The sequence below is a fragment of the Pinus tabuliformis genome, chromosome J (genome assembly GCF_031772625.1).
Source record: "Pinus tabuliformis cultivar Carrire ecotype Pingquan chromosome J, CPIR1, whole genome shotgun sequence".
Classification (NCBI taxonomy): domain Eukaryota; kingdom Viridiplantae; phylum Streptophyta; class Pinopsida; order Pinales; family Pinaceae; genus Pinus; species Pinus tabuliformis.
The window spans coordinates 1070042529-1070186707 of NC_142295.1; the positions used below are offsets into that span (position 1 = coordinate 1070042529).

Consider the following 144179-nt stretch of genomic DNA (forward strand, 5'->3'; position numbering starts at 1 on the left):
GGGCATGATTTTTCCCTTCAGAGTTTCTAGACGGCTCCCTTTCCTCACAGAATGTCCCCATATTCTCCAATACTTGGGCCACTTCTTCCTCATATTCCTGCAAAAATTCATCTTGTGGACTTGGAGAGGGCATGTGAGACAGCCTGCTTCTTCTATTGGAATTGGGGTGTGCTGCTACAATTTTATCCTCGCAGAGCGCCTACGCTTTACTGGGCCTGAGGCCAAAGAAGGATTCCTTCTTTTTCTTGTCCTTTTCGGACCTGTTACTCTTACCCCCTATTGTTCAGTCTCTGGGTTTTCTTTTGGTGGGGTCAAAGTAGGATTTACAAGGTTATCCCAGGTCAATTATTGTTGGGCCAGTCCATGAATGATGATTAATTTAATTAGCCCATGATGGCTGATGACAAAATGTGGGTCCTTAGCCTTTCTGACCCGACTAGCAATGTCATGCAATAAAGAATTTAAATAAAATGGAAAATTAACTGTAATTTTCTGCTTCAGAATAGCTAACAATTTGAGTTGTCGAGGTTTTACCACATCCTGATGTCCATCACAAGTGATATACCTTTGAACAATGGTCTCTAATTCCTGCCATGGTTGCCTTAAAGCTGTAGGGTGAATCCCTTTGCCTTTGCATACCAATTGTTCATCTGGGTCTTGGAATACTGCGACTACGTCTTGTAGAAGAACATGCTTATCGTCCATCTCGTGCCTTCTATTGGAAGTCCAAAGAATTCAGCTATAACTGCTTCAGAAACTATTATGTTTCTTCCTTTCACCATCATGTGTCCATTCTGTAGATTCTACAAAAATTCAAGTGTTATTTCCTCATGGAATCCCTGTAATTTGGTCAGGTATTGAAGCTAGCCGGTGTGCTCAAGAATTTCATGAGCCTATTCTGATACTCAGAGTACTGTAGGTTCACTACAAATGACTTTTCCTCCCATGGTTGTTGCTTCTCAGTAACTGGTTCACTTGCAATTTTGCATGCACTCTTCTCACAATTCATAGTTTGGAACATCACCGTAAACCATATACAAAATGTTAAAGCTATTAACAGAGTAGTGACATTGTTTTAGAATTAATATTAAAGGCAAGTGTGTTGTTTGTCTCATCAGCAGTTTTTGGCGCAGCTTCATAATTAATTTGCATGCTATCCATAATGCTTACCTTCCCCCCTCCAATCAGAAAACAGTTTAATAATTATTACACACGCGCATTCATAATGCAGTCCTTCCCCCCTCCAATAAGAAAGAAATTTAATAATCATTACACATGCTATCCATAACGCAAACCATCCCCCCTCCAATCAGAAAAGGGCGTCCATGCCCACAAAGCATGGGGAAAAGGGAAAGGGCGTCCACGCCCACAAAGCATGGGAAAAATGGAAAGGGCATCAGGAAGTCATAAATGCAACTGGACAACAACCAAAGCAGCATAAATACGACAAGAACAGTTAGAGAAGTACAAGTCAAAAGATTTGAAATGCCCATAAAAGGAATAAAACAGAAATTAGATCATTATGTGAAGAGATATTTACCTTAGGTGGAAAAGGTGACGACGCATGACCGACGATAAATGTTAATGACTGTTGGTATCGATTGATCGGACAATAATGATATAATGCATATAAAGATATAGTTTACCATGCATGTTGGTTAATTTAGTTATAAATGTTGTTCAAATGGTAAATTCACCTTTAGAAATGAATCAATAGGGGATAATAGGATAAGGAATATTTGGCAATGTAACATAGCACTTCAATACCACAAGCAAAGCCACTGCTGCCAGCAGGCGTTCATAGCCTCGACAAGGTTTCTTTTTAACCCCAAAAATGAGCCAGAGTCCTCCTTTTAGTATTTAGATGATTTTCCTTTTCATTGCTATAAAGAGACCACTATGCTGGCATGGTAACCAGATAATCATAGTGCCATTCACCAGGATATAACAAAGTGATCAGGTCGGCTTGTGATGAGACCTCATGTCCTTCTGACAATTTTAACTATCAAGAAGGTCATTACCCTGGTGTGGTGGCCATAATGGAATGTCACTTGTTACATCCTTATGATCATGGTAGGCTGGCTCATGATGAGACCCCCTATCCTCTTTAAGAAGATGTGTGTTGCATTTTCATATTTTTATTGTAAAGGGAGGGAGGCTCATTTACTCCTTAAGAGTCAAGGATGGCGTGAGAAGTAAAAAAAATGCCAATGAAAGTTATTCTTTTATCCCTATATCATCATACCAAAGGGAATTATCAATTGAAAGTGTGAAAGATAAACCAGCATGGTATTAAGATAGTAAATAATTTTATGATGTGTCCAAAGAGAAGATATTCAACCAGTCATTATATAGATGAACCAGGTTAGTTTTGGAATAAAGATGACCATCAAAGGTTTTACAAGTTATAATGGAATTAATATTACTGTTTTTCTTTTATCTCAAGTACAAATTCCAAATCCAAACAGATGGCTTTACTAAAAGAACATGGAAGAAGAAAAAAAGGGCAAAAAGAATGACCAACAATGTCAAAACAACAAAAAGAAATCACAGTTGTTCATTCTACCAAATAGCAGATGTTCAATCGATTGAACAACAGTTGTTCAATTGATTGAATAACAATCACACAAAAATAAATTGGTGTTGTTCAATTGATTGAACAGCAAAACACACAAAAAGAAATCAGTTATGTTCAATTGATTGAACAACAAAACACATAAAAAGATATCGTTGTTCTTCAATTGATTGAACCACAAAACACACAAAAAGAAAAAAAACTGGAGTTGTTCAATTGATTGAACAACAGCTGTTCAATTTATTGAAAAGAATTACACACCAAAAGAAAAAATTGGAGTTATTCAATTGATTGAACAGTAGTTGTTCAATTGATTGAACAACAAAACAGACAAAAAGAAAAAATTGGAGTTGTTCAATTAATTGAACAGTAGCTGTTCAATTGATTGAACAAGAAAACACACAAAAAGAAAAAATTGGAGTTGTTCAATTGATTGAACAACAATTATTAAACACACCCAAAAACAAGAGAAATCCTCGTATTTACATAGTGATGCCTAAAATAAATTGCAACCAATCATAAAAAGAATATATACATTATTTACAACTGAAGAAAGATAATTTTTTATGAAAGTAAAGTTGTCAGGTCATCACTCCCTGCAGCTAAAATTTTCATAGTGGGATCATCACGTACCTGTTGGAAAAAAGACTCTTTGATGAGTGGTTTATGATAAAGACACACTTGATGTCCATTCACCCTGAAAGAATTTCCATACTCATCGATGAATTTCCATACTCATCGATGGTAGTCAGAGTGAGAGTGCCATTGTTGTGTACCTCTTGAATTTCATAAGGGCCAAGCCACCTTGTCTATAACTTTCCCGGAAAGTCTTGTAATCTGTAATCATAGAGGAGCGTCGAGTCTCATTTCTGAAACGTCTTCCTTTTAATAAGACTATCATGCCACTTTTCCCTTTGTTGTTGAATAATTGTCGTGCGTTTAGAGAAAGTAGTCGAGCCTCATCCAATTCATTTATTTGTTGAAGTTGTTTAGTTTGGGCCTCCGTCAGATCCAATCCCACTTCCTGGGTTGTTCTGAGAGTCTTTATTTCAAATTCAATAGGAAAGATAGGTTCTTTGCCAAATACAAGTTGGTACGGAGAATATCCAGTAGTATTTCGCCAAGTTGTGTGATAGGCCCACAAGGCCTTTGGCAGTCTAGCAACCTAGTCCCGCCGATGTGTCGAAACTGTCTTGGTCAAAATTGCTTCGATGACCTTATTGGTGCTTTCAACCTGCCCGTTCGCCTATGGGTGATATGGGGAAGTGACTCTATGTGTGATGTGGTGGTTCCATAGAGTGGTTGTAATCTTATGTCCTACAAATTTCCCTCCTCCATCTGTTATCACTTCCCTAGGTAAACCATACTGCACAAATAACCCAAAAAGGAAATTAATTACAGCTTCTTCTGTAGCTCTTGGAAAATCTATTGTTTCTACCCACTTTGTTACATAGTCTGTAGCAACCAGTATGTAGGCCTTTTGGTTTGATGGTGGATGAAATGGGCCAACAAAATCCAATGCCCATCATTTGAAAGGTTCTATTACCAATTGGGGCTGCAGCGGCATTTCATCAGATTGACCAAGATGACCCATCCTTTGGCAGTTATCACAAGCCTGGACATATTTCTTAGCGTCTTTAAAAATAGTGGGCCAATAATAGCCCATATGTAGTACCTTATGCCCCGTTCTACGATTTGCGAAGTGTCCTCCACAGGGCTCGTCATGGAAAGCCTTCAGGATGTTGTAAATTTCATCTTCACGAATGCATCTGCGTATGCACATATCAGACCCTGTATGAAAAAGGTATCCGCCAATCCAAGAAAATTGGGCATTGCACTGGACAATCTGTTTCCTTTCCCTTGCTGTCAAGTGTCTGGGAAGCTTTCCTACTACTAGATAGTTTGCTACATCTGCATACCATGGCATTTTAACTGCTATGACAAACAAATGTTTGTCTGGAAACTGGTCATCTACTGCCAACAGATCATTTATCTTTGGAACCCGAGACAGAAAATCTGCGACTGGGTTTTCCTTCCCTGGACGGTATTTAATGGTGATATCAAACTCCTACAAAAGTAACAACCAATGAGTCACTCGACCATTTGTAATGGGTTTTTTAGTTAATTATCTAATGGCGGAATGATCAGTATATAGAAAAACTTGATAGCTAGTTATATAATGTCTAAATTTGTTTATGGCATAAATGACAACTAAGAATTCCTTTTCTGTTACTATATAATTAAGTTCAGCAATAGTAAGATTTTTTCTAATATAATAAATAGCATAAGGCTTTCTGTCCTCCTCTTGGCTGAGGACAACGCCTATTTTTGCATCTGATGCATCTATAGAAATGTGAAAGGGAAGCTCCCTATTGGGTCCACACAGTACTAGTACCGTTGAAACTAATTTCTTCAAATCTGTAAAAGTTGTGTCACATTTATCAGACCATTTAAAGTCAACATTTCATGTTAAAGCATACAAAGGCGCAACAATTTGTGAATTTTTTTTTATAAACCTGCGATAATAACCTGCATATCCAAGGAAGCTACATACCTCCATCTAAGTACAGGGTGTAGGTAGTAGGAGAATTACCTGTATATTTGTTGGATCTACCTATATCCCTGCTGCAGAAATGTAGTGTCCTAGGATTATGCCTTTTGTCATCATCATGTGACACTTGACATTACTTAAACACAACCTGGTGGTGATGCATCGTTCCAAAACCTTCTCTAATGTCTGTAGCACTTGGTCAAAGTCATCCCCATACGAGGTAAAGTCATCCATGTAAACTTCAAGTCCTTCATTTATCATATCAGCAAAAATACTGAGTATGGCCCTCTGAAATGTAGCTGGGGCATTGCATAAGCCAAATGGTAACACTCTGTAAGCGAATGTACCCCACGGGCAGGTAAAGGTGGTTTTTTCTTGGTCTTTAGGGGCGATTTGGATTTGATTGTAGCCGTTGAAGCCATCCAGAAAGGAAAAGAATTGTTTTCCTGCCAATGTATCAAGGACTTGATCAATAAATGGAAGAGGGAAGTGATCTTTCTATGTGGCCTTGTTCAATTCTCGATAATCCACACAGATGCGCCACTTCTCGTTTTTCTTGGGAACAACCACCAACAAAGAGACCCACTTGCTATCTGAAATGGGATAAATGAAATTCACATCTAGCAACTTTTGTAGCTGTTCTTTTACAATATCTTTGAGATTTGGATTCAATTTACACTGAGGTTTCCGTGTAGGACGAGCATCCTTTTCAGTGTAGATATTATCAGTACATAATTGTGGGTCTATTCCCTTCATGTTTGGATAGTCCCAAGAAAAATCCCCTTTATATTTTTGTAGAACTTGTATGAGCTTTTGCTGTTGGTCACTGTCCAGACTATCATTAAGGTTTAAAATCTTGCCTGGTTCAATTTCAACAGGCTTGCTGTTATGAACATCAATTGTGTGGGGTATGTATGAGTCTAAGAAGAGATTTGTGATACAAAATGTGCAAAATTGCATGGAAGCACTAAGCTAAATGTGCTCCCTGAAATGTTCGTATAAGGTGGTGGTTTAAGGATGACCACCAACACTAGAACTCTTAGTGTAGTTCCTGAAACTCTTCCAAATCTGGGAAGAAGCTGAAGTCTTCTATTAGAGGAAGTGTCTATAATGCTTTGGAGAGGGAGAAATTCAATCTAGAAAATGGAGGTCTACAACCTGCGGTGGTTTAAGGAAAACTGCCAACTCTAAAATTCTTAATTAAATTTGTGGAACTCTTTCAAAACTAGTAAGAAGCTCAAGTCTTCTGCTAGAGGAAGTGTCCCCAATTCTTTGAAGAGGGAGAAGCTCAACCTGAAAAGGGAGGTCTCAACCCCGCATAGATGGTTTAAGGCTGACCACCAACCAAAGGCATGCTCAGGGGCATCTCTATCTCTGGTTACAACTCTGAATCTGGTATGGCAAGTTGTGGCTCAAGCTCGCTTGAAATTTTATGTCTCTGGCTACAACTCTGAATTAGGCAGTAGGTTCAGATTGTGGCTCGGGCTCACTTGATGTGAATTTGGAGCTTGTAAATGGCCATAACTTCCCCCACTATCGGATACAAGATTATATGATCGATAAAACTCAGCTGCAAGAATTTTCAATACTTTAGAACAAATTCTAACATACAACTAAAATATCTTCTTGGTTGTCGAAGCCCATTGCCAAGAAGTGATCCATCCAAGAGGAATCTTTATTATTGCAAGAGGCTTGTTTTAGAAGCATCTATTTTAAGAATGAGTAGTTTTATGACAGTTATCACATGGATGAAGATCATGAAGATCAAAATAGTGATATTTCATATGGCCAACTTAGTCACAATGTTGGCATTTAACAACTTTTGGCTACAAATGTGTAAGAGGAACAAAATCTGTAACAACTGAAGATGAACTATTATGAAGAAACCAAACACTTTAAAAGTGAATCGGATTGGAATAATATGGAATATGAAAGGACATCACCTTGTCATATCTAAGCCTTGTTCTATGCCTTTTGCTGACAAGCTATTCCCAAGGTCTGATGATGGGTTTGGGAAGTGAACACTGAATTTCTACATCTAGATGCAAATCCACTTCTCAAATGGGCACATGATGGGAGTCAACCTCAATGTCACTAATTTTATCACTTGCTAGCATTGGATGGAAACCAATTTCAGACTAAAAGAGGGGATTATTCTGAACAAGAACAAGTTCAAAATTATGTATTTTCTATTCTAACTCATCAGCCTACTGTAGTTGAGACTCCAACCACAAACATTCAATGTTTTCTTGTGCATTTTGTAAACAAATTTTAATGTCATAAAAAGGGGGATTTGTTGACTTTTATTGTGTCATTAGTAGTAGATTGTATCAAAGTGTTCAAAACTCTAATACTTCATAAATATTGGTTGTAATCATAATAATATAGACTCAAAAAATGAGATGTTGTCTTCCATTGAAGTTTTTCTTTTCCCAATATCGAATAGCTAATGGCCAAAGAAAGCAACTTCTTCAAAAGGATAATTATAGGATAATAATGTAAAGAAAAACAATTACCTCCATAGGAGAAATCTAGCCTTACTAAGGGACAATTTTAGTTTCAGAATTCAATCTGCTTTATGGAGTAAATTCACCCTCTTGGGAGGAGCCAATTCGGCCTCTCGGAGTGAAAATTTAGCCCACAATCAAAAGGATTCATTTCTATCCATAGTGAGAATTATTCTACAATCTTAACCTGAACTTGGACTCCTAAAGGAATGCTAATGTCTGGAATAACTCGACCTCCTCAAGAAAATAGACTCCTCCTGCAAAAATGAATTTTCTCTAATTCACCTGAGAATTTAACTTCCAACAAGGAAACAAGTCGATTCAGGCCTCAAAAATATATGTTGTAGTACCAATATCAAATCCAATAGAACTTGTCCTGGCAACAACAACTTCAATCTAGGTCAATAACAATCTTTGATATGAACAACCTCCAAGAAAATACACCAATTCGATCCACAAAGGATAGTCTTGGCTTCAATGAAGAAGGGAACTCGGCCTTCAAACAATTGCCACTAAACTCCTATATAATGCCAAAATTACACTCCACAGAGATAGATAAATTTGTCCCCTTTTTGCAGGGAACCAATCGAGATCACAAAATATTTAGAAGACAATCTCTGGACAATATCTCAAGCTATATGAATCTTACAGATCTTGCTCACCTTCGAAGTCTTCTTCAAGATCGAGAACATGCTCTCCATGAATGTGGTCCTCTCCAATAAGAATAACTTTTAGTGGGAGAGATGTGATTAGGATCTAGAAGACGTAGCAAGTCTCCTAACCTCAAGTCTGAGACAAGACCATAGAGGCTAAAATATCCATCTCACCGAGTAAAAATTTCTTAACATGCAATGGATTTGTTATAATCTTCTAGAAATCAATGTTCTTCTCCAGAAACATTAAAAAGGTCTAGTGACAGAAGAGATGTGGAACACATTATGTATTATGATTCAAGCAGGCACTCAATTCCCACAAGGAATCCACCACATCGATTGTCTCCCTGAAATATTAATAGATATGGTTGGCTGGATTCTACATGCAGATCAAAGCATTTTGAAAGAGATGTTGTGGGCTAATGTACTCAAAGAACAACTAGCTCATGAATGAATAACCATAGATTCCAAATGTCTACAAGGAAAATCTCTTCATGCTTCAAGAAACACCTTTCATTCTATGAAGAAGAGAGGTTGAAGTCTTTGGTGGGAAGAGCGTTAAATTCAGTGAAGAATATGAACAATAATATACCACTTTTATAAACTCTTTCCACACAGTTTTAAGCCACACAAATCAAATTTAACGCAACAATCATCAATATGAAAACTCCTCACCTAGAGGTCCCTTTCTTGCCGAGATATCCATTCCAATGACGCTCCCTTTCTCGCTGAGAGATCCATTCCAATGTAGTTAAATAACACAACCATTGATTAATATATTCGAGTGACACAACTAGAGATTTTTTACTTTCACAGGAACTGCTTCAACACATTTATCAGGACTTCAAATAAAATCGCAGAATATACACTAGGAGCATGGACTTGGAATTAATGCACAACTAAAATGCAGAGGTAACGTTTGAATGAGGAATGGAGAAAGAGCGCACAACTTCCATTTGTTTGCAGGAACAGGTCTGAGCGAGAGCATGAAACTAACAAAGAGCGTTAGAGCATTGCATTGGTAGAAAGGAACATGTCTAACAATATTCCTCTTTGCAGTCGCAAGGGGTGGTCTTCTCGCAATAGAGGAATGGAAAAAATGACAAAGGTAACAACCTCTATTTTAACAAATGTTTAGAATGGCATAAAATCCACAAGGAAGAGAGAATTGATTTACAAAGGCTGCACATCATGGCTCTGATACCATGTTAAACACACATGGAATGACCAAATAAGATAAAGCATGAATGCATTTACTATTAACAATGATACACATTTATAATACATTGATAAAAATGTTGGATTCGTATTCCAACGTCTCTTGGACTCCCTTTAACTATTCAGCTCCCACACCTTAACCCTTAGTGGATTAGGTGTCCAACAAATTAATAAATATATAATTAAAAAAAAAAAAACAATTGAGTTCACCACCTAGAAAACAAAAAATAAATAAATAAATTCAATTAATAAATATATAATTAGAAATAAAATAATCAATTGAGTTTAGTTTGGGTGATTGGGCGGAATAATTGTTATCCTCCCCACTCAAGTTCATGTTTTTTTCTTGACATGTTGATGTTGTTGCTCTTAGTACCAACAACCTAATGCCTAAACTTTTCCAAGCAAAAAAAAATAGAAAAAAATATAATTTTATATAGAGAAATATAAAAAATAAATAATAACTATAAATTAAATATATTTTACTATAAAAATTCAAATAATAATTTATATGAATGATCATTATATTTCAAAACTTCATTTTTAAATTTAATTAATAAATATATAAAAAACTTAATACTACAATAAACTATATTTTAAAGTTATATGATGATGATGATTATTATTATTAAAGTCCAATAAATATTAATAGACCTATTTTAAAGTTATATGATGATGATGATGATGATTAAATTCTAAAGAAATGTGTTTGTACTTTTTAAAATTTTATTTCTATAATCAAATAAAAAAGAGAGGAGCTTTCAAAGATCGTAATAGTTATCGCAACTGAACAAGTCAAGAATGTTGGAAAGAATGAATGTGAGTGGGGATTGGACAATCCAAGAGAAAGTGTTTTTCATATTCAATTCTCTTAATGTCTCTCTTAAGTACATATCTAGCATGCACCTAGAGGGATCAAATTTTTATGCAAACCTCTTTTAAAGTGAAAATTTTGAAAAAAAAATGGTATCCCTCATCCCTTGTAATGGAGCTATATTTATGGTTACAACTTTTGAAGTGGTTTATATATATATATAGACTACTTCAAAAGTTGTAACCATAAAAATTTAGGGTTTTAGTTTTCTTTAAACAATATATAATATATACATAGTTGACATTAAAATATTTTACGTAACATGTGGATTGAGACATTTTATATATGTATTACATTGTCCACATTAAAATGGTTTTTCAGTATTACTTTTTTTATATTAAAATATATTATTGAGGATCCATATTGAATTTTTTTAATAAATGAATATTTTTAAATGTTGCTTATTAATTTTATATTAAGAATTGAATGAATTACACACCTGTCTCTTATTATTCTTATTAGGAAGTAATTGATCTTTCCTATTTTATTTTTTAACATTCAGTGATTATTTTTCTTTGGACATTGAATATTTAATGATATACAACATTAAAATATTTTCCTTTAACATTTTCTTTTTATATATAAATATATTATGAAGTTGATATCTACATAAATTAGGGAACATAGATTTTTAAATATTTTATTTGTCTTGGGTTGAAACATTTTATTTTTATATATAAATATATTATGAAATTGATATCTACATAAATTAGGGAACATAGATTTTTAAATATTTTATTTGTTTTGGGTTGAAATATTTTTGAAAAGTACAAGGTTTAAACATCTTACTCACATGTTTATTTACTTTTAATTACTTTATTTTTTAACATTCAATTATTTATTTTCTTTGGATATTGAATATTTTATGATATACAACATTAAAATATTCTCTTTTAACATTTTCTTTTTATATATAAACATATTATGAAGTTGATATCTACATAAATTAGGGAACATAGATTTTTAAATATTTTATTTGTCTTGGGTTGAAATGTTTTCTTTTTATATATAAATATATTATGAAGTTGATATCTACATAAATTAGGGAACATATATTTTTAAACATTTTATTTGTCTCGAGTTGTAATATTAACAACAAATCCAGTGACCATATAGAGGGACGAGTGTCAACTCCACATTGAGCATGTACGGGAACACACATTCCCCTTATACACCTCCATGGAATATGCTGGAATATTCATAGTAGTATTCATAGATCAAGGGTTAATATTTATATCCAAGCTATTTATGTTCTTTTAATTAATTTATCACAGATTAATTAATTAAAGAAAATGCCATATCAATACATGTCATATTGGACATGTGGTATTGATAAGCCATAGTATTAGCCCATGGTATTGTAAGAAGAGTTATTTACAAGTTAAGAATGTATATAGTAAAGCAGGGGTGAATCTCCGTGGTTAAGAATATTGTTACATCTTTTTTAAAATTTATATATATATTTAACTCATATATTAATTCTTTTTATAATTAATTGGGCCAAGATACACTCTCTAACTTAGTATGAAAGAGATGTTGTAATGTCTTTTCAAACATTTTGACATAGTCAAATTACATAAAAATAAATTTGAAATTAAAATTAAATTAAATAAACAAAATTAAATGAAAAACCAAATTAAATTTTACCTTGCGGTTGACAAGAAATGAACATCTTTTTGAGTCCGAAAAAGAGAATCTTCTAAGAGTTTTGAACCCAGAGTTTTACGAGGTTTTTTTGCATTTTTAAGAGAATGTGTGCATTCATGGCTTGGTTTGTTGTTGGTCCTTAAGTTGTAGCATGTATTTTCTCATATCAAAGGTAAATCTTCTTACTTATAATTTCCTTTATCAACTTCATTGCTTTGAATTTCTTTTTGTGTGTTTGTGTGTATTTTTTACATTCATTTGTATGTGTGAACTAATATATGTCTATTGAAAAGATGGAATATAGGTTTTGAGCTTTAGCTACATATGAACTATTCAACAAGGATTCACAAGACAATTTCTCAATTCTTTGTTGCTGAAGATATGAACGAACTAAATTTGAAGTAGCCCGACCCAGTGTTTGGAACAAACAATGACTCTAAACACAAATAAATAAAAAAAATTAGAAAAACTCTAGTTTTGGCATTTATAAGTGGGTAGACAAGTTATAAAAAACATATTTCTAAGCCCAAGAGAATATCTACTGATGGTTTTGAACCAAACTCGATTTGTAGAAAGGAGTAAGTTCTCTCCATCAAAAGCATGAGCTCGATCGAGCCCTAATGCCGCTGGTTAACCACACAGGCTACTTGATTGAAGGTTAATTTAATGTTTGATTGAGAAATTTTAATTTTTAATTTAAGTGCTTGATCGAGCTTTTAAAGTCCTAAAAATTATAGTTCCAACACTTTTTTTGTAGATTTCTCTGCAACCCTATTTTGTACCCTATCAGATTTATGGCAGAATTTGTCTTTAAGTGGTGAATTTGATCACGTTGGATTCGTGAAATAATCTTCTATCCAATGATTGACACTTTCGAATTCATATGGTATTTTTCATCTAATATCTTTTAAAAATAACGCTTGAATTTGTTTTGGACAATTTCAAAGGGGTTGAATAAAAAATCAATAACATAAAATATACACGATGAAAAAATTTCAAAAAATATCACTATTTTTGTTTATGAGTCTCTTCAAAAAGGTACACTTCGTTTTTAAATTTATTTAAAGAATTGAAAAAAATCTTAAGTGAACACATGTGTCTCTAAAATGCAATTGAAATATTACTTAGCCAACTTTAAAAAATAATAAAAATATAGTTTTGCATAAAAAAAATTGATATGAAAAACTTAATTCTCTATCATGCTCGTATATATATACATATATATATATATTATTATCCATTATAGACTAAGTTATGCTACATGAACACACACATACCTCTTACGTTTTTGCAAAAAATATCATTAGGACAACAACATAATTCTCCACATATAGTCTTCTTAATCTGAATCAAAATTCATAATTCTTATATGAATTTTGCGAGATGCAATTTGATAAAAGAGAAAAAACTTGAAATTTCATCACCCTATATAGCCCAAAAATATAACCTATCTTATGCTTTCACCCTAAAATTTATTTTACCACGTTCATTAAAAATACACCCACTGGAAAATTTTTGATAGAACTTTTTGTTGACACGAAACCTAAGTCATGAAAGAACTTTTGATTACTCCTCACCAACAAGATGGGTATGGGTGTTAGGAAATCTAGAAAGCCTCTGCACTACAAGATCCTCTTTAAAGATAAAATGAATTTAAATTATTCAATGGATATGTAAGCTTATACTTCAGAAGGAATGAATCTACAACGTGTAACATTGTGAATTGAACTCATGTATATCATGATCTTTCTTAATTTTATTATAACATTTATAAACATAATTGAACTAAATTATTTAATGAATACATAATTTTAAAACATTTATAAACATGAGTGAAATCAAATTATTTGATGGATATATAATTTTTAAACAAAATTAAGTTAAAATAATAGTTAATTTATTGTTAGTGGTTTTTGGGTTTTAGATAGCTCGTAGTTTTGATAAAAATATTTGTATGGAAGAATGAATAGTAGTAAGTTCACTACATGCTTAATTTGTGGCTTGAAAAACCACGACCTAGTGACATAAAGATAAGGTGAATTCTCTTGGCTTCCCATAACCCAGGATACTCCAATACAAGCACCCATAACTTTGTATTTAAAGACTTTTGAGAACAAATTGGGTTTCCCTATCTTCCCATAACCCAGGGTACTCCAACACAAGTACCACATCTTTGTATTTAAAGACATTATGGATTTTTAACAAATTAATTTCGAATATGCAGTCAAACATAGAATATGGATTTGGCTTCACAAGTTCCATGAGAGAGAGTCTCCTCTCAACTTCTAATTCTTTTTCAACCTCATCTAACTTACCAGGGACTCCACTTATCCAGCGGTGCAACGGGCAGGTCGTAACAAGCTTTCAAACTCTCATACGCAACCCAAAAATCGGCTTGTTGTAGGCCTGTAGGCGTTGCAAAATATTTTTGTAGTGCCCCGAAACTTTGTCTTTACTATTCTTGGATGCCCCTGGTTTCAATCGATTCTTAGTTATTCTTGAATTCTTAATAACGTAAAATTTCTCCTTTGTCTAATCATGTAATGTCTATGTTTTGTTTCCATTTGTTTTTGATGTTATTTTTTTGTTGCTAAATAATTTATATTTTAATTATAAATTTATTAAATAAAATAAATTTTATGAAAAAAATAAATGTTATATTATTATAATAATAATAAATTATTTTTAAGCTCATAGTTAAGTCACTTATAAATTGTGTCCTAAATGGTTTAGATCTCTTTTGATAAGTCGTAAGTGGACCTTCTAAATATAAAAACACCTTTTAAAATGACATGTCAATTCTATTATTATTTTTGTAAATGTGAAAAGTTGTATATTTGATTAGTAGAAATTGAATCCTAGCTCTAGTTGAATTATGAATTACCCATTCAATGTGGGCCTTTAGAAAGGTCGCAAAGTGTACATTTTTTTTATTTTGAATCTGCGACCTCTTAAAAATAAACACATTCTTAGAGTAGTCACTTGTGATATATGTGTATGAGAGAGTAAAACAACAAAATAAATAATTAAAAAAAAACAAACATACTAAAATAAAAACGCATCTTTTAAAATGACATATCATTATTATTTTTGGGTGTAATCGGACTGTCTTTTTCAAAAATCTCATACTAAGAATATTTGAATCTTGTTTTTGATGGTGAAAATAAATTCAGCACTATCAAAAACTTATGGGCACCCAAAATATTGAAGACTGACAATTGTAACTTGGATTTCTAAAAAATTCTACCTAATTTTATAAAAAATGTAAAATGCTATATATTTAACTAGTAAAACTTTGGGTATATGCTACATGTACCTAGTAATGTAAACTTTCTCCTTTGTCTGATCATGTAACTTATATGGTTTGTTTTGTTGGTTTAGTTTTTGTTTTTATTTTAATTTTAATTTTAATTTTAATGATATTTTATATTTTAATTAAAATTTTATTAAATAAAATAAAAATATTATAATTTTATATTATAATAATAATAATTTATTTTTAAGCTTAGAGTTAAGTTATAAATCAAATTGAGTTTAAAGATGTGTGTCCCACTTCGTTTATATCAGGTTTATTTTTTTGCTAAGTCATTAGTGTATCAATTAAAATTAAAAACACTTTTTAAATTGGCATGTCAATTTTATTACTATTTTTTGTAAATGTGAAATGTTATATATCTTATTAATATATTCTAAATTTTGAAACTGCAATTTTAAAGAAAAACATATTCTTAAAAGGATCACAAGTAATATATACATGAAGAAAGAAAGAAAGAAATTATTTTATATCCTAAGAGTTAGCTACCAACATATTTGCATAATTTTAATAAAAAACATGTTCTTAAAAGAATCACAGGTAATATATAGATGAAGAAAGAAAGAAAGAAATTAACACACTCTTAAAGGAATCACAGGTAATATATACATGAAGAAAGAAAGAAAGAAATTAACACATTCTTAAAAGAATCACAAGTAATATATACATGAAGAAAGAAAGAAATAAATTATTTTATATCCCAAGAGCTAGCTGCCAACATATCTGCATAACTTTCCCTGATGCCTTTGAAGGCCTCACATTCTAAAATGAAATGTTTTTCTGTTTCCATTTTTTCGGAAGAACAAAAAATGCATACTCTTTCCTCCCACACTTCTTTTGGCCTTTTCCAACCCCTGTTTCACAATGGAGTTGATGAGAATTAGTCCTTAACTGAGCAATAAGAATTTTGGCTCTCCAAGAGATATTGGTCTCTATGTATGCTTTTGGTTGATGACTATGAGTGGAATTAAACACTTCAATATAGTAATTTTTCTTTCTTCCTAGCTCCTTATCCCAAGTACATAACAAAAACTTTTATCTCTTTGTTGTTTATGGGACACGCGTTCAAGCAAATACCCCATTTACTAAACCATTTGTTATTTTGCTGCATCCAAAATTTTTTGCTTTTGCACAATCTATCGTTAAAGACAGTGTTAGGTCATCTACCCTCTTTCATCATAGCAATTGCTTCAATAAGAGCAGTCATGTTTCACTTAACAAGATATCATATGGAACTGCACCTTTAATCTTAAATTTGTTTATAACCAAACACTTCTGTAGATATGTTAAAATTAAAAACACATTTTTAGAATAACATGTCAATTTCATTATTATTTTCTAGAATTGTGTCAATTTATAGAGACAGTCAAAATCTCCCAAATCTGGCCATTCTCGTTTCAAAAAATAAACAGTAAAAATGCTTGAATTCTGTGTTTTTGGTATTGGAAATGGATTCAAAAACCTCTAAATACCTAAAATCTAAAATCTTGAAACTTAATCGCTGTAACCTGAATTTCTAAAAAAATTACACATAATTTTATCAAAAATGTGAAAAGCTGTGTGTTTGACTGGTACGACTACTAATATGACCGGTAGAACTATGGGTAGATAACGAGCATTGTCAGTGACGCACGTGATGATGATGGGAAGGGGACCAGCTATTCATGGGAAGGTGGACACAAGAATCTGGTTTCTTTTTACTCGCTTTATTCATCTGTTAATATTCTTCCAGTCAGGATGCGCACAAACTTTTCACTTGCTCTGGTTATACTTATATCCCTCGGCAGGGGAGAAATTGAAGAGTATTCTCTCAATGGAGACCGGTGAAGTGGAGGAGCATCTCCTTGTTGCTGGCAGTAGCGGCCATGTGGATGATATAAACCGTCTGGAACTGATTCTGTTGAATGCAGATAACCAGCCATGGGCGAAAATGATGAGAGATGCTCTGTTCTTGGAATCCAAACTGCTATGGGGACTTGCTTTACCAGCAGTGGTGGTGTACGTGGTGAACTATATAATGAGCATGGCTACTCAGATCTTTTCTGGCCATCTTGGAAACCTGGAGCTCGCTGCTGCGTCTCTCGGAAACGCAGGCATCCAAAGTTTTGCTTATGGACTCATGGTATATATACATTAAATACCCTCTTCATTCATCTAGTGCTATATATCATGGTATATATACAATAAATACTCTCTTCATTCGTCTAGTGCTATATATCATAGTTCAGTTGGATCCAAACCTTTGCTTATGCACTCCTGGTATATATACAGTAAATACCCTCTTCATTCATCTAGTACTATATATCATGGTATATATACATTAAATACCGTCTTCATTCATCTAGTGCGTTGCATGGTTCAAAGTTCAGGGAGTTGCACAGATATGTTCACTGATTGTTTCCATGAGTAGATTTGACTGTGTGATTGTGATTTTCTTGAAGTATTTAAATTTAATCTGGGTTGCCAAGGATTTGATTAAATTTGAGTATATAATGATTAGATTTCAATTAGTTATATATGATTTTTAATATCAATTTTAATGGTTTTTTAATGAGATTCCTAATTTATGATTTATTACCGGTTGTATTACATTGAATGGATTTAACGAGATTTGAATCCTGTAGCTTATGCTTTTGGGATTTTTGTAACATATAGCTTCTCATAGTAGTGCATTTGAAGAACATCGAAAGGACTTCTTGTCCCAACATTTCGGGATTTAATTTTTCCAACATTTCAGGGATTTACCAAATTTGAAACTTGTGATCTATTGTTTCTCAGAAACTTACATTTGAAATCTCATATTTACTAGGAATTTAGAAATTGCATTATTTTTCAGTAAAATCAATCTATTTAAATTTTACAAAATACAAAAATAGGTTTTCATTTATTTATATACAAGTCACAATTAAAAATTAAAATTAAAAATTTTATTATTGGTAGTAAAGCATAGTGTTTTGATAACAATTGTGTCAAACGTATCTAAATGTCAAAGTGAACTACTCACTCTACCCATCATTGCGGACAAAAGTTTGAAAGATAACTAGTGACTTATTATTGGGGACAAAAGCTTGAAGGATAACCAATGACCCATCATTGGGGACAAAAGCTTGAAGGATAACCAATGTGGAAAAAAGATTAAAGAAAGAGTTCAAGAAAATACATTGAAAAATACATAAAGTTTAAGGAGAAAGAAAATATGAAAGTCTTAAGTCTATTAAAAAATATAATCGAAATCAAAATAAGAATGAAACATAAATGGGTGGGAGCTACGAACAAATCAAAAAAGGGAAAAGAAAAGAAGGGAGAGGAAACTAAAAAATCCAAACAAAGAGGAAGTTGAAAGAAGATCAAGTTCACAAAACAAAGGAAAGAATGTTAACTCACATATAGGGGATGAATGTGAATTTGAATCACTCTCAAGAAGCTAATATGCATGAAGATCTCTAAGCTTAGTAAAAAATAATTGGCATGTTAGCTTATTTTTTCACATTTGAGTTTATAGAATTCACTTTTTCATTTGAGCCCAAATAACTCATTCATTTGAGCCCAAATATTAAAAATATGAACTAGCAACTTCCAAAGCTTAAATGTTTTTCTTGATCAAGTAAGAGTAGGACCTTCTATTAAGCTAGCCAATAATACATAATTTACATGAAGCCGCACTCGCTCTGTGAGAGTTCAACAGTCAACAGGGCAGGTAGAAACCGAACCACTCACCCAAAACCATGAGAAGCCTAAACATGAAAACCGGGGAGAAACCCGCAAACAATTAGGGCAAAAGACCATCTGGTAGTGTTGATGTGCACCAAATGAAACCTTTAACTCCTCGGAAGACGAGTCCACCTAACCAAGGGCCATAAAAGGCCCCAAATGATCTGCCGAGGGTCCACAAGAAGTCCCACCACAAACCACACTTAAAACTTTCAAATGGACTCGATGAAAATTATAAGCATAGCACTCTAAACTTTTTTTGGTCTGAAATTCCCAACCAACTAACACAAACAAATCACCACTGTTGATTACCCGACTTAGGTCCAATGGCCTTCGTGAATATCAAGAGGACGAGAAGCACGAGAGTTGGGCGGTTTTCTCTCACCTCGCACCACAACGTGTCGCACGAAGAGTGGAATCGAGGGCCAACCTCAAAAAACCAAAAACCATTCGGACCCTGCCCGATATACCACTTGTGGTTTTGAATCGGTTGTTTCGTGGAAAAGCATACACGCTCTTTCACCAAGTGATGTCCATTAGTCCAGTCCAGCGGGCAATTCTTGAGCCATTCCAGTCCACCCAAATTCTCTGTCAAACCCCAACTAAGCAAAATGAAAATGGACGACCAAACTTGTTGTACTTTCTGAGTCAGTCCTTTCATCATTCAATCAAAAGTACACCGAGTTTTGGAAAACAGCTAAACCAAAGGGTCAGACAGTTTAGGGTTCTCCCTCATCTCGCCTGTCTCCTGAATCCCTTCGATCCATCCTGTTAGTCCAAAGTTCCATATCTTGGGTCTCCTGACACAGACACTCCTCCCATAATTTTCCTGTAGGTAACGAATCCCAATCATACCTGGAATCCCTGTCCCTATTGGTAACTCCTTCGTTCGCCAACCGATCCACTAACATGTTAGCTTTCCTTTTCACATGAAAAAATCTGACATTTTTAAGGGTTTGCAAGTGTGAGTAGATACAGTGAAAAACCTGCAAAATCTTCCAATGCTTTGACACTTTATCTGGAGAGGTTCCATTGCATATTTTCCTAGCTGCTCTAATAATCAATTCCGAATCTACTTCAATTATAACATTGTGTGAATTTGAATCCACTGAGATTTCCAAACATTGCTCTAATGCCATGAGCTCAGCCATGTTATTAGTGGCCTTCCCCAAGTGGCCATGGAAGATTTTCTTTATTTGCCCCTGATCATCTCTTATGGCACCCCCAAAGCCAGCTAATCCTGGGTTGCCCTTAGATGCTCCATCAATATTAACCTTTAAAAAACCATGAGGAGGGGGCTTCCAAATGTTAACACCTATAACTTCCAAAGCATAAATGTTAAAAATGAATTAACATGTCAATTATTTTTCAGTGAGCTTGGAGCTCTTCATGTGGATCACCCTCTTCAAAGTGGCTCAAATTCATATTTATTTTGTGAGTTAAATTCTTTTCAAGAAGCTTTCATTTCCAATCCTCCATCCACCCCTCATTCTTTTCTCGGTCTTGTGATCTTCTTTCAATTTCCTTTTTTTTCTAGGTTCTCTTTCACGGAGTCAAGTTTACCTAACAATAACCCCTTAAAATTCGACTTAAGTTTTCCTAATAATGCCCCATTAAAACCTGTGTCGAGTTCCCATTGACCAAATCCCGCCAAAGGGCCAAGTGAGCCAACATGGCTCACCTCAACACCCTACCCATTCAAACTTTATATCTAGGTATCTAATAATTTGGAATGCCCCTATCACCAACATCTCTATCTTCCACAGCGCACCAAATTCACGAGTGAATTCCTACCATTTGAAGCAAACAAACCATGATAATTCGTTCCATTCAGGTGGAATTTCAAAATAGACCCACCCCTCAAATTTAACCATTTTCACAACTCCCTAGGCGGCAATTTGCCCATCAGATTTGAAGCATTTGTCTACATCATTCTCCAAGAGGTTTGACTTCGTAGGATCTTTCTCTCTCGGCTTCAACCTCATCATGTCCCTCTATATCATTCGTTAAATTTCATTTCATCGCTTACATCCTTGACATCTTTACAATGGAGCCTTTCTGAGTCTTTTAGAGGCTTCATTACATGCAATCTATGTGCACAAAACTATGGGCAACCAAAACCATGTGCCCAAAACCACTATTATTAAGTGAATAACTTTGACTCTTCCATTAAATTTGCCTAATATTATTTTATTTGTGTGATCATTAATCTCCTTCTCATTTTTTTCACCCCAATCTTTTTCTAAAAATGCTTTGGTGAAACCCCTTTTTCTTTTTATTTTTAATAGACACCTCTCCAACATCTATTTTATTTACTATATCATTTGTTGAAATTTACTAAAGAGATATAAATTTAAGAAGTAAAACACAAATAATAAACTCAAGGTTTATCTTTAGAAACCCCTATCTCGGAAAACTAGCTAATAGATTATTCCATTAGTGTCCCTTGGCCAAGCCCATCAACTAAATGTTCATCCCTCACATCCCTGGCGTTTTTACAATAGAGCCTTTCCAAGCTTTTAAAATTCTTCTTTACCTGCAATCTATGTGCACAAAACCATGGGCAACGAAAACCATATATACAAAACTACTATTGTTGACTGAATAACTGTAACTCTTTCATTAAATTAAGTTTACCTAATATTATTTTATTTGTGTGATCATTATATCTCCTTTTCATTTTTTTCCAACTTCATTTATTTTTCTTATAAAGCTTTGGTCAAACTGCTTTTTCTTTTTAATAGACATCTCTCCAACATCTATTTTAATCATTTTTAATTATTAAATCAATTATGGTTAAAGTTTTTTCTTATTATAAATTCTTTGAATAATCTTTTTTCTCTCAATGTTTTGGTATTTTCAAGAGTTATGCTCTTAAATATTTTATTTAATCATTTCTTCACACTCTTTTAAGTTTTAAGCTTTTGTTTTCTATAATGGGTGGATTGTCCACTTGAAACATTTAACATTTCAAAACATTTGACATAATTTTTATCCAAAAAAAAACTATGCTTCAAGATAAACAACTATGAAAATCTACATTCAAGAATTATTAATAGTGTTAGATAATACTATTTTCACATATTCTTTTAAAAATGTTTATTACTAAGTTAGGTACTGTTAAAATTTGTGCATTTTGAAATTATTTTTAAAACACGGACATTATAAAAACCATCTAACCATCATACATTTTTCTCTTTTTTGTCTGAATTTAGTCATAAAAAAATTCACTAGATTGTGTATTTTTGTTATTTAAAATGTATTTTTGAATGCATAAATGGATTCAAGGCTCACAAAAACCCTTAGAACACTTGAAATGTGCAAATTAGAGAGCTCGAACTTACCATTTCAAAAAAAGACACTAACTATTAAGCATTTTTATCTTTTTTTTTATCTGAATCCAATGATAAAAAATTTCACAAGATTGTGTATCTTTTTTGTTTAAAATGAATTTTGGATTGTCCACTAGAAACATTTAACATTTCAAAACATTTGACACATTTTTTATCCAAAAAAACTATGCTTCAAGATAAACAACTATGAAAATCTACATTCAAGTATTATTAATAGTGTTTCATAATACTCTTTCACACATTGTTTTAAAAATGTTTATTATTAAGTTAGGTATTGTTAAAATTTGTGCATTTTGAAGTTATTTTTAAAACATAGACATTTTTATAACAAGAGTCTAACCATCATACATTTTTATCTCTTTTTCTTTCTTCCTTTTTTTTTGGTTCTCTTCTGAATCTAGTCATTAAAAAATTCACTAGAATGTGTATTTTTGTTATTTAAAATGTATTTTTGATTACATAAATGGATTCAAGGTTAGGACGCTTGAAATATGCAATCATAGAGCTCAAACTTACCATTTCAAAAAAAGACACTCTAACTATTAAACATTTTTATCATTTTTTATTCTCAATTTAATAATAAAAAATTTCCCCAGATTGTATACCTTTATTATTTAAAATGAATTTTTGATTGCATAAATAAATTCAAGATCTTAAAAATACTAAACTCATATAAATCAAAATATATCTATAATAATATATAAATCTTTCATATTTAAAATTTTTTATGTAAATAAACTGTGAATGTTATTTAAATAATAATTAATTAATAGATCATATTTAAATAAAATAAATTTATATTAATTATTTTTTAAAATATTATTATATATCATTTAGTTATTTTTTTAATATTATAATATTAAATAACAATATATTTTCCATTATGAAGAATAAATTGTAAAATATTTCAAAATTTTCTATACATAATTTAATAGGTTAAAAAGTAGTATTCTTTTTTTTAAGAAGATTTTTGGGCGGAAATCACATTATAATATTTTTGTCCATGCTTTTCAAACCAACGAGTGTGGTTTATCGTCATGAAAAAAAAAGTGTTTTCTGCTCAAAAATCTTCTAAAAACTTGATATGGATCACAAAAACTTAAATTCGACAATATTCTTCTTTTTTATATTGGCATTTTTTTTTTCTAATTTTATAAAAAAATTCGTAAAAAATTATTGGAGTTTTAAATTTAAATTTTGAAATACGCATAGTACAAATGTTTTTCAAATTATTAACTTTATTTAGTAAAAAATATAATAAAACCCAAAATACCACACAAAAAAATTATATGACCAAAGAAAAAAACCCCAAGATACCACCCAAAAGAATTTATATGGCCAATTCCGAGGGGCTAATCCCCGGATCCCACCAAAAACTTATATAGCCAAATTGCCATCGGAAAACTAAAACATAGAATAGTTTGATTGCTCTGATTAAAAAGTTGAAATCTCACAGAACACACATATCCTTTCTAACGGTGGCATCAAAATTTTGAGTCTGATGATTTCTCATTTGATTTTGTAACAGTTAGGCATGGGAAGCGCAGTGGAGACGCTATGCGGGCAGGCCTACGGAGCGAAGAACTATGATATGCTGGGCATTTACCTGCAACGATCCACCATCCTCCTCATGCTCACAGGAATACCTCTGACACTCGTTTATGTATTCTCCAGGCCCATACTTCTCCTCTTGCGGGAATCAGAAACAATAGCTTCTGCGGCCGCTATATTTGTGTATGGCCTCATCCCGCAGATCTTCGCCTATGCCGCCAATTTTCCAATTCAGAAGTTCCTGCAGGCCCAGAGCATTGTAGCGCCCAGCGCCTACATTGCATTTTTCACGATATTCGTGCACCTATTTCTGAGCTGGATCGCTGTTTACAAGCTGGGTTGGGGAATCTTCGGCGCTGCGTTCGTGCTGAGCTTGTCATGGTGGATTATCGTCATTGCGCAGTTCGTGTATATCATAAAGACCCCAAAATGCAGGTACACGTGGACTGGCTTCTCCCTCCAGGCGTTCCATGGTTTGCCCTCATTCTTGAAGCTTTCTGTCTCGTCTGCCATCATGCTCTGGTAAGATACCCTCCAAGTCTCTCCGGTTGTGTTCATTTTTTTTTAATTCAGTAGGGTCATTTTCTTTACTACAAAGCACTCTAGGTACTTCATATAACCATGAAACAACCATGGAAGTCTTTTTCACTTCCTTGCACAACAAAAGTAATATCTTCCCTTTCCCTACTCAAGAGTCTATTGAGGATATTCTCACATACCAATTTCTTTAAATGTGGGTGGAAAAAGTTCAATTTGTAGAATGTTTGTTGGGATTAACTTGTAAAAGTAAAACTTTCAAAAAATCAATGAGGAACAATAACAAGTGGGTGAAGGCTTCCTAACATGCCCAATCTCCCAATCTCTACATTCATATATGGCCTCTTTATATCTTTTCCAAGATCTACTAAGCCTCTTCAAATTGTTCATTTTTGTCATCTTTAGGTATGGTTCATGAGTAACAATGGAGAAATAACATGAGAAATGAAGAGCATGAACATGAGAACGAGAATAGTGGGATGATTTCTCATGAGAAAGAAGCATGATCTATACACTTAGTAGGTATCCCAATAAACAACCCATCACAATGGATTTTTGAATACATTTTATTATTGTTTACTAAGAGTTAGTAAATATGTTTCTACTATCTAACTATATTTTGAAATAACATATATTTGAAATGCACATTCAATTAAAAAGAAGCATTAACACATCGATTTATATTAGGGAAACTTGCTTTAGAAAAAACTGCCATGAAAGAATGGTGTTGGTTGATTCGTTTAATGGAAGGGAAACTACAAATTACATTGGTTCTAATTGAGAAAAGAAAATGTGCATGGGACTTCAAACTAGTACAATTATTTTCTTTCCTCTATCTTAACTTGCAATCTTCATTTAGAATGAGAATGGTTTATTAGACCTTGAGCTAGCTTCAGCTTTAGGTCTCCCTCTCCAATTACTATCACTGCCTCAAAGAACTCTTTCAAAACACTATTTAAGAATCAATGACACACTTTAGCTTTAAATAAGGTAATTCTTTGACTCCAATTCAATAACCAAAAGACACCTTCTTTGTCAATTGAAAGGGAATTGAAAGGTTTAGTTATGACACTTCAATTTCCTTTGAGATTATTTGAATGCCCATTTTCTCATCCTTTCATATACCAAAAAATTCATTTACTCACTATAGTGGTTGCTTGTCTTGCCATCAAATTAGGTCACTAGCTACAAGCTCTATCAACCAAAACAAAATAAGAAGGGAGAGGTCAAAGCACATATTAACTTCTTAGGAAAGCAAGGTTCACCACACAAAGGGTGAATTCCACTGGTCTTCATCTAAACTAGCATGATTATCTTCCCTTAATGTAATGTGAATACACATTTTCCTCAACAAATGTGAATTCCCATTGTGTAAATAATCATGACCTTACTCACATTTATGGATGTCATTGCCTTGTAGCGTATATGGTAGTGAATACTCTCATGGAAAGAGGCATAAGTCCCTACATATATATGGAAATGGTATCTTCATTTAAACAAATGTGAATACCCTTTGTGGGTATGGGTGTGGTTTCACTTATCGATGTTGGTGCAATCCTTTGTTGCAAATGGTGCAAATGCCTTCAACTATAATGTTGCAAGCAACCTCATCTACATTTGTGCAAAATTTCCTTTTCCTTAAATACAATTCATTGGTATGGGTGAAAACATCTTCAACTTCATGGTGCAATCATGCTATGTGTTATGATTTTCTTAATGAATGGGTGATGTCTCTCCTCAATCCAAGGATTCAAGCTTCTTTCATTCCACAAGTTGTGATATGTTCATTCACTCTAGACATTGGAACCTCCCTTAACCTCAAGAATACAAATTGCATTCAAGTGTGAAATCATGTCAACCTATGTGAAATTTGTTGAGCCCCGAAACCACACTTTTCCTATACATTTTCCTAAACCTTTTCCATCCATCTAGACCTCATAAGCTGTCAAAATCATTGCATATTGAGTTTAAAAGAGCACATAAAGTGGTTTTCTAACAATGTTCTGTGTTTGCTGTTTGAACTAGGTTTTTGCTCATAAGCTGCGGAATCTTGTCACTTTCCGCAGCCAGTCCAACTTTCCGCAGCCTTTTTGTTAAAGTCTATATTGCAGGTGTCTTCAGGCAAATCGAGCCACATGGGCAAGTTGGAAATGACGTGGACATGGATCGAGTCCTATTGGCTCAATCGGATTCATCATAGGAGGCCATGGTCAACGGTGGTCAAACGGTGGTCAACAGAAGAGTCCCACGGCAACAGAACTCCGTTTCCAACCACGTGAAGACTTGCGTGGCCGTTCCTAGATCTCTGGGGACATATCAACACCTGTGGACTGCTCCATAAGGCGAATCCAACAACCACCCTCAATAGATTTAATCATCACGGCAACCATGATGCTAGATCCATGGACATTGTCGTTCACGTGTCCTCTATCAGCGCAGTTTTTAGGAAATCAGTTATGTAGCCTTATGTTATAAATAATGCATTTCCATACGCATAATAGTTAGTCTTTTGGTAATGCAATTTTGTTGTTAGAAAGCCCCCTGTGCCGTGGCATTATTTCGTTATTATGACTGCATTTTGAATATATGAGAAGACTCTGTTTCTGAGTATAATTTGTGGTTGATAGCTGTTGCCCGAGGTTGTGCAGAGGGCCCCTGCACACGCCGAGGTTTTGTTTTATATTGTTGTACACTTTCATGTTGTGTTTCTTTACTTTCATTATGCCATAGTTATTCACTTGTATATATTGCATTTCTTATGTTATTAACGTTTTATTTTTTTCCATAATTTTACATGCTTTACATTGCTGTTAACGTTGATCAGTGTATTTGTTCTAGATTACAGTAGGCAGCCCGGGCATTTGCATATAGTTTCCACAATGACTAATGACATGGAATCAGTCTTGTCTTTCTGCTGATTTATTTTTCTTAGCTTTTAATTCCAGCACTGTTTGTTTATTTCAAGATTGTTCATTGGTTTTATTAGTTAGATTAGATATTAAATTTCTCATGTCATTATCAGTTACATCCAAAAGCCATAGCGAGAGTAATGGTGAGGGATTGAAGTATGAGTGTGTAATTTGATATTAGTTTTATTTTTTTGCAAATTAGATATTAAATTACTCATATCATTGTCAGTTACCTCCGAAATCCATAGCGAGACTAATGGTGAGGGATTGAAGTGTGAGTTTGTAATTCGATATTAGTTTATTTCTCTGCAAATTAGATATTAAATTGCTCATGTCATTATCAGTTACCTCCGAAAGCCATAGCGAGACTAATGGTGAGAGATTGAAGTATCAGTGTGTAATTTGATATTAGTTTTATTTTTCTGCAAATTAGATATCGGATTGATCAGGTTGTTGATGATTACCTCCGAAAGCCATAGCGAGACTAACTGGCGAGAGGTCAGAATATGAACTGATATAATTTGATTTTAGCTTTACTTTGCTTGCAATTTTTAGATTTATTTGAGTATAGTTTCTTTTGTATTTAGACAGCAACAGGAATAATGGTTTCATGATCAATAGTTCACTGTTTGTTTGATTAGAATAGTGGCACATTTTCATTTTCTTTTAGGAATTAATTTCATCATTGCATGTTTTAAAACCTTTTTGAAAGTTTGAAGTTTGGGAAATCATTATAAAGGACATCATTGCCTTGAACATTTATATCCATACTTGTCTTTTAGAATTTCCATCTCACATTAGGAAATCAACGAAAGTAAACCCAAAAACAAAATAAAAATCAAAAACGACAAAAAAATAAGAGATAGGTTATTTTGCACATATAGTGCGCCACACTTCAACAGTTTACGACTCCCGAATTGACAATTAATATAGCAATTTAGGACACTCTAAATTGACCAAGCATTTTGGCGCCGTTGCCAGGGAAGTGTAACCAGGTAGCCAATTTCTTAAAAAATATATATATATATTCAAAAAAGGGAAAAATTGATAACTTCTCAAAGTATGCTCTCCTCTTGCACCTAGTGTGATTTGGAGAATCAGAAAAGAGAGTTATTGGTTCAATAATTTCTTGAGTATGCTCTCTTCTTGCACCTAGTGTGATCTGGAAGATCAGAAAGAGAATTATTAGCCCGACTTGAAGAAAAATAAAAAAATGACATGCATAGAGCAAGAGATTCTAGGGGAAGGTTTATAGCTAGGGCAAAGAGTTCGATTTTTACAACTCCATCTACTTAAAGGCATAGACAAGATACACCTCCATCATCTCCAACTCACACTCCCAGCCTTAGGATTCCTGGAATTCAAGGGGCAGCAGCTAAATTAGGAGACTCTCCCACACTATCCACCAAATCTGACTTAGGAAAAGAACCTTTCTTCACTTCTACAGGGGAACATATTGTAATCAAAGAAGTAGAATCAGCTGAAGTAGAAGAGGGAGAAATTCCTCCTCGTTCGCCATTAATAGAAGAACCAGAGGATTCTGAAAACTCTGAAGAAACTATCATGACAGAGGAAGTAGTAAACGGATTTGGAGGAGGAGGTAGAGGTAGAGGTAGAGGAGGAGGAAACAATGGAGGAGGTAGAGGTAACAATGGGGAAAATAGGGATGGAGATAACTCATTTGGATTTCCTATAGTTGATGAGGAATCTCATACAACAATGAAAAACATCTCACCAGCTGTCCTCCCAAACTTTTATGGGTTGCGAAGTGAGGATCCTGAAACATTTCTATTTGAGTTTGAAGTCGTGTGCCGAACTTATGACTATATGGAAGACTCTCAAAAACTCAAATTGTTTCCTTCAACATTGAAGGGAGCTGCTTTGAAATGGTTCATGGGATTAGTCACTCAATCTATTAGGACTTGGAATGATATGAAACAAACATTTTTGGATAGATACCTGGACTATTGCATGCCCACCAACCATAAGGATGAGGTATTCAAAATGGTGCAAAAAAAGGATAAAAACTTGGAGGATTTACTTGAAAGATTTCAATACAACTTAAAAAGAGCAAAAATGAGTAACTTAGATGAGGAGACCTTGAAAGCCCTTCTATTAAAAGCCATTAGAGATGAATGGATAGATATTTTAAACATGATGGGAAAGGGAGATATTTCTCAACTTCCACTTCGTGACATAACAGAACTATGTGTCCATCTCTCAAGGGGAAAATCTAAAACGGGAAAAGGGCCTAGATATCCTTCTCTTATTAGAGCAAACAAATCTGCAACTGGATCAGTAAGTAGGCCTTAGTGAACAACTAGACACCCTTAAAATACAAAACAAGCAGAAAGCAGAAGCTGAAGCCTTGGCCATCTTTTGTCCAAAATGTAAGAAGAAAAATGCTCTAAGAGAATGCCCATTGGATGCAAAAGTTGTAGAAACATGTATGATTTGCTCGGAAAGCCATGAGACCAAGGATTGTCCTTCAATTCCTGGACTCAAAGCTGTCTTTCAAGAAGATCCAAATTCAGTAGAGTCTCTCTGTTTTGTCTCAAGGAAACCTTGGCAGGGGCAACAAAATCAAGGGTTTAACAACCCCATGAACTTTCAACCCCCCACCAAATTGGAATCCTTGGCAACAACCTTGGTCCCAACCTCAAAATCTATATCAATCATGGGTACAAGGTATGAAAAATCCTTATGGGAGATTTGCTCAATTTTATCAATATCCTCCATATTTTCAAAATTAACAAGCTCCTCAACTTCCAAATCAAAATCCACAACTTTCATTGCCATTTCCACAACAACAACAACCTTTTCAACAAAATCCAAATTCTCAACTCTTGCTTCCATTCCAACAAAAGACAAATCAACTACCAACTCAGTCATTGCCAAATCCCAATAATAAAAATCCTCAGAATGCTTACATGGTAGAAGGACAACAATTTCCTACCTATATGATTGTTCCTCTCAATGATGTACAACTCAGATCTGGTAGAGTTTTAGAAAAACCTTCTATAGATGCTCAAAAGCAAAGTATTTCTGAGGAAGATTCTCTTAAAGCCAATAAAGGTTCTGAAGCATCTCTTCAAAACCTAAACACTCAAAAAGAAAAAGAAAAAGAGTCAACCCCCACAACTCCTATAGTTGAGCAACCTGCATCTTCATCTACACCTCCTTTCCTTGAAAGATTAAAAATTGACAAAGGGGTGGAAAAACAAATCTTGTTGCCTGACTATGATTTCCTAGATGAATTAAAGAATGTCTGTATCAAGATTCTCTTGCTACTAGCCATTAGAGAGATTCCTATTCTAGCAAAAACAATAAAGGAGTTGAGTCTCAACAGACTAGGAAGGAAACCAAGAGATACAAGAAGAATTCACCTGGTAGGAAAAATTATAGATATCATGATGGGAAAAATTACCATGCAGAAATATGTAGATCCCGGTAGTCCAATTGTCAGGACACATAAATGGGGTAGAAATTCCAAATACTTTGATTGACTTCGGGGCTGCTATCAACATTATGAGTAGACAGACTATGGAACAACTTAAACTTCCTAATATTGTTTTTATACCTACCTTACTGCAACTTGCAGATAGATCAATAATCAAACCAGATGGTGTATTAGAAGATATTTCAGTCTCCCTAGATTCTTGGGAATATCCAGTAGATTTCATTATTTTGACTCCCAAGAGTAATTTAGGAGGGCACCCACTCATCTTAGGAAGACCTTGGCTAGCCACAGTTGATGCTTTCATTAGTTGTAGATCTGGAGATATGTACTTTTCTGATGGTAATTCGACAAAGAAGTTCAATTTGTATCCCCCAGCAAAATCAATTACAGAAGTAGGAGATAACGAATGGGTCGATGATGAGGACACTATACAACCTGTCTTTACCATTTCTGAAATCAGTGAAGATAGTCAAATTTGTGACCACACACAATTTCAGTTAGATTCTGACATTGAGTATTTATCATCAAGACAAATGTCTCTTTACTCTATGGAAGATTTCAGTAGTTCCGCCATTGAGATTTTTCCAGGAAAAACATTGAATATCAATAAAAATTTGGAAAAGTCACAATAGGAAGAGCTAACCAAAATATTGCAAAAACATTCTACTGCAATTGCATGGGAGTATAATGATATGAAAGGTATTGACCCTAAGACTTGCATTCATCACATCTACATCGAGGAAAACAGTAGACCAATCAGACAACCTTAGAGAAGGATGAATCCAAACCTTAGGGAGATAGTGAAAGAAGAGCTCCAAAAACTACTCAATGTAAACTTCATTTATCCAATTTCAGATAGCCAATGGGTTTCTCCTTTGGTTATAGTACCTAAAAAGAATGGTAAATGGAGGATATGCATTGATTACAGGGAATTGAATAAAGCAACTTTGAAGGATCACTTTCCTTTTCCCTTTATCGATCAAGTATTAGATACACTAGTAGGCAAAAAGTACTTTTCATTTCTGGATGGTTTTAGTGGCTATAATCAAATTCAGGTAGCACCTGAAGATCAAGATAAGACCACATTTACCTATTCATGGGGAACTTTTGTTTATTGAGTGCTTCCTTTTGGATTATGTAATGCACCTGCAACATTCCAAAGAGCAGTACTAGGAATCTTTTCTGATCTAATCCATGATTGTGTAGAGGTCTATATGGATGATTTTACAATTTATGGTAATTCATTTGAAAAGGCATTAGAGAATTTGGAAAAAGTCCTTATAAGATGTAAAGAAACAAACCTTTCATTAAGTCATGAAAAATGTTTTATGATGTTTACTGAAGGTATTGTTTTGGGAAATCACATTTCAGGGGATGGAATTAAAGTCGATAGATCAAAAGTTGAAGTCATCTCCAAGTTGCCTATTCCAAATTGTCAAAAAGATTTTAGAAGTTTTCTGGGATTTACTGGGTACTATAGAAGATTTATAGAAAATTTCACTAAAATAGCATCTCCACTCTTCAAATTGCTTACAAAAGACTATGAATTCAAATGGGATCCTAATTGTCAATCAATATTTGAAACTTTGAAAGCAAGAATATCTGAAGCACCCATATTGAGAGGACCAAATTGGAAACTTCCTTTCCATATTTCTACAGATGCTTTAGATATAGCTCTAGGGGCTGTGTTAGGTCAAAAGGATTTATTTCCTTATGCCATTTACTATACCAGTAAAAATTTAACTCCCACTGAGTTGAACTATACTGTGATTGAAAAAGAGTTCTTAGATGTTGTTCATGCAATCAATAAATTTAGACATTATATAACAGGCTATGAAACTTTTATTCATACTGATCATTCTGCAATTAGATATTTAATGAACAAACTTGTTACTAATGGCAGAGTTACAAGGTGGCTCTTACTTTTACAAGAATTCAATATTACTGTGTTAGATAGACCAAGGAAACAAAATACAGTAGCTGATTTCTTGTCTAGGATCCAGAATACTAAAGAAGATTCTCCTGTAGAGGACAAGTTTCCTGATGAATATTTATTTGTAGTAACTACTAAGAACCTTTGGTATGCAGATATTGCTAACTATTTGGTTATAGGGAAACTACCTCCACATCTATTTCCTAGTGAAAGAAGAAAGATTATTCAGGAGAGTTCAAAATATTCATGGATTTCTAACGAATTGTTTAAAACAGGGCCAGATCTTGTGATCAGAAGATGTGTTAGGGAAGATGAGATGCCTGACATCCTCAAGGCATGTCATGATGAACCATGCGGTGGACACTTTGCTGACAAAAGGGCAGCCTATAAAATCCTCTCTTTAGGATATCATTGGCCTTCCCTCTTCAAAGATGCAAAAGAATATGTCAAAAGGTATGACAGTTGCCAAAGAGTAGGGAAATCGACCCTTTCAAATGAAATGCCACTGCAACTGCAGGTACTCATCGAACCCTTTGAAAAATGGGCTTTAGATTTAATTGGACCTATTAATCCACCATCTAAACAAAAGAAGTATATATTGGTATGTATTGATTATGTCACTAAATGGGTAGAAGCCGAAGCATTATTTTCTGCTACTGAAAATTCAGTTCTTAATTTTCTTTATGAGGATATTTTTACTCGCTTTGGTGTTCCAAGAGAAATTGTAACAGATCAGGGAAGTCAATTCACATCCAACCTGGTGGAGAAGCTGATAGAAGAATACAAAATCAAGCACAGAAAATCTACTCCTTACCATCCGCAAGCAAATGGCCAAGTGGAGTCTACAAACAAAGTTATTGAAGGCATCATCACCAAGATTGTTCATCTACACAGAAGAGATTGGGTAGAAAGGCTTCCTAAAGCCTTATGGGCCTACAGAACTACATGGAGGAATACAACAGGACATTCTCCCTATGAACTTGTTTATGGGAAAGAAGTCCTACTCCCCATTGAGTTTCAAGTCAAAACTTTCAAGACGACAGTTCAATTGGGGATGGATCTATTAGAAGCCCAAAAGCACAGAATGGAGCAGTTGAATGAGCTAGATGAGATCAGACAAGAGGCAATTCTAAGAACTGATCTAGTTCAATATCAAACAGCTAAATGGCATGATAAATACATCAAAGAGAAAACGTTTCAAGGAGACTGGGCATTGCTATTTGATTCCAAGTTTAAAGACTTCAAAGGTAAATTTCAGACTCATTGGCTTGGGCCATATGACATTGACAAAGTCTTTAGCAATGGAGCGGTAAGAATCAAAACCATTGATGAATTTCAAACTCCTCTTATTGTGAACGGCCACATATTAAAGGTCTATCATAAGCCACTCTCAAAAGAAGAATTCGTTAAAATGTTTCAAGATAGTTCTGCAATAAGGCTGGTGAAGAAGAATCCTTCTTCTCCACCAGCCTAGCCTTTGTTCCTTTCTGTTCTAAAAAAAAAAAAAATTGTATAAGCTTGAAAACCAATCACAGATTGGCAGTCTTATACAGAAAATACAGGGCGAAAATTAGAATCCTCTGACACCCTATATTTTCCAAAGAAAAAAAAAAATTCCCATTTTCATTCCACTCCACTTCATTTTCATTTCACTCCATTTCATTTTCATTCCACTCCACTTCATTTCATTCCACTTTATTTCATTCACTTCATTTCATTCCACCAATAAAAGTTTTTATGACCATTCTCATTCATTCAGTCATCATTTATCCATCTTCATTCAGTCAAATGGTTGTTGTATCAGTTTCCGCAGCTGAAACCAATTTCCGCAACCAAAAGCAGTTTCCGCAGCTATCACTCTGTTTTTCAAAACTAACAGTCAGATGTTAGTTTTATAATCATGAAATCAAATGCAGGTATGACCAAGGACATATTATGAAGACATGGGGGCACTTAAAGGCATCAATAAGGAGCAGCTGATCAAGGGTTAATGGACAACAAATGGCAAAAATTCCAAGGTATGAGTAAGAAATTTATTTCAAATAGCAATTAAAGCACATTTTTGCATAGTTATTAAACCATAAGCTCCACTATATGCAATGATTGGCATGATAGCCTCCATAACCATTCCACGACATTCCTCCATGAACCATGCATTTATTTTCCAAACGGTCTTATGATTAGCCTTCGGATTTAATTTGTGTTGGCTGCATTTTAACACTCCACCTGTAATCATGAGGACGTAGTCGATTTGACTACGGCTCTTCTCAGCCGCACAAAATCCGCAGCCATTTCATAAACGTGTTCACGTCTACTCTGCAGTCACTCGATTTAAAATTCCGCCGGATGTACTTTATTCCCCCTACTGTTCTATTGACATCATGGCTGCATTTCCACCTTGCTCACATAAGCCTTCGCCCCATTTCACGAATTCACTTCCGCTGCCTGTCCTTTATTTTCCGCTCACAGTCACTGGTTTTCTCCATAAACTCTGTTCACTCCCATAACCTAGCCGTCTCACTTCCGCTAAACCCTCCTCACGTAGACAAATTTTAAGAATAGAAGGAAGGATGGGTCTGTTGTTGAGGGCAGAACCGGAAGGGCCCAAGTTTTTGGAAGGATACCCGCAAGTGAAAAACATACTGAAGAAGGCAAGATGGCTACGGTTTATACAAAAATTCAAAGGCTACAATAAGGAGATTACAAAGACTTTTGTGAGGTCTTTTAACGGCCAAGAGGTGGAAATTGGGGACCTTAAGTTTACAATCACCAAAGCATCCATAGTAGCCGCTACAGAACTTCCACAGGAGGGTGAACGCTGGTTCAACAATAAGAGCTTTGACGAGAAGGCTTGGAGAGTCATACTATGCAAACCAGGTATGGATGTAACTATATTCAAACGAGGAATTCCTGTCCATGCTTTAAAAGAGGAGTGGGCCAGTTTATTGTTAATTATTCAAAAGTTCATTACCTGTGAGGGCCGTTTCGGGTCAATGTATATGTATCATACCCGGTTGTTGATGAACTTTTTAGAAGACCAAACCCTCAATCTGCCCTACTTTTTATTGTTGAGCTTGAAAAAGATGTGCACAGCAGTCCAAAAGAATATAGAAGACATAGAACCCCATTTGTATCATCATGGGCTTGTGAAAATTCTAATTGAAGACCAGTTGAAGAGAAAAAGGGATAGCTGGGAACGGATTTTGGTGAGAAACTACTTTCAAGGGTCACCCGAGGTACCTGAGAGTAGTACAACAAGAAGGAGTAGGAGGAAGGAGACAAGTGTAAGAATTCAAGACCCTCCTATTAACAAAACCAAAGTTGATCAAGAAGAGAGGCTGGAAAGAACAAAGGATAGAAACCAAGGAAAATCAAAAGGGAAACGAAACATAGAAGTTGTATATCAAACTTCAGAGCCTTCTCAAAAAGAAGACCACCAAACATTGTCTGAAAGATTAGCTTATCTTCGAGAACAAGCGGCTGCAACCAAGAAGAAATGAAAAGGAAAGCAGAGTATGGAGGAAGATACTAGTCCACAGCATGTAAGAAGAAGCTCTAGGCTTAAAGGAAAATTAAAGACAGTAAAAACCAAAGGGGCCCACTTTATTTATTTGGGGGAGGAAACCACAGAAAAGCCTCCAGCAACCTCTCCTGACCGTAGCCCACACTATACTTCTATTTCACAGCCAGATGTTGACATGAGTCCCTCTCGGCAAAATTTTGAGATCAGTCCCTCTCAACAAGATTTTGGGGTTAGCCCAAGGAAGACTACACCCGAGGTAGACCCGAATCAACAGGAGATGTATGATTATATAGAATCCTTAGAGAAGACAGCTGCAGGTCCAAGCACGTCATCCACTCAGCCTCACACAGCACAAGAAGCTCTAGTCCAATCATTGAAACAAGAAGTTTTTGAATTAGAGGTCTTAAAAATACACATTAAACAAGAAAATGAAGCACTAAAGGAACAAAGTAGATTGGACAAGATCATTCATGACAACACAATGTTACACCTTGGGCTATGGCAAAAGAAGAATAGGAAATTAAAGAGAAAGTGTAAGAGGTTGAGTAGGGCATTGATCAACCTCAAATTCAGATGCTTGATGAGGAAGCCAAGGATGTTAGCAACACCAAAGAAGAAAAGAAGAGGGTTGGATGTACTGGCAGAAGTTTCAGAGCACATGGACTAAAGGGAGGATGATCAAAATTTTGGTTGCATGGGGACATGCAACACCTTCGCAGTGGGGGTATGTTGAGCCCCGAAACCACACTTTTCCTATACATTTTCCTATACCTTTTCCATCCATCTGGACCTCATAAGTTGTCAACATCATTGCATATTGAGTTTAAAAGAGCACATAAAGTGGTTTTCTAACTATGTTCCGTGTTTGTTGTTTGAACTAGATTTTTGTTCATAAGCTGCGGAATCTTGTCACTTTCCGCAGCTAGTCCAACTTTCCGCAGTCTTTTTCTTAAAGTCTATATTGTAGGTGTCTTCAGTCAAATCGAGCCACATGGGCAAGTTGGAAATGACGTGGACATGGACTGAGTCCTATTGGCTCAGTCGGATTCATCATAGGAAGCCATGGTCAACGGTGGTCAAGCGGTGGTCAATAGAAGAGTCCCACAGCAACAGAACTTTGTTTCCAACCACGTGAAGACTTGCGTGGCCGTTCCTAGATCTCTGGGGACATATCAACACCTGTGGACTGCTCCATAAGGCGAACCCAACAGCCACCCTCAATAGATTTAATCATCACGACAGCCATGATGCTAGATCCATGGACATTGTCGTTCACGTTTCCTCTATCAGCGCAGTTTTTAGGAAATCAGTTATGTAGCCTTCTGTTATAAATAATGTGTTTCCATACGCATAATAGTTAGTCTTTTGGTAATGTAATTTTGCTATTAGAAAGCCCCCTGTGCCGTGACATTATTTCATTATTATGACTGCGTTCTGAATATATGAGAAGACTTTGTTTCTGAGTATAATTCATGGTTGATAGATTTTGCTCGAGGTTGTGCAGAGGGCCCCTGCACATGCCGAGGTTTTGTTTTATATTGTTGTACAGTTTCATTGTTATACTCTGAACCTGCAAAATGATACCCAAATACAGAATATGCGAAGAAAAGATACCCAGAACACATAATAGCAATGATTTTATTATTCAGAGAGTAATGTTCACTTGCCTCTTCGAGGGGGCAACCTCCAATAGAGCAGAGCTCAATTACAAAATAAGACACGATGCTCCTCGCAGGGAGTCTTTATCCTTTATATATGACTCATACATGCAATACCACGGGCCAATACCGTGGGTTTTATTAATACCATCTATCTAATACTACGGCCCATTTGCAACTAACTGTGGTTCCGTCATTAATTGCAGATTAACCACTTACAATTATTAATATGGGCTTTATTGACTCTTGACTATGACGTGATCCCATTACATAAATAAGGGGGTTAGGGTGGGACCCTAACATGCCCTCCCCCTTAAGACTAGCCTTGTCCTCAAGGCTGAAGCTGCGGAAACTGCTGAAGAATAGTGGCTAGTTCCCAAGTTGCATCTTCCGGAGAGGTGTCTTTCCATTTGATGAGGACTTCCTTAATCATGCGGCCGCGCAGTTGCTTGTCTCGTGTGTCTAGGACCTGTTCAGGTTGAAGCCAAATGGACCCTTCTTCGTCCAATTCAGGTAGACTGGTCTGAATTCTACAATTGTTCCCAATCACTTTCTTGAGGCATGAGACATGGAAAACTGGATGGATTTTTGCAGTAAGTGGCAAGGCCAACTTGTAGGCCACTTCTCCAATGCGTTGAAGTACTTGATATGGTCCGTAGAATTTGGGAGAGAGTTTCTGACACCCCTTGTCTTTGAGTGATGTTTGCTTATATGGTTGTAGCCATAAAAAGACCTGATCCCCTTCTTGAAATTGGTGCTCTGAGCGATGCTGGTCTACCTGTTGCTTCATGCAGTTCTGAGCTTAATGAAGATTCTCTCGAAGATGGGCGAGCATGGTTGCGCGGTGTTGTAGGAGTTGATCCACTGCTTGTACTTTTGAGCATCCCTTGAGATACGAAGTAGGTGAAGGTGGGAGTTGACCATATACTGCTTCATAGGGAGTCATTTTGGTGGTGGCATGATAGTTGGTGTTATACCACCATTCAGTCAGAGGTAACCACTGTACCCAAAGGTGTTGCTTTTCTGAAGTGAAACACCTAAGGTAGGTTTCTAGACATTTGTTGACGGCTTCGGTTTGACCATCTGTTTGCGGATGATAGGAAGTACCGAGTTTTAGTTGAGTGCCTTGTATTCTGAAGAGTTCCTGCCAAAAATTACTGGTGAAGATCAGGTCGCGGTCGGACACAATAGAAGTGGGCATGCCATGCAATTTGAAGATCTGATCCATGAAATATTGAGCAACCAAAGTTGGTGTAAACGGGTGGGGTAGGGCGCAGAAATGAGCATACTTCGACAGTCGGTCCACAACCACCATGATGACTGACTTGTTCCCTGACTTTGGAAGACCTGTAATGAAATCCATAGAAACCTCCGTCCAAATTGATGCCGGAATTGGAAATGGTTGTAATGTGCCTGGTGTGTTGATGGTTTCCCCTTTGTGGTGTTGACAGACCTCGCATTCTGCTACGAAAGTAAGGATGTCCTTTTCATGCTTGTCCAAAAAAATGATCTTCTGGTGCAAGCATACGTCTTCTGAAAGCCCGAATGTCCTGCAATGGGAGATGAGTGCATTTCTGCCAGAATGCGACTTTTGAGGGTGGATGTTGGTGATATTATGACTCTATCCTTGTAGCGAAGAATATCATCCTGCCACGAGTAGCCCTTGGTGGAATTTGGATCTACCTACAATTGAGAAATGAGTTGGGAGAGCCCGGGGTGTGAAAACCATTCCCTGTGAGCCTCTTCAATCCATTCTGGAATGGGGAGGGAAATTGCTAGCAGAGTACTTTCCTCCTCAAATTGGCGAGATAATGCATCTGCTACACTATTGTCTTTCCCTTTCTTGTAAATGATCTCATAATCATATCCCAGCATTTTGGCGAGCCATTTATTTTGTTGTGGGGAGGATAGGCATTGCTCCAAAAAATATTTAAGACTGTGATGATCTGTGCGGATTTGGAAACGTCACCCCAATAAGTAAGGTCGCCAGGTTTCGACTGCATGTAAGATGGCCATCATTTCCTTCTCGTAGGTAGATTGGCCCAGATTCCTCCCACTGAGTTGTCGGCTTGTGAAGGCCAACGATCACCCTTCCTGCATTAAGATTGCCCCAATACCTGTACCCGAAGCATCACGTTCAATGACAAAAGATTTGGTGAAGTCAAGTAGTGCTAAGACTGGAGTGGAACACATGGCATTTTTTAGAGCTGTAAAGGCCTGTTGTGCTTCCTCATTCCAGAAGAATGAATTTTTCTTTAGGAGTTGGGTGAGGGTCTTCGCTATGCGACCATAATTGCGGACAAATTTACGATAATAGCCTATGAGACCCAAAAATCCTCTCAAGCTCTTCAAGGTCTTAGGTTGAGGCCATTCCTGCATTGCCTGGATCTTTTTGGGGTCCACCTTGACACCTTCACGCCCCACAATGTGGCCCAAATACTCTACTTTTGCCATGCCAAATGAACACTTGGACATCTTGACAAATAATTTATGCTTGTGGAGCAGTTGCAAGAGTAGATCTACATGTTGAAGATGTGTGGCCCAAGTGCAACTATAGATGAGGATGTCATCGAAGAAGACAAGGACAAATTTCCTGAGATATGGTTTGAGAATGTGGTTCATAAGGCTCTGAAAAGTAGAGGGGGCATTACAAAGACCAAATGGCATGACCAGGAATTCATAATGGCCTTCATGAGTTCTGAAAGTAGTATTGGGAATGTCGACTTCCTTCATGCGAATTTGGTGGTAGCCTAAGCGAAGATCCAGCTTAGTGAAGAATTAAGCCCCATTGAGTTCATCCAGCAAATCATCAACCACCGGGATGGGAAATTTATCTTTGACTGTCAACTTATTGAGGGCCCTGAAGTTGGGACACATCCACCACTGCCCATCTTTCTTGAGCACCATGACCACTGGGGATGAATAAGGACTAATGCTGGGACGAATGACACCTGCTTCCAAAAGTTCCTTGATGATTTTTTCTATTTCATTCTTTTGGGTGAACGGATATCTGTATGGGTGCAAATTTGGGGGTTGGGCCCCTGGAACCAAGGTGATGCTATGATCATGTTCCCCTCACGAGGGTGGAAGCTCATGAGGCTTGTCAAAGACCGACAGATGGTTATTTAAAATCTGTTGCATCTCAGGATGAATTGGCAGAGGCTTGGTTTCGACTGCCTGGATGGCATTAAATTGAGCTACAACTCCATGATTTCCCTTTTTTAACAATTTTTCCATCCTATGCGAGCTGATGATAGAGGGGGCTCCCGCTTGGAGTCCACGGAGGGTATGTGTGTAATTGTTCTGCTTAAAACTCATATATAACTCTTGGAAATCCATTGTGATTGGCCCAAGAGTGCGGAGCCATTCAGCGCCGAGGACAATGTCGCAACCCCCCATGTGTATGGCAAACATGTGGGTTTTCAACTGATAATCCCCCATTTGAAGTTTGACATTTTCACAGCGGCCTTCACATTTCATTGTGCCTCCATCCGCAATTTGAACTTGGAAGTTAGAAATTGCTCGTACAAAACAATGCACTGCTTCTGCAACTTTTTGATGGATGAAATTATGTGTACTTCCACTATCAATCAAGACTACTACTGGGCGATGTTTAATAAAACCTCTGATTTTGAGAGTTTGAGGGGAAGAAATTCCTGCCAAAGCATGCAACGAAATAACTGGTTCGTCAGAGACATTGTCCTTTTGGTTGTCTTCTTCTAGCGGCTCATGTTCCTCCAGTGGTGGATCTTCCTCTGTTGAGCTGTAGTCAGTGGCATCAATTTGAAAAAATTTGGGCTCCTTGCATTTATGACCTGGGGAGTATTTTTCATCACAGTAGTAACATAGGCCTTGCCTTCTTCTTTCGGCCATTTCCGCAAGTGACATCTTTTGGACCTTAAGTGTTTGAGTCGTGTTGTGAGCCTGTGGAGGGCGACCTTTAGCGGAGAAATTTGGGTGACTATAATGGGCTGCTAATGCACGTTCCACTTTACGAGCTACCTTGCAAGTCTCCGTCCATGTGGGAGGGTGGTGCAGTAGGACTTGGGCTTTGATAGCTTCTTTAAGACCGCTGATAAAACATTCCGTGTAGAACACATCTAAGAGACCCCAAGTGCGGAAGGCTAAGGCTTCAAAAGCTGTAATATATTCATCCACTGTACCAGTCTGTCGGAGCTTAGTAAGACGACCCAAAAAAGATGATTCCTGATCAAAGCTGTCTTGAAGAGCTTTGGTGAATTTACTCCTTCCTTATCAATACTGAAGTGGCCAAATCCTCAAAATGTCAATGCGGCCAAAAGTCCTGCAAAAATTATACCCCGGTATAGGAACCCTTCACAACGACTCCGATCTGGTGGTTCCGTCATTAATTGCGGATTAACCACTTACAATTATTAATATGGGCTTTATTGACTCTTGACTATGACGTGATCCCATTACATAAATAAGGGGGTTAGGGTGGGACCCTAACATTCATGCTGTGTTTCTTTACGTTCATTATGCCATAGTTATTCACTTGTATATATTGCATTTCTTATGTTATTAACGTTTTATTTTTGTCCATAATTTTACATGTTTTACATTGCTGTTAACGCTGATCAGTGTATTTGTTCCAGATTACAGTAGGTAGCCTGGGCATTTGCATATAGTTTCCACAATGACTAATGACATGGAATCAGTCTTGTCTTTCTGTTGATTTATTTTTCTTAGCTTTTAATTCCAGCACTGTTTGTTTATTTCAAGATTGTTCATTGGTTTTATTAGTTAGATTAGATATTAAATTGCTCATGTCATTATCAGTTACCTCCAAAAGCCATAGCGAGACTAATGGTGAGGGATTGAAGTATGAGTGTGTAATTTGATATTAGTTTTATTTTTCTGCAAATTAGATATTAAATTACTCATATCATTGTCAGTGACCTCCGAAAGCCATAGCGAGACTAATGGTGAGGGATTGAAGTATGAGTGTGTAATTCGATATTAGTTTATTTCTCTGCAAATTAGATATTAAATTGCTCATGTCATTATCAGTTACCTTCGAAAGCCATAGCGAGACTAATGGTGAGGGATTGAAGTATGAGTGTGTAATTTGATATTAGTTTTATTTTTCTGCAAATTAGATATCAGATTGCTCAGGTTGTTGATGATTACCTCTGAAAGCCATAGCGAGACTAACTGGCAAGGGGTCAGAATATGAACTGATATAATTTGATTTTAGCTTTACTTTGCTTGCAATTTTTAGATTTCTTTGAGTAAAGTTTCTTTTGTATTTAGACAGCAGCAGGAATAATGGTTTCATGATCAATAGTTCACTATTTGTTTGATTAGAATAGTGGCACATTTTCATTTTCTTTTAGGAATTAATTTCATCATTGCATGTTTTAAAACCTTTTTGAAAGTTTGAAGTTTTGGAAATCATTATAAAGGACATCATTACCTTGAACATTTATATCCATACTTGTCTTTTAGAATTTCCATCTCACATTAGGAAATCAACGAAGGTAAACCCAAAAACAAAATAAAAATAAAAAACGACAAAAAAATGAGATAGGTTATCTTGCACATATAGTGCGCCACACTTCAGTAGTTTACGATTCCCGGATTGGCAATTAATATAGCAATTTAGGACACTCTAAATTGACCAAATAAAATTCCCTCATGGAATATCCTACAATTCATGTGATCCCTATGATAGGATTTTATAAAGAACAATAGATGAGCCTTAGCCAATTCTACTTTTTTCCTATTCTTTTCATAACACACCTCCTCAATAATCCATCGTAAAAAAGGTGAGGGAATTATTCATTGATTTTGTTCTTTTCATACCATTTTCCTTCCTCGATAAATGTCCTTTGAATCCAATCTATGAAATTTCATGTTCCCCCTGCATGTATTTTGAACCTTCACTTGAATGACACAATCCTCCCCCAAAGAAGCTTCAAGGGGGTATTTTTGGGTGAAATAATGCACCACCTTTTTATAGTCATGTTTGATATAAACTAAATTCTCATTCCAGGTAGTTGTATGCCTTTGAATGTAACCTCTCAATACATAAATTCCACACTTTTGTTCACCATTTATGTCTACCCATCTATTTGGGAGACAAAGTTGTAGAGTGCTTTAATTTCATGTCTGTTGTTTCCATAATGTTTTCCAAAATGTACCCCAAAACATGGAGTTTCAATTAGATTCAATTGATGTAGGTAGTCCAAAATGCATTCATACATTTGTGAATAAAAATTTCACCACTTCATGTCCTTTAATGGTCTACTTGTATGGAATAGTTGTGTGTAATTTTATAAATATATCCATGAATGAAAAAAGTAATTGTGTCCTCACTTTGTCACTACCAGTCATCTAAAATTGCCCGTAGAGATACTCTCCGATGATATGCTAGGAAATAACATAGGCATATAAAGCTCCATCTTTCTATTGTTAGGTTTACTAGTACTACTATTAATTTTACATAACAGTGGTATGTTCTATGCTTTAGCACGATTTATTTCAATGTTCCTTATCAGCCCAATGAAAATTTCCAATTATTTCTAGTGGCAATCACATTAACTTAAACACATTGATAGTAAATGAAGATAGAACATAAAAATATGTGTAGAAGACAAGCCAAGACAAGAGGACACAAGATTTGGCGGATGCCAGGGAAAAATCCAAATGTGGGGAAAACCATTTGATAAAATCTTCTTATTATTATTCAATAGTTTAGCAAAGAGAGAGAGTACATAGATCAAATTCACTTGCCCAATACATAGTCAAACAAACCTGTCAAAATAAGGAGTCAACAATAGTCAACTGCAGCCCTAACCAGAAAGTCAACACTAGTAAAATCAACACCAAAACATCCTCCAAACAGCTCGGTCAACAACAGTCCAATTCGGCCTTCAAGGAGAGTCAAAGTCAGCCCAAAAGAGAAATATTGTTGTAATTTTTGCGGTCAAATCTGAAGTCAATTCCAAGGTCAACGTTGGTCAAACTACCCAAAGCATCTTGATTTTTGTGCCCCACAACTCATCCTAGGAAAATCAAATTGTTGCCCTGAAAACTGACGTCAAACTTAGTCAAATAAGCCTTGGTCAATCTTGGTCTGATTCTCTGAAATTTTTTGCCTGTCCTTGTCCTGAAATTTTCGGCCTCCTACCACACGTGCAAAGAAGAGAAAGAGTTTGCCCAAGATGTATGAACCAATCAAGAGAGGAGAGAGAGATGAATGATGAGTTGAGTGATGTCAAAATGAGGAGAGAGGTCACTCCTATTTATATAATTCGTTGAGGGTGAGGAGACACATCCATTGGCCTTCTTGAGCCTACACTTGACTGAGGTCGACCTTAGACAATTTGTGCATGAGAGACAATAAATTCAAAATTCCACTGCTGCTTGTTAGAATGAGATGATCTTTATATCAAATTTGGACCTCTCGAAAAGAGGAATCCAATGCAATAATCATCTCCTTCATATGAGTTATCCTAAGGTGGAATTTGGCCCTAGTTTCCAATTTTAACACTCCCTCTCAACTAGGGATAATTCCACCTGCCAATCGATATTTCATCATCATGTCATCCTATCATCATGTACCATATTTGTCATCACTGCTATACTCTACTTTGTTTTTCTATGCTAAACCATGAAGTAATAATGGAAGAAGTGATCAAGAGTGAGTCATAAGACCTTACCACTCTCCATTGACAAAAGTCAATCCTTGATCCCAGATCAAGTTGTTGAACACCATGCATCCTAGTCATAGGGAGTAAGGCAGTACAAGATGCATCCAATGGTATTTCTGTAGTCCCTAACCATCTTTTACCAACTCATTATCCTGATGAGAAGTACTTCCCATGAGTATCGGAATCCATGGGTAAGATGTGTGCTAGGGCATTGGCAGGAGAAGGTGAACCACTCATCCTACTCATATGCCATAGGAGAAGGTGAACCATTCATCACATGCATATGTTAATTGTAGGGGAAGGTGAATCACTCACCGTACATACATGTGTCCTCATTTGTAGGGGAAGTTGAACCACTCACCCTACACACATGTCAACCATCATGGGATATCACAAGGAAAGGTGAACCACTCACCCTGTATCTAGCACATCATTAGTGGAAGGTGAACCACTCACCTTGAGGTTGCTCATAGTTCCAAGAAGTACCCCAAGCCCCAAGGAGCTCCCAGAGCGTAGTGTCCAACTCATACAGGACCCTTATAGGAGGGTCGTTCCATGACCCCAAGTCTCTCTTAGAAAATTAAGAATTTTACCTTCCCCAAAGGCTTCGTGAGAATATCTGCGACCTGATCATCCGTCCTGATGTGTTGGAGCCTTATTGCTTCCCGTTGTACCATATCCCAGATAAAGTGGTACATGATATCAATGTGCTTGGAGCGGTCGTGGAACACATGATTCTTTGATAAGCGAATCCCACTCTGGTTGTCACAGAATATCATGGTGGTATCTAGCACGTGCTCAAATAGCTCAATGAAGAGATTCCTCAACCAAACATCTTCACAATAGGCCATACTCGCAATAATGTATTCAGCCTCAGCGGTGCTTAAAGAAACCACTTTCTGCTTCCTGCTCATCCACAATATTGAAGCAAACTTCAAAGAGAAGCAACATCCAGACGTGCTCTTATGATCCACCACATTGCCAACTCAATCAACACCTGAATATCCATGAAGCCTTAAGTTCCCGGCAGCGTATCTCATTCCATAGTGTATTGTGCTCACAACAGGCCATACTTGCATCAATGTATTTGGCCTCGATGGTGCTTAAAGAAACTGATTTCTATTTCCTGCTTAACCATGATATTGAAGCAAACCCCAAAGAGAAGCAAGACCCAGACTTTCTCTTGCGATCCACCACATTGCGAACCTAGTCAACATCTGAATATCCATGAAGCCTCAAGTTCCCGATAATTTATCTTTGTCCATAGTGGATTGTGCCTCGGAGATATCTCAAGAGATTCTTAGCAGCAATCCAATGAATGTGATGAGGCTTGACCATAAATTGACTCAACGTGTTCACAACAAAGCATATGTCAGGACGGGAGTTTACCAATAACATTAAGGTCCCCACAAGTAGACGATACTTAGAAGGGTTCACTAAATCAGGCCCAACAACACTTCCACACAACTTCTTGAAGTTGAGTTCCATCCGAGTAGACACAGACTTGCAATCCACCACCCCACACCTCTCAAGCAGCTTCATAAGTATTTCCCTTAAGAAAGGAAAATCTCACCTGGCTTTTGCCAAACCTCCAATCCTAGGAAGTAGTGCATCAGTCTTAGGTCCTTCATCTCGAATTCAGAAGCCAACTCCCTCTTGTATTGATGAATGAGAGGGTCATCACCTGTTAGAAAGAGATCATCCACATAAAGGACCAGAATGAGAGGCCTGTCCTTTTCAACCTTGAAGTATAGGTTCGGGTCAGCATCACTCCTTATAAATCCTAGCTTCATAAGATAACTATCAATCCTCTCATACCAAGCCCTGGGGGCTTGATTCAACCCATAAAGGGCTTTCTTCAACCTGCATACATGTGTTTTTCAATCTTGAACTTCGAACCCCTCAGGTTGTTCTACATAGACTTCCTCCTTAAGTGATCCATGCAAGAAGGAAGTTTTGACATCCATTTGGTGTAGGCTCCATCCTTTCAAGGCAGCAAGGGCTATGATTGAACAGATGGTGGTATATCAGGGAACCAGAGAAATATCTCATCATTGTCTACTCCTTCCTTTTGAGAGAAGCCTCGAGCAACAAATTTGGCCTTGAACTTTTTATCACTCCCATCAGCTCTATGTTTGATTTTGTACAACCATTTTGAAGTGACCACTGACTTGTCCTTGAGTCTAGGAACAACATCCCATACATCATTATTCATGATCGAATCATACTCCTCGTTCATTGCATACTTTCAAACTTTGTGTTTCACAACTTCTTCAAATGTACAAGGCTCATATTGTACAATGGTACTCATGGAAGCTAAATACCCTTGGTATATGTTCAACTTCTTTCTTTCACGAAATGTCCCCCCTCAGTGAAATATGTTTCTCAGCATCTTCAAGAGTATCTTTGAGCCAAAAAGGTCTTTTTATTGAAGTAGAGGACTCACTAGGAGGTGGATCAGTGGGATCAATCATACCTTCAACATTGGCATCAGGTCATCAGTCAAAGGTTCATCCTGCTTTCCTGCATCATCATCATTGTCCTTCCTAGGGATGGAACGGTCTCAAACTTTCCAAAGGGCAGAATCTTCACCGAAAGTGACATCATGACTTATTTCCACTTCCCTTTGACCATGCACATAGATTCTATATGCCTACAAAGTTTCATTGTAGCCCACAAATGTTCCTTTCTTCCCAAATGCATCTAGCTTGTTTATTTTCTCTTTTGGCATATGAAAATATATGGGACAACTAAAAATTCTAAAATGAGAAACATTAGGTTTCTTATTGGTGAATACTTCTTCGGGTGTCTTGAAGTCCAATGCTTGATGTGGGCATCTCTTTTGAACATACAAAATGATGTTGATAGCTTTTCCCCATAAGAACTTCAGTAGATCTTGGTCATGAAGCATGGCATGGGTGGCTTCTATGATAGTTCGATTCTTCCTTTCAAAAACTCCATTTTGCTCAGGAGTATAGGTAGTAGTGGTCTTCCTCAATGAATTCCACTACTCTTCCTTTGACATAGTCCATGGCATCATTTTCTTCTAATGTCAAATCGAGAGACATATTCCATGCATGATAGTCGGATCTGTCCTTAAGCTTGTCCTCATATTTGAAGTAGGATGTAGTCGTCATTGGGACTAGTTCCAAGTTCTTGTCCAACAACTTCCCTTAGTGATTTCTTTTCCTCACTCTTGCTTGGGCTTTGTCTTCACTTGATCTCTGAAACCATGTTAATTTTAGATAACAATGGTATGTCCTATGTTTTACCACAATTTACTTCAATGTTATTTATCAGCCCAATGACAACTTCCAATTATTTTAAGTAGTGATCACATTAACTTAAACACATTGACAATAAATGCAAATAGAACATAAAAACATGTGCAAGAGACAAACCAAGACAAGAGGGCACAAGATTTGGCAGATGCCAGGGAAAAACCCCAATGTGGGGAAAACCCTTTGATCAAATATTCTTATTATTATGCAATAGTTAAAAAGAGAGAGAGAGAGAACATAGATCAAATTCATGTGCACAAAACATAGTCAAAACAACCCTATAAAAATCAGCAGTCAACTTTAGCCCTAACTAGAAAGTCAACGCTGGTCAAGTCAACACCAAAACGTCCTCCACGCAACTCAGTCAACAACAATCCAATTCGGCCTTCAAGGAGAGTCAAAGTTAGTCCAAAACAGTTTGGTTAAACCTAGTCAGAGGAGAGAGAAATATTGTTGTAATTTATGAGGTCAAATCTGAATTCAATGCAGAGGTCAACACTGGTCAAACTGCCCAAAACATCTCGATTTATGTGCCCAAAAACTCGACTTAGGAAAATTGAATATCTGCCTTGAAAACTGAAGTCGAACTTGGTCAAATGAGCACTAGTCAACACTTTCCTAATTCTCTGAAATTTCGGTCAGTCCTTGTCCTAAAATTTTTGGCCTCCTGCCACATGTGTGAGGAAGAGAGAGAGGTTTCCCAAGTTGTACGAACCAATCAAGAGAGGAGAGAGAGATTAATGATGAGTTGAGTGATGTCCAAATGAGGAGAGAGGTCACTCCTATTTATACAATTCGTTGAGGGTGAGAGACACCTCCATTGGGTTTCTTGAGCCTACACTTGATTAAGGGCGACCTTGACAATTTGTGAATGAGAGAGAATAAATCCAAAATTCCACTTCTACTTGTTAGAATGAGATTATCTTTATATAAAAATTGGACCTCTAGAAAAGAGGAATCCAATGGAATAATAATCTCCCTCATATGAGTTTTCCTAAGGTGGAATTTGGCCCTAGTTGCCAATTTTAACAACTACACATCACACAATTGCATATGAACTTAGAAACTTGCTTCTACATATTTGGTCAATATACATACCTCTATGCATTTTTCAATGTTTTTCAATCCTAAAATTTCTTGTTACTCTGTAAGTATAATCTTATAACATGAGTCAAATCCTTCCATTATAGGGGAAACAAATCTTTCCCAAATTGTACAATAGTTCATTTTTGAGATTGTATTCATTTGCTTTGAGCTTGATTGCTATATTATTATTTAGTTGTGGATATAACTCACCAAAATTGTCATCACTCACATAATATTCCTCATAAAATTCATAAGTGAATTGCACACAATTGAGATCTTCTTCATGGGTGGGCTAGACAAAATATCTTCTACCTTGTTAATCATCCCCTTCTTATGGTTAATATGAAAATGAAATCGCTATAGGAATCACATCCACTTTTGATTCCTTGTTTGCTACAATTTGGTCTAACTATGAAAACACGAAAGAGGTTGGTAGTTGGTATGGGTCACAAGCTCCTTACTTGGTAGGTAAAACTTCCATATTTTACACTTTCTTCACTAAATAGAGCTCTTTATCATATATGGGATATTTTAAAACGACTCTTTGAAACAATTTGAAGTGATAGTTGATGGGTCTTCCTCCTTGCATAAAGATAGTGCCCATGGAAAACTCAATGTGTCCATGTTAATTTCAAATGGTTGCTACACATTAGGAATAACAAATAATAGTTCATCAGTAAGCTTCACTTTCAATTATTCAAAATTTACCAATGTTGTTGTTTTCGCCACTAAAAATTATACCCATTTGTGTGACGTGGAATACCAATTACAAAAATCGAGGCAATGAATCCTCGAGTATTATGATACCCTAAAAAATATTGTCAATTCTATCCCAATGGAAGGTATGGGCCATCCATTGATGGCTACAAACTTCATTGGATCAATGTCTAAATCACCTCCAACAATTACATGGTTAGTGTAAACTAAGGACTATTTAACAAACTCACATTTCTTTAGGTTTATCAACACCTTGTTTTTATTCAATTCCTCTTACCCTTGCTTCAAATGAGAAACATGTTATTACAATGTGGTCCTAAATTTTAATATATTATCCAAATTTGCAATTACAAAAAATCAATAAATGGATGAAGCATGTCATTCATCATACATGAAAATGTGGCTAGAAAATTACATAAACCAAGAGGCATAACTAACCATTTATATAGACCTTTCTATGTAAATTTCAAATTATTCTTCCAAGTGTTTTCTTTTTTCATCTACACTTGGTGGTATCTTAACCTTAGGTCCAACTTAGTGAACTACTTTGCTTCTTATAATTGATCTAAAACTTCATCAATATGTGGAAAATTCATTATGGAGATTATATCCTACACATGGTATTCAATGGACATTCTCCAACTTCTATCCTTATGTCTAACATGTAATCAATATGTGGCAAAGGTTAACAATTATGTATCAAGATTATATCCAACACATGGTAGTCAATGCACATTCTCCAACCTCTATTCTTATGGGCAAAATAATGATTTAATGGCCTACAAGAATAAGTGCTTGACGCTATGAGTACCTTCTCTAGTAATTACTTTAGCTATCACTTTGCTTCATCTACTTCGAACAATGACCAATGATACAATCCAATGTTAGGCAATGTATATTCACGTAGCAATTGTGTCTCATGTTCAAATTCCCTCTTATGTGGTAACCCTTTGGGTTCTTGAAACTCTTCCTCATATTCATCCACAAGTTTCTCTAGCCTCCATGTCTACTTATTATTAAAATCTTATAAGGATGTTTTGACATCCATTTTAGCTTATTTTCTATTGATCATCACTTAAGAACAATGATAGAAACTTATTACTTGTACTTATCAAAATTATTTCCCCATGTGCATTTATTAAGGAGAGTTTCAATTTGCCTTTATGAATATTGGCAATGAAAATATTCCCCTCCTTTACTAGGTGCTTCTAGTTTTCCCTTCACGTGAAGACAACATCTTATACATACATGTATGAACTCATAAGCATTACCCTACATATATCAGATGGTATTACATCCGCAACTACCTCACCAATGTAGTTTCTGTCAATCTGAGATCTAAACTTGTAGTTATTGTTGACTCTTAATTCCATATCTTGTTGTAACCATTACACAAAATTATGTTGGGGATGGTTTTGCACTTCCAATCCAATATTTTTTACTCATTATTGATATTGAGCTTGATTGTGAAATTGGATAAAAAAGAAAATCAACCTTTGTTTTCTCAAGTTGAATTCCAATATGAAATGATTTGGACATCCCCCTTTCCTCTTTAACACTAGAGGTATTCATGATTACCTCTTTGTAAGTGGATGTCTAATCTCTTCTTACATATACATCATTATTTATTTCAATAGATAGTGTCTAATTTCCACTATTAACAACCCCTTCATTTTCTTCCACTTACAATGATTTGGACAAGGTTCTAGATGCAACTCCCAACATTTTCCGTCCAAATTTCCAATTAAATTAGAATGTTTATAATGGGGTTTAGAATCGAGGTTTTATTGGACAATGATTTCCATAGTATTCCCTTTATTATTCTTCTTCTTCCAACTTTTCTTGAACTCCCCTTGTTGTTCTATCTACTTAGTGCATTAAACTACACCTTCTTTCTATACCCCTCAATGTGCTCAACTTGAGAAAAATCCCCACCAATAGTAATTCACTTGAAAATAATATCTTATCTTTGAATATGGCCATGCAAGCTTCCCCAATATTTAATGAACATTTTCGAGCTCTTGAGAGAAATACCACACTAAATTGATCTCTAGAAAAATTATATGGTGCAATATTACACATTTGCTCCATACCTTTTCATGAGATAGAGCCATATTATCCTAAATTGTGACTTAACGATTTCCTTGAACCTGTCCCAACCAATCAATAATGGTTCAACTCTAATTCTTCAAGCAACCACATCATTCTCCCACCACGTCAAAATGTGACCTTCCACCTTTAAATGAGAAAACAAAATTATTTGTGCGACACTTACTTCATGCACACTAAAATAGATTTCCAAATATTATAACAATTGATTTAGTCTGAGGGCACTTGATCTCACTTCTATGTGGATTAATTTTTATTTTCTTCTTCACTTTATAAGATACCTAATTTTTGTTAATCTTTCCTTTCTCTAGATTCAATTTTTCTAGTTTGATCTTTGTCTCATCTTCACTTCTTCATTTTAAAAACTCCACTTATGAGGTTGCCTCCATTCCTTCTTATTGGGAACTATTTAAACAACCAAGGGGATTCCATTCTTGTTCATATGTGGCATTCATATGAACCCATAAGACGCATTTAGAGACATTTTAGTCATATGAGTCTCTAGATTTATAAACTATCTGTCAATTCATAGTCTTCTTGATTCATGCCATCATTGGATCTTGACAAATTTTCTTCCTTCCAATCTCGAGGTCTTCTAAGCAACTCTCCACCTTTTTTCAACTTATTCGATGTTTTAAGCATTAGTCACAATGTTTCCTTCCAGCCTTCAAGGAAAATCCTTATAACACTAATATGATTTGTAAATTGTATCAAGCATCCCACTACATAAATCATCACAATGAATGTTTGAATAAATTTTATTACTTGTTATTTAAGAATTAATAAATGTGGTTTTGCTACCTAATTGTAGAAAAAAACTATTAGGAATTTGAAATTGCACATTAAACTAAAAAAACATAAGTGATACACAAATTTACCCCAAAGAAACACAATTTGAAAAATCTCCAACAATGGAATGACTTTAGCTATGTTTTATTCATATTTTCAATAGAAGGTAAATTATAGATTATAATGGATCTAATCAAGTAGAAAAATTATCCACGAGAATCAAATTGCTACAATGTTTTCCTTCTTCTATTTCAGCTTGCAATCTTCATTTAGAATGAGAATGGAGTATTGGAATTTGAGCTAACTTCATTCTCTATGGATTTATCTTCTACTACTATCATTTTCTTAAAGATTCTTTTGAAATAAATGCCCAAGAATAAATGGATCACCTTAGTTCTTGATAAGATAATCCTTCAACTCTGAATCAACAACCAAAGGACCCCTTCTCTATACATTGCAAGGTAATTTAAAGAAACAATTATGGCTCTTTAGATTACATTTAAGCCCCTTTGAATGTCCACTTTCTTATTCTTAATTATGTAATATATTTCATTCACCCATGATGGTGGTTGTTCATCTTCCCATCAAATCATATCATTTAACTTGAACCTCTATCACTGAAATCAACTTAACAAGGTTGATTTCCAATCATATATTAAATTCTAAAGAAAATCAAGCTTCACCACATGAAGGATGAATTCCATGGGTATTTGTCCAAACTAGTGCAATGGGACTTCCTTCAATGTAATGTCTGTAGGTCTAATTTATGAAACTAAATTAGAACATATATTTAATTATCAACCCGGATCAGTAAACTTAGAAACATGCCAAAATATATGGATCTTAGATCTAATTAACTTAGGAAGCCATTTTTTAGAATTTGAAAAGTTGAATGCATGTTGGTATCTTAAAGATAACAAAACAACTATTCTAAAAAGCAAGTAAAGAAAACATTCAGATCTACTCTATGAAAGCATATAAATGATTGGTCAATGAGATTAGTCTATTTTAGAAGATGGAGAAGAGGCTCTTCTCTAAGAGTCCTGGTTGTCCTTCCACATTCCTTCTATAATAACATTGCCAAACATCTAAGAAAGCATGATGAAATGTAACTATGAAAGCATATAAATTTAGTCTAGGAAAGCATATAAGAAAGTGAATCTTGATTTCGTCCAGTCCTAGGTCACGAAGAAGAGGCTCTTTTCTAAGTGTCTTGGTTGTCCTTCCACATCCAAACTAATTATTGAAAGGAGATCAATCTTCACGCAACAAAACATGGCCATAAAATGAATTCATACTGAAAACATCTGCAAATATTTACAACAAATAAATATGATGAACATGAAGAATTAAACTAGCATATGCACAATTATGAAAATTATTCTACAACAAAATGTACTTAACTTAGAATGGGGGCCCTCCACCTTTCCTTGTACACCCTTAAAACAATAAGCTACAACACTCCATTCAAATCATACAGTATGCACAAGAAATTGATAGAGCAAGTTTCAGTCTTCAATTATCTTCAAAAAGTAACAATCTCCAAAATCTTCAGGGTCCTTTCTAACTATGAAAGCCTTGTTTAAATAGGCCAAATCATAACAAGAAAAGCTAAAAAGGTTGTAACAACTAATAATTATCTTAATCCACCTCACAAGGTCGAATTCATCAGTTAGTTACACAAAATATGGGTGAATCCCATAAAATCATAAAACTGCCCATTTTTTAGGGGATTTTTTGAGCGATTGGTCAAGTTTGACCAGCGTTGACCGACACTAATCTAGCTAATTTGATTCGATCCAATAGGTGTTCATCCATCTGTGGTTCCCATAGTTTCCATATATGTCTTTGGTTTGAGCCCAAGTGTCCTGCAACCATGACTTTAAACGAGCCATTACGAGCTTTTTTTATTCTGCCTAAAATTAACTTTAATGCTCAATTTTTACTCAAACACTTAAAAATCAAAAGACATAGTTTAGTTACCTTGGTATGCATTAGAAGGTATAAAACATGATGAAAATGATAGAAAATGGATGATAAGGATGGAAAAAGTGATGTAATAGGTGTGGTAAAAAGAGTCAAAATCGAGAGCCAACAATGTCATCACACATTTTCCTTAGCAAATGGTAGTTCCCATTACAAAATACACCAAAACCTTGTATTTATGGATGTTTTTAGGGTCCTATAAATATAGTAGTAAAGGTATGATTATCTAGCCATTTATCCCACTGGGATATTGTAAATTATTTTCCATTTTAAGATTGTCTAGCCTATAAAAAGAAAAATAGAAAAGAAATAAAAAATAGAAAATAGAAAAGAAAAGAATAAATATTAAAGGGGAAAGAAAAATAAATAAATAAAAAATAATAAAACCCCAAAGTGTGCACTAGTGAAAATGGCACCAATTTACCAAATTTTATTAAATTTTATTTTAAAGCTTGGAAATAAAGGTGACTCGATGTTTTTTGTCGGTTTTCATAAAGTGTTCTCACTTTTCAAAGGTCAAGATCGTCCTTGCCCAGATCTACAGCGGGGAACGATGTCCCCCCCCCCCCACCAACCCCCCCGACCTTTCGGGACTTGACGAGGGGGGGCGGGGGATATGAAATATGCCTCACGATAAAACCACCCGAGGTAATGTGGTTGCTCCTCATTCATTTCGGGGGGTCCCTTCCCTTTACCGCCTACCACTCCTATCCCCCCCCCAAAAAAAAAACCACCTTTCAATGCTCCTTCCGCCCATTTTCTCCCGCTCCATCCTCGACACTCGTCATTCGCCACTGCATCCACACCACCCATCTGTCCATGTCACCCATCCTCCATGTCATGTAACTGTTAGCATTCAAATCTCCTGCCAATAGTCATATAGTCGTTAGCCATTAAATTTTCTCCCGCCAACGTCTAAAAACTCATAAATGCTACGCTCCAAAACGGTAATAATCTCGTTGATCACCCTCAATTCCCATTATAAAATCCTGTATCAACTTGTATTATCCCCTTTTTCTTGTTATTTTATCCACACAAGTTCAAATTGAAATATTTCCAAGCTTGTCAGCGCCCTCTGCAAAGTTTTCCCCTTCTGCAACCAATCAAATTGCGACCTGGTAACACTATTTTTTCTAAATTTCCCATTGAAATTAAAATGTCTTCGCACAAAGGAAAGGGAAAGATCCTGATGAGAATCCTATGGTACCTCTTGTCCCTGATTTAGATAGGTCCCCTTTGATTGATACCTAGTACAAGATAGTAGAAACTCAATGTGAGTTTGATCTGTATGAGCTTCATAATTGGGAAAAACAAAAGTATTTAGACCAGAGTGATGATTTAAATATCTGGGAATCATTTCTACCTCAATTTACCTTTCCCTAGACTCATATTTTCCCAAAATTCGCTACCTGGTGTCATCTCAAGTACCTCCCCATCCAAAAAGCAGTAATTTCTCAAAAAAATGAAGTCTTGTTTTCAATTACCTCGGAAAGAATCTGTCAAGCTCTTCAAATTAATACTCAAACCTCTTTACATCCATTTTCTATTTATGCAGTCATGGAGATATACAAAAACCTTACTTTCCTCGAGTGAGCCCATATTTTTGAATGTTTTCTAACTAAAAATTATGAATTGCCCAGAGCAAATCCTCGATACTTTGCTTCTATTTTTCCTGAGATGTCAAGACAAGTCATTTCCATGGTTACATGCCTATTAGGTTATCATACAAACCAACTAGTAGATGAGGTAGTCTTAGGTTTTTTATCAGTATTTTCAGTTGGTCAGAAGCCTTCAATTATTTTTAATTATAGCTAGTACCTATCAGATGTTATACATGAGCAGTTTCTCAAGTTTAAAGCTGAAGGTGTATTCGAACACCAATTAGTCTTAGTATATTTGATGTTATTATACCAAGCATACAGGTTCAAGTTCCAGTTATAGAAAACGGATTATCAGGGAATTCCATTACCAGTCATTCACTGGACTTCTTTTTTCAGAAGGAATTAGAAGATTATTCATTCAACGATTTCGTGGATCAGTTTTTACATACATACTTGTGTCTACTCAACAGTGATGCTATACCAAGTATTTTACCAGAGATCAAGAAATTTTTCATCTATGTTGGTTATAGTCCATTTCTACTTTTTAAATTTTATTTTTTTCATAGATATTTTTAAATAATTTTTTTCCATGTAAACATCTTATTCATGTGATCTATTTTTTTCCACTTTCATATAACCAATGATTTCACTCTCTAGTTTGGGATAAGATCTTTCTTTGAGTGTGTAGGTTCATAGTTGAATAGTCAGTTATAAGAATAAAATGGTATATGTCCAACCCAATACAACTAATACGTTATTGATATATGAATTCATTACTTTACATGTAGAGTTGAAACTAAGGTAAAAAAAAAAAAAAAAAAAAAAAATCATTACTACTACACACTTAAAATAAACTAAATTTATATATAATTCAAATTTTTTAATAACAAAGCTGCATGTAAATTTTCATATATATATATATATATATATATATATATATATATATATATATATATATATATAATTAATTTATTTGGCTTTTCAAATTGAAAAAACTAAATTTGTCCATATATTAATTTACTAAATATTTTATTTATAGAAATTTATCATTTTAGTTTTTTAATGGTTAATGGACCATGCTTAAAATAAAAAGCATGGTCATTTTATATTTTATTTATACAAGTTAACCCATATATCATTGCTATTTTGAATTGCTAACTAACTATGCTTAAAAATAAAAAAAAACATCTCCGTTTAAAAATAGAAACAATGGCAGCATCTCCTCATAAAAGTGAAATGTCATAATGACACCCTTTCATTTTCGCGGCATTTATAATGAGCTTTGATATAGAATTTTTGAAGTTAAAAATATCTTTCCTTTGATCTTGAACCCGACAATATGTGAGAGCACAACACAGAGCTTAGAACAAAAATAGTCTTTTGATTTAGGCAGCCTTGTGAAAAATGGGTGAAGAGAATTCTACAAATTCGTTAGAGGTGTTGGTTGGTCAGTTTGCTAATTTTTATTTCAAAATGGGCCAGCCAAAGAGGGACAATGTGGCATCAGAGACTGATCAGGATTTAGGCGACCTCTGGTATCCTAAACAGTTGCAGTGCCCCAACTAGCCAATGGTGTTCAGGGCTACTAGGAGCACTAGAGACCAGGGTAAGAAGCAAGGTAGGAAGCCAGGCCGAAAGCCCCGAGTTGTGTTGCATGATTGTAATTAGGGTCGTGAGAGTGGTGAGAAGAAGAAAAAAGGGCGGGAGCCTAAGATTAAAACCGCATAAAAATATAGGGTTTTGAATTCAAATTGGGGAGAATTAGAAAAATCCTGTATGGAAGTTGAAATTAATGATGAAGGACAACTATTGTTTTTGGGGAGTCCAGTGCATGGGTTCAGGCCACAGTGTCTTAATGGTCTTTGCCTTTAAGCGAACGAGGGTTGGAAATTGCTTTGCGTGCAGACCCCAGTGTTTCGAATTTTCTGGATAGCCATAATTATGTTGGTGAAATGCAGATGGAGTTTGGGGTTATGGAGAACGAAATTAATGATGAAACGGAAAAGATAATGGCTAGAAGTTTTCGAGAGTCTAGTCCTCAGGTTTCGACCACAAACTCTGGATGGTTGATGCCAATCATTAGACACGAAACTGATCATTAGACACGAAACTGGTTTCAAGACTACTCCGTGTGCCAAAACTAGTTTGAACACTACTTCTCCTGCCAACCTTAGTACTAGATTCAAGGGTTTGAAGTGGGTCATCAGACTCTGCAATGTGTGATGTGTAAATTTGTTTGTCTGTCATCAAATTTGAAATTTTGCTCATGTCAGCCTAAATATAAATTTAAAAAAAATAAAAATTAAAAAATTAAATAACTATACAAAATATTTAAATAATGTCAATTCATAAAAAAAATTCCACGTGAAGAAATTGGATCCCTCTCGGCTCATGTTAGATCCATATTTAAGATGGATCTATGCTGGTTATAATCCATTTCTACTTTTTAAAGTTTATTTTTTTATAGATATTTTTAAATAATTTTTTTCCATGTAAACATCTTATTCATGTGATCTATATTTTTCCACTTTCATATAACCAACCATTTCACTCTGTAGTTTGTGAAGGATAAGATATTTCTTTGGGTGTTTAGGGTTCATAATTGAATAGTGACTTAATAAGAATAAAATGGTATAAGTCCAACCCGATACAACTAATACATTATTGATATATGAATTCATTACTTTACATGAGAATTGAAATGAAGGTAAAAAAGCAATCATTACTACTAGACACTTAAAATAAACTAAATTTATATATAATTCAAAATCTTTAATAACAAAGATATATGTAAATTTTCATAAAAAAAAATAAAAAAAAATGCTATAATTTATTTGGTTTTTGAAATTGGAAAAACTAAATTTGTTCGTATATTAATTTACTAAATATTTTATTTATAGAAATTTATATTTTTAGTTTTTTTTTTTTTATGGTTAATAACCATGCTTAAAATAAAAAAGGTTGGCTGTTTTATATTTTATTTATATAAAGTACCCATATATCATTGCTATTTTGAATTGCTAACTAACTATGCTTAAAATAAAAATGCATCAATGTTTAAAAATAGAAACAATGGTCTCATTTCTTCATAAAAGTGAAATTTTCTAATGGCACTTTTTTATTTTCGCAGTATTTATAATGAGCTTTGATATAGCATTTTTGAAGTTAAAATATTTTTCTTTTGAGCTTGAACTCGAGGATATGTGAGAGCACAACAAGGAGCTTAGAACAAAACTAGCCTTTTGATTTAGGCGGCCTTGTGAAAAATGGGTGAAGAGAATTATGCAAATTCGTTAGAGGCGCTGGTTGGTCAGTTTGCTAATTTTTATTCGAAAACGGGCCAAGTAAAGAGGGACAGTGTGACATCAAAGATTGATCAGGATTTAGGCTACCTATGATATCCTAAACAGTTGCAGTCCCCAACCTGCCAATGGTGTTCAGGGCAATTGGTAGCACTAGAGACCAAGGTAAGAAGCGGACAGAAAGCCAATCCGGAAGCCCCGAATTGTGTTAAATAACTATAATGAGGGTGGTGAGAGTGGTGAGAAAAAGAAAAAAGGTGAAAGCTTAAGATTAAAACCCCATAAAAATATAGGATTTTGAATTCAAATTGGAGAGAATGAGCAAAATTCTATATGGAAGTTGAAAGCTTGGGTAAGAAAAAGAAATGACCTCTTCTCCAAGTTCCTCTGAAGAGGAAGGAATTGGAGCATGGGAATTGCGTGTGGAAACGAGAACCATCTCCCTCAAAGTGCATTTCACCTCCATGATGATGACGATGGTGGTGGCATCCACCGCCAGGATGCCCGAACCTCAAATATATTCTTTTCCCTTTGAGGAATTTAAAATCAATCCCTTCTTTTCTTGGGCAGAAAATGGAATCAACCAGAGGTTCGATGGCCCATGATCACAGAATATTGACTGCAAATAAAAATGAAATTGAATTCAAATTCCAAATTCAAATTAGTGAATGACATGGGTTCACAATTTGTGTTGGGAGTAGCAACAACGGACTGCAGAAAAGGTACTTGAATAATTCACCGTGTCGGTGGTCATCACTAGGCAAACCGAAACTCAATTTGTGATGTGCCAAACAAATATTATAGAATAATTTTATATACTTTTTTATAAATTGCCAAATTTTCCATATAATATTTTGATTTTAATATTTATGATAATATAATTATTTATTAATATGATATGTTCATACTCCATGTATTTTTGAATTTAAATATTCATTTTTCATCATATTTTGATTTAAATATTTATGGTAATACAATTATTTATTAATATGATAGGTTCATATTCCATATCATTTTTAAATTTAAATATTCATTTATGTTTTTTTTTTTTTTTAACTGTTTTTCATTTAAGTTCGTGGTTCTAAAAATTTGATTAGGATTTCCACTTCATGCATATGGCTTGTTGGTTGCATTGATGGATCCCAGTTACATTTGTAACTACCTTTTTCATTGGTTTTATGTAGGGTTAATAGTGCTTGATGATTACATTTCTTTTTGTCTAGGAAAATCAAGATCGTGGATTTCTATGTGATTAATAGGGTGGGTAATAATATTTTTGAGGTAGTAGGGGCCAAAATCAAGAAATTCATTGAGCCGAGAGGCTCATTCTACAACCTAGTGTGAAAGTGATGTGTAAGTATGTTCATGCTCAACTTGGAGTTGACACATGTCCCTCTTAAAATAAAAATAAAATATTTTCTAAATAGAAAGAAATGTCAGCTATAATAAAAAAGAAAAAAAATTATATTATACATGTTTAATTAGTTATCCATGTTGATGTATACTTAAAAATATATAGCATTCAAGAATAAAATTTAAATAATGAAAAATTACACATCATTTTTTTGCACTTGAAGAAATTTGATCCCTCTCGGTTCATGTTAGATTTGTGCTTAAGATGGATCTATGCTAGTGTAACTTGAATCTAGCTAAGCTACCAAAACAGATCACCACTAGTTATGGATGAAGGTAAAGGTGGAAGGCAAATTCAAATTGTTTTCAACTCATTCTCTTAGATCTAGAGAATTGATTATTGTCACCTCCTATTTCATTACTATAGGTTCCATGCAATGGCCCATATCAAACATCAAAAATTAGTGCCATAGCTTTTGTCTGTTGGAAAAACATTTTAAATAAACTTGGGTGAAAAAAAAATTGAAAGGGGTATGGTGGAAAATGATGATCTCTCTGTGAAGGGTCTAGTTACTGACTCTATGCATTAAAAAGTCGTGGATTCTTTGGCTTATGAGTAATGTATTCTAGCTGATAGCATCGTTATTCTCAGTATGTCTCATCCTCCATATTCATATCCCCCTAATTGCTTTGATATTTGCATTTTGGTATTTTCATTTTACGTCATTGTTTCCTCCCCTCACTCTCCCCCTTTCTAAATTGAATCTACCCCACTCCACCCCGTTGAAGACCCTCCCCTTAGCACCCCGCCCCCATCCCCCCCACCCCTACCTTTCTCTCTTGACCTCTCTCCCCTCCTTGTGACTCACCTCTTAAGCCTTATGATCCTTGTGACACCTTATCCCTCTCAGATGGGCCCACTGTTGAGAAGTCTAGAGCAAAGAGATGAGGAGAATTCTCTAGCAATGATAACTACTTGTGAATACTTTTTACCTTTTTTAATTTAGGTTTTTCTTTTCTTTATTATTATTATGAGTTCACATTGATCAATTAGTTAACAAATCACAAATTAACAATGAGACAAAGGAAACAAGATGTAGGAATTCAGCCAGGGCCAAAACCTCTCCAAGCTTGAGAGGAAAACCCACCGAATTATTCTTCTTATAGAATCTTCAATTGATGAATTACAAGACCAATATCCTTGAATAAGAACCCCTCCAATACCAAGTCAACCCTTTCTTGAAGATGCTACAACTTCTCCTTTCTTCACCCTCGATCCTGCAACTCAAGTTTTGAAGTTCTCAGCCTCTATCTCTACAATTTTTGACCACCTATAGATGACTACAATTTCCCACGTGTGACCGAATTAGGGCTACTTGAGCCCTCCTTATCCTTCACTTGAGTAGGGTTGGCTTCTTTGTGACTTCGGCCTTCAATATAGATATTCTTCTTGCCTTGTTTCAGTCCTCTTGAGATGACTATGATTTGGACTTGCACTAGGTAAGAAACTATATATTTCCTCGCATGTGTGAAAAAAATTACCCAAAAAAGACCTACAATTATTTTGTTCTTCATTCGACCTTGATCTTCTCTTCTTCGCTTGAATGATAAGCTTCTTCTTCGTCCTTGTACTCGAACTTGTTGTGTGTAAGATGGTGGTCTTGAATGACGGCGAGTTCTCTATATATAGACTTCTTCCTCATGATTGTAGGCCGACTTGAGTTGATCCTAGGTTGACTTGTCAACTTGCAGAAGGATTATTGCTTCATTTGAAATTCGACTTGATAGAAGTGCTTAGACTTGGTATTGGAGGGTCTTTTGACTCTTGCAATGACTTAAATACATATGTAACATGCCCAAGAAGGGTCTCTTATACATGACAAAGACTAAATTGACTTTATGACTTAATGACCAATCCTAATAGCTCACAATGGGAGCTTCATCTATAAAATAAAATTCCTTGAGCATGAAACCCATGTTTCAAGCATAAAATAATTTTATTTTTCTTCTTTACATTAATTACATAAAATCATGATTACACATGTCATTATGAAGACCAAACCTAGTTATAGATTTCAACACCCACTTCCACGTCTACGACTCCCTCAATTTCTAAATAGTCGAAGTCTCTTTCTCCAGGGTCCCCTGTGAATTGTGCTCATTATCTCATCCATAGGAGGAAATCATCCCCTCGGGGGGGAGGGCGGCTATTGATTTTATTCTCTCAAAACTCATCAAAAACAAACTCCTACTTCTCAAAGCTCAGTAGAAAGTTTTCCTATATATTAGTGAAGGAAAACCATCAACGATCACTAGGGGCATTAGAGTATATTTAGCCATAAATTCTTCCATATCATGATTAGTTTATCATTTAATTATATTTCATTGGGGGGCACTCAAAAAAATATTTTCGTCAAGAATCTTATCAATTCCCACAATCTCAACACCTAGATAGCCTATCCCATCAAGGTTAAAAATCGGTTGTTATCATACCTTGATGTAGTGGCACTTGGGTGGACCCTTGATATGTTGGAGCTAGGACCCTATATTGCACTACTTACAACTATTATATTTCAATTCTTCTAGCAACTAAGAAGCAGAGGAAAGAACTAACAGTGATAAGTATGTATGGACCATGCTTAGACCGAATTATTTTCTCATATGAGTTGACTAGTTCTAGTGCTTGTTCTTCTCCTAATACCATCATCGGGGGAGATGTCAACTTAAACCTTTTCCTCATAGAGGTTTTGGGGGAAAACCCTAGACCCAAGCCTCTTAGTGGATACTTCTCTTCCCTCTTTGAACATTATCATCTAATTGATATTAAATCTATCAAGATCTCCCCTACCAGGAGGAATTTTTCCATTGTAGTTGAAGTAGTTTCAAATATACTTGACAGATTCTTGGTGTATGATACTATTATTAACTCTGATCATTTCCCAGTCTTAGATCTCCACTGGAGACATTTATAACCACCTCCCTATCCTCCTCTATCTGGCTATCAATCTGTAGAAGCCTCCCATTTTTCTCTATTTCAATCACTCTTAAGTTTCTCAAAGAAGACTTCAAAAAATTGGTGGAGGACTCTTGGATTCATCTTCATCCCTCTCACTCAGAATCCTATATCGTCCAATTAGCAGAGAACATTGTTAGGCTAAAGCAAGCCACAAAAATTTGGTCCCTCCACTTTAAAGAGAAACAATAAGCTCGCCTAAGGAAATTGAGCATAACATTATATCCCTCTATGATGATTCAAATGGATTTTTCTCAGAAGGGAGCATAGCCACCCTTAGTTCCTTAGAGTAAGATAGGGGGGATCTACTAAAAAATGAATAAATTAAATAGAGACTTAAAAGTAGAGAAATATAGATCCAAGAGAGGGATAATAATACCAAGTTTGTCCATTAATTTTCCTTATTTAAAAAAAAAAAACATTGTTTGGGAAATTAGAGGAGTGATGGATCCACTACATGCTCCTTCCATTAAAAAACATTAGAAGGTGTCAGACACTTTGAGAACTTGTTCAAAGACCCTACAATATGTACAATTTAGGAAGTCCTCGAGATGATACCTAAATTTGAGTTGGATTTCAATGATGAAATGAACTAGGCTTTGGAGGACGAGGCATCTGAAAGAAAGATTAGATCAATTTTTTTCTCCATGCAGGAGGGAATAGTCTTGGTTCAAATAGTTTCCTTGTATATCTCTATATGGACTTTTTTTATCTCCTTAAACAAGACATCCTAAAATTCATTCATGAATCTCAACACTTGGGGAAAATGTTGGGATATCTAAACTCGACACTTCTTGCTCTTATTCCAAAAATGTAGGATGGGGAAACATTTGAGGACTTCAGATTGATGTTATGTTATATTATTACCTACAAAACAATCTCAAAGGTTTTGGCATGTTGACTAAATCCTATTTTCAATGATATTATATCATATGAATAGTTTGGCTTCCTAAATGGCAGACAAATACATGATGTTATTTCACTCTCCCAAGAAGCCTTACATTCCATCAAATGTTAAGATGGGTTCCATTACACTTAAAACTAACCTCCCAAAAGCTTTCGACAAGGTTAACCCGACATTCTTGAGATTAGTGCTAATTAAACTCGACATGGGACTAAAATATGTCCATTGGATCATAGGATGTTTGCAGTCAACCTCCATTTATGTTCTCATAGTGGATCTTTGTCTGTTTTCTTCAGAGCCTCTTGAGGGCTATGACAAGGTTGTCCCCTTTCACCTTTTCTTTTCCTTTTGATTGTTGAAGCCTTGAGCCAGATTATCAATGAGGCTACTTCCAACAATACTTTTATAGGACTAGAAGTGGCTCCAAAACTTCATCTTTCCTTCCTTCTCTGTGTGCATGGAATTTTCATTTTCTCAGAAGGTTTGCTATGGACATTCATTGGTCTTAAATCTATTATCTCTCTTTTTAGCTCAATAACAAGCATGTAGATCAACAACTACTAATCTAGTTTCATCCCCTAACTCTTATCAGACACAAACCTTGCCCAAGAAGGTATCTACTTTCCTTTTCCACATATATATTTAGGTGAAGGTTTTAAGTATCTAGGATTATTTGATACAAATTCACTAATTGGCTATGGCTTTTATAGAAAACTGAATCCCAAATATCCTTTTAAGTAAATAAATTCCTCTCTAGAGGAGGAAGAGTCATATTGATAAAGTTTGTTCTTAAAAGCATTCTTTTATACTGGTGCTCATTATCATATGTCGCCAAAGGCATCTTTAAAAAAAATTGAAAGACCTATTTCAACTTCCTCTAGTCTAGATATAGGAAAAATGGTGGCTTCCCTATGGTAAAATGGGACAAATCATCCCTCCCCAAGAAAAGAGGAGCGTGGGGTTTCAAAAATATTCTTCTCTTTAGCAAAGCCTTGGCAACATGCAACATGAAATATTTAGTGTCTGATGTACAACACATCTCTCTAGGGAAGAGCACTCAAAGCCAAATATCTTCCATCCAACTCCTTTGTGGACTAGATCCATTCCCTAAGGAAATCAATTGAGGGCTTAAATGTTTGGAAAGCCTTTGACTTATACTACCCCATCATAGGAAATTAACTAGTTTGGCACATTGGTAATGGCATGTAGGTAAAATTGGGATTAGACCCATGGCTCGGGTCAGATGATGCCTTCAAACTATCTAATAGTTTCATTGACCATCTCAAACAAAAGAGATGTTATTTACTTTTAGATGCAAAAGAAAAAGATCCACATGAATGGGGGCATGCAGGTTGGAAATCAGTTGTTGTGTTGTGCCTCTCAGGCTAAGAAGTAGTGTAATGGGATTCCTATATGAGCCTCCTAGTCTCAAATTTTATCATACTACGAGAGGACATAGAGGATGATTTGGTGTGGTCCAAAAATTCCAGCAATGGGGACTTCACTAAAAACTTGCCTATGAATCATTCTCTGAATCTCTTTTCACAAGTGAAATAAAATGGTGGTAGAGCCCCTTATGGAAACTCCATTCCCCTCTAAAATGAAAAATTACTCTCTAGTTGGAATTAAACAACAAATTTCTAACATGGGACAACCACATCAAGAGGGAATGGGAAAGGCCTATTTACTATGCTTTATGAAAATATTTAAATAAGAATGTTGCTCATCTTTTCATTTTTTGTGCATACATAATGTAGGTATTCAACAAGGCATGGTAAGAGTTGAACACCAAAGGTTCATGTTCATCTACATATTTGGTGGATTGCTTCAAATCATCATTGGAAAACAAATATATGGCCTCGTTCAAAGGTTTTTCCTGCATTCTTGCAATAACCTCTGATGAGCCAAAAATTCTAGTATTTCTAGATCCTAGGATATACCAATGGAGTTCACTGTAGGCATGATTATTAAGTTGTGTATGGAACACAAGGTCAATCCAAAGTCTTAAAAGAGGCAAATCCCTGTCGTATGATATCTCATTCAAGGTGTTCAGCAAGTTTATTTCAATGGTGCTACCTAAGTTATATGGTTAGATGTGAGGTAATTGTGGTGCTTCCCTCTCTCAATCACACTATGTTCATGTTAGATATGTTCTTGGGTGTGGTACAAAAAATTTAAGTAGAGTTATTTGCTTTATGCACCCTTCTCTCCACGACTTCTCTAAAGAATGTTAAAAATATTTAGGTGACAAGAACTCAAAACTAGTCAATGATTGGGCTAACAATAAAGTCATACCTCTAGTCAATCCTTTAAGACATCAAATAAGCTACCTATTCATTTGTCTAGCTCTATTTCACTCACATGCTACGAGAACTCAATGCTACAACTGATGGTTTATCAAAAGATGCACTGGAATCATTGGTGGGAACCTTTTTCATCTCAGATCTCATAGATGGAGTTGAACACAACTAGATGGCCTTTTTTTTTGTAAATTCCTTCCATAGATTTCTATTAATAAATAAAATGATTACAAAGATAAAACTTGATGTCCATACTATCTGACCAGAATATTGTTAAGACAATCTTTGAGCCAAGGAATATGACTGCAAAATCCTTGGATTTACATCTTAAAAAACAAAATTATGACAACCATACCCAAAAAGTTAACTTGGGGCCTTCAACATGTGTTATAAAGAAAAAGTATAAAGAGAACAAAAAGTATTAGATAGTTTCCAAACAACTGTAAGTAGACCATAGACATAGTATACAAAAAAAAACCTAAACATAATGGACATATTAGTCCAAAATGATGACTCAAGAAAGAGGAGGAGAGTATTCATCTGTGGTGTTCAAAGGTGGGACACTATTTAGAGGAGCAACATTGATCACTGCATCGTCTTCCTGATGATCATTTTTTTGTCCCTGAGTCAGAGACCATGAATATTTCCACTCGATTTAATTTGACCACTATATCATCAAAGTCATATATAATGTCCCTCGTAATTCTCTTGATATATTCTTGTCTAATAAAGAGCTTGTAATTGTCTACTTGTTCGTCCTGAATTACCATACTAAGAAATGTTTCCACTTGCTGATGTAAGGTGATGGAATGCAATCTCCTCTTGTTGAATTTCCTAGGATTAGGAACCCATTTCAAAGAAATACTACCAATTTCAAAATCAAAGTGATAAACTCAATCCTCGTACTCCCTCACTTCCAACTAAAGAATCTCCTTTCTTACTTCCAGGGGAGCCCCATAAAAATAGTGAGCTATTGATTCTCAACCAAATAATCATCAGTGTTTGGGAGAAGATGCCCCCAAAGCACCTACTCGATGATGGGGAAGCCCTTGTTGTAAAAACTGCAACAATAATATCCTAATTTAATTTTGTCCTTGAATTAAATTGGGAATAAAATTGTAATTCCACATCTCATGACAACTTGTGTTGGTTAACTAAAATAATTTGACTTGGTTGGCTTAGTTAATTTGAGTTGAGGGTCTAACTAGAGTCATTTAGAGTGTCTCCTACATTATGGGAGCATTGATTGAGGTTATTTTGAGTTGTAATTAATTAATTTAGTCTAACTGAGTTAAAGTCAGTTAAACTAGTTCCAACTGATGGAGGAAATAGTGGGAGGTCAAGTAACAGTGTGGTATTGCCTGAAGTAACAATGTGGTATTGCCTAAAGTAACAATGTGATTTTTCCCGAAGTAATAGTGCAGTGTTTCCTGAAGTGCAGTGTGGTGTTGCATGCAGTGATCAGCTAGTAAACTAAAGATTCACTCATAATTAACTCACGCATGTCAGATCAGAGAAATACCCAGTTGAGATTGGAGTTCAGGGACAATGTACTATCGGTTGTACAATCATCCAAATTGCATAGATGGTGCATGAAGTCAAAGGAAGGCCTATGAGGATTACACAATTCATAATTGAGGAAATTTTAAATTAAATAGAGGCTAATTCCTTGAAGAACAACACAAGGAAACAGGGACTTGGGCAAGTGGTAAATTAGCTAAATATGGGCTAAGGCTTGTCTAGGAAGTAGTTAGATAGATAGAGATAGTGTAGAGGTTGCTCGGGCTTGAGAAAAGCATTGTAATATTCTCATATTTTTTGATTAATGCAATATACAAATAGCAGGGGCTTTTAGTTGTGGCTTTGCCCTGGAAATCATTATGTTATGTGTTGATTGAATTCTTTCTCTTGTATGCTTCATGATTTCATCGATAAATTATTGTTTCTACTGATGAGTAGAGTAGACTCAAGTAAATTGTTATAGCATATTAAAATTAGCAGTTTGAATCTACAAAGAAATTCTACATGGTATGAGAGCTGAAATCACTATAGAAGAGGAGAATACAAGTTTGTCTTTTGTAGGAGAAATCGAATTTGAAGTATCATACTTCAGAGCTAGCAGGATGTCGTTGTATAGATTGAAACTTGAAGATGCCCTTGAGGGTAGTTCGAACTATATTTATTGGAAGGATAGGATGGAGGCAGTGTCGGAAGACAATCAACTTAAGAAATTCATAGACAAAGATATTCCTAAGCCTCCAGTAGTTGATGCTCAAGATCTGGCTAAATGGAGAAAATGTGTGGCAAAGGCGAGAAGGATTATCCTAGAAGGAGTTCGAGATCATATTGTCTTGAACCTCCACGGTAAGGAAACTCCATATGCAATGTGGAAGGCCTTAACATATCTGTTTCAAAATGACAGTGACCACAGGAAGTTGGCACTGAAGGAAAAGCTTAGAAAAATCAAGATGGAGAAAGGCGACACAATACCGAATTACTTGACCAAGTTCACCCAATGTTGGGACAAGCTTGGAAGTGGTAGTGTTACAGTTGCTGAAGACGATCTGGTGAGCCTATCACTTCTAGGGCTTCCCAAGAGTTGGCAAAGCTACCAGGACTTAGTTAATGGGAGGGAGAAGCTACCAGAGTGGGAGTGTTTGTGGTCCTACTTGGTGCAAGAAGAGATTTGACGAAACACCAAATATGGATCCACATCCAAGCATGATGATGAGAATAACTATGCCTTAGTTGGAAAGGAAAAAAAAGGTAAAAATAATTCATCCTATTCCAAATCATATTCCAGTCAGGGCAGCAAGAAGAAAAACATGTCAAAGATTAAATGTTTTCATTGTCACGATCTGGGACATTATGCCACGAAGTGTTCGAACAAGAAGGTCGGAAAGAAGCCCTTAGGAGGAGTGGAAATTGAAGCTCTTGCTTCACAATTCGAGTTGGATTTCACTCTCATCGCTTGCATGGTGACATTGATGATGGGTAGTGTGTGCTACATGGATAGTGGAGCCTCATTCCATATGACCGACAACTAAGAGTTCTTCAGTAACTTGGAGGAGAAGGACCTCCATATGAAAATAGAAATGGAAGATGATGGGAGGTATAGCATGACTGAAATCAGTACTATTACCTTTCATAGGGAATCTAATTCTCCTCTCACATTAAAATATGTCATGTATGTTCTGGGTTTGAAGAAGAATTTGGTTTCAGTTACCATATTGGAGGACCATGGTTAAGATGTGATATTTAGCAAGGGAAAGGCTTTCCTCCATCACATTGCCTCAAGACAACTGAAGCGTATTGGGGTTCAGATGAAGAACCTCTACAAATTGGATGTAGAAGATGGTGCTTCTTTGAGAAAAAAAATCAGAGAAGGTGCAGGGCCAAGACATCGGTGAGTTGTGGCAGAAGATTGGGTCACTTGCACCATGGATCTTTGAAGATCATGCAAAAAATTTCTACAAGACTTCCTAAGGGTACACTAGTGTAGATAAACACATGCAAAGGGTGTACATTGGGGAACTACACCAAATCTACCTTTCATGATAAGTACAGTCGAGCACAAGTGATCCTTGAAAGAGTTCACTCAGATGTGTGTGGACTGTTCTCGACAACCTCCACATCCAAGCATAGGTATTATGTAATATTTGTAGATGATTTTTCTCATAAGTGTTGGATTTTCTTCATGCAGAAGAAAGATCAGATGTTTCCTAAATTTTGTGTATTCAAAGAACTTGTTGAGAAAGACACTGGTAGGAAAGTTAAATCTCTCAGAAGCTATAGCGTGGAGAATATGTGTCGAATGAATTCAAGAACTTATGTGCATTAAAAGGGATTCAACAGGAGATAATAACACCTCATAAACCACAACAGAATGGGGTGGCTGGAAGGAAGAACATAAGTATTGTGGGAGTTGCATGGGAAATGTTACAAGATGAGGGCCTATTGTTGCACTTGTGGGTTGAAGCATGCAACACAACTGTTTATATGCAAAAAAAAAGTCCTCATTGAATTCTAGGAATGAGTACACCAGAAGAAGATTTTTTAGGTAAGAAACCATATGTGGCACACTTCAGGATCTTTGGTTCATCATTCTACTGTCATGATACCAAGGATGCATGAAACAAGCTAGAGCCAACAATTGAGTAGGGCATATTTGTGGGGTACACTGATACACCTCACAACTATCAGGTGTATCTGCCATCTCATAGGATGACAATGGTTTGTAGAGATGTGAATTTTGATGAAGAGAAGGCCATGCGATGTTCCCTTGAGAGGGAGCTTCAGTTGCATGGAGAAGAGCGTTAGGATGATGTGGAGCATCAACATGCAGAGGAGTAGAGAGTGGAAGCACCCAATGATGCAAATACTTCCATAGATGGAAGGAAGCACACGAGAGAGGCTGATAGATTAATGCATGATGCTAGAGAGAATGTGGGAGAACCCACATCACAACACAAGCATAAGAGGTCACCATATTGGTACACTAGCTAGATGGATCTGATGAGCAAGAGTGTAGAGGTTGAGCCATCCTCATTCGAGGAAGTTGTACAACAACTAGTATGGGTTGATGACATGGTTGAGGAGTATGATTCCATTATTAGAAACACTGTTTGGGAAGTGGTCCCAAGACCAACAGATAAGTCAGTGGCAAGTTACAGATAGCTTTACAAGTTAAAGAAAGCAACAAATGGGAGTGTGGAGAAACACAAGGCTAGATTTGTGGCTAGAGGGTTCTCTCAAGTGGAGGGAATTGATTACGAGGAGACCTTTTCTCCAATAGCAAGGTACTCTTCAATCATATATATTCTAGCACTTTCAATGCAGATGGGATGGAAGATACATCATATGGATGTGAAGACAACATTCCTCAACGGTGTGATTGAGTAATAGGTGTACATTGAGAAACTAGAAGGATTTGAGACCTTCAACAGAGAATTGCATGTGTGTAGACTCAAGCAGGCACTATATGGACTAAAAAAGCACCTCGTGCTTGGTACACTAGGATTGAAAACTATTTCACGGGTTGGGCTTCACCAAAATTGAAGTCTATGATAACCTTTACCATATTTTGGTTGAAGGTAAATTGTTGATTATAGTATTATATGTCGATGATTTTATTCTAACAGGTGACAAGAAGCTGATAAAATCTTGCAAAGAGGATCTTGCACGAGAATTTAAGATGAAGGACCTGGGGCTCATGCATTATTTCCTTAGTATGGAAGTATGGCAAAGAGATGGGGAACTGTTTGTCTCTCAGGGAAAGTATGCCAATGAGATATTGAAGAATTTGCACATGGAGAGAAGAAAACCCATGGAGACTCCTCTAGCAGGTAATTGGAGGAAGGAAGATGTTACTTCAGGTGAAGTAGTGAAGGCTACTATTTATAGACATCTTGTGGGTTCACTTATCTATTTGGTGAACACATGACCGAACATATGTTTTGTAGTTAACCAGCTTAGTCAAGTAATGGATAAGCCAACCGAATTCTATTTGAAGGAAACTAAACATTTCTTGAGATATCTCAGAGGAACCACTCAGTTTGGTCTTGGTACACATGGAAAGAGGGAGTGAAGCTTCAGGGATTCATAGATTCATATTGGGTAGGGAGTCCATCTGACAGGAAGAGCACATCAGGGGGAATCTTTAGTATTGGGTCAACAACATTTTCTTTGTACAACAGGAAGCAGAGATCAGTTGCACTCAGTTTAGCAAAATTAGAGTACATGCGTGTTAGTCAAGCAGCTTATGAGGCTATATGGATAAGGAATTTCCTTGTTGGGTTACTTTGTTAGCAGATGGATACTACAATGATTTACTGTGACAATTAGATTTGTATCAAACTCTTTGAGAATCTAGTTTTTCATGATCGGTCCAAGCATATCGACGTCTGGTATCACCATCTACGAGATTGTGTGCAGAGGAGAATCATGTTGCTGGAGTACATTCCTACAAAGGAAAAATATGCAAATATTTTGACAAAGGCATTGTCAAGATGCAAATTCAAGTTTCACAGAGGTAGGATGGGGGTAGAAGATAATCCCTTTCTTGTTGAGAGGGAGTTTTGAAAATGCAACAAGAAGATCCTAATTTAATTTTTTCCTTGAATTAAATTACAAATAAAATTGTAATTCCACATCTCATGACAACTTGTATTAGTTGACTAAGTTAATTTGACTTAATTGGCTCAGCTAATTCGAGTTGAGGGTCTAACTAGATTAATGTGGAGTGTCTCCTACATTATGGGAGCATTGATTGAGTTGATTTTGAGTTGTAATTAAATAATTCAGTGTAACTGAGTTAAAGTTAGTTAAACTAGTTCCAACTGATGGAGGAATTAGTGGGAGGTCAAGTAACAATGTGGTTCTTCCTAAATTAATGGTGTGGTGCTACCTGAAGTAATAGTGTGCTGCTTCCTGAAGTAACAGTGTGGTGATGCCTGAAGTAACAATGTGGTGTTGCTTGAAGTAACAATGTGGTGTTGCTTGAAGTAACAATGTGGTGCTGCCTGAAATAACAGTGTGGTGTTTCCTGAAGTACAGCGTGGTGCTACTTGAAGTGCAGTATGGTGCTTCCTGGAGTGATCGACTAGTAAACTGAATATTCACTCATAATTAACTCATGCATGTCAGATCATAGAAAGACCCAGTTGAGATTGGAGTTGAGGGACAATGTACTATCAATTGTATATTCATCCAAATTGTACAGGTGGTGCATGCAATCAGAGGAAGTCATATGAGGATTTCACAATTCATAATTGAGGATTTTTCTATTTAAATAGAGGTTAATTCCATGAGGAAAAATGCAAGGAAATAGGGACTTGGGCAAGAGGAAATTGGCTAAGTATTGGCCAAGGCTTGTCTAAGAAGCAGTGAGATAGATAGAGATAGTGCAGAGGTTGATCGGGCTTGAGAAAAGAATTTTAGTCTTCTCATATTTTATGACTAATGCAATATACAGATAACAATGGTTTTTAGTTGTGGCTTTCCCCATGGAATAATTGTGTTATGTGTTGATTGAATCATTTCTCTTGTATGTTTCATGATTTCATCAATTAAATGTTATTTCTGCTGATGAGTAGAGTAGATTCAAGTCAACTGTTTTAGCATATTAAAATTAGTAGTTTGAATCTATACGGAATGTATACATTTTCCGTGGAGCCATCTCCACAGTTAACCTGCCAACAAAACACAATACCAACACTCAAAACAACTAGGAGAAAAAACAACGATTGGCCTCCCCAAAATGACTGAGCGGACCCAAGAGGGATAGACTAAATGACATTTGACCCTTGAATAGTAACACCTATGTAGAGACACAACCAACAGATTTAGGATAAATCACAAGAGGCAAGGCAACCCTAGGAAAATGCCACTTTGTCGTTGGAAAACTAGTTTGAGGAATGTGAAACAATGGTGTTCACATATGACCGACCACTTTCGAATAGACAAAAACACATAACAAAGTAACTTCACTAAGACACAAAAGACTTGATAACCAAAACATGATAAAGTTTGAGTGCTTTGATAGACCCGAGGTTGACCGAAGGTAGTGTGCCTATTAGAACTAGATTGAGAAATTTCGTTTATACCATATGCCACATACTAACACTGGGCAATTGAACAAAATGCCTACTGGGTTAGAACTCTGGGAGGTCGCCGAAGGAAGAATCGCAACCAATTCAAACAAGGGATCCAACCCATCATTATGTAAAAATAACACAAAAAACATGGACAACATAAATAGTGCAAGTTTTGGAACCAACATAGATTCCCAAAATAACCAATTAAGGGGAGTAAGATTACCCAATGTTGTAAGACAGGAGAGTTCCAAACTAGGAAGTGAGGTTGATGAGTTGAGAAAAAAACTTTAGCTTATTCATCCTATCTTCTAGTGTGGCCTCTTGAGGATGAGACCATGAACACGAGCCTAACCTCTGCAACTGAAGAACATTTATATTATGATAACCAATTTTCCACCACCCTGGGCCAACAAATAAGTGAAAATAAATAGTTATTCATGTAATATCATGAACTTCATAATTAAAACATGTCATCTACAAATTCCTTAAAAGTAGCCAAGTGTACTGTAGACTCCAAGGTTTTCCATCCCAAAACAATGACCCAAAATGAGGTCATAAATGAAAATTCCTATGGTGTTAGTACAAAGGCCTACAATGAAAAATATACCATGGGAGAGTTGCTCCATGTCTGTGTGAACGAGAGAGGTTGTGTTAACAAAATGAGTGATCCAAACAAAAACCTTAACCTTGTGCATGCGACATTTTATAAGATTGAACCCAGGTTGGTGTTGAATGTCGAGCTTGAATATCTTCCTGATTCATAGGTCTTGTTCGACCATGTTTGGATCCCCAATCCTTGACGGGGGGGTGTGGGGGGGCTTCCCCCCCCCCCCCCCCTTGGCGAGGATTTAGGGGCAGTGCCCTTGAAGCTAAAAATAGATGAAAAATTGCCTTGTAAATTATTATAATTTCATAGTCAATCTGGGCCATTCATTAGGCAGATGATATGATGGTAGAAGTTATGTTTAATTAAGGGGTCTTTTCCCTAGAAGGAAACCCCTCTTTTTATATGATGGAATTATATTTTAGATGTGTACTATGTTTCTGAATGAGAAAGAGAGATGAAACTGTGTGAGAGCAAAGAGGAAATTATAACGGATCTGTTGTAGGTTGTATCTCTTCATTTTTCTAGATAATATAAAAGGAAGGACTGATTGTTTCTCCATGGACATAGCCCAAATTAGGTGAACCACATATATTTGTTTCTCTCTTGTTTTATGCATTTCTGTATTTGTGTTTCTGCAATATTTTGTGTATTTCATGGCTCCGTTAATTAATTTCTAACAATTGGTGGCTCCCATGGTGAGAGCCTAGGATGTGCCATGCGCAGTCCATGCGAATTGTGATTCCCACCGGAAAATGTTTGTCGAAGGGAGACGACATTTCAGTGACTCCTCCTCATCCAATGTTATTATGATACCCTTGAAACATCCACAATCAGGAATGTGATGTGCAAGCCTATATTTATCCTGGTATACCTGGAGTGTTACTTCCTGGAGGCATTATCGATTAACCACTTCATACCATGGCACGTCAATGGCTATATGTATTCCTGAGATACCCCAATTTTCCAAGATATCCACAACCTTATTCCTATCCTGCTGCGTATGCTTGTTAATCACATAATCTAGTTTAATCAACAAGGTTTTGACATTACTTACCACCTACTGTAAGTGCCAAGAATCAATGGCTTTTTTCGATGGGTAACCTGCTAATAACTTGCTTACACAACTAATCACTAGTTTGGAATCCTCTTGGATTTGAAGCAACTAGAACCCTTCCCTGACTGTTATTTGAAGCCCTCTCTCTAATGTTGTGAATTATGCTATATTATTTGTATCCATCCCGGATGAAAGAGTATACATGGATCAGTTCCAAATTCTCATCTCTGAAGATGCCTCCCAAACTAGCATCTCCTAGGTTACCCTTTGAGGCACCGTTAAAACTTAGTACAATAAAATCCTTAGGGGAGAGAGAATGATTTTACAATAGTTTCCATTTTACACAACCTGACAGAGAGGGATGTGGGAGTTGTGCATTGTATATCGAGTTCCTTAAGGATTAGGGCCTCATAATCATCAAATGGCTCATCATGTACGTCAGAAGTGGACACCAACATTATCTCTCTGATATTCTTAATTGTGATGTCCTCTAATATGGATATGGGCCTATGTTTTCCTTAAAAAATTCTTAGGTTCCTCTCTTTCCATAAGTTCCAGAGTGAAAACCCCAATGTTAAAAACCAATCTTTCGTTATAATTGAGTTTTTGAATTTTTTTCGGAACCAATTTTCTGTCCATGTCTTTATGTCAACTGGACTAGATAAGACGCCTGGAAAAATTGTATTTACAAACTCCCAAATTTTCCTGGCGTAAGAGCAATTGAGTAAAATATGGTCGATTGATTCCTCAGCTTGTGAACATAGCATGCACATTGAGGGGTCCTAAAAAACTTTCCTACATAGATAGTCCCAAGTTAGTGTGAGTCCCCATGCTAATAACCATAAAAAAGTGGAAATTTTCAGCCACCCACAATCTTGCCAAATTTTTTGCCGTGGGGTGGTCGTATGATAAACTAAGGGATTTTCTATGGAATAGTAAGATTCTTTTAATGTGAATGTTCTAGGTGGTTGTCTTCCCCACCACAATCTATCATGTTCAGTAGAAAATCATATGATTCTTTGGAAAAAGAATTTTTGTGTAATTCGTCCGAAGGGAGATTTTCCCCAGAGAGTTCCCAATCACCGACTGTTTTCCACTACCTCCATCCCTAGTCATTTGCTGAAAGTCTCTAGAAATCTGCCACTTTAAAGGTTCTTTAGACCCGTGTCATAGCTCTAATGGATTCTAGGTGCTCATTTTCCGACAATGGTGGATATTGTTGCCAAGAATCCTCCCAAAATAAATCCGTCCTTACTCCTCGAATAGCCTAGAAAACCAATTTTTCCATTGCATCCTTTATTGCGTGTTCCTAGTTCAAGAGCCCTAATCCTTTTATTATTTCAACATGATGTAGTCTATCCGCCTATGAGTGCAAGGGAAAGTATTTACAATACCATATTTGCTTCCAAACTTGGGGACCCCCCTGAATCCACAACCACCATAACTTCATAGCATAGGTTTTACTAATAAGAAGAGGGTCGCGGAGACCTAATCCACCATTTCTTTTCAGAGCTATCAACTTTTCCCAACCTACCATTGCCCATTTATGGGTTTTTTTAGAACCTTTTCATAAAAATTACTCCATAGCGACCTTAACTGCTGACACACACTAATAGGTATACGCATTACCCATAAATGATAATTTGGTAATGCTTGTAAGATTGCTTTTGTTAATATGATCCGACTTGGAAAATTAAGAGACTTGTAAGTCCATGTGTTGACCTTTTGACGAGATCATTCCACTAAGTCTTCCCATGTAGAAGCTCTGTTATAAAAAAATACCAAAAGGGATCCCCAAACATTTAGAAGGAAGATGATCTCTGGTGAATCTGAGAGTTCGACTTAATCCAACCTGGAGCAACTCTGGGCAAATGAGAAAAACATTTTTGATTTATCCGTGTTTATTACAGTGCCTGAGGCTTCCATAAAGAGTTATAACAACCTACCCATTCTTTTCACTTCTCTTCTAGTTGGCAAGCCAAATAGTAAGACATCATCCGCAAGTTGTTGGTTGTTGAGAGGAAGATATTCCCCATACAAACGAAGACCATAGACATATCCAAATTCTCCAACTTTTTGTAAGATTCGACTAGGTCCTTCCATAGCTAAGATAAATAGGAATGGTGATAAAGGGTCACCCTGTCTTAGCCCTTTAGACAAAAAAAACAGATGAGACAAGGGATTCCACCCATTCAATCCATTGATCAGAGAAACCATAGGCACAAAGAACATGAAATAAAAATTCTCAACTGAGTCTATCACAGGCCATCGCTAAATCCAATTTTATCAACATACCTGGACGTTTATACACCCTTAAAGAGTGGATTATTTCTTGCACTATGATTACTCCATCAACAATTTGGCGGCCTTGTACAAAGCCTGTTTGAGTCGGTGATACTTATAAGGGAAGAGGTAGTTTCAATCTATTAATGATTATCGTAGTAATGATTTTATAAAGCACATTGCACAAAGCGATTGGTCCAAATCCATCTGGGTTATGAGAGCGACCTACTTTAGGGAATAATCCTAGAAACGTAGCATTGAGTGTTAGGTGCAAAGTTCCCAAATGTTTGGATTCTTCAGCTACCTCTCAAATTTATTTTCCTAAAAACCCCCTTCACATATAACACAAAATCCTTAAGGGTTTTGACTTCTTTTATTGGCTACTATTAATAAAATAATCAAAACATTTTGCTACTAAAGATTTCAGTAACTATACTATATCCTAATATTTCATCTTTTTATAAGAAAATAGAAAATAAACATGCATTTTTGGAATCATAAAATGAAAACATATCAGAATTTAGAAGCACAAACTAACAATCCCTTTTTCATTATGATATTCATATGTATAAGATAAAACGTATATTTTGTATATTCAATCTCTTGAATATAAAACTTTTTTTCATCTGAAAAAATTAATAATTATATATTTTTATTTATATAATGTTATTTTTAAATATATAATTAATTAATTATTGATTTTATTTAATTTATAGAAATAAAGTTTTTGTTGTTGTTTCCTTTATTCAAATGGTTAGGATTACAAATTCACTTTTCAGTTACTAACTACTTTCTATGACATAGTTTGGAAACCTGGTATTTCCAAGTATTGGTCTTACTGGCTGGTCTCTTCAAAAATGCAGAGATTGCATTGGATTCATTATCTATCTGGTATTCCTTTTTCCTTTTTTTAATTTAATAAAAGAGATTTTGATATGTTGGTTGGAAAAGTAAAAGAGCTAATGACTTTCTTCACTCACTCATTTTTTTTATGAGATGAAAGTATAATCCTTAAAAAATGGTTTTGAAAAATTAAAATTATTGAAATATTTTTGTTGTTGTTTGCAGTGTAACAGTTATGTTTTTGGTTTACACAGTTTCTCTGGGCTTCAATGCAGCAGCCAGGTCAGTTATGAAGCATCTGATATTTATGATGAAGATAAAAGTTTTTGGTTTTTTAAACATTGATTTTCTTTTGTGGGTTGTATCAGTGTTAGAGTAGGCAATGAGCTTGGAGCTGGGAATTCAAAAGCAGCAGCGTTTTCAGTAGTAATGGTGACCATGACATCTTTCATAATCTCAGTAATTTTTGCAATTGTTATTCTTTTGCTGAGAAATGTTATGAGCTATGCATTTACAGAGGGAGAGGAAGTATCACATGCAGTAGCAGAACTTTCTCCTTTCCTTGCTGTCTCTGTTATTCTCAACGGTGTACAACCAGTACTTTCAGGTATAATTATAATGGAAGTAATTTATAAAACATTTACCCAATTGAAAAATTTACCCAACTGATATGTATTGCTCTGCAGGGGTGGCTGTTGGTTGTGGATGGCAAGCTCTTGTTGCTTGTATTAATGTGGGTTGTTATTATATTGTTGGTATACCTTTAGGTTGCGTATTGGGTTTTAAATTTGGGTTAGAAGTGAAGGTAAGTTTAAATAATATATATTATTTAAAATAATATTTTTTATTTTTATTTTTTTAATATTATTATTGTCTTAATTAATATGATGGTTTTTTTAATTAATATGATGTTTATTATTATAATATTTTTTTATTACAGGGAATATGGTTGGGGATGATAGCAGGAACATGCTTGCAAACTTTAATTTTAATAGTGCTTACTTATCGAACAAATTGGAAGAAAGAGGTGAGGACAAATTTTCAGTAATTTTCATTTTCCTTATTTATAATTTTAGATGTTATATTTAAGTTTCATTTAAATATAATAAATTTTTGGATGCTATAATTTGATTTTTAATTATTAAAAATGTTAAAAAAATAAAAATAATAAAAATAATTGAAATATAATTTAGATATAATTCGAAATAGTAAACCATATAAGTTATAATATTATAGTTAGCAAAATAAATTTTTATTTTTTTCCTTTTTAAACATGTCACTTTTATAATGTTTCTTTATAATACAATGTTATTTTTATATAAACAAATAACTTATAAATATTTCTTTATAAATATTCTATCAAAGTTTCATCCTGTTTGTCCAATATTTTAGTTAAAAAAATTACAAGGACTACTTACTTGGTATTAATAATAAATATAGACTTAGAAAGATGAAAAGACATGGCCTTAGCCTAGGATCAACTAGATTATTGTGAAGACTACTTGTAACGACCCATCCTGAATTACAGACAATATTAACATGCATACGAGGCATGCATATGATAACTACATATGCATGCATTGCACTAATATACTTACCATTTGATTATGAATGATGTCTAAATAAAGGATAAAAAAATTAATTATTTAAAGAAAAATATACTAGATTGAATACCTAAACCATTAAGAAAGTAGATCTTGTCTTACACATGGCACTCTAAAAAAAATAGAAAATATATCTTTATTATTTTAGTTATTAAATAATATTAATACTTATCATTTTGTTACTTAATTATTCTTATTAATAACCTATGTCATTAATGTACATAAATTATTGTTTCAAATAATCATATAATTAACCAAAAGCTTATTTAAATGATATTTTAATTTAATTATAATAAGGAAAGGTCCAGAATGTATGAGGATGGCAGTGAAAGGAAGCATGAGTTAGTGGAAGGGAGGAGGAGGCCGACAACAAGGTGGTTGGAAGGTGGTGGATTTAAACATATAAGGAACGAAGGAGGGTTGAAGAAAAACACACCATTTTTGTTTCAGACTGGGGGAAATTTGTTTGAGTTGGAAAGAGACAGAGCAGGAAGTTCTAACATAGTCACAGACATTGAGCTTGATTGTTTTTGGGGTTTTGGGCACGGGGGCCAAAATACTTATTCTGGATTTGGGAACCGTATAAGTAGACCCCAGATAGGCTGGGAGGCAAATGGCGGTTTGGTAATTGCATTAGCAAGAACAACACTCCAAAACATCTTCGACTGATTTCCAGATATTCTCTTGCAAACTTAATTTTTCTTTAAATTCCAGTCACTGTCTGTAAAGTTAGGGATTTATATTCTTTGGTTAAAATTACACATTAAGGGTTTTACACTACTCCTTGACCTACACTTTCATGTTATAGTTGAAGATAGGGTTGTCCTTACCTTCTTGAGTGAAAGGGTTGGGCTGGGCATGAGCTTTCCCACCTTCACGTTAATTGGTTTCTCTTTCAAGGACCTAGGTAACTACAGTTTCCATACCAAACATCCCTTGCAAATGGCCTCTAAATTTTCTTCAAAGATTCTAATGGTGTGAAGGATAACCTCATGATCTACCTTATTTTTCTTTAAGGGCTTTTTCAAGGGCCTAGGAAATGATAGTTTTCACCAACCAGTGTGTCTTCGTAATTTTATAGAATTTAATCTCTCTAATTTGAGAATAAGTTAGGTCAACAACCAACCCATGAACCTCCTCCAAAGTGCATGTTGGAGAAAAGCTCATTTTCCTCTCTTCCATTGCCATCTCATTCTCCATTTATTTTTGTGCCATGTTTAGGCAGAGGCCATAATATGCTTTCTTAGCTTCCCATGTCACACCCACAACATTGGATGGGTGAGTGGGGTGAGAAGAAGCAAAATCTCGGCCAATACCCAAATTTATTTTGCATTTCTTCTCCCCATGAATTCGGTCCTACCCATGCACCATACCAACTTTGTTAATTATCAACTTCTACACTACAGATACCAAATGGAAGTCACCACTAAACAATAATTATATTGAACAAGGTAAATCCTATTATGAATTTATTTTTTATTATATCAATATGACTTACAATATATTAATAAAAAAATATTACTCTTTATAAATTTTGTGTTCTCATGTGTGTGTATTTGCATGCAAATAATCCAAATTGGCATTGAATTGTCAACCAATAAAGAGGACATAAAATGGGAAAAAAGCATATACATAAGTGAGTACATAATAACACTTAAATATTGCAAGTCATTTAGTACAATTATTTGTATTACTACGGCAAACAAAAGACTACCTTGAGGTAAAACTTTGCACATGGTTGGCTTTGAAAATTTATCTTCTTCCTTGGGATCATTTGCAAAGGAGGTAATTGTTTGATCAAACATTTTCTTATTATGCATGGAAATTTTGAATAAGAAGGTTTTAACTTAAAAAGGATGTCAAAATATTTGGATTTCTAAGTACAAAGACACAAATGATGTGATAACTTTAATGACATTCTATATTTGGGTAATTAGGTTTCATAAAAAATATTGCATATTTAAAAATGTTTGTGTTTTTTGGAATTTATTGTAAACTAAAGTCAATTCAAACTTTGGAAAACAAATCATTAAAAAATGCAAGAAAAGATATGCTACTCCAACTTTGGAAACATGTATATAAATGGCTTCATTAATGGTCAACAATAAATCGTGGAATATGGGGAATAAGAAAAGTGCTACTCCTCATGTTCAACTACACAAATCATTTTTTCATAAACATGGCTATAAATGGCTTCTTTGATAGCTCATCAATAATAAATCCTGGAAGAGGGGAATAGGAAAAGTGCCACTCCTCACTTTCAACACAAAGATTTATTTTTAATTTGACTTGGTAGTGTACAATTAAATAGGAATATATTCAAACTTTTATCACTCTTCTCACACTTGGTTTATATATAAATATGAAAATATACATGTCTTTGATGGCTCTCAACGCACTTATAATTGAATAAATGGAAAGACTCATATCAAAAACTTATCATTCATGATACAACTAACAGTAATTAAACTCAAAATGGGGTTTGACCTTTTTCATATTCAAAATATCTATAGGGTACTCAACATGAAGGTTATAAAATGGAAAAGACTATCGGTCAATTGTAAGATATAATGTTGATCACATGAGAGTCACAACATGAAAAGGGAGACTCTAAAATTTCAATTGTAATGAAATAAATCCATTTTAATGGGACATAATTATTTATATTCATAATTATCATAATTATATAAAATTATCTATAATCATAATTATATAGAATTATTATAATTTTATTATGATTCTCTATAATAAGATTTTCATTTTAGATATTTCATTTTCTCAGTTATGGTAAATAGAAAGAAGAGTCATTTGTACTTTGTGGAAGATGAAACCAAATGCAAGTTATGTTTCTATTAATGTATGATTCACCCTAATGAAAAATAAAATATGGAGTTTATGGAAAATTTTAGGGGCCAAATCTTGTAGATGGGATATTTTTTATGTTTTTTCTAAAACAGAAAAAGGTTTGTCAATTTCCATATTTTTATAAAAATGATTGACCCAAATTTTATATCACCAAAATTTTATAGAGATTATACAAACTCAATAGATATTTGATTTCTTTTACAAAAATATGGCCAAATGTTTTATAGTTTCCATATTGAAAACTAACAAAATTCATCAAAACCTCTACCTTTAACATAAATTTATACCCCAAAAATTTTCCATGAAGTTCTTCCTCAACATGCCAATTGTATCGCAAATAATTATTCTTAACTCCATGATTCTCTTACCATATAGAAACACCCTTCAAATCTATCCCTTTGTTACCTCTCCTACTACAAGCTAGTTCAGTGTTTTAATTTCCATTGCTCTTTGTAGTTGACCTTCGACTCAACCCCTCTATGTTTGCATTCAAGTGGAAGATCCACAACCATATTGAGAGTGTCTCTAACTTGTCATGGTTCTTCAATTGTCATGCCTCTACTTGAGGGATCTTTATTTAGAAAACCAACTGTAGACAATAGTTTGACTCCCCCATACTCTTCATATTTCATGGAGGATCACTTGCAAAGCTCAGGCTTAGAATTGTGAAATCGCCTTGAAATTCAAGCCCCACACTTTGAATCTGACATTTTCTATGGCAACATCAACCTAAACATTTATTCTCATTCAAATCTCAAATCACATAATTATGATTTTTGTTTAATTCCTTTGGAGTGTTAATCAAGTGATCATTATTATTGGGTTGCATGGCTTTTCTAACATGAAAATATAGTCTCTAGAGATTTTTATTCTATGTGCAATCTCAACTTGCATGCATAAGAGTCTATGTGCAATCTCAACTTGCATGAATAAATGATTTTCAATAAAAATATCCTTGCATTGACGAAGGAAGAAAAGTAAAAAGGTTTGTAACATGGATATTTTTCCTAGATATATGAACCATAATGGAGTTTAAAGTTTGGTGGATGTTTGTTTGTTAGGATATAGATATTTATTTTTAGCCTTCAATTCATTTACATTCATTGTGCCTTTGAATACTCAAGTCACTTGTGACAAGTTTTATGTTTATTTTGGAATGAGAACAATGGGGAAGATTATTACACAACCTTGAAAGTGGGCAATGGTGCCTCTATTGATGACATCAATTTTTTTTTTGGAAAAAATATAGTTCAACCCATTAGAGAGACCATATTCCTTTCTAAAAAGGGGGAGAATCAATCATACAATTCTTTTAAAGGAGAAAGTGATAAAAGAGGACATGGAAGAAATAATTATAGAGGCATGGGATATATGCATAACCAAGGTGAGATATTTGATCTTCATTTTGTTTGTTGCAACATGAATGGACATGAGGAAAATACTTTTTGAAACTCTAGGGAGAAGATCAAAGGCACATAGAGACAAAAGGAAGGAAAATGTAAAACAACATGGATTCAACAATATGATCATTATGACAAGAGTGGAGGATGAAAGATTACTGAAGTTGAAAGGGACATTTTCTCATGCACAATATTTGACATACCTCTCTTGCCATGATGAAGGCACATTACCATCTAGTCTCTTATAGCATGCCATATTTGGACACATTAATTATGACAACCTTCATTTGTTGAAAAAAAATGGTGTTTCTAGTTTGCCTACTATTCTTAGGAAATTGAAGCAATATGAGGTTTTCATCTTTGTAAAAAATAATAAGTAGTCATTTCATGATTCTACTTTGAGAATATATAGACAACTAGGGATGATACACTCTAATTTGTGTGTCCCCCATGCTTATTCCATCTACATATGTTAATAGGTATATCATGAATTTTATTGATGACTACAATGATATGTGTTGTGTTGATTTACTGAAAGAGAAATATCCATACTAATAATAGAGGGGAATATGCTTCAAATTGTTTTGAATGTTATCTTCACCAATATGGGATCAAGCATGAAACCACTACGCCATACAATCCTTAGTAGAATGGTGTAGTAGAATGAATGAACAAGATAATTTTGAACATCATACATTCAATGCTATTTTTCAAGAATGTAAAGTTGATGTTATGGTTTGATGCAACTATATGTGAAATTTTCGATCTCTATTGCAGCAACTGGAAATTATTCTTCTAACCGGTTATTATTAAGAGTAGTTTATTTGCTTCGATAAACAATGAATAAATTCACAACTGTAATTTTCACCAAAATTAAATATATTGTGGAAATGAAAACTGGAATTGAGAAAATAGATGAAACACACAATAAATATTGACACCATTATTTTGGACAAATGTCCCCGGAAAAACCCAATGTGGGAAAACAAGTGTAGCATATGAGGGTTTTATTATTATTCGGCAATAGTGAAAATATGAGTACAATTTGGATGCCCAAAATTGGAAACCCTTTGTAAGATAATCTGGCCAAAAATTAGTAAGACAAATTTTGTCTCACCTGAAACTGATCCAACTCAAAATATAGCACAAAAGGGCCACTCAAACTACCCCCACATTAGCCTTTGTGCTGCCTCTGCGTAGGCAAACTCACACTGGATGGAAGTTGCATTGATGTTGTCATTCTACCCAACTCAGCTTATGAGAATGACTTTCTTGGACTTTTGTAATTTCTCTCGACCTCCAACAACTAAATCAACCCTTTCTTCAGCTAAATCGAACTCCTCCTCTGAATCTATCTGTGTAGTCCTTGCGTAACCTAACTAAGGAGAACTCGACCCTCTTGCAATTGACTCTCTGAAATTGGAAAATCCTCTGGAATCACTGTCTCTACTCTCTCTCTATCTCTGCATCCATTTTGGATGAAACTCTTCTTCCTTGCTTTGTTGCTGCAACTAGATAGCTCGATCTATGCCAAGGAACTCAACCTCCAGGTATCTCTAGTCTTTGTTCTCCATACCCATCGAGTTGTTCTTATAATCTCTCGTTGGTGAACCAACGCCCATGATTAGATCTCCATTAATGGATAATATCATCTCTAACTTGATCCATGTGAGTTTTTAGAGAAACCTTTCTCAATTAACTGTTGTTAATTAATCACTTTCCCTAAGTTAGACTTAGGAAATATTTAATTATTGATCAATTAACTTAATTGAGCCATATCTAGGTGTTTTCTCTTGACAAATTTTCTAGGTTCTGGAGACCTTGTGTTTCTTAGCCTCTCTGACCAAAGTTGAGACTAGAACACATGTCTGATGCTATAAAACTAACACTCCCTCTTAGCAAGGAAGGTGTTCTCTCACTCTGTCTTCATAACATCCTCCATACAGGTTGTTATGTTTGAAAACTGTGACAATCTTCCACTGCGCATCAACTACTGCACAACTCTAATTCATATACCACTCTGTGTTGAACCATCCCTACATCTGCACTACTGCTAACACTGCACTGTACAACCTATATTGTTTCCAACTCTACACTACACTGCAATTGATCTCATGCTACTACTGCTATTGCAACTACTGCAACTAAGATCTGAACTCCTGAATCAACTGTGTCCCTGTGCTATAACTATATCTCGAGGCTCTCATTGTTACTAGTCTTTGCATTGTCCACTAATAACTGTTTGTGCTACAACTTCTTTGCACCCCTCACTATCTGATAACAACTAGTAATACAATTGTCCCTTAAGATATGATTTTTTCAATTGACACTCATCCATATGCTACTGAATACTATGGGCCCCTATACTAAGGGTAACGATCCAAGAAGAGACACATGTCTAATGAAATCTTCCTAAGACCCTGCACGTCTATACAACTCTAGAGTCTAGAGCTAAATGTCTCCCCACCTCTCTCCTAGGGTGTAGTTGCATACAATGTGAACTCATCCTCCAACCTAGAACAAAAATTATCTATCACTATCGAATCTACTTCTTGCTTCTACTTCTTCTTATCCTTCTTCCTCTTCAGAAACTAGGTACTGTAGTGACCAAAATCACCACACTTGAAGCATTTGATCTTCAACAAATCCTTATTCTTCTTTTCTTCTCCCTATGAGCCTTTTCCCTAACTGAAACCTTTCTTTTCCTTCCCCTTTGATGCAAGGGCTACATTATCCTCTTCCTTCACACACTTCAATCCTTTTCTAATGTTGTCTCTCAACTAAAGAGAGCCTCATCTCCTCTTGTGTGAAGTGTACCCACGATCGTTCCCATCCTAGTAGGTTATCTCGTCCAGTGATTCCTTGGACTAAAGTGGCCCACTCCAGGGTGAAACCATTGAAATTTGTATGCACCAACTCATTCTCTTGAGGTACTTCTCCAACTGCAGCAAGCTCATCTTGGAAATTCTAAATCCTGTTGAGATAAAGAGTAACTATTTCACCCTTATTCATCCGGTTGAGCCTCAATTTTCTTTTAAGAACATCTTCTGGTTCTTGGAAGGATTCTGGAAAAGTGTAGCAATTTCATCCCACATTTCTTTGGCCATATTTATGGCCACTAAGTGTGAGACTATATAATCCCGAATGCCATCAAGGATCAACCAATTTTACATGGCCATCCCCTTATTGTAATTCTCTAGTTGCTACTGGTTTATAGGTATGACTACAACTCTCTCTACGTATGTCTTCAAACCATGCTCATCTAGTAGGAAAGACATTATGGATTTCCAAATACAATAATTCAAGGCTCCATCTAGTCTATACCTATCTCAAAGTCTTGCTGAGGCCATTTCTACAAAACTCACAACTAAGAAAATAAACAGGAATCTCCTCCTTTCCTACTTGGTTGCCTGCTCAACTACTCACACTCCCTCTTGGAATATGCAGTTCTATTTTCTGCTACTACCCTCTACTACTGGGAATCATGGATTTTCTCCCAACAACAGGATCTGGAAACCCTATGAGAAACTCATGTGTGTTTGATTTTCTCTTCCTCTTGGCATTTATTCTGCTACTGCAAAACTGCTACAAAAACAACTACGCCTATATCTGCTTAACGACTTACTGATTTGCTCATCTAAACTACTTCCTCACAACACCCCTTCCTGCTATAACTAATACTCATCTTGTTTGAACTTTTCTTGCACCTGCATCTGGAAATCAAACCCTTTTCCCAAAAATTTGAATTGCATGGCTAGCCCTCTACACAGACCTCGAAATTGTTGCAGAACTCCCTATGAACTTGCACAAATTTCCTCCTTGCTTATGAGCTTCTGATCTGTCTCAAACTTTGCTCTGATACAATGTGACATTTTCAGTCTCTATTGCAGTAACTTGGAATTATTATTCTAACTGATTATTATTAATTGCAGTTTATTTTCTATGACAAACAATGAATAAAATCACAACTGTAATTTTCACCAAAATTAAAATTTATGTTGCAGATGAAAACTAAAACAGAGAAAATAAAGCACACCACAATAAAAACTGACACTGTTATTTTGGAAAAATGTCCCTGGAAAAAACCAATGTGGGAAAATCAATGCAACAAATGAGGGTTTTATTATTATTATTGTGTAGTAGTGAAAATCCGAGTAAAATTTGGATGCCCAAAACTAGAAATCCTTTGCAAGATAATCTAGTAGAAAATTAGTGAGACAAATTTTCTCTCACTCGACATTGATCCAACTCCAAATCTGGCATAAAAAAGGCACTTGAACCGCCCTTGCATCAACCTCTATGTAGGCCAAACTCGCACTAGTCGAAAGCTACTACGATTTTGTCCTATTTCCCAACTCAGCTTTTAAGAATGACTCACTTGGCCTTTTGGAATTTCTCCCAGCCTTCAGCAACTGAATCAACCCTTCCTTCATCTAAATTGAACTCCTCCTCTAAAGTTTCCAGCGCAGTCCCTACGCAACCTCACTGAGGAAAACTCGACCCTCTTGCAACTGACTCTTTAGAACTAGAAACTTGTCCAGAACCCTCTCTATCTCTGTGTTCTTTCAGGCTCAAACTCTTCTACCCTGCTCTGCTGTTGTAGCTGGATATCTTGATCTTTTCCATGGAACTTGACCTCTAAGTATCTCTGGTGTGTGTTCTCCATCCTCACTGAGTTGCTCTTATAATATCTCATTGGTGAACCAACGACCATGATTAGATCTCCATCAATGACTAAGATCATCTCTAACTCTATCCATGTGAGTTTCTAGAGAAATATCACCTTTTTCAATTAATTATTGTTAATTAATCACTTTTCCTAAGTTAGACTTAGGAAATATTTAATTATTGATCAATTAACTTAATTAAGCCATTTCTAGGTGTTTTCTCCTAAAAGAAATTATGGGTTCTCAAGATTTAGTGTTTCTTAGCCTCTATGACCAAAGTCGAGACTATAACGCTTGTTCGTTGCTACAAAACTAACATTGTATGTGTTGTATATGTAAAATATAGGTGTTCAATTCATCCTCCGGGAAATAAGAATCTATATGAAATCTGGTATGGCTGCATTCCTTTGGTGAGGCATCGTAATGTATTTGATTCCACTTGTTATGGCTTAATTCTTAAGGGGAAAAAACAACCTTGGTGCAAGGTGTTGAAAGTGTTTCTTCTTGGGTACTATAATACCACCAAAGCATATCATCTTTATAGTGAGTGAAATAAGAATTTTACTCTTCCATTGACAATTTTTCTTAAATCCACCAAGAATGACAAAACTATTGAGTAATATCTTGATCATAGATTCACTCTTGTAAATACATATCAAAAGTTTAATGATGAGATTCCACATATTGAAGGGGGATCCCTATATTGTATCAATCTCTAGAATCTCCTTTTAAAGCACCATCTCTCCCTCATAAAGAAGTTCCGACCACTCCATCAAAATAGGAATATCATTTGGATGATGTGATTAAGAGGATTAAAAGGATGAACCTTGATAGAAATGCAACATCATCCCAATTTATGGAGCAATGTAACATGCCCAATCCCCTCTAAGCCTTTCTAAGGGTATAGGGTGTACCTGCCCAACCCCAAGGTTACTTCATGAAGGTGGGTATCCAAATTTTCTTTTAGCTATCTCAAACCTCTTTTCTGAGGTCAACATTGTCTTCTGCTTGTCGAGAGATTTTCAATGATATAAACATGAAATTTGAGCTTTGGATAAAAAGTTACAACCCTCAGAAGATTTGTCCTTTGGTGCCATGTCAACATCTATACCATCTACATATCACCACGACATTGGGCCATGTCTACAAGTCAAACACTTTGGTCTGCCAAGTCATATCCAGATCTAGGATTCTTATTTACCCACATAAGTGTCTTTTCCAATTTTTTGGATTTCTGGGTCCGAACACTAGTGCTCAGCTTGGTCAAACATTTGAATATCAGGATTCAAATGTTTTTGAAATGGAATGTAGCATAGATTTTGTCTTAGCCCTCAGGAAGTAGCTCAATTGGTAATAGTTGTGATATGAAGTCTTATAGAAACAAATTGGTTCAAGGTTTAAATCCCTTGATTTACCATGTGGGCCATGCATGAAGGTGTATATGGGCTCACCTAGAGATTGTAGTTGTAGTAGTAGAAGTCGACCCTATGCCATGCGAGTACCCGGTTGAGTTGTTGGTTCCTCTATATAAAAACAAAAACATGAAACATAAAAACTTCCCTCTTCTCCATAACTACAAAATTTCATGAAAATGAACCTCACCGCACCTCTCAAAATTCCATAATTATAACCACTCTAATCCAACAAAAGAAACAATCAAATACACTAGAAGTAGAATGCAATATGTTAAGAAATATGGTTCTTAATCTATGTAAAAGATATCAAATTGCTACTTCTAATCACAAAATGTTGATAAATTTAGCTTAAGTGGAATTCAAGGAGGAAGACGAAGTTTACCAACTGCGAGAGGACATGGATATTGGAAAATAAAATTATTTTCCTTCCTCCATTAAACTAGATGTTTTTCATTAACTTTTATGTTTAGTAAAGCAATTAAAACATCTTATATTTTTTTAATATTAATAACTTCACTGTATGTATTAATTATAAGTTTAGAATGTATTAATTGTAAATATTTATGTCATATTTTTAATATATAAAAATGACATATATATATATTTAAATAAAAGTATATATATATATATTTAAAAAATAAAATAAATTAATATTTTTTTTTTAATTTATTATAATTTTTATAATAATTTTTTCAATTTCCATTAAAAAAAATAAAAATATAATATTTTAAAAATATATATAAATAAGTTAATAATATAAATAAAATGTCTCAATTAATTAATGAAGCATAAACTATATATATATATTAATGAAGCTATAATTTATGGTAAACAAAATCACAAATAAAATAAATGTATTTCCACATTTGAGTTAAAAATTCATTATTAATATTTTATTATAGTAATTTAATTAATATTATCTATATTATTGATTTTTAATATTTATTTTTTAATATTAAAAATCTAAATTTATATTTTTTTTTCTTACTATATTTTTATGTCTTTATTATGTCTTTATTGAATATTATTATTATTATTTAATTCCTAATATTTTTAAACATCTAATTTATTTAATTTAGGATATATTTATTTATTATTAACATTTTACAATAATTTAATTACTTTAGTTATTTAATAAAATGTATATATTTTCAATTTATTTATTTTTTGTCGTTAATTTTTCTACCAATCATTTATTTTTTATTTATTTATTTATTTTAATTTTATAGTTTGATCTAATTTTAGAGTTTTAAAGAATTCTCGCTTCTTTTATTCTTTTTGTTGGATTTGATTCTCTTTATCTAATAGTTCGCAAGATGAACCACATTAATTGGTTTGGAACAGGTCAACAATCTAAACAATTTATGTGATGGATCCAAAAGATAATCTCTGAATAACACTACTCACATAAGCCTCAATTGAGAAACTCCAAAGAATTTTCTATAATTCATTACCAAATAGAGTGTTCTTTAATTAAAAAAAAAAGTGTTTTACTTGAATCATAAAATCTTATGAAAATCATATTTGCATGGTTTACCTTTTGTGGAAAAGATAAAATGGCTAGTGAAAAATGGTGAGGTTTACAATTTTGATACAATGTGTTGAATTATAAAATGTATTTTATATTTTATTTTTTAAAAAATTGGAAGGAATTGTAAATTTGAATTCTTAAATTTATATAATTTAATATTTAGAAAAAAAATAAAAAAGTTAAATTTTATTTATTAATCTAAAAATATAATTTAAAATATAAAAAATTAATATTTCACCAAAAATTAAAAGAAAATATAACACAAAATATTTAGATTATATGGATTATTAATGAATCCAAAATATTTATACATATTAAATAATTATTTATTATAAAAATTGAGATATATTATTGGATGGAAAAATTACATCAGATTTGTCATTATTTATATGTTTACTCCGGTTTTTAGTTCTTATTTAAAAAGGATTGTCATAAAAAATAATCTTTTTAGCTTTAAATTTTGATTGAAATGTGCATATCATTATTTTTTATTTATTTTTTATTTTATTTTCTTTTTAGAAGTAGCAAGTGTGGGTTGAGTGATTTTTAATTATAGAGGAGAAATTAAAATATTTTGTTCTTGAGTTTGAGTTTAACTTTCAACAATCAAGCAATCTAGACTAAGTATCTCAATATTCATAAGCTTATTATCTTTGGCAACTTTAATAATATAATCAAAGATCTAAATTTAGGCACCTCTCTTTCAAGCTTAAAACTTTAGTCCATGTATAAAAAAAACTTTCTTAGGTTAGTCTCGTTTCAAGGAACCCATACCTTTCATGTGTTTTAGGAACTTAATATTCAAGTTGATATAGCGGTCGCTCAAGAAACTTGCAAACCAATTCGAACCTTCAGGGTGAATAGCTCCATGCATTATCATGCCATCCCTTAGTCATAATCCTCATAATGTTTGACCACATCAACATTTTCAACTGGGAATTCAAGAGGTCACTTTGATGCTCATCCAAACACAACGCATGAAATCAATGATTAAATGGTTAATCATGATAGAAATTGGATTTGACCTCAACCTCACTTATGTCGATGCAATGGGATTTTATGTATTTCTTCATAGTTTGATGTGGGATTTAACTTGAGCTTAGAGTCTAAGCCCTCCTCACATATGGTTTCCTAAGATAATGGCTCACACAAGCTTTTATTATGAAGCATGGAATCACGACAATATATTTTTCATTGGGCTTTGGTGTGTAAGCTTAGATGTCGAGTTTGGAAAGAAGAAGTGGTCTAGCATACCCCATCATCTAAAATATGGTATTTCATTAGATGCATATTTGGAATTTTTCTTTGGGCAATGATGGCGAATCCTTTAATTTCCATACCAAGTCAACTACCTTTGACTTCACTTGAGTTAGATAACAACACAATTAACTATCAATACAGAGTTTTTTATTTAGCACAAACAAATGATCTAGAGAATGGATGATGAAATTAATGATTTGTGATGTCAATTAGATACACTTTTGCAACCTATACATTAGACCTCTTTGTCTCCTACTTATTCTGTGAACTTGATTATCTCCTTCCAACCCCTCTACCTAACCTTAACTATGCAACTCCTTCTATGGACAATGTAGTTTCTTTTGATATATTTTAGGATTTTCATATTATGTAGTGGAGGTATGCATACAAAATTTTTCTTGATCTTTGGGATATTTTACCGATATTTTACTTTCATGATCCCGAGTGTTCTTGTAATTTGGCTCAGGTATTTTGAGAAATCTAGGGGCAAAAAATGTAGGTGATTTCTCTCTTCTTGATAATTGTTTGTCGAGTATTTTTACTTCAATTTCTCCTTATTTTTCTCATTATTATTAGTGTTTTCTTCATCAAACAACTAACAAGTCACAAAGAACAATAAGACAAAAGAAACAAGATATAGGCAATCAACCAAGGTCAAAATCTCTCCAATCTTGAGAGGAAACCCCATAGAAATTCTTCTTCTTATAGAATCTTCAATTGATGAATTCCAACAACCCCTCCAAGACCAGGTCAAAGCTTCTTCTTGAAGCACTTCTCTTCCTTTAAGTCAACATTGGTTAACCTTAATCCTCTTCTTCATATTTCAGCCCAAATTCAGAATTTTGGCTCACAGTTGCAAACTTGTAGTTTCATTATTTTTTGCAGAAACCCTAGGTCACATGTGTCACCTAAAATATGGAAAAAGATCTTCTATTCTCTTCTTTGCTGAGATATAAACTTCTTCTGTAACAATTTGGCTTACTTTCCCACACTTCTTTGACACTTGATGTTCATTCTTGAATTGACTGTAATTTCTTCCTTTTGCAATTGAAATTGTGCCCTAGATACAGTCTGCACATGTGAGAGAGATGTCTCAAAACAGGTCCAAATAATTATGTTTTCTTCCTTATTATACTTCTCCTTCCTTTGCTAGGGTATGAAGCTTCTTCTTGTCTCTAGATTGAACTTTTGTGATACTTGAGTAAGGTACCTTGAGAGAGGTCAAGTCCTCCTTTATATAGGCATTGCTAGGCTCCAAAATAGGCCAACTTCACTAGCAGGCTGAAATGATGATGCATATAGGTCGACTTGACTTGCAACTTGTATACTTGGTCAAGGAGGGGTTTCCTTGACAATCTATAAACTCATATAATTTATTTTGTAATATGTAACATGCCCAATAAGGGTCTCTTATGCATGTTAAAGACTCATTTGACTTGTTGACCACATTACAAGCCCTAGAAGCTCTCAATGGGAGCTTTACCTATAAAATTAAATTCCTTGAGCATAAAACCCATACCTCAAGCATAAAATAATTTTATTTTTTGTAACCACCTCCTCCCATATTTACCCACTTTCGCCAGCTTTCCCAGGGTAAACATGAGTTGTGGGTCACTATGATAAGACTCAACCTCCTATATTACCTTAAGGAAATGGAATCGATAACTTGAGACCTTATTGACTTCTCTTAGGTGCTACAAGACCTTCAGGAACAACCCAACCCCTCCAGGTTTCCATCCCCTGAGATTACTCTCATTTTCATTGACTTAGAGCCCCATTCACTCCCTTTCCAAGCCCTCCAAGCAACTGAGAGCCTCTAGTCACTCTCATGAGCATGTCTGAGTGTGACTATAGCCTTTTTCTACCAGTTCTATGCCAACGCCTATGGGATTTAAGGCTATTTTCGATGGATAGGACCAAGACTCTGCCCATAACTCCATGAAACTTCCAGAACTCATAAAAGACATATAAAAAATGCTTGTAAACCAAAACTGAAACTAGGACTTGACCTGACCTTCCCCAACCGAGACTGACATTTCGCCAAACACTTGGTAAACTTGCAAGCTATAGGTCATGAATGTAAATCTGAACATAATGATCTGAAAACTTATCTAAGGTTTAACAAGGAGGGTCACTTCCTTATCAAATTAGCTATAATAATATCAATTAGGTTTTTGCATCCATTATTCATTCAATTACAAGTAAAAGCATGAAAAGAGCCATGACTAAGAACTGTCAAATAACCATGCTTATAACCAACATATAACAAGATAAATAACAACGAGAGAATGACCATTAAAGCCACATAATAGTAAGTAGATTTACTCATCAAAAGCAAGAGGAACTTCGCTCTTATTAAACATTGGACAATACCAACCAGTTTCAGGACTTCCACATACCACCCGACCATAGATTAGCTGAACCAAATCTTTCTTTCATCCAATCACCCTCGTGCCATATTCCAAGCATGAATGTGGGATCTCATGGGATAAACCAATCCATAAAAAACCAAGGGAATCCATAGGTTAAACCACCTCCACCCTCACCATATTGTGACCTCACCTAAACTGGTGTTGAGATCACAAAACCAAACCAAGCTTGGATGCCTCAAAATTTCTTCTCCAATACCTTGAGGAATTTTCTCGTCTCCACCCTCAGGCTTTACCGTGTATCCCACCATTACCGGTCAAGGGATTCCTAGGCCTTTGGGAATTTTCCTGAGACCACCTCACCCGGATCCAAAATCTTTTGGTAATCTAAGGCTCTAACCGAGAACAACTCCATCACACCATGGTTATCTGGAAATGGCAAGGCTAGGCTAAAATCCACTATCAAACCCGAAAAAAACCCATGCCAATGATAGTAAGAGAACCAAATACCAACATGCACATACCATGCATGCCAAAACCAGCTTAGAAATCATACATGCAACCTATTACCTATAAGTATTTCAATTGAAGTTGCTTGATCCAACTTTCCTTGCTTGATCCTTGATTTCCTTTGATATCCTTGTCCTTCCTTAGATTTCCTTGTCTTTCCTTTGCTTTCCTTGTCCTCTTGGTGCTCTTCTCATCTCTGAAAACTAATTCCAAAACTGAATTGACAAAAAGGCATGTAAACTTATCCTCATAATCCTTTTTATTAATGAGGCCTCTATTTTCTTCAATTTTCCCTTATTCTCCTTCATTTTCCTCCTCACATGCAAGCATGAAAATTCACCTTCCTTTTCTCCTAATTTCATAAATAAATGCCAAATAATGCCACTTTGCGATTCCAAAGCCTTTTCCACTGCCTTTTACAATTTTCCTTAGCCATAACACATCAAATGATGCCCACTATGATATTTTGTCCAACATTTAGCTTGGAATAAGTGTCCCATGACCTTGGTCTTATTTTTCCTTTATTAACTTTATTACATGACTTTTATCTCGGGGCTATTACAGAGCCCTCCCCCTTAGGGGAACACCATCCTCGGTGTTTTGTGACACCTAAAAATAGCAAGACGACTGAAAAGAAAAACATACTGCCCATGGAGCTTTATGAATTATCTTGTTGCAGTATTTACAATGAAAAAGCTATTGAAAAGAAGCCAATATACCGCTTACTAGAGCTTTATAACACAACTCATTATGGTATTTACAATAACAACCACATATACAGTCATGCACATTTGCTTCAACCAAAAATTAACTTTAAAAATCCATCTCGATACAACATTTACAATAATATACACATATACACATATGCACATTTCCTCAACTGACAAATAAAATGATATAATGCTTGTATCTGCAACAATGGAGTCCAGAGGCTCACACCTCCACCCTCAAAGTAATACTAGGATTCACCCCCTTCCCATGAAGTACAGAATCCACTTCCAAAGTCAAACCTACACCCAATGTCCAGTGCTATAATCTTGCACCACTTTTCCTCTCAGTGAACATTTACCGACTCATTGTTCCAGGGCACACTCCCAATGTGCACATGATTCCATCTAGAAATTCTAATGACCAAAACAAATCCATCCTCGACCTTCACTACACTACTACACAGTCCCTTGGGAAATCTAACCACCCCCTTCCATGCAGTCACTCACCTTCCAAGTTCCCCGACATCCCATATCCTGGAAGATCCATCCCTTGGAAAGGTTTCCTCGCATCGGAAGGTCCAAAAACAAGGCATATCCCTTTATGGAGGATTTGGCACCAGATTCTCAGGTAAAGATAACAAAAGATATAGTTTTTCCGAAAAGTTCCAAAAATACAAGATAGGGGCAACATGAGCTTTGGAATATTGGGTTGAAAGGAAAACTTCCAGGAAAAGATAAATGGTACACCCAAGAGAAGGTGGATGAAAAAATTCCTCACCTCATTCAATAGATTTTTTTGCGGACCAAAAGCATCCAAAAATGGGGAGGTGTTATTTGAATTGGATCATTATATTTCTTTTCATCCATCTCAATGCTTTTATAGTGGAAAAGGTGGAGGAATCAACTCCCAATATCATTTTTACCGACGTGACCCAATTTGGCAAATTGGGGTCTAAAACCTTTCAGGAGCATTTTGAGGCATTAAATGATTTTTTTTGGGGGTAAATTTTTATTCTTCTTTCGAATTGCATTTTTTTTCCTATTATACACACAAAGACCTTTCCAATGGCGTAAGAATCACATCAATTAGATTTCATATGCAAAAGCTATGCCACTCATAAGATAACCTTACTGTTTTCACCACCATAATTCAAGAGAATGCCACATCATTCCCCATTATTCATGGAAAAAGGGCTAGCCATGTGATTATGATGAAGAAGAATCTAGAAGAATCCATAATATAACTTTGGTTAAGAGTTGAGGTAGTCAAACCTAACCACTAGTAGGCTATCAGGGTGTGTTATAATCGGGCCACTGGTAGGAAAAACGGTTCCATTCTTTTGGAGTGCATTTCTTCCATAGATGAGCAAAAATAACTGAGAGGGATAGAATATATAGTACACAGAGAGGATTTTTGCATTGAGTAACCCACAGGCCACAAACCATACTTCTTTGTACTCATAACCATTTTCTATTCAGAGAAAGAGAGAAGAGCAACCTCACTTTCTAGTTGGGTTTTCTCCCGAAATAGTTTATGAGGTCATATCTTGTGTCAAATCGTGGTTTGTGAGTTTTTATTTCACTATTTTTTATTTTCTCAATAATTTTAATTTGAATGCATACACAATTATTTGTAATCTACATATCTAGAAATATAAACACAAATAAAACCCTAATAGTATAGATTTCAGATTTTTAAATATAGTTCTATTAGATCTGTTGTGATGAACTATCCAATGGACAATCCAAGTCACTTTACACATCATTCCACTAATTTTTTTTATCAATAAAATTAAGATTCAATTTAGAATTTTAAAACTCCCTTATAACCTTCATGATTTTATAAATCTGGATTGGTACAATTACTAAATCTCCATTATAATTTACATAATTATCGCTTAAACATATGGATAATATTTAGAGTATTACCTTTTCAAGACACATTTTTGCATGAAAACTTCTTTTTAGATCATGATAATTCATTAGAAAAATATTAACCAGATAAATATATCTTTAATGACTTAAAACAACCCTCATCTAGAAAGAGAGAAAAAATATTGTTTAAACCCTGAAAAATACATCACAAATTTATAATTTGAATGTAACAAAATAAACACTTCATTTGAGTATATATATATATATATATATATATATATATATATATATATATATGCATTTTAGATCAACATATTTGGAAAAGTATATATAAAACTAATAAATATATCAGATAAATATGGGTTTATTTTATCGTGTAATGGTATAATTCACTATTTACTATTTAATTAAAAGGTAAATATTGATATAAAGGATTATTTTTATATAATTTTCAAATACATTTCACATTTATTTGTAAATATCACGATTTTAGGTGGAAAAAGCTTCTGAACGTCTATCTATTTGGGGAGCTAATATTGTCCATGATACTGAAGACAAGGAAACCATAAACGAGGTAATAAGTCAAACCATTATCCTATTTATATGTTTTATTCTTTTAATTTGAATTATTTATTAATAAGATAAATAATGTGTTTCATGTTAATATTTCCATGCAGGTGCAGTAAGAATTCTTCTATGCAGGTACAATAACAATTCTGGTCACAAAAAATATTTAATTTTAGATTAAATTTATTACAGAGCAATAAATTTCTTAATATTGTAAATATTTTTCAAAAATATATTTAAAAATATTATTTAGAATGTTTTGATTCCTCAACACATTATAAATTTGAAGTTAAGATATATTTATATTATATGTAACATGTCAACTTTTCTGTATGAGAGAAAAGGATTACATATTTTTTTTATATTGAACAACATATCATTTACCATAACAATTTTTTATTTATTTTTTTAAATTAATTTGTATGAGAAATATTTATTTATGGATCATATTAAAATATATTTTAGTTATTAGTATATATTTTTTAAAATCATAGATCAATTCGATATTAAGCATGCAAGGAAATGCACTCTTTTGTAATGGGATTTATGTCTAATAATTTTTTTACTCTCTTTATTATTTTCTATGTGTATGTATGTAACATTTATATAAAATTATTTTGGTTAAGGTGGACATTAAAATATTATAGTTATGATGGATATTGATTTTTTCTAATTATTAATATTAATTTATTTACTTTTTAACCATGGTGAATTTGTAATTCATTGGAGTAATTTAAGCTAGGTCTGGGATCAAACCTATTTGTTATCACTGTAATACCAAGAGTACATCCTAAAGCCAGCAAGCTGAATATACCAATCACTTATGACTTAGCAAAATTATTTTGGTTAAGATGGACACTAAAATATTATAGTTATGATGGACATTGATTTTTTCTAATTATTAATATTAATTTATTTACTTTTTAAGCATGGTGAATTTGTAATTCATTGGAGTAATTTAAGTGAGGCTTGGGATCAAACCTATTTGTTGCCACTATAATACCAAGAGTACATCCAATAGCCAGCTTGCCAAATATACCATCACTTATGACTTAGCAAGTTGAAACCTATTTGTTGCCACTATAATACCAAGAGTACATCCAATAGCCAACAAGCCAAAAGTACCAATCACTTATGACTTAGCAAGTTGCGAGATGTTCTGAAGCCCCCATGAGGGAGCTCTATCTTAGGCGTAGCATACTCTTTGAGCCTTATCACAATGGGCTATACATGTCTCTTGAAATTGAACCCAGGTAGATTGGAGAACAAACTATCAATTCTATATTAAACATGTGTTGTTGGATGCAATGCAATCCCCCATTAACTATATATAAATGAAACAAGTAAAAGTGAAACAAAAATTGTCAAATTTGATACTAGGAACATTTTAATTTATTTAGTTGAGTTGTTTTGTTGCACAACAACCCAATCTTCACTATTCAAGATTCTTGTACATAAAATCTACTTAAAGAAATCATGTGACCATCAAGGGAATAACAAAACACATAAATTTGCATCTAATACTAGTGGATATTAACAATTTTTTTTTTTTTTTTAATTATATAAATTAAATTAAATGGTTGAAATTTTTATATAGTCATCAAAATACTTGTTTACCATTTGTAAATTTGAAAATGTGCAACTTGAAGAGTGAAAATGAGAAACAATAGATTTAGAAATCCTTGATTTATATACACAGCTAAAAATATTTTGACATAAATCTAAATTATCCATTTATTTTTATTTTTTTTATTTTTTTTAAATGTAAATTCACAAAAAAAAACTATTTCCAAGAATAGGTTGTGTAATGAAATTGTAAATGTGTAACTTGAAAAATGAAAATAGTAAACAACAAATTAGAAATCCTAGATTTATATATAACTAAAAAATTCTCACATAAATCTAACTATTCATAATTTATTTATTTATTTATTTTTATAAATTCTGAAAAAAGAATAGTCTGGAATTATATAAATTATAATAATATTCTGAAAAAAAGAATAGTCTGTGTAAAGGAATTGTATGAATTATAATAATATTATCAAGCTATATATTAGCTGCACACTAGTAACATGGCGATTAAACATCATCTATGGAAATTGTAATACAATGATAAAAGTATAATATTTTACATTATTTATATTATATTATCAAAATTTAGAATAAATAGAACTTGAAGAACTCTTCTAAATACGGATCCCAAATTGGAGTTACACGGTTGCTTATGCTATATTGTTTAAAGAAAATGATTATTGTAAGATGATGATAAGAAAGAATGTTTTAGGAATAATTGCAAATTGGAGTTATAATGTTGCTTAAGCTATATTGTTTTAAGAAAATGATTATTGTAAGATGATAATAAGAAATAATGTTTTAGGAATAATTGTAATTGGAATCATGGTAAATACTATTTTGATGCGGGGCAAGAAAGGCTTTTAATGAGTTTATTAGTTTTATGTTTCGTCCTTGGTGATCACTCCATCTGCAACAAAAAAAGTAGTCTCTAAGGGGGCTCATCTTTATAATTTTTCTTAGCATCTCTTCATCTGTAGAGGTGAAGTAGATTCCCCATAGAATCCCAAGTGCATAATATCTGGTAATATTGGTCATGGGTAGCAAGATTCTAACAATATTGGGTATAGCTAGGCCATGGCCAACTATGGTAGATCGACCTTATGAAATTGTGGATAGTGCCTCCAAAGTCGCCAAAGATTACTTTACCATGGTTGTGTTTGCATTTGGAAGAAGCTCAATCAAATGAGGAAGGACACCTACTTTGGACATCTTGGCTCTCTTTTTATGCAAGGTACACAGAGGAAATAATGCCTTCCTCTTGAAACAACTTCAATATTTTGTTTGTGATTCCTTCTCTTGATCCAATTACTCTAGCAGAATTTCTATCGTTTGCCAATTTTTCCATAATAGATGTTGCATCCATTCTAGTCTCAAGAGTTCATTTTTCCAACACCCATTCCAAGGTGCCCAACATAGAAGGCCTGAGGAAACTTGTTTCGCTAGATATATCATCCAAATAAAATTTACTGGATGTTGCAAACTAAAAACATTTACAAACACTTTAACAATGAGAAAATTCTTCTACATCCACAGAAAATTAAAACAACCTACAAATTAAATTAAATTAAATTTAAAAAAGTTTTAAAGCACAAGGAAAATATATATAAAATTTGCATGCAGATAAAAAAACATCACAAATGCTAGCAAATACTATTAAAAACAAAATCTTCATTTAGATCATGAACCTATGTAAAATGTGCTAACAAATTTCAAAATATATAAAAAACATGCTGATGTTACAAAAAATATTTGTAACAATTAAAAACTATAATAAAATAACTGAAAATTAGATAAAGAATATCCAATTTTTTTTTAAATGAATTAAATAACTGAAAATTAGATGAAGAAGTCGAGGGATTAAAATTATTTATTAAATAAAACATAACTATAGTATTATTATGTTAAAAAAGGTTTGCAAAGCAATAATATAAATAAAAATTTAGGTATATTAGAAAATAATGCTTACAAATAAAGATATAAGGTGAACATCCACAATTTTTTTGAAGATATAGTTCCAGCATAATTATTTTGAAAAAAAATGTACACAAAATGTTTCTAGATGTTCTTTAGAGATGCCTGCAAATACACAATTCTTATGAAGATTAAGAATATATGCATAGTTCTTGAAAAATAAAACCACTGGGTAAAAAGAATGCATGTCTGTAACAATCAAGAAGAATAAAAAAGCAAGACGCTCTAGACATGAGCAGGATTTTGATCCTCTAGCAAGAATTGGTTGACTACCTCCATGTGCGAACTAAATTTGGCCCACAGTCTGCCAACTCTTCTTACTAGCATTAAATGCTCACTTCCAAGGCTCTATTTAACCACATCTCAACAACCTTGAGATAATTTCTCGAGAAGTTCTCTGGTATTTCATGAACTTCTTCATATATTCTTGAAACTCTTCCACCTCATTAGTGTGATTACTATTCTTGTTACTACTATAATTAGTACTTGCAACTCTTTTCGTTCTTCGAAAAACTACATTATTTCCATCGCCTTATTCTATGTTAATAATATTGATGTCTCTACCTAAAATGCTTTCAAATACTCACCAATCTTTGGACCATTTTTTGTTATTTTCGATTTATGTAGATATGTAGGCATTGCCAAACCACTCTTCCATGGAATGGCCTTGTTTGGATTCCTGCATTTCCCTTTGCATGTGGGGTAGGAAGATCAATACATTTGTGAAAGGAAAAAAATGGATTTTAGTTGATAGCAACAATATATAACAAGAGAGATGACAATTGACTCACTTGTTTAGTTGTCTTCCTAGACTATGACTACCAGAGGAAATCTGTTTCACTAGATATAATATCCAACTGGCTTTAGCTACTGCACAGGTCGCCTTAGATTTGGCCTCAAATCATGAGATTAATGTTGATGCATCCATGATCATGTACAAATGACATTTCATCTTCATTAGTTTGTACACTTCCTTAGAGTTAGTAGAGTTTATCAGTAAGATTGTGAAATATGGTGTTAAGGTTGAAATAAGAAATCAAAATGTTGTTCAATCAAGTGTTTACAAATTAATTTTCTAAATTATAATAGAAAATACTTTATTTATTTCTAAAGTTTAACATTAGGTTTTTCATAAGTTAAAGATAAACTAATATTAGTCAAATTGCAAATCGGTTGCTAGAGTCCTTCATGAGTAGGGACTAATAAGAAAAAAAATTAAACATCTTCCTTATACAAAATTGTTAAAAGTACCTTTTAATGTTTTTTTTTTGTAAATCGAAAATATATATTAATTCTAGTAAATTATACATCATTAAGATTTTTTCAAAATCATATCACCAACCTCATTCCTACTAGACTTGTTGGCCAAGTAGTGGTAAAGGAAAAAAACATTTGATGAAAATAAAAAATGCTACTATTCTGCAAACATATTTCCTATCTTTCCCAAAAGAGACACAATATCCAAATACAACCCACTACCATGATCAACCCACATTTTTTCCTAGAGCCTGGTTCATTGGACCATTATCATGTTGTTGATGGAAGGCTTCATGCACATGCACCTCCATGTGTTCCATTCCCCATTCTAGGTGATCTAGTCGCTCCTAAAGGTGCTTCTATCCATGATGGAGGGAGGCCATTTGATCCAACATTTTCCATTGGTTGTGCTGGAGATCGTTCATGAATGTTATTATCTCATTCTTGTCATCGTGGCGATATCGAGCTATATGCTCCACTAAAACTATCACTTGGTTAATATGTGCTTCTAAGGAGTTGAATTGTGGAGGCAATTCCACTCGCCTAAGAGAGAACCCACGCTATTGTTCTACCGCATCACTGAAATCATTCTATTCTCCTTTATGCCCCACACCCTAGCCTCGGGGTCCCACTCCCCTCCTTGCTCGATCCCACTGTCGCTGCATATTTTTGAGCCTAGAGACACAACATGAAGTTTACCACAAACTCACTATTGGCTCGCTACCCAGACTAACCCAGGAACCACACTTCTTGTTAAGAACTAAGATCACCAAAAATATGTTGTACCATAGATTTTTCTCACCACTACCATTATCCAAGTCGCATACCCCATATCTCTCATGAACACTCATGTGTTGCTTCTTAAACTAAAAATAAAAAACCAGCCAAACACTGAACCTCTCAGTCCCGACACCTAACTCCTTCTTCCTCACCACCATATTGCTAGAGAATCCCCTCTGGAAATACCATTCCATCTCCATCAGTAAAAGAGAGGTTCCCTTGAGCTTAAATCCTCCAAATGGGGAATGAAACTATGTTAAGTCCCAGATTACCAAATACAATCTGTGTATAACAAAAATTTCCACCGCCACCTCTGAAAAATTTATAAAAATCTCACTGGAGCTGAAGTTTGGAAACCCATATGCACTTGCTCAACCTGAAGCCGAAGACAAGGATTCCAAGGGTGCAGGGCCCTAGCCATTCCAATGCAGACCATCAAAGGTGGGGGTATTTATCAAGTGCTCAGTGTTTAGCTCAAAAATAAAAGTTCTCAGAATGGCTCAAAACTTGAACGACCACTTCCGACTTGGAAAACCGATCGTAACGCAACTTGTTTCACTGAAAACTGAGTTCGTATGTGTAAGTTATTGAGTTAAGTTCACTTTGCTAAATAGGTGAAATTTGCAAAAAAAAAATGCCTAGTCACTGTGCAGTCAACAGTCTGTACTGCTATGTGGAAAGTGACTAGGCAGAGTCAACTTTGTTCAATGGATCAATCGGATCTCACCAAGTGTCACAGTGTGATTGGTTGCAGCTTGGTGATGTGGCAGGTGTGTTGGCACAATTTTATTGGTTAATTCTGGGCCAATGAGAGAATGCCACATGGTAAGCCCAGAGGCTGCCACATGGCACCTCCCAATGGTCTAGGCAGACTCGGGTACAAAGGAGAAAAATTTTGGTGGAGGTCGGGGTCGAACTCGCGACCTCCTCTCCACAATGCACACAAGCTACCGCTACACCACAACATTAGATCTTAATATATATGGCATTGCGCTTCATGTTAAAGGTTCATTGTAAAGCACATATGGGGAAAGGGGCTAGGGTTTATCCCTGCCCCCAAACAAAACAATGTCATATAACCTTCTTCCATGACCAAGAATGCGCCCAACCAACAGATTACCACTAATCCAACACTAAACCTTGCTTAGCCTAATTAATCAGGCTTATCCCTTAATTAAAGGCACTTAATATTAAACAATGATTAGAGCTAATTAAATGCACTTGAGCACTAATTAAATGTGCTTTACAGTTGGCGGAGATTTTGGTGAATTCTGCCAAATCCAGAACTGCCCCCAATTTTAGCGGGATTAACTGAAGTTTTCTAGATTTGGAGGAGATTTCTAGGGAAAAATTGTTTGAGCCATAACTAGAGCATTTTTCGACCAAACTGAGCTCAAGAGAAGGGGTTCCTAGCTAATTTCGACATTCCAAACACATTGGTGTAGGTATCAGGAGCAGTAGAGGTTTGTAAATAGAATATTTTTCCATATTGAGCTAATACAGAGGCCCAAGCCATAGAAGCCGGACCAAGGAGATGTAGCCCAGGATGGGTGAACTCCTTCATCAAAACACTATGTTAAAGTGTTCAATTGATGGTTTTCTATACTTTTTATTGCTGTTGTTAAACATTGTACTTTAAAGCTAATTTTCTCATGAATGTCACATTAAAATTGATGAAATTTACCTGTTTACAATCAACAAACAACCTAAGGAAACCTATGCACAGGAAGCAATGGACAAGCATTTGTTTATAAATATGTAATTGAAATTAGCACAACAAAACTAAAATTCAATAACATATCGAGTTGGTATCAAAGAAAAGGTTTATTTTCTTGATTGGCTGAGTTTTGTGCAATTAGGGTTTTAATGGTTGCAAAATTGTGATGCTTACAAGGTTAAAGTTGCAGAGGGGAGAAGGGAAACTGTTGGTTTCAACTCCTGAGGTGATGCCCAGAAGAAGGATAGCCAAAAGGCCACAATCTCCACCACCCAAAGTTCGTATTTCAGTTGCACTTGACACACCTCAAGTTTTTCCTTCAATTGAGATTGAAGAGGTACAAGCAGTACCGGTTTCTGAGCCTGAATCCACATCCATTATGTCCGGAGAAAGAGAGCTTGAAGGTCCTTCTTCAAACGAGGAAGGATTCAAGAAAGATTTCTATACTTTAACTGAGATAGTGAGAGTCCTCTATGAAGACAGGAATACTAAAATGGTTGGAGAAAGTTCTAAGCCTCCACATGGAGAAGGAAGCTCAGAGGATAAAAAAATATGAGAAGAAGGATTAAAAGGGTAGTGGAGGAAAGCCACCTCCATCTCCACCATCTTCATCATCTTCCTCACCATTTTCATCATCACATACAACACAATCTTCCACTACCACCACCAAAACTGTCCATACTCATTCAAAAACCCCAAAAGTAAAAACTCCCTTACTCAAATTGGACATTAATTTGAACTTCCCATGTACAATGGTGAAGTGAATGCAGAAAAATTAGACAATTGGATTTGAAAATTGGAGGTATACTGCAGAATTCATAACCTTCAAGAAGATGACATAAAGATCCAGCTGGCTTCATCGCAGCCAGAAGGAGCAACATTATTCTAGTGGGAAGCAAAGACTCAAGTGGAAATGCAAATCCATGGTAAAATATCCATTACTTGGGTTGAACTTGTTTCTCCAATTAAAAGACAATTTTATCCTTTAGCCTATATGCAAAAATCCATTATGAGTTGGCAGAATTTTAGGCAGCTCAAAGGCCAAACAGTCCAAGATTATACACGGGAGTTTAGAAAGAGGGCTTTGTTGTTAGGAGTAAACTTGAATTCGTAGGACAGACTGTTGAAATATATTGGGGGTTTACATTCCTATTTAAAATATACTATTCTCATGTTCAATCCAAACAACTTAGATGAGGTATATGTGCAAGCCACACACCTTGAATCTAGAGGGAAGAACATTCAGGAAGAGGGTAGTAAGAGGAAGACATTCAAGGGTAAGGAGAAAGAGAAGGGAGGAAAATGGAAGGGAAAGAAGAATGAAAGTGTGAAGAAAGAAGGGGAGAAAACCATATGCCAACATTGTTTCAAAGCTGGGCATGATGAAGCCCATTGTTGAAAATTACATCCCGAACTAAGGCCTAAGAAACAAAACAATAAGGGAAAACAAAATATGACTGCTATCGCACAACATGACCTTAGATCAAATTCTGGTGATTTGACCAAGATTTAAGCCATGGTTACAAAAGGGAAAGAAGTTGTTGCAAGCACTAATTCCTCAAACAGTCAAAACAACACTCCAAAAGAAGAATCAAGAATAGAGTTGTTTCTTGTAAGGGTGATTTCATATCATACAAAGATTGATGCATTATTCAATAGTGGGTCACAATCAAACTTAATTCCAGAAGACTTGGTTAAAACACTAAACCTTGAAACTGTACCTCATCATAATCCATATCCATTGGATTGGATAATCAACAATGCAAACTTATAGGTTACAAGGAAGTGTTTATTCAAGTTCGCCATTACTGAAAAGTTCATTGATGAAGTTGAGTTAGATGTAGTTCCACTTGACATCTTAGGAATCATTTTGGGTAGTCATTATTTGTATGATAGGAAATCAATATTTTATCGCCATGAAAACACATACTTATTGCTCAAGAATTGGGTGGAGTATATTGTAAGAGCCCATTGCAAAAAGCTAAAAATTTCTTTGGTTGTGATGACAAATTGAATCTGATTTGTTTGATATGGTAAGCAAGCATGGCGAGATGTTTCAGGAACCAAAGGGGTTACCTCTAAAGAGGGGAATTCAGGATGAGATACAACTGCAGCAAGATGTTCCACTTCTAAATATTGGCATGTATCATATGTTGATTATGGAGAGCATGGAAATCAAGAAGAAAATTTAAGAATTGTTGAATAAAGGTATCATATGCCCATCTACTTTGTCATGTGGTTAGCCAATTGTTTGGTACCAAAGAAGGATGGGACTTAGCAAATGTGTTTGGATTTCCGTCCACTGAACAAAATCATGGTAAAGAATCATTATCCACTCCCAAGAATTGATGATTTACTTGAACAGTTGAGGTATGCAAAGTATTTCACTAAGTTATACTTATGAAGTGGTTATCATCAAGTTAGAATAGCTGAAGAAGACATTTGGAAAACAACATTTAAAACTAAACAAGGATTGTTTGAGTGGCTTGTTATGCCTTTCGGTCTTACAAATGCTCCAGCTACTTTCATGAGAGTTATGAATGATGTATTGAGACCATTTCTAGATGACTTTGCCATTGTGTACTTAGATGATATACTCATATTTAGCAAATCTAGAGATGAACATGTCATGCATGTAAACAAAGTACTTGCTGTCTTGAGAAAAGAATAGTTGGTTTTAAAGATGTCAAAGTGTGAATTTGGCAAGACTTCTTTAGTGTATTTGGGACACATTGTTGGAGGAGGTGAGCTAAAGATCGACCCCTCTAAAGTTGAGGTCATTCTGAATTGGCCCAAGCCTAATACAATTATAGAGGTAAGAAGCTTTTTGGGGGCAGCACAATATTGGAGGAAAATTATTGCTAATTTTTCTTCCATTGTAGCTCCATTACATGCATTGACTAGTGTCAGGAAAGTCTTCAATTGGGGAGGTGTACAACAGAAAGCAGTTGATGCTTTAAAGAAAAAGATTATTTCAACTCGGATATTGACTCTTCCGGATCTTAGACAACCATTTGAGATTCAAACGCATGAAAGTGATTACGCCATGGGAGTTGTTCTTATGCAGCATGGTAAGCCCATTTCATTTCATTCTGAATTTTTTAATGGAGTTGTAACTAATTATCCCACTTATGAAAAATAATTTTACTCATTGTTACAAAGTGTTAAGAAATGTAAGCACTATTTGATGGGGAAGGATACCATTATCCATACCGACCATCAACCATTGCAGTACATACAATCACAATCAAAGTTACAGCAGTCACGACATTTCAAATGGATGGGTTTTATACAAGAGATTTATTTGGTTATTAGGTATAAAAAGGGAATCTACAATAAGGTATTTGATATGCTCTCTAGGCCTATTGTAAATTCATCTATTATACTCACGCAAAATTCTGTTTTACATGAAAGTTACATTGAACAATATGCATATGATAGTGACTTTTAAGAAGTGTATGCAAGTTTGAGTAAAGGAAACCAAATTGAAGAGTTGGATTATCATGTACATAACAGTTTATTGTATCATTTAGGGAAGTTATGTATTCCATAGGGAGAAAGAAACAATATCATAAGGGAGGCGCACACTTCATTGATTGCTAGACACTTTGGTGTAGGCAAGACAGTAGTGAATCTCCAAAGGTATTGTTATTGGCCATGCATGTTTGATAATGTTTCTCGTTTCATAAGAGGATGTTCTTTGTGTGAAACAAGTAAGCCTAGCAATAGGAAACTTGTATTAGACACTCCACTTCTGGTACCTTCACATCCATGGGAGAGTATCTCAATGGATTTTGTAGGAGGTCTTCCATTGTCAAGGAAAGGTCATGATTACTTGTATGTAGTTGTAGACAGTTTCAGCAATATGTGCATACTAACACCATGTAAAAAGAAAATTACAGTTGAACAAACATCTAAGCTTTTCTTCCAAAACATTTGGGTTCATTTTGGTCTTCCTACTTCTATTGTAAGTGATCGAGCTTCTCGATTTGTTGGGAATTTTTGGTCCAATTTGTGGGACATGATGAACACTAAGTTGAAGAGGAGTACAACCTTTCATCCACAAATAGATGGACAAATAGAGGTGGTAAATAGAACAATCATTCATCTTCTTAGAGGATATTGCAGCAAACATCCCAAGTTGTGGGATGAACAGTTTCATTACATACATCATGCATACAACAAGGCAAAGCATTCTTCCACAAACACATCACCATTTGAGGCACGTTATGGGTACTTGCCAAGATCGCCATTGGACTTTATCTTTGAGAAATATGTCACCATCGATGGTCACAGTGAAACGATAAGGCAGGGAATTGCATAGAGAAAATTCAGTTGATACATCATATAGTGCATGAACAACTTGAGAAAAGTTAGAGCAGCTACAAGGCAAGGTGTCACACGGAAAGAGTCGTTAGTGCGGACACAACCGACCTTCCTAGAAGCCTAAGACTTTCTAATGACAAACAAGACAAATAAGAGAAATCCTTCTCTAAATATGCTTTTACAATATGAGAAATCAAGTGTTTAGATCCTACCTGTAATCCAACGCTGTTGTAGTAGTCCAGCTTCGTTGATCCGGATGAGCTCCTCCTTCCCTTCGAAACCTGCATTCACTAACAATCAAACGATTAAATAGCACCTGAATATCACATAAAATAATACATATTTAACATATAGACCAAGGAGTATATGAAACAACTCATAAATAACAAATTGTTGAGAAGAATGGACTAATTTGTATTAAAAGGTAACAAAAGGAACCATTACAACCTGAGCCTTGGTGTTGTGCAAGCTCCTCCCAGGGTCCACAAGATTTCTCCTTTACTCTGATCAGCTCACCCACCTCCCAATGGAAACAAGCAAAGATGGTAATCTCTCCTCACAAGCTTCTACAAGGAAGTCCTAATTCCAGCAGCATCTACCCTTAGGAATGTTCAGCTTTCAACCTCCCCTCCCTTTGGCCCAATGCCTGTATTTATAGTGCTCTAGAGGAAGTTATTCAGGTCCACCATCAATGGGATAAGCCCCTCTTTGGATGGGATAGCTCCCCTCTTGATGGGATAAGTTCCTCTTTGGTAGGGATACATGAACCATCTGGAGGCGCTTCATACACGTCAAACAAGCTTCTAGAAGACTCTAGAAATGAGCACAAGTAACTTTTTTGGAGTGAAACTTGCGCCTTTTGACCTTTACAGGAGTACGCACCCACCCCTTTACATACAGAGCGTACAAGTACGCAGGTATTGTGAACTTGGGTTGCATACACGCAGGTAAGGTTAAGAGAAACTACGTACCAGAGATAATTGACTTTTAATGACTTTTCTCTCTTTCTTGAAGTTTGAAATGAAGAGCAGAGGCATGAGACTTGCCAAGGAGGATAGTATGACAGTGGATGGAGCCATACTAACTGCAAATAGTCATGGTGACATTTTTTAGTGTAATAGATTGCCCCCTAAAGTGCGAAGCCTGTAGTAAATTAGGGTTTTTATGATCTAGGAAGGGTGAAGTACTTTATCATTTCAAGGAGTATCTTGCGGAGGACCCGGTCAGAACCTGCAAATATTCAACACAAAATACATATATAAGGTGATATCATTGCTGAGGTAGGCATTCCCATACTCAGATTGAAAACTTTAACTAACAATCTAACTACTGCTCGGATACAAGAATGATTTTGCAGTACATCACAATCATAGACTTTTGTAGACACAGTATGGACGCAGCCATCTGTTTATGATTAGTCTACTATATAATGAATACAAAACTCCTCGCAGCCTGGATGGTGGAAACTAGATCCAGGGTCTTCATTTCTACTTCCCGAATTGGTACGATTCTATCCATGCGAATAAATGAGTTGATGTCGAACATGGTAGAAACCACTTGATTACCAGTTGATGATGTAAACTGTTAGCAAGTGTGAGAGAGACCACCAGTGATGTCAATGGTTCTCAAAGTACCCAGTACAATCCATGAAATGTGAATGAATGAGTTGATGTCGAACACGTCACGGAACCCTTTGATCGAAAGTCAATGATGTAAACTGTCGTCAAAGGCGAGAAGCCTGCCATTGATGCATGCAGACTTCAAGGTACTGACGATTTCTAAGTCATCTTTCCAGATAATGTGCTGATGTCGATAGAAAGCGACCCGTTGCAGGCAAGCCCACAACACGAAATCATTGTTCAAGTTGAAGAAATGTTGCTGTAAGGACTGACTCAGGGATGGTCAAATGGATGACAAGTATTTTGCATATGAATGGTTTATTTGCAGAGACCTCTTGAACACATAACGACACGACAGATGGCTTGGTGATGATTGACCCAAAGTTAATACCTGGAAACGGTTGAAGACTTTCAAAGTGGTTTGATCAACTTTAAGGCAAAGGATTTCCCAACCCAGGTGAATGAAAAGTGTCGTGTTCAAGAGCGGTGATAAGGTTCTTCTGTAACAAAGGATGACAAATAGGTTCATTCTTCTCTCTTTTCCCCCACCATTTCTGGCAAGTACCTCTTTATTTTTTACAAGCTTGAGGAGGATAACATATGCTTGATTATAAGCTCATCCTTCGGATGAGTCCAACTTAGTTTAGATTCGGACCCTAAGAAGGAGTGGTCCGTTCCTGTTTGTAATCGAACAGGTCCTTTACTGTGAAATTTTAACGAGTCCAGTATAGGAGAAACTCGGCGTTTTTCAATTTTAGAGAGTCTGAAAAAACTAAAGAAGACTCCAAGGTGAACGTTTTCGTAAATTTGTGTCTCCCAAGCCCGAAAAAGTATAAAATAATACCTGAGAGAACCGCTTGATCTTGTGACCAAGGACTACTTTCATGATTAATGCCTTTGACCTGAAAAGTAAAAAGCGATCAGAGGCATGTCGTTTTATTTCCGTATCGAGTTTGAAACGACAAAAATCCAGCAATCTTTTCCTGTTTTTTTACGGTCAGAAAAGAGCTATAAGGGGACTGTCTTTTAATTCCATTTTAACGAGTGTAAAAGAAACGCTCGGCAATCTTTTCATGTTTTAGGAGTCAGAAAAGGGCTTAAAAGATGACTCTGATGTCTTGGTTCGTGAAAAATGATGATTTTACCCTAAAGCCCCTTTGTCCTGTACAAAAACAACACATTACTCATACCTGTTTAAGATGGGCAAAAATACATTGAAAAATATCTTTTCATGGTAAAAAATAAACAAACTTAGTATTCATTCATCCAAAAAACCTATAAAAAGACTTTTTACCATGTCATTTTTACCATTTTACTGTTGAGGTCGAGAAAAGGGCTTTTGGCAAGAAACTTCCCGTGGACTTTGCGGAGAATCCGACCGTCAGAATCGAACGCCGTCTCTTTCAGGTATTTCACAACATCCTCCTCTTCAATTTCATCCGTTTAGAATTTCATTTCAAGTCTTAGTTTGATTTTTTAGAGGGTTTTGGGTTTTAGGGTCCGCTTTTCGGGGGACGCAGGTGCCCCATGGGTGACCTGCGTACCCCGACTTTTTCGTATATGGGAAAAAGGTCGGAGTACGCAACCCACCTTCAGAACAGCTGCGTACCGCCGCTCTGTTTGCGTAAAGCGGATTTTCAAACCCCAAACACAAAAATCAACCATCAAATTTTTATTTTATGAATTCTAATCAATGTTTTTTGGTGTGTAGATTGCCCACCATGCTAGATTGGCGTTAAAGAGAACACAAAGATGTCGATTTGGCCACAATAGGTCATCAACCTTCCATTGGTGCTTTAAAGGCATGTGGTCTTTACAAGTACTGGGCCATACCTGGCATGAGGGCCCAGGTGCCATTCTTAGAGTGGCTGGTTGAAAGGTGGAATATTCAGGATCAATGTTTTTACATCGGAGAGCACCAGCTCGAGATAGAGCCCTCCGACATATATTTTCTCACTGGCTTGCCTAACAGGGGCGAGCAACTTTCTCTATTCAGGACTAGGCCGGGTGGCCAATCCCTTGCTAGTCTCCGGCTAGAGTGGTGCAACAATCAAAACCAGGATAAGGGGATAGAAATCAAATACATATCCTGACCTGAACTTATGGTAATTGCCTTTACAGTTACCAGACTTTGCGGCGCTGCCGCTTTTCACATAGCCACTGGTTCCCAAATGCGGATGGCTATAGATTGCTTCCAAGGCACCATTTTCAACTGGTGCGATGCTGTGTTGGCCAATATGAAGGGCCAACTAACCATGGCAAAGAACGGACAACTGAAGACCTTTGGATATGGGCCTTTAGTTGTGAGATTTGCCCTAGAGAGAGTTCCAATGCTGATCCCCCAACATCTTACAGTTCCAGTTGGGCCTCCTCGGGAGCCTAAGTTGACGAGATGGGTTGCGGTAATGGCCTGGCATCCTGATGAGGGAGCAGCAGTTGTTCGATTTCCCGATGGTTACTTTCACTGGCTGGAGAGCCAGGTCTTTGCGATTCAGGATTTTCCTTATGCCGGAATGGATTTTCGCAATGATCCGGACATGGTTCTTCCACAGGGAGAACAATGGGACGACATAGGTATTTCATTTTTCACAAGTTTTTAAATTATGTATTTTTTTTTTTTTTTTATATATCGTCTCAAAACTGACAGTGACAAATTTTCAAAATGCAGATGTAGGTCCACGGCGTCCGGCCAATCTCCGGGCTTTTGAGAGAAGAGTACCAGCTGTACCAGCACCGGCCCCACAGGATGCGGCCGCAGAGACCTTAGCTGAGCTGGAACAGGATCTAGAGCGTCTGACGGCGGGTATACCAGAGACGACTATAGATGACATTCCTATCCAACTTCAGCGCTATGTGGTCGCAGTCCCAGGACCTTTCAGGAGGTTCCTGTGTAGGGTAGCGCAGACAGTGGTCTCGTATAGAGAGCACCACCAGTGATTGGCCAGTCACTTTTGTAGACACATGTGACATTTTTGGTTTTTTGTACTTATCATTTTTGCCGATCATAAGGTGTTTTTCAACCTATGATCGAAGACGATGTATATTTTTGACACACTCCTATCTATATATATCATTATTACCGGCTTATTTTGTTAAACATGTGTGATGAAATGTTTATAAATTTATGTTTATGATTGTTACAAATGTCTATTTAACATTCGAGACACCATTGCATCTGCTAATGTATTTAAAGACCTTGGAATATGCTGATATTAAATGTAATCAAATTCACGTTCCAAGAGACGCACCCTGAAAAACAATCTTAATAACACCGGATTTCTAATGGCATAGACTCTATTAAGCTGTAATACAATGAGTTCAGAATCTAACCTCACTATCAAACTCCGAATCCCAAATGAAATAGATTCAGATAATAGTTCAATCACTGCACTGTATTCTGCAATGTTGTTTGTTGTTTGACCGAGGCTCACCCCATGCATAGAAACTAACTCGTCAGAGGGCGAATAGATAACCCAAGCTGCGGAAGAGATATTCCGTGTACTACGACAAGCACCATCAGCAAATCCAATGTACGTTTGGATAGGCGTCGACATCTGCAATATCAAGAGTAAAACCAAGATAAGCCAGAATAACAACGAAAAACACACTCTCTAAGCTAAGCACACTGTCTAAACTAAGCAAACATACCAGCTAGAAAGAAAAATTAACCTAACTAAACTAACTGAATCTCCATACCCACCATTTTAGCATAATACCTCTTTAGGTAAAGTCCATTTCTGGGCTTACCCAAAGAGTCCCCATCAAAATCTACCAGCTCATAGGCCCCTTTTGCTAGCTTTCGCTTGACAATGTAGGGCCCATGCCACATAGGAACGAATTTTCCAGCACCTAATTTATCGTTAGCTTGATCATATAATAGCACTAGGTCTCCTTCCGAAAAATTACAAGGGGTCACGTTACGATCATACTGAGCTTTCATTCTTTTTGCGTGAGTCTCGATTGCTAAAGCAGCTTCACGTCGAGTCTCATCTAATTTAGCTAAGTATAATAGACGCTTCTCCTCTTCGGAAGTAGCTGGGAGTAATTCGATAGCCATTTGAAGTGATGGGATTTCACATTCAATGGGAAACACTGCTTCCAAACCATAAACTAGTTGGAAAGGAGTGAACCCTGTTGATGTTTTTACTAAGGTTCGGTACGCCCAAAGCGCTGAAAATAACATGTTATGCCAATTCGACCGATGAATACCAATGATTCATCGGATCATGATAACTAGAACTTTGTTGATGGATTCAACCAAACCGTTTGCTTGAGGATAATAAGGAGTAGAACTATCATGGCGTAAACCAAGCTGGCTTGTAAGTTCTGTCATCATAATGTTTCGAAAATGGCGTCCATGGTCAGTGATTATCGCTTGTGGGACACCAAACCTAGCAATAATATGATTGAATATGAAAATCGCTGTTGTCTTGCCGCTTGCCTCGAATGTAGGCATCGCCTCGGCCCACTTAGTAAAATAATCAACCACAAGGATGATATACGCATGCCCCCCGGCCGAGTGAGGGTTACATGTAATAAAATCGATACCCCATTTAGCAAAAGGACCAACGGCAATTATAGGGTGGAGAGGAGCAGGTGGTGTGCGCATCTTGCGATCAAACACTTGACAGTTGTGGCATTTCCGGACCGCAATGATACAATCTTTAAACATGGACGGCCAGAAATAGCCAGCACGCAACACCTTCTGAGCTGTGGCATACCCAGACATATGATCGCCACATGCTCCAGAATGACAGTCATTTAGAACCCTTTCTGCCTCTTCATGAGTTAAGCAACGACGAAAAACCAAGTCCGCCCCACGACGATAAAGAGTATCTCCAATAATTCTGTACTGTTGGGACTGGAATCGAATTTTCCGGCGTTCCGACTTTGAAGCTTCGGGCCGAAAGGATTGGGTTTGGAGATAGACGATTATATCCCCATACCACGGATCTAAAGTGCTGATAAGAAACAGAGATTCGTCCGCAATGGGTTCCTCTGCCACAGTTTCCGTGTCAGCACGCGGGAAGTCACACATCAATTCCGCAAAAACTAAGGATTTCTTAGACTTGGACTTCTCGAATTCCAAATCGAACTCCTGCAGGATAACGATCCATTTGGAGTACTTGCCCCCTAGCAATTTTTTAGTCAAAATATAGATCATAGGGTTGCAATCCGAAATCACTGTAGTTTTACAGAGAAGAATGTAGTGACGAAATCGCTGGACAGCATGAACAGCTGCCAGGGCCAATTTCTCTTCATGCGAATATTTTAGCTCAGTGGGATTTAATGTCCTACTAAGATAATATATCACATGTTCCGTTCCGAATTCGTCTTCCTGAACTAAGACCATTCCAATGGTGGAGTGGGAGGCGGCGAGATACAAAAAGTAGTCCTGGTTGTAGTTGGGAGGATGCAGCAACGGTGCATGGGTCAACGCGTGCTTAAGTGCATCAAAAGTTTTCTGAGCTATCTCATCCCAAGAAAATTGAGCGTTTTGTTTCAACAACCGGGTGAAACCCTTTGTAACCTCGGCGTGGTTAGGAATGAATCGACATAAAAAGTTTGCTTTCCCCTGCAAACTTTGGAGTTGGCGCAAACTCGAAGGAGGAGGTAATTTGATGATGGCTTCGACCTTCGAGGGATCGACGCGGATACCGGCTTTTGAAATGACAAATCCTAACAATCGTCCCACTTCTATGCAGAAGACACATTTGTGTGGGTTCAACCGAATTCGATAATGCCGACACCTCATAAAAATAGCGCGTAAGTGGACGAGGTGATCAGCTCGATGTAAAGAATGAGCAGGCAAATCATCGAGATACGGTTGCACAATGTGTTTGATGTCGTGAAACGCGTAAGACATTGCCCGTTGGAAAGTGGCGCCGACATTCTTAAGTCCAAAAGGTAATTTGCAGTAAGCAAATGTTCCCCATGGACAAATGAAAGCCGTTTTTTGTTGATCGGCAGGTAGAATATTGATTTGGTTGTAACCGGAAAAACCATCCATAAAGAAAAATATTTCACTGCCGGCACAATCATCAATTATTTGATCGATATAGGGCGTGGGATAGTTGTCTTTTGGACAAGAACGATTTATATCCCTATAGTCGATACATATTCTTATTGTTCCTTGCTTCTTGTTAACCAGAACAATATTCGATACCCAATCCGTTAACGGGATCGGATAAATGAAACCTGCTTTCAACAGCTTCTCGACTTCTGCTTTAATCGCAGCCGCTTTCCTAGGGTGTATCTGACGCAGACGTTGCTGAACGGGTTTAGCGTCCGGGTAGGTCTTGATTTCATGAACAACAATGGAGGGATCAATTCCTGGCATTTCCTCATAGGACCAGGCAAACACGTCGCGGAATTCTTGAAATAGGACCTTGTATGTTTGAATTTCGTTATTTGTACACAAGGCACCTATATGAATGTTTTCAATAACTCCGGTTTTAACTGAGATGTCAATGGCAATAGTTTGGGAAATGTTTCCCAAATTCAACTCTGAATCAGGATGTTTCATGGGATTCTGAGCGTCCTTGACATATTCAGCTGTAAAAATTGATGAAAAATCATTTTCAAAGTCATCAGCCTCAGGTAAAAACAAAGATCTATGATGAAGATCTTCCCATGGTAGATCGTCTACACTTAGGATTTCGCGAAGTTGTTCGTCAGATGACACGACTTCAGGAAACGTTATCCGTTCTGAGGTTGATGTGAAAAGTGTTTCCTCACGGACCACATTCATTTGGGTTGAACGCGAGTCGGTAAAAGACTGCACGACTTCATAAGCAATTTCATATGGACTCAAAGGCATGGCATCACCGAATGAGTCTATCTCAGATTCAGATGGGACAATCCAAGGATCATCGTAAATAATAGTGTCTGAAGTAATCATATGAATGGATGCGAATGAAGTGTCTGCATAGATCGAAGGAAAAGGAAAAGTCCCCAGTAAACCGGAATCTTTAACTAATCCTACACCAACATCCTTGTAAGGGATAGTCGTTTTACCGACATGCTGGATACTCTCTGAAGAGGCTGGGTCGGATGAAAAGTAAGCCAGCTGGTCTATCGTCACGATCTTACCATTGTGTGGAAACTTTATAACTCTGAAGACCGATGACACGACCGCTGTCATAGCGTAAGACCAACTGCGACCCAAAAGAAGGTTGTAGTCTAGAGGGGCATCAACCACCTCCACATCCAGACTAACGGTTTTTCCTTCAACCCCTATAGGCAAATCCTGTAGAATGCCAAACGAATGGAACCCACGGCCATCAAAGGCCTTAAGAATCGTCGGGGATTGGTTCAGTGAAGGAGAACCAAGCGATCTCCAACACTGAATCGACATAATACACGTAGAAGCTCCTTCATCAATTACAGTCCGATGAATAGGTCTGTTTTTGACTATCACTGGAATCTGGAAAGCCATCTGATGAGGGAGACGTGGTGTACTATTTTCTAGATCAAAGATTATCAGGTTCGGGTCCTGAATATCAACAGCTCTTATAGCCGACAAGAGTAATTTTCGTTGTGCTGGGCATGATTGCAGCACTTCCAAAGCCGACATTGCTGAGGGTGAAACAGCTAAATCCTCAACAATGTTATAATTCTGAGCTGCTCTCGCATGTGGATTGAAAGCAAACTTTCGAAGTATACCCTTGGCGGGCGGTTTGATTACCAAGTCTGGGTTAGGTTTCTCGATCTATAGTGGATCGGAACCGGGAGTTGAGGTTGATGGATTAGAATGAGAATATTCTGCTTCTTTGCAATCGAGTCGCAATCCGTACATGAGACATCATCAATATGGGTTCTTCACTGGCACTCGAGGAAGAACCTATCATTTTACTCTCCTGCTTTGGAAATGGATCTTTCAAAACAGCAGGAGTTGGGGAACCTTTAATGATTTTCACAACCTCTGCCCGATGAGGGCAATCTCTTGTGAAATGATCTTCTTCACAAATTAAACAAGGATAGCGAGGTTTGTGCTTTTCGTCGTTAGATTCCGACTTCTCTTTTTTCTCCTTTGGAGCCTTGTCTGCTTTTTCTTTCTTCTTGCCTTTCTTCTTACCACCGTTTTTTGATTTAGCCGTAGATGACTCTACAACGTGAATATCAGCGGTAATTTCAGGAGAAGACTCTCCTGTCGGGGAGTCCGGTAAGGTTATTATTGGAGAAGAATTCTTTGAGGATTTCTTCTTACCTTTAATATTCACCGTACCAATCATGCCATCAGCAGCATGAGACCCCGAAGGAGCAGCAGCGATTTGATTCGACTTAGGAAGATCTGGGATTTTCTTGTGCAACGTACCTGACTGAGTGTAAACTAAGTCAAGGTACTGGGCTTGAGCAATGACTTGCTCCTCAGTAACTACTCCGGCCTTAGCTACATCTTCAGTAATCTTCGGTAATAATGATTTTACAAACCATTCAGCTAAGATTTGGTCCAGGATAAAAACTTTCACTAAACGTCTTCGACGTCTCCATTCATGAATATGATCAGAAATATAAGTGGAGGTCAACTGTTTTAATGAAGTTAATAGCTCTGTGCCGTTATCGTATCTGACTAGCAACTGAAAATGAGTTAGGAACGAGGTTGCTAACTGGCTAAAATTGTAAAAAGAGGCTCGTGGTAACTCAATGTACCACTTGGCCGCGAGACCAATGAGCGTACGCTGGAAAGGACGTAAGCGGATCGAATCATCCGAGATAGAATTTGAAGCACACCAGAGGTGGTAAGTCATCACGTGATTGGACGGATCCTCTCCAGACTTACCTTCGAACTTGGGTATATCACTGGGCAACTTATTTGGCATTGGCAGCCAGAACGGAAGATATTGAATTGGATCGTTCGTTAGGCGCGTCAAGTCGGGTAAATCCAAAGTTGCGATAAACGGTAATTGCCAGTTAGGATCTCTAAAACTCTAGGTCACAAGACCAATCCCAGGAGGAGGATATCCAGGATAACTTGGAACAAGAATCGCATTCGGGATATTATATCCTCCTGGAAAACCAGGATTAACCGGACCGTACTGGGGTTGTTGAGGTTGTTGATAAGTGTACCCAGGATACGGTTGATACTGGTAAACCAGTTGTTGGACAGCAGGACCGAATTGGTACTGTCCCTGGTACTGTTGATAGGTAAATTGAGGTTGACTTGTTACAACAGTACTTAAACCAGGCTGCCCTACAGGCATCTGGACCGTGGTTTGAATCGTAGATCCGGACAACGGTAAAGATGTCTGAGGAGTGGTTGCAGAGACAGTAGAAACCGGAGCTGTCGATACTCCAGAAGTAAGTGCGGTAGATGTTGCGGTAGTTGCAGCAGTCGTTTGAGATGGAGTACTAGGTGCAATTGGCGACTGAGTAACTACCGAAGTTACAGAAGTTTGAACATTTGACTGGACAGGTTGCGGTTGCTGGGGTGAACCAGAAACTACGGGTTGTCCAGTTTGAGGTAACAACTGTATACTTGGCTGCAACACCTGTTGACCTTGTGATGGATCCCACACTATCATTCCGGGGTATTGACCCGTAACGGGTTGAGGATACTGAGATCCATAACCGGATTGAGGATAGGATTGGTAACTGAAAGGCACAGTTCCCATACCTTGAACATATGACTGACCTTGAGGTGGTTGATAACCTTGACTCGAGTATTGACCTTGAGGTTGATAACCTTGGGGTAAATACTGATACTGGGGTTGACCTTGACCTTGAGGTTGATATCCTTGAGGTAAATATTGATACTGAGGTTGACCCTGGGGTACATATTGAGGCTAGGGTTGACCTTGAGGCATGTATTGTACTATGGGTACATACTGGCCTTGAGGTTGCCCCCCAGACACGATTTGCGTACCTTGAGGTTGCCCCCCAGGCGTTAACTGAGGCTGCCCCCCAGGCGGTAATTGGCCACCTTGAGGTTGAGAAACGGGAACTGAACCTGACATCATGTAAATGTCGCCTATACCCAACGGTTTATTACCATTGTTTCCAGCTAATAACCCATGATCAATGGGTTGAGGAGATGCCCCCGCAAAGGTACCAGAAAGTGACTGATACCCGGCGGGAACAGAAGGACCGCCGTGCAAGAAAGATTCAGGAGATTGAGTGAACACGGACGACTGACCAGACATATTTACAGGAGTATAAATACCTCCAGGTGGAAAAGGACTACGAGGTGGAGAAAAACCTATCCCTGAGTTGTCTAAATAATTGGTTAACGAAAGGTACCAGGTAGTACTTCTAGGAGGACTGTAAAAGATAGATTCACGCTCCCTTAGATCAATAGTAGGTTGATCTTCAAGGATAGATACGCCTAATTCTTCCTCTGGAGCAAGTTCTTCAATAGCTATCAAACCAGTAGGAAGATTTTCGGTGATGACTCTTTCTACCCTCGGTGAATCTGGTACACTAGAAGTTGGAGTAACAGGTTCAGATACTTCAGGTTCTTCGCCTATATCACTAGTAGATGAAAAACTACCAGTAAGCTCGGAAACTGCAACTGCTTCAGGATTATAACCTGTTTCTAGACTTTGGTAATCCTGATGGACTACCAACGAAGACTCTCCTTCTTCAGGTGAACCTACTCTACTGCCACTAGGAGGAGTTACAAGGACCTTTAAACCTTCGTAATGACTTGGGACGTCTTGAGGAGGTTCACCCCGAAGTCTACGGGATTTCCTCAACAATTCGGCCACAGCAACAACCTCAGGAGACTTGCCCCGAAGTCGACGGGAATGTCTCGGTAATTCCGCCATAGTTAAAAACTTTTAACTACTGCACATGCAAACAAAGTAAAATATCAAAGCAAACCACCTAAAGTCTCTAAAGAACCAAACAAATTTGAATCACATGCCTAAAGAATCTAGGGCGTCAAACCAAGCACAAACAGTAGCCTTCCAGACCGAAAACGCTAGTTGGAGATGAAACCCAACATCGCCGGATTCAGTACAGAAGTGGCGGGTGGAATAGTTACCCCGACAACCTACTTAATGAATAGACCGGCACAAGTTCCTCCACTTTAACTGTCTCGAGTGAAGTGAACCCGTGGAAAATCAAAGTGAGTCTAGCCGACGTCTGCTCCAGGTACAGTGGGATCTTCCCTCCACCATCACCTCGGTAGAATCCTAAAGATAATGGTCACTAAGGTTACCAACCGCAACAAATGCACCTGGGGGAACAGTCTACACTCCGACAGCACGCAAGGGCAGAGTATCAAGCTCAATCCCCTTGCCGGCTCCTTGACAATAATCCAAGGTTTACCGACAAGTGACCCCTGGCTCCTCGACAATGGTTAATTCGAGGTTTACCATTTGTAATACGTGCGTGTCTGGCGTCGTTCCCAACGAGGGAGGATTGATCCCCTCACTGGTTCGGACACGAGCTCGTGCTTCTCCTTTAAGAGGAGCTTTCCCAGAGTACAAATGAAACAATTGGATTTATTCTATCACAAGATAAGCTACTTGTTTGGTTTTGTTGTCTTGGAGAGTTAATTACTCTCCTACTCCAAGACACTAGCCTGATCTAAATTGGTGTTTCAGAGCCCTAGTAAATAAAAGTTACTAAGTTGATTTTACTTTAAGCGTTAATTTTATGGTTTTTCTTAAAGACAAAAGGTAGTGGAGATGAAACTGGTGGTGTGTAGACTCGACTCGCAACCACTACAAAGATGCACCTAAGATGATTTACACTACTTTTCTTTTTCAATGAATCTCCTAACTAAGAGAGTTGGAAAATGCAAATTTTATAGAAAACAACTTTCTTATTAAAGACAATCAAAGAAACAATTCTCTTTATCTTTTCAAAACATATAACTCATGACCACTAATTACTCTACGAAATTTCCTTTTTCTCCCAAAAGTCTACAAATGCTACCAAAGCAAACTTTTTCCAAAAGAATTTTTTATGTTTTTTCTATATTAATAAAGCATGTAAAAACTATTTATCAAATGAAATTTAACAAATCAAAGACAATCAAATCAAATTCACTCAAAAGCAAATCAAAAGTAAATTTACCTAAAAGCAAAAAATAATGAGGACAAAAGCCTACAAGGATAATTCCCGGATGTTTTACTCAGTCAAAATGCAACTAAGGATTGTTGGAAATAATACTGAGAGGGGGGGTGAATCAGTATTATCAGATCAATAAAACTTTTTCAATGCTCAGAAACATATACGCTACTTCAGTTAAGTGAACCAGCGTGTACACGCCACTGTGTCTAAAGAAACCAGCGTATAACCATAAATCTTATAATCCAGTTAGTTTATCTTCAGTTAAATGCATCAGGACATTATTCATCATATTAAGAGTAAACAGATGCAGTATAACAGAACAGATCATCACACAAAAGCCACACACATGAACACCATGATATAAGGTGGAAACCCAATGTGGGTGAAAACCACCTGCTGCAAGTCGTCTCTATCTTTCTTTAATAAGAACTTCAGTTTACAATCTTTTGTACTGGTGCAGCCTTATACCAGTACGCAGGCTACAACCTGCAGAACGCTTCAACCTTCTCTCGTTCTCCAAACTTCCTTGGAAGGGAGCTCCAACCCCCTTTGCTCTTGTACTAGCTAAGATACTAGTACGTAGGTGCTGGCCTACAATCTTCTTTCCTTCAGGTACCACTTTTCATCAATTTTCAGACTGGATACTCCTGAAGCACAACATTACAATCTGGAGACCATGATTCATTCACAAATCATTGAAGCATAAAACAACCAATACTAGCATCATCAATCTTTGAATCACTGAACCACTGAAACCCTGTCAAACCCAGTCACCAGAACACAGAGCAGACTACAGAATTCTGCAATAACAGTCAGACCCAGCTGCAACCCAAAAAATCAAGCTCCAAAAGATATACGCTACTACAATGAAGGCAACCTGCGTATACACGCGGTTTTACCGAAGACAACCTGCGTACAGATCTAAAAATAATTTTTCATAACTTGCAGCTGTACCAGATTTCAGTTATACCCAGAACATAACATTGCGTCAGTATGCAGATCTAGAAATACGCATAATCAACCATATAAAGATAGTTCATTTCAAACCATTTGATCCCGATCTCTCCTTAGATCTTGTTCTCCATCAACCGATGAGATCTCTCCTTAGCTCAGATCAAGCAATACATCATCAACCAATAACCTGCATACTGGATCTAATACTTCATCAGATATTCAAGACTTTTTCAGATGCACTTACCTAATGATTTCCTTCTCCTTATATAGCCTTAGGCCTTGTTCAATACCAAGAGCCAAAACCATAGAAATCCAATACCATCATCTTCAAAACTAGGGATCAACACGTCCGTCGAGACACCAAGGTCCAAAACCATAGGCACAACTTCCAAGGAATAACCGCCGTGGACCAAAGATAAGTTTTCCACATACACGCGCTTTTACTGAAGCCAACCAGCGTGTACACGCGACTTGGTATATAGCGAACCTGCGTATACGCGACTTGGTATATAGTGAACATGCTTGTATACGCGACTTGGTTTATAGTGAACCAGCATGTATATATTTTTCTTCATACTTGTAGACTGATCATCAATTCCTTACTACTATCCTTCTGCACTATGATTTGTTATCAGTGTGATTTGCCATCAAGGACAATACTTGTCTCATAATGCCAACAATCTCCCCCTTTGGACTTGATGGCAACAACACCAAATCAAATCACTCTCCCCCTTTGTCATCAAGGGCAAAGGGCTATGCTCCCCCTGAGTACATGCTGATATCTTTGCTTGGCTGTGCTGAAACATGCTCCCCCTGACTGTAGGCAAGATCTGCAAAAGATGTTCTTCAAAAGAACCAAGACTTATACACCATAAGGGACCTCCCTATCACCAAAAGTCTCAATCCATATTCCCAACCAAGAGGGGATACATCAGAAACAACCAATTATATTACATCATTCATCCCAGGCATAGTGGGGAAACCAACATAGGCCGTTACATGACCTTGACACCATAAAAGAGATATTACAAAAAGAAATACATGACATAGAGACAACAGATCTAGACCAAGACTTATGAAGATCACAAGCAACATCTGATAAACATCTTTGTAGATCAGCAACCAAGATTTCCTTCTGAGCTCCTTCTCCTGAAACCAACAACAGTTGTGTACTAGAACCAAAAGCATCTAAATGCCAACAATGCTTTATGAGACTTTAAGCTGCTCCCCCTGAACCTGTGCCTGCTGCATTCTGGCATACCCATCTCAGACCTTCTCCAACTAGAGTCTGCCCTTGCTGTTCAGAACTCCATATACGCGACTTCTCCTGCATAAAACGGCGTATGCACGCGGATATGCTTTCTGCAACATGCGTACACCATACACGCTACTTTCCCAGCATAGATCTGCGTATATACGCGGATATCCCTTACGTAACTTGCATATACCAACTTTTTTGTAGAACAGACAAGCTTCAATAGCAGGATGAAGCATCAACTACTCCCAGCTTTTGTCTGAGATATTCAAAAGTTTCCCTGGACAGTGGTTTTGTGAGAATGTCAGCAACTTGTTCCTTAGAAGGAACATACTCCAACTTGACCTTCTGCTCAAGCACTTGTTCCCGAAGAAAATGGTACTTGATTGGTATGTGCTTGGTCTTTGAGTGCATGACTGGATTCTTTGAAATGCTGATTGCACTTGTATTATCACATAAGATAGAGACTGGTGAAGTGCAGGTGATTTGAAAATCCTGCAAGGTCTGCATCATCCAAAGAAGTTGTGTGCAACAAGATGCCGCAGCCACATATTCTGCTTCAGCTGTAGATAAGGCAATCGAGCTCTGTTTCTTGCTGAACCAAGATACTAATCTGGAGCCCATAAAGAATGCACCACCACTTGTTCTCTTTCTGTCATCCACGCTTCCGGCCCAATCTGCATCTGTATAAGCATGAAGTGTGAGATCTGTATTTCTAGGATACCATAAGCCATAATTTTGTGTCCCTTGAAGATACTTGAAAATTCTCTTCACTGCCTGAAGATGAGTCTCCTTCGGATTTGCTTGAAATCTTCCAACTATTCCGACTGCATGCATGATGTCTGGTTGGGTACCTGTCAAATAAAGCAAACTCCCAATCATGGATCTATAAGTTGGTTGATGAACTGCTGCTGATTCATCATTTGCACTGAGGCTGCATCCTGTAACCATGGGTGTACATACTGGCTTTGACTCTTCCATGCCATACTTCTTCAAGATCTGCTTGAGGTACTTGGTTTGAGACAAGAAGATGCCTCCTTCATTTTGTTGGATTTGCAATCCAAGGAAGTATGTCAATTCTCCAATTAGTGACATTTCGAATTCTTTCTGCATAACCAAGGCAAAGTTTTGACTCATAGTCTCTTCATTGCTGCCAAAGATAATATCATCTACATAAACAACAAGTATTAGCAATTTGTTATTTTCAACTTTTATATAGAGATTGCTATCTGCTGATCCTTTTGAAAATCCTTGTTGGTGAAGATATTTGTCCAACCGATAGTACCAAGCCCTTGGAGCTTGTTTGAGACCATAGAGAGCCTTTTTCAATCTGCATACAAGGTTTGGATCATTCCCAAGAATGAAACCATCTGGCTATTCAATATATACTTCTTCTTCTAAGTCTCCATTCAGAAAGGCTGATTTCACGTCCATTTGAAATACCTTGAAGTTTTGAAAGCTTGAGAGAGCAAGGAACATTCGAATGGCCTCAAGTCTTGCAACAGGAGCAAAGGTTTCTTCAAAATCTATCCCTTCTTGCTGTGCATACCCTTTACAAACAAGTCTGGCCTTGTTTCTAATTACTTCTCCATTTTCATTCAATTTATTCTTGAAGACCCATTTTGTCCCTATGACATTCTTATCTTTTGGTCTAGGAACCAGTTCCCAAGTGTTGTTCTTTTCGATCTGCTCAAGTTCTTCATCCATTGCTTTGACCCAACATTCATCTTTGCATGCCTCTTTCACATTTTGTGGTTCAGTGGAAGAGAGTAATGCCAAATAGCTTGAAGCTTCTGCAATTCTTCTTCTTGTTTGTATTCCTGCTTCTTTCTGCCCCACAATCTAAGATTCTGGATGATTCTTTTGAACATATCTGGATGGAGTCTTCTCTTCTATTCTCGTCTGCTCCTCTGGTTCTTCTTGAGGTTATTCTTCTTCTTGAGGTTCTTCTTCTTCATCATTCTGCCTTTGAGGGTAGCCTTCATCTTCTTCAATGTCTTCATGATGAACTTGCCTAGGAATATATCCCTTCTCATCAACCACTACATCAATGCTGTCAACAATTCTGCCAAGTCTTTTGTTGTAGCACTTGTATGCTTTGCTATGTGGAGAATAACCAAGAAGAATACCTTCATCTGCTCTTGGTTCAAGTTTTCCAAGTTGCTCATCAGTATTCTTAATATAACATTTGCTCCCAAAGATTTTGAAATGCTTCACCGAAGGAGTCTCACCACTCCAAAGCTCATGAGGTGTTTGAGTGCTGTTTACTCGGACATTTGTTTTGTTAAGAATAATAACCGCAGCATGTGCAGCCTCACCCCAGAAAGTTGCGGGAGTACCTAATTCATCAAGCATAGCACGAGCCATTTGTTGGATTGTTCTGTTCATTCTTTCCACAACCCCATTTTGCTGAGGAGTTCTAGCTGTAGAGAATTCTCTTCTTATCCCATGTTCTTCACAGAAATCGAAAAATTCGTTTGAGGTAAATTCCCCACCTCTGTCAGATCTGAGGCACTTAATTTTGTGTCCTGATTCATTTTCAACCAAATATTTGAAGGATTTGAATTTTTCGAATGCTTCATCTTTGTGCTTCATAAGCCCTAACCAGACAAACCTGGAGAAATCGTCAATGAATAATATCAAATATTCTTCTCCTCGAGGTGTCCTTTTCCTAAATGGACCACATACATCTGTATGGACTAGCTCAAGAGGTATGCTGGCTGATCCTTCCTTCTCTGGAAAGTTAGTTCTGGTTTGCTTTCCAAACTGACAAGATTTGCATATAGTGTTGTCTGGAATTTTGATATCTGGAAGACCACGAACTGCCTGATATTTGCATGCTTTCCTTATTTGTGAAAAGCTTAGATGCCCCAACCTCCGATGCCATAGCCAGTGTTCATCATCCTTGCTCAAATAGCATTGTTGTGGTCCTTCTTCAAATATGTATAGATTATTTGGAGTCCTTCTTCCTTTGATCACTGTTTTACCTGTATCAAGGTCACAAACACAACATCCATTTGATATAAATATTACCTCTGTTCCTTGATCGCACATATGACTGACACTCAGAAGATTATGCTTCAATCCATCAACATACAAAACATTTCCAGCTTTGACCTTCTCTTTCAATGGAGCAACACCTTTTCCTTTTATGGCTGCAGAGATATCGTTTCCAAAAGAAACTTTCTTCCCCTTTTCTAATGCGGTATATGACTCAAGCTTTTCTTTGTCCCCTGTCATATGCTTCGAACATCCGCTGTCAATGTACCATAGACTTTCTTGACCTTCTGCATAAAAAGCTATCCCACATCTTTCTGGTTGCGGTTCCCTTATTCTCCATGTTCTGACATTTGAGGTTTGTTCCTTCTGAGTTGTCTTCCGGACCCTGCTCCTGCATTCAGAGTCTTCATGACCAAAGTTATTACAAATAGAGCATTCAAATTCATTTTCAAGAACCGAAAAGTTGTTATAAGTCCTTTTCATGGTTCCAGTCATTCTCCCTTGCTTTTGAGCTTCTCTAGTCATGATTGTCTTGTAGGCAACACATTGAGCTGCTTTGTGACCAAAGTTATGGCAAGAAAAGCATTGGCCATTAAAGAAACTTCTGCGATAATCAGATCTATCATCCAACCGATTGTAGCTTCTATTCACATTCATTCTTGGAGCAAATTGGGAAGATTTTACCTGAGGCTGATTGTAGCTTTTGTTTGTCCTTAAGGCAATTTGTCCCCGAATTTCTTGATGGTCTTTATTTGTTCTTGAGGTAAACTGTCCCTGATTCACCTGATGACTTTTATTTGTCCTTTGCTCGCTTCTCCTTGCTGCATCAAGATAACTTTTAGAGGTAGAGGCTTGAGATGTTTCTCCATTATATCCAAGACCTGTCTTGATCAGAGGAGATCGCTGCACATTGATAATCTCATCCAAGGTTTCAAATCCTTTAACAAATTTAAGATTAATCGCTTTTTTTTCTCAATCTCCTTTCTAAGACAAACAATCTCACATTCCAATTTTTCAAGATGTTTTTCCTTTTCAGCTAGTTGACATTGTAGAGAATCAATAATAGCACTCTTCTCTTCTAAGCAAACTTTGAGATCTTTCATTTCTTCACAAAAGCCTTCTACATCTATAGCATCCATATAGTCATCATCTTCAAAAGCCATTAACAATTTATATCTATTACCTTGTTCATCTTCATCACTATTTGAAAGACCATCACTATCTTCATGAGTGTAATAGCTTTTCTTCTTTTCATTTTGTTTCTTGTTCCATTTAACAGGTTCCTTTCCCTTGTCATTCTTATTTTTGTGAGGACATCTGGCAGCATAATGACCTACTCTTCCATAAGTAAAGCATTTAAAAGGTAACTTACCTCTGAACCTTCCAGAACCCCTTTGAAGATTTTTGACAAAATTTGATTCCTCTTCTTCATCTTCTGGAACGTGACTTGCTTCATAATACTCTTCTTTGCCTGAAGCCTTGAAGGCAGCTTCTCTTCTGTCTGATGGACCTCCCTTTCTCATTTCATAAGCGGTTAGAATCCCGTGAAGCTGAGACATAGTAAGAATTTGCAGATTTTCCTTTTCTTCTATGGCAGACACTTTAGATTCAAACTTGGGGGACAAAGATCTTAGAACCTTTTCAACCACAATAGCCTCTTTTATTTCTTCACCCAATTTTTTCATGCAATTAACAATCTCATCTACCCTAAGGAAATAGTTAGCCACACTTTCATCATTATACATTCTGAGAGTCTCATACTTAATCCTGAGAGTTTGAAGTTTAGCACGCTTTACCTGTTCGTCTCCTTCATAGCTCGTGACAATTTTGTCCCATATTTCTTTTGCAGATTTATAGTGCATTACCTTCATGAATTCTGATTGAGATATACATCCCAATAGAGTATTGACTGCTTTCGCATTTGTTTCATATTTCTTTTTCTCAGCTGCATCTGTTGGAGTAGCTGAAGGAAAAGTGTATCCTGTCTCTACGATGTCCCAAACTTCTGTACCAAGAGATTGAAGATAGGCAGTAACTCTTACCTTCCAATAATTGAAGTTTGTCCCATCAAAAACCGGTGGCCTGATTGATGCTTCTCTCTCGTAGTTGCTCATGATGAACGATCTACCTTCAAGCGATCAAGCTTCTCTGAAGGACCTGCTCTGATACCAATTGTTGGAAATAATACTGAGAGGGGGGGTGAATCAGTATTATCAGATCAAGAAAAAATTTTCAATGCTCAGAAACATATACACTACTTCAGTTAAGTGAACCAGCGTGTACACGCTACTGTGTCTAAAGAAACCAGCGTATAACCATAAATCTTATAATCCAGTTAGTTTATCTTCAGTTAAATGCATCAGGACATTATTCATCATATTAAGAGTAAACAGATGCAGTATAACAGAACAGATCATCACACAAAAGCCACACACATGAACACCATGATATAAGGTGGAAACCCAATGTGGGTGAAAACCACCTGCTGCAAGTCGTCTCTATCTTTCTTTAATAAGAACTTCAGTTTACAATCTTTTGTACTGGTGCAGCCTTATACCAGTACGCAGGCTACAACCTGCAGAAGGCTTCAACCTTCTCTCGTTCTCCAAACTTCCTTGGAAGGGAGCTCCAACCCCCTTTGCTCTTGTACTAGCTAAGATACTAGTACGTAGGTGCTGGCCTACAATCTTCTTTCCTTCAGGTACCACTTTTCATCAATTTTCAGACTGGATACTCCTGAAGCAAAACATTACAATCTGAAGACCATGATTCATTCACAAATCATTGAAGCATAAAACAACCAATACTAGCATCATCAACCTTTGAATCACTGAAACCCTGTCAAACCCAGTCACCAGAACACAGAGCAGACTATAGAATTCTGCAATAACAGTCAGACCCAGCTGCAACCCAAAAAATCAAGCTCCAAAAGATATACGCTACTACAATGAAGGCAACCTGCGTATACACGCGGTTTTACCGAAGACAACCTGCGTACAGATCTAAAAATAATTTTTCATAACTTGCAGCTGTACCAGATTTCAGTTATACCCAGAACATAACATTGCATCAGTATGCAGATCTAGAAATACGCATAATCAACCATATAAAGATAGCTCATTTCAAACCATTTGATCCCGATCTCTCCTTAGATCTTGTTCTCCATCAACCGATGAGATCTCTCCTTAGCTCAGATCAAGCAATACATCATCAACCAATAACCTGCATACTGGATCTAATACTTCATCAGATATTCAAGACTTTTTCAGATGCACTTGCCTAATGATTTCCTTCTCCTTATATAGCCTTAGGCCTTGTTCAATACCAAGAGCCAAAACCATAGAAATCCAATACCATCATCTTCAAAACTAGGGATCAACACGTCCGTCGAGACACCAAGGTCCAAAACCATAGGCACAACTTCCAAGGAATAACCGCCATGGACCAAAGATAAGTTTTCCACATACACGTGCTTTTACTGAAGCCAACCAGCGTATACACGCGACTTGGTATATAGCGAACCTGCGTATACGCGACTTGGTATATAGTGAACATGCTTGTATACGCGACTTGGTATATAGTGAACCAGTGTGTATATATTTTTCTTCATACTTGTAGACTGATAATCAATTCCTTGCTGCTATCCTTCTGCACTATGATTTGTTATGAGTGTGATTTGCCATCAAGGACAATACTTGTCTCATAATGCCAACAAGGATCAGTTTATGCAGAATCATAAACTAATCAAAAAACAAAATCGAAATCTTTTTGTTCTTTTTTCTCAAGAATGAAATTCAAGGTTTTAACAAACAAACTTTTCGAGATTCGCAAAGAGAAGACACAAAGGTAGGTCTCTCACAAGGGTGACTTCTATGACAGGCCCGACTCCTAAGAGGACTGAACAAAACCAAGGAGATCCAAAGTTTGACAACCTCTAACGCCAAAGTCACTACAGGACCAGTTAAAAATCAAACCCTAAGGCAAAATCCCTATGAATTCCACCAAAACCCTCGACACTAACGGGACAAGTTCAGGTGAAGATCTCTGACAGTAAACTAATGGATCTGGGCAGTAAAAACAAAATCTAAAGAGCAAAAAGAGGAAAAATGAAATTTTCTCAAATTTGACAGGGGTACACAGGTTATCTGTTGACACAGGCGCGGGTATGCCCTGTGCACAAAGACGCAGTGCGTACAAGTACGCACTGTGTCAAACTCAGAGACTGCGTACTGCTGGCAAAGCTAAGAAAAATAAAAATCTAAATTGACTCTAAGCTAACCCACCCAAATACACAGTTAGACAGCCAAAAATCAGAAAACAAGCGGTTTTTCTCAGACCAAAATATCAAATCAAAAAGAACTCAAACACATTCATGGATTCCCCAGTGGAGTCGCCATTTTGTCACACGGAAAGAGTCGTTAGTGCGGACACAACCGACCTTCCTAGAAGCCTAAGACTTTCTAATGACAAACAAGACAAATAAGAGCAATCCTTCTCTAAATATGCTTTTACAATATGAGAAATCAAGTGTTTAGATCCTACCTGTAATCCAACGCTGTTGTAGTAGTCCAGCTTCGTTGATCCGGATGAGCTCCTCCTTCCCTTCGAAACCTGCATTCACTAACAATTAAACGATTAAATAGCACCTGAATATCACATAAAATAAAACATATTTAACATATAGACCAAGGAGTATATGAAACAACTCATAAATAACAAATTGTTGAGAAGAATGGACTAATTTGTATTAAAAGGTAACAAAAGGAACCATTACAACCTGAGCCTTGGTGTTGTGCAAGCTCCTCCCAGGGTCCACAAGAGTTCTTCTTTACTCTGATCAGCTCACCCACCTCCCAATGGAAACAAGCAAAGATGGTAATCTCTCCTCACAAGCTTCTACAAGGAAGTCCTAATTCCAGCAGCATCTACCCTTAGGAATGTTCAGCTTTCAACCTCCCCTCCCTTTGGCCCAATGCCTGTATTTATAGTGCTCTAGAGGAAGTTATTCAGGTCCACCATCAATGGGATAAGCCCCTCTTTGGATGGGATAGCTCCCCTCTTGATGGGATAAGTTCCTCTTTGGTAGGGATACATGAACCATCTGGAGGCACTTCATACACGTCAAACAAGCTTCTAGAAGACTCTAGAAATGACCACAAGTAACTTTTTTGGAGTGAAACTTGCGCCTTTTGACCTTTACAGGAGTACGCACCCACCCCTTTACATACAGAGCATACAAGTACGCAAGTATTGTGAACTTGGGTTGCGTACACGTAGGTAAGGCTAAGAGAAACTGCGTACCAGAGATAATTGACTTTTAATGACTTTTCTCTCTTTCTTGAAGTTTGACATGAAGAGAAGAGGCATGAGACTTGCCAAGGAGGATAGTATGATAGTGGATGGAGCCATACTAACTGCAAATAATCATGGTGACATTTTTTAGTGTAACACAAGGCATGAAAAACACCGGGTTGATCACAAATTTCAAGTTGGAGATGAAGTTTGGTTATATATTAACAAAGAGATATTTCAAAGGGAAGGTAATCTGTTATGGTCCTTTTAAAATTCTGGAAAAGATTGGTAACAATGCATTTAAGTTTGATTTGCCTCCTTATATGCAAATATACTAAGTTGTTAATGTTGAGATTTTGATATTGTTTGAGCCTCCTTTGATTGATGATCAAGCAGAGCATGTTCAACTGTCATCAATAGATGATTTCTTGCCAGAATATCTTGATGAGCTTCATCAAGATCTCATACTTGACAGAAGAATCAGAACTTCGAAGAGAGGGAATGTCGAATACCTTAGAGTGGGACTCAAGGGACAAAATCCTTCAAAATCCAAATGGTTGCAGATCAAGAAGGTGAGGGAGTTGTACCCTCACCTGTTGAACAATTGATAGTATCTTTTGGGGTCCAAAAGGCTTCTAATGGGGAGGAATGATTAGGTGGTCAGTATTTAGCTCAAAAATCAAAATTCTCATAATGGCTCGAAACCTGAATGACCACATCTGTCTCAAAAAAACGATCCTAACACAACTCGTTTCACTGAAAACCAAGTTCGTATGAGGAAGTTATTAAGTTTTGTACGCTTTGATAAATAGGCAAAATTTGCAAAAAAAAAAAATGGCCAGTCACTGCATAGTCAGCAGTCTATACTACTGATGTGGAAAATGAATAGATAGGGTCAAATTTGGTCAATGGATCAATTGGATCTCACCAAGTGTCACAATGTGATTGGTTGCAGCTTGGTGATGTGGCAGGTGTGTTGGCACAATTTTATTGGTTAATTCTAGGCCAATGAGAGAATGCCACGTGGCAAGCCCAGAGGTCGCCACATGGCACCTCCCAAAAACCTAGGCAGACTCAGGCGCAAAGGAGAAATTTTTTGTTGGAGGTCAGGGTCAAACCCGTGACCTCCTCTCCATAATGCACACGGGCTACCACTACACCACAACATTAGATCTTAATATATATAGCATTGCGCTTCATGTTAAAGGTTCATTATAAAATGCATATGGGGAAAGGGGTCAGGGTTTAGCCCCAACCCCCAAATAAAACAACATCATATAACCTTCCTCCATGACCAAGAGTGTGCCCAACCAATGGATTACCACTAATCCATTACTAAATTGCGCTTAGCCTAATTAAGAAAGCTTATCCCTTAATTAAAGGTGTTTAATATTAAATGGTGATTAGCGCTAATTAACTACACTTAAGCACTAATTAAATGTTCTTTACAGTTGGTGGAGATTTTAGCGGATTCCGTGAAATCCAGAACCACCCCCAATTTTAGCAGGATTAATTGATGTTTTCCAGATTTGGAGGAGGATTTCTACGGAAAACTGTTTGAGCAATAACTGGAGCATTTTTCGACCAAATTGAGCTCAGGAAAAGGTGTTCCTAGCTAATTTCGACATTCTGAACATATTAGTTCATGTATCAAAAGCAGTAGATCTTTGTAAACAACATTTTTTTCCATATTGAACTAATATAGAGGCCCAAGCCATGGATGCTGGACCAAGGAGATGTAGCCCAAGAGGGGTGAACTCCTTCATCAAAACACTGTGTTAAAGTGTTCAATTGATTATTTGATGTAATTTTTATTGTTGTTGTTTAGCATTGTTATTTTAAGCTATTTTTCTCATGAACGTCACATTAAACTTGATGAAATTTACCTGTTTACAATCACCAAATGACCAAAGGAAACCTATGCACATGAAGCAATGGACAAGAATTTGTTTATAAATCTATAATTGAAATTAGCACAACAAAACTGACATTTAATAACAGATCAGGTATCCACCTCCAACCACAACCATCCTCTAACAAACTCACCAAAACCCAAATTATAAAATTATTGAGCAAAGGAGCGCAGATTGGAAAATACTATTACCTGAGTCAAAGAAAAAGGTTGTCCTGTTACTGCTCACCTAGAAACGTCATCATGAATTAACCATTGCTCCCTCCACAAGATTAGTGTTTCTATTCCCTTCACTACTCCTAGGTCCCAAACACTAAATCTTGCCACCAATTTATTAATCCAACCATTCCACCTACTAGATGTAAGACTATACTCGTCTATCATCGCGGGGGGGAGTTAGGGTGTAGCTTGCTCCAACGACCACCCTACATTGTATATACATTGAATTCCAAACACGAAACTCCTCCAATAATAAAATAACTTCCAATAACTCTCATTTCTATCCACACTAACAATATTAACCTCCTTCTTCTAGAGCCTTCTCAACCAATGTGCGCAAACAATCTTCTTCTTTACATTTCATATCCTCTATGCATGGGGGTGTTGAATGCCCCTTGGGGTTCTTTACTTTCCAAGCTTATATCCACCATCAAGGATACTATATCTTGCTCTATGATATTATCCATATGCTCAATTTTTTCATGATCCACTAGGGGGGGCACTACGATTCAAATTCTATAGCGGGCTCTAGGGTTCCCCAGTTTATTAAACAAGAAACCACCTTGCTACTAGATCTTATTGTGTGAGATGTAATGACACATGAGAAGGATAGAAGTAGGTCTCTAATTATCAATGCTTGATGTTCCAACCTCTAGATCTTGATCACTTTGTACATCAGATACCCATTGATTAATCTCTGTATGACTGTCACCACTAGTTGTGAGTCCCCATTGATTTGAATATTAGTTATGCCTAGTTTTCTTGCTATGGTCAACCTCTTTTCTAGTGCTATGAAATTAGTAACATTGTTGGTTGTATAGTCATAGTATCTTTTATACAAATCCCTCGGTCTTCCTTGACTAGCCTTAAGAACACCACTGAAACCTGCAGGGCCTGGATTTCCTTTAGAGGCTCCGTCAAAATTTAACTTGATAAACCCCTCTGGAGGAAAAAGGAAAATTGAAGGAGATGAGTTGAGATTTTTATCAAGAGCAATAGTCATATGACTAATCATTGCATAAGAGAGCTCCAATCTTGAGAGGATGCTCGCTTCTTCCCCTTCTGCTTTCTAGTCCTCCTCTGTCTAATTTTCTACCAAGATTGTGTCCCTTATTTTATTAATGGTTGTCTACCACACCACCCCCTCCATGGAACATTGATTCTTGAAAATGATCCTATTACGTTCCTTATAGGTGTTTGAGAGGTGGAATCACAATATTAATACCCATGCTCGGTTGGCAACCTTTTTTTTAAATATCGAACCTCTCCTTTGTTCAATTATTTCCCAAAGGATGTTTTTTGATCAATGTAGATATCCAAACAACCTTCGCACTGGTTACCAAAGATATTATGATATCAGGCACATGTTCAACAAATGTTCCATGTTCTCCTCCTGCCTCTGACATAGCATACACCATGATGGATCAATGAAGCCATTTTTCTGCAGATGATGCCATGTCAATAGTCTCCTTTGTCCAATGAGCTAGAGGAAATGGGTGATCTTAGGACACAATATGAGGGACTAGATCTTCCTCTAGAGTGGCTCCCCTACTAGGATATAGGCTTCCTTAACTGTAAATGTTCCAAATGGCGTATGCCCCCATATCATTCTATCCCCATCCTCTAAAACCTGTATTTTTCTCTCCCACAGAGCATGTTGTAAGATTTTCCAATTCGAGACATCCTCCACTTCTCCCCAATTCTTGGTTGACTTCCATTCTCTCCATGTCGTGTTGGGATTGTAACAACTATGGAGAAAATTCCATGTAATAAAAGTTAATAAAGGAAAAATAATAACCATGGTTGATGGGACACTTATTCCAAGCTGAATGTTGAGGAAAATCCTAGTGATGGGGATCACTTGTGATTGATTAATGGCTAAGGAGATTGGAAAAGGAAATGGCTAAGGCTTTGGAAAGGAAAAATGGAATATTTGGCACATTTATTTTTGAAAATAATGGAAGTTAGGAGAAAAGGGAGGTGAAAGCTCACATGTTGCATAGGAGGAAAATGAAGGAAAATAATGGAAAATGAAGAAAATAGAGGCCTCATTAATAAAAAGGCTTCTGAGGATCCGTGGAGGGGCTTGGTTAGTGTAAGTTTGGTCAGTTCTCATTTCCTCTCCCTCTCTCTCATTCTTGGACACATATTTTTCTTGGAGCACTCTTGGAGGTTGTGGCATACTTGGATTATTGGAGCAAGAAGGAAAAGGAAGAGCAGGAACGCACAAGAGGACATCGGGATCAGTAGCTAAAGTGGGTTTTTCTTGCAAGTACCAAGCTGCATGTATGTTTTCCTCACTAGTTTTTGCATGCATGGCATATTCATGTGGATTTTGGTCATGATTTGTCACTCACATGGAGGATTTCCTGGAACGACGGTGGATTGCCTACCCTTTCAATTTCTTGGATAGCCATGGATATTGTGGGTTTATTTTCCTTGTTTGTTTTGGTTAGTCCTCATGTTTCATTAGCTTGGGTTGATTTATTAGTTCTTGGAAGCCCTAGTTGGAAAAATGCTTTGAAATCCCTATAATAACTTGGGTTAAGTTACTAGTCCTAGAAAGCCTTGGTTGGAAAAATTCTTTGGAAGCCCTTGGTGGGTTGCATTACTAGGCCTGGAAGCCCTGGTTGGACAAATGCTCTGGAAGACCGGAAACAGTTGTGGGTTGAGTTACTAGTCATGGAAGCGTTGGTTGGAACAAACAATCTGGAATCCCTAGAAGGCTTGGATAGAGACCAATATGATGATGGTTTTGTGATGTCCGATAGTGTGGTGGAATCAATTTTTGATGGTTTGAGGTGGATGGGATCTCAAAGCCTTGAATGGTTTTGGATTGATGTGTTATATAAGATCCCACATTCATGCTTGGAATATGGGACGAGGGTGAATGGATGAAGAGAGATTTGGATCAGCCATTCCATGGTTGGGTGGAACATGGAAGTCCCATCCCGAGTTTGGATTTTGCATCATCAATATGAGGTTATTATCCTTGTATTTTCATGAGTATTATATTGGTTTGTATGTGGATCATATGATTGTGATTTCATTGGTATTTTTGTTACTAGTATGTTGGTTATATATACATTTTATGACAGAAGCTATGTATGGCTATCATTATGTTTTTACTTGTAAATGAATAAACAATGTATCTATGACCTAATGGATGAAATGACAGTTGATATGTTGAGGCATCAATGCTTCTTAGTGATTCTTAGCTAAGTATGAGACCCCTATGCTCAAATTTTTTATTTATACTTGTAGATTACATATTCCTAATTTGTTTGATGAAATGCCTGTCACAACTAGTAGGGTTTTAGTCAAGGTCTTATTCAAGTGATTTCATTTGTATTGTCATTTCCTTGTTATTTTACTGTTCTAATGATGTCATTCGATTCTAGGAAGTGCCCTGGGCTCTGGGCTTGAAAAAGTGGTTCAAATCTCGGGGACACTAGCACAACATTGTGAAAAATAGTCCCTATGTTGGCTTGCAGGCCTATGAGAGCATCCAAAGGTCCCTGGACACTGGCATTCCCATAGCATGAGAGCGTTCAGAGGTCAAGTGGTCCAAAATTTTAGTGAGACTCAGGGGATGATTGGCAGCAAGGTTGGTTGGTTCCTGAGGTTCTTGATGCTGATGTTGAATGTATGTATGGTGTGTTTCTGCTGGTTCCACTTCCTTAATGTGAATTAAGAGTTTGAATCATATCATAGTGGCCTCTCGTCGAATGTTTACCTTGGATGGCTGGTTGCTTAGGTAGATGTGTGAGGAGGGTGTTACAGGGATGGTGTTCCTTCCAAAATTTCACTACTCTTGAGGTCCCCTAGGCAATGGTAAGAGCCTAAAGAGGTTGCAACTCTTCCTTCCTTCCCAAGCACAATATGTGTTGCCATGAATCCTCCTAGAAGTGAGTCGAGGTGCCATTTCAAACTTCCCATAAATAGTGCTCTTTGATTATGTTTTCATTATTTTGTACTAAATTATATATGGGGGACCTGAGGGAGCTAAGGCTTGCAACTTTTCCAGCTGTGACCAACCTAGGCAATATTCTTTTATCCAAAATATGCATCAAAATATCTGAACCTCCTTGCAACCAATTTCACTTTATCTTTGCTCCTGTGACTTTATTTATCTTTTATGGATCATGGATTCCAAGGTCGCCCCTTCATTTTGGGAGGAAAAGTTTTTCCTAGGACACTTACTCCCATTTTCGTGTTAGTTGAGCTCCTTGCCACAAATTGTTTTTGAACAGAGAGACCAACTATTTATAAATCCCTTTAGGCTCTGAGAGGACTGATAATTTAAAGATCAGAACAGCCTGTAAGACTACCTTTAGAAAGGTGGATCTACCTGCTATGTTAAGTGACTGGAAGGTCCATTTCACCACGTGCTTTGAAATCTTCTCCCTAACATCCTACTAATAATTTAACCTTATAATATTTGTTACCAATGGAACCCTGAAGTACTTGGGTGGGAGCGAGCCCACCAAACATCCCAGGATTCAAACCAAATTGTGTTGAATTAGCTTAGGAGTGTTAAAGAAATACATTTGAGACTTATCCTTATTGATAATAATTCAGGATGCATCTTGCGAGTTTACCAAGATGGTATCCAAGGTTCGCACGTCCTATACCGTTAGTTCCCCAAAGGGCATGGTTTCGTATACAAATTGTTCGTGTGTTACTCATATATGGTTACTAATACTAAGGATTGGCCTAATCCTTCTACAACCAACAAAAAAAGGAAAGGGGATAGAAGGTCTCCCTACCTCAGTCCATGAGAGGATTGGAGTGTAGAGGAGGGGGAACCATTTACCAAGATGGAGAAAAAAGGGGTAGACACTAAGGATTTGATCCATTAGATCTAGGGGGTTGAGAAGCCAAACGATTCCAACATCCTCATAAGAAAGTCTTGATTCAGTTGATCGTAAGCTTTGGACAAGTCCATTTTTAGAACATTCTCGCCTTCTTATTCTGTTTTATAAAATGAACTATCTCATGGGAAATCACAATTCTATCCAGGATTTGTCTCCCTT

At 36.3% G+C, this 144179-nt stretch overlaps 1 protein-coding gene across 2 annotated transcripts; it reads left to right on the forward strand.

Annotated features, from left to right (window-relative positions):
- The first annotated feature begins 17053 nt into the window (after positions 1–17053).
- Positions 17054–101598, forward strand: LOC149230651 (protein DETOXIFICATION 40-like). Of its 2 annotated transcripts, XM_089376114.1 has the most exons (9): positions 17054–17460; positions 23931–24475; positions 80434–80520; positions 80698–80754; positions 80841–81079; positions 81159–81277; positions 81413–81499; positions 101172–101252; positions 101356–101595. In XM_089376114.1, the coding sequence occupies exons 1-9, from the start codon at positions 17152–17154 to the stop codon at positions 101362–101364; spliced, it is 1533 nt and encodes a 510-aa protein (XP_089232240.1). In that variant the 5' UTR covers positions 17054–17151; the 3' UTR covers positions 101365–101595. The 2 variants fall into 2 exon arrangements, with proteins under 2 accessions (XP_089232240.1, XP_089232241.1); XM_089376115.1 differs by lacking the exon at positions 80434–80520 and having other exon boundaries at positions 101356–101598.
- The last annotated feature ends 42581 nt before the right edge of the window (positions 101599–144179 follow it).

Coding starts and splice junctions, on each gene's coding strand:
- LOC149230651 (XM_089376114.1), top strand. CDS start 17,152: ATGGAGACCGGTGAAGTGGAGGAGCATCTCCTTGTTGCTGGCAGTAGC. Junction 81,080..81,158: donor TGTACAACCAGTACTTTCAG/GTATAATTATAA, acceptor ATTGCTCTGCAG/GGGTGGCTGTTGGTTGTGGA. Junction 81,500..101,171: donor GAACAAATTGGAAGAAAGAG/GTGAGGACAAAT, acceptor TCACGATTTTAG/GTGGAAAAAGCTTCTGAACG.